Here is a 144,179-nt window from a genome sequence, read left to right as displayed (position 1 = left end):
CGGGGGTCACCGCCGTTGTGAGGAAAGCCCACAGAGGCTCAGAGGAGCGATAATCCCAGCAGAGAAGAGCATCCCATCAGTGCGGCGGAGGAGAGAGAGTCCCTAAGAGGAGCCGAGAGAGCAACACTTCTTCCTCCTGATTTTAGTTTCCACACAAAAAACAAAACCAGAGAATCCACTGTGCGTGTTTCCGCTCGCACTGACGCACAGTGCGCACCTCAGGGTCCCGCGCCGCTCCACTTCAACTTGACCGGACCCGGTGTCACAGCAGCGGGCTCTTCTCCCTTACTCATCCGCTGACACGGTGTGGGTTTGTGTGTGTCCTCGGTGTATGTGTCTGTAAGCGTGTGTGTTTTTTCACCCACTCGGCGCGCGTCCAGCAGTGTTTTGGATTTAAATTGCGCTCCCCTCAGTTTAATTGCGCTGCCTTCTCCGAGAGGGCTCCTCCCCACTCCCCGCGCTCTACGCGATGATTGGCTGGCTGAGATGACGCGATAGGGCGGCTTTGGTATCCTGGATGAATGGCAATTACACTGAGTGGAACCTCGGGCCATTTAGGCCCGAGAAAACACATCATTGTAAATAATAAGCTACAGATACAGATCATTTAAAAATCCGCATAAATCACCAGGTAATAGTGATCCGGCAAATAATCGGAGCTCCTGAGCTGCAGGATTTATGTGCACGGTGATGTTTAGAGCCTTTTTGTAGACACAGAGGAAAGATGCTTTAGTTCAATTCATTTTTTTTCTTGGACATTCATCAGAGTGTTGTAGCTGCTTCATGTTCCTCCTTGGAGGCTGGACAGCAGGCTTAAAGTCAAAGCTTCTTTGTCCTTCTCTGGCTGAGAGTTAAAAGCCTCTTTGGTGCCTGACATTCACCTACATCTGTGATGACATCCATCCTTTCATAACCAAATCATATATGTTTGTTTTTAAACATTAGATGGCAGAGAATTTACTTTTTTTCTGTGGAGGGTCAGATCAGACTGCTGGCATAGAGAAAGGTTTTCTGTAAAAGCGTGCTAAGAATTAATTCTGTAATTTGTAGTTTCACCCGATGGCGGCAGTCTTGTCTTGTTATTTCAGCAGCTAAATCCAGACACTATGAATCAGAAGTTTGTCTGTTTGTCTTGTTGTCATATCACATTGTAATGCTCCAGCACTTTATCACCCAGGTTTAATACAGAAAAGCACACTGAAAGAATATTTAGGACTAAAATATTTTTTATTCTATCTTTTAAAAGGTCATAAACTTTCATCATTTGCAGTACATATATTCACGACTAAATAAGCTTAACATGATGCATTGTATTCATAAAATCGATCATACAGTGTAGTGCTAATAATCCCAAAGAGTTTCAGATGCACTCAAAATTGAGGAAAACTGAATAACTATTAGGTCCACATCTTTTTAATTAAATTTTCAGTTCTGCAAATAAAGATATACATAAGCCCCCTGATAAGGATGAACCATTTTTTAAACACCAGCTCATTTAAAAGTTAAACCATAGAATACAAATTGTTTTTAATTGTCCATGTTCCCACTTGGTGATTAGGTGAATATCAAGTTATATGCAGATGATGATGATTTAAATTACAATCCTGCATGTTTGCACACGTTTCAATAAATCAGAGTATCATCTGCATATAAACTGACATTTACCTTAATTCACACAGAAAGCCCCCACGTAGAAGGCTGTACAATTTAAAAAACAAACAAAAATAGAATCGTATATGGAGCTCTGTGGAACACCACCACTTAGTAAAATAAAAAATAACAGAATATAAATCTTGATGCTGTGCTGCTTTAAATGGTCTGAGTGTTGGCAGAAGCTAATTTTCTTTCTTCTCCTCTCATCACAAACAGCTTCTTCCCCTGAACTATTCAGACTGTTAACAAATACTATTTCCCCCACACCCCACTACCCGCCCACTCATGTCACCAATCTAAGCCATGGTCTGAGTAACCCTCATCACTCACAAACCAAGTCCTTTGCACTACTACTACTAATTTTGTTTCGTTTATTCAGGCCATAGCTGTGGGAACATGGCTCACGTAGGTGGTGCTGTGAGTGACCCAGTATGAGTAAAGTAGCAGCACTCATGTGAATAAGACCTGTATAAATGATAACTGCTGTAAGTATATTTGTCCTTATATTATTGTGGTCTTTAAAAAAAAAAAAGATTAAATACTTTGTAGAAACACAAATCACAAAAGCTCAATTAAACTTTATTTATTCATTTTTAAAATGAGCAGCTTTTTATGATTCACCAGGTGGGAGCAAACAGGACTGTTTTAGGACTTATATTCATACACATTTTCCATTTATTTGAATAGTTTCAGCAAAGTAATAAAAGAAATGCTGTATCTACAAATTTTAAGTACAAGTACTTAAAATTGTAGTTATGATATTATTATATTACTTGTGTAGAAACAAACGTCCATACAAACAGACACATTTCTGTATCATTGTGTTTAAGTGTTTGAACAGCTAGACAGCTCCGCCACCATCTGGTCAGACTTTGAATTATGACACTTCTAGTTATAATTTTTATTGGGCAGTTTATTAAAATTGACACTGTTACACATAATTTAGATTTTTTTTTAAAGCAGAACAACATCAAAGACAAAAAGTTTGAAGAATAATTGGGTTGATGGGTAAAATGTTAAAAGAAAAAAAAAAGAGCACTCTCTTTGAAAGGTCCAAATAGCTTCACTGCTCCTTGGCATTGATTTTCCTAGTGATGAATGTGTTTTTCTAAATGTATCCCCACAGTTAATGTTTTGTTTGTCTCACACTTGGTTCCAAAATCTCTCATAAGTGTTCAGCGTCCTTACTTACTGCACCCTGGAAACAATTTTTTTTTTTTTACACATATTTAGCATAAAGAAACATGAATTCATTTCAGAGTGAGCAATTTTCATTTCAGTGAGTCTTTAAACTAAATGAAGACTGACTCAGGTTTGCTCTGCCTCCTGTCTGGCACCTCTGGTTTGAGCAGTCATTAGTTAATAATCAGAAAGGTCAGTTCCTGCTCAGACAACAGAGAGTTTGTTGTCATTTACCTTTATCTGAGAGAATGTATCACTAGTAAATCATCCAAAATGTTAATGATGCAGACACCAAAATAAATGCCATAAACCAGATGTTTCCAAACGTAAGAAAAACATGAATCACCCAAACCATTAGCCATAACTTAGACTGACACTGACATTTTTCCTCCTTTCTGTTTTTGGCTTGTGTTTTATGATCTCTTGGTTTGCCAACTGATTTATAGCTTTGGGTGGGTAATGATGGTTAAGATTAAGCCTTTAGCTACCTTTACCAAGGTCCATTTACATTCTCCTTAAAATCTTGGTTATAACTGACTAAATTGACATTTCTCTTGTGGCGTATGAGTCCAAAAGGTGCACAATTCTTCAGGAACCACTGCTAGCGCAAGTCCACTTGATACCTGCTGTTGTCACCTTTGTGAATGGTAGCAGGCAGCAAAACATGACCTCACGTTCACTGGTTTTGTTTCAGTGGGTCATGCGTCTCTCAGGCTGAAGACAGGAGTGTGCGATTGTGTAGTTTTTACCACCATTTCAGTGGTACTTCAGATTTATGAGGAGAGAAACGCTTCAACGGCTTGGAAAGATGAGACTTCTGTTTCCTCAGTACCAGCAGTGATGCAAAGATTTTTTTCAGCTATCATTCAGAGATGGCGTTCTGGCGTGCCCCCGGTGCTTGTGTAAATGTTGATGTCAGTGTTTACATATGGCACCATCAGTGGCTGAAACATTAAATATGCCCGTTAAAGATTCCTATCTGATCCCTTATTCACCAGGGTTTTCACTGTATTTTTAATCTGGCAGATTTTTACTCTGGATGCTTTTTCGTGATGCAACCCCAAAGGGATTTGCATCTCCTACTGGCCTCAAACCAGGGATCTTTCACGTGTGAAGGAAATGTATGTAAAGCACTGCATTATGAAGCCAATATTAATCTACCCTTTAAAGTTAGTTTGGACCAGCTGGGGGCTTCCTACTGGTTAACACCAGTCTAACCAAACCTACCCAAGGCCCTTGCTGTTTGTTTAGCTGTTCATTTACAAAAACTGAAGTCTGGTTATACAGACATTAGTAGCTTATAAGCAAATATGTGAAATGAGACGTTGTGTTAATTTAATCGAAGGATCTTCTAAAGCAGGCCTTCATTTAGTGCTTTCACCTATCATCCTGAAATCTGGCAGTTTGACCATTCACACAGGTGCAGAGTCAGTGTAAAATAAATAAATAAATACATACAAAATGTATACATTTAATGAGACAAGTTTCTCATTCAGTTTAATCCATTAATGATGCTTCTGTGCTGTCTGCGTGGGAGGCTGTTAAGCATTTAAATGACAGACATGTTAAAGCCTGCAAATACTGTAATGCATGCACACGGGAATTCATATTTCTGTGTTTTAACCCTCTGAATCCTGCCATCAGCGCCTCTTCCATCTGCTTTAAGTTTGTTTTTTTCTGACTCGTCCTCTGGCTCGTGTTGTCGTGGCTCCTGATGAGGTCTGAAGTCGTTGGCGGAGTGATTATCCCGCGATCCATCTCCTGCAAAACACAGCTCTAAATCACAATATTTGCTCGCACGCCGGCATCAAGCTCCCTTCTAATGAATCCTGTAATGGCTTCCTCATCAATTAATACGAAGCTTGTCGATGCCGCCGGCGAACACACGGGCCATCTTATGAATCCCGGTGACCCCTGACCTCCTGCGGATCTCCCAGTGGACCCTCCTCTCTTCTCCTAGGCTGAGTCAAGGGCACTCCCCCTCCTCCTCCTTCCTCCTTCCCTCCCCTTCCTCCTCCTCCTCCTCAGGGTCACTGGGACACGATCTCATTAAAGGCGGCCTGATCTGCAACTGCAATGCAGACATTAAATAGCAGTATTTTTCAATTAGGGCTGACAAATTCAATCAAAATTCCATAGATTAGGATGAAATGAGGCATGGGTCATTTACAAGGGAATTTAATTGCACGGCCATTAGACAAATAGTACAGCAGTCTCTGTCTCATTATCAATCACACGGGGGCATCAATAGTAAAAGGTTGGAAGGCAGGAGGGGAGAGGGGGGGCCGGGGAGCATAGGTGTAAGTGTCCGTGCATGGGGAGCGTGCACGTTACAGCTCTGCCACCACCGCAGAGCAGCTAATAAATACCCTCTTTTGTACTTATAAATTATCCAGTTTAATTAACAACATGGATTATGATTGGACTATGATTTAATTAAACCTCTCCTGCATGCAAGTCGAGCACCACGACCATCCATTATGGGCCTGAGGAGGAGGTGGTGGCGGTGGAGGGGGTTGAAGGTGGAGGAGGCAGGGGTTTAGGGGGGAATGGGGGGCACTGCAGTAAATGAAGCTTCCTCTAATAGGAGCTGCTTACCTGGTTGGATCATCAGTTGCTGCAACAAGCAGCGATAATAGACCTGCGAATGGCCGGCGGGCATTTACCGAGATAAACCAGTTTGATGTAGAAGAAGAAGAACAGCCGACCTCAGCCCCTCCACCCTTTGCACCCACCATTGCCTCCCCCCAGCATTTAAATAGAAGCTAAATGGCACAATCTGAGAGAGGTTGCTGATATTAGCGCCACATGTTGTAAAGTGGAGGGGATGTGGCGGGAAAAGCAATTACAATGAGGAGCAGAGCAGAGGAGGAAGCAGATGCACAGATGAAGGGTGCAGGGGGACGCCGCCCAAAGTGCTGCCCGACACCATTCAGTCAGAGTGGAGCAGTGTGGCCGTATCAACCTTTTCGTCAGACTCTAAATGCCAGGCCGGATTTCCTCACACGGTGGAGGAGGAAAGAGACGCCATCAGGAGTGAGAATTGCAGAGTGAAGACCAAGTGAAGGCCGTGTGAAGCCCTGAGTCTGCAAAACACAGCTTTCAGGACCAGAAATTTGGAGTTTAGTAATGTCTGAGATCATCTAGAGTCTGTAGTGCCTTTTTTCTAAAGGATGGCTTTTGTCATGACCAAATCTGACAATTTCTAGCCTGCTGTGGTACAGTGGTTAGGGTGGAAGAGATACTCGAGAGATCGAGTTGGATGCTGATTTCTCCTGTCACCAAGGTTAATTTGTCTAGGTCAGGGGTCCCCAATCCCAGTCCACGAGGGCCGGTGTCCCTGCAGGTTTTAGATCTCATCCTGGGTCAGCACACCTGAATCACATGATTAATAATGATAATATAATAATGGATTGCATTTATATAGCGCTTTTCAAGGCACCCAAAGCGCTTTACAATGCCACTATTCATTCATTCGCGCATTCACACACTGGTGGAAGCAGCTACGGTTGTAGCCACAGCTGCCCTGGGGCAGACTGGCAGAAGCGAGGCTGCCATATCGCGCCATCAGCCCCTCTGGCCAACACCAGTAGGGTAAAGTGTCTTGCCCAAGGACACAACGACCAGGACAGAGAGCCCTTCCAGTCGTTAGTTCATTACCAGGCCTCTGGAGAACTTCAAGACATGTTGAGAAGGTAATTTATCCATTTAAATCAGCTGTGATGGATCAAGGACACATCTAAAACCTGCAGGGACACCGGCCCTCGTGGACTGGGATTGGGGACCCCTGGTCTAGGTGATGCCTTACAAAAATAGGTATCAAAGAGAAAAACCCGACCAATTATTCATAGGCTTAATATTTCATTATGACCCTACTATAGGATGGTTCAGTCACTCACCTGGAAGTAGAGAACACTTGATCTTTGGTCCTGCTCACCTCATGAATCACTTCCAGTGTGGATGTAGCTTTACTTCACTTTACTGTCTTCCTCCTGTCAACCCCAACCAGTTGTGGCAGATGGTCGCCGGTCCCTGAGCCTTGGTCTGCCGGAGGTTTCTTCCTGTTAAAAGGGAGGTTTTCCTTCCCACAAGTGCTTACTCATCGGGGGTTGTCTGATTGTTGGGTTTTTTCTGTATTTCTGTAGGATCTTAAACTTACAATATAAAGTGTCTTGAAGCAGATGTTTCATTTGGCACTATGTAAAGAAAGTAAATTTGCACAGAACTTCAAATTGCCCACATGACTGAGCTGTCACTCAAAGATTAGGTTAACATTAATGGGGTAATTCAAGATAATGGATCTTACTGGGTTCAACATTTAAATTTCAGTCATTTTGGACAGACAAAAACAAATAGTTGGTTCTTAGTTTAATTCTCTGCCCTCAGAAATCCCACTGAAGAACATTCACAGAAAATTAGATGATCAGGTTCATGAGATTAGTAACTGTTTCTGTTTTCAGCCTTTTAAAAAAAAAACTTTTACAAAGGGAGAACTCCCAGAATCTCTCAGTGGTCTGCATCACAGCTAACGAGAGTAAAATGCTTAAACTTTAGGGGTGATCGACACCAACGGACAGAAAAAAAAGCCTAATTTTTATTCTAAAAAGCACCAGAATCTCTCTTATGAGATTCAAACTCGAGTCTGAGCTGCTCTACTCCCAGATCAATTAACATTTAGGACACTGATTGGATTTTTGATTATCAGAGCTGAAAGGGGCTCGATTGATTGGTCGCCGAGGTCGCCCCTGCCCTGACGGCGGCTCATCCAATGAGAAGGAGGTCTGATGGGGATTGAGTTTCTTAAGTATCTTCTGGCAGCGAGCAGGGTCAGTATTGATCGTCACTCTGCAGAAAACCTCCAAACAAATCGTTTGTTTAATATTCGTATCGAGCTCAGAGAGCAGAGGGAAAATCAGCTCTTTGATGCACAGGAAATCAACAAATAATCACAGGAAATGACCAAAAATGCTGCTGAATGATAATTTAACATCTCCACCAGGTATCTGTTGGTGAATTCTCCGAATTTATTAATTTATTTAGAAGGAGAAGAAGAGATGTGCTGTTCAGAGCTGTCAAACAGGATTTGGAGTTCTTGGAGGGTCAGTCTTTTGGTTCATCAGTTCTCATGTGGATCGATTTGAACAGCAGCTCAGAAGAAACACAGACATTGTGTTTCTTGGATGTACAGCTGATTGTTTCTGTTGGTGGATTGGCTCAACACTATTATTCTTAACTCACTCCTCTTCGCATGATGCCCTCTGAATCTTCTCGACCTCGTTTTTAGTCTTCCTCAGTATTATCTTTGATGTGTGCATGCTTCCAGCTTGGAATAACCTCTATTTTTTTATTTACTGTGTAATTATTCAGGAAAAGAAGTTGAAACCAAATTTATCCTTATGTGAAAATTATGTAACTTTTTTTGTTTTAGATGATTTTTTTTATAGCTGGTATATGAATAGTTTGTAACAAATTAATGTCTTTGAAAACCTGTGGATTGATTTATATGTGAAGTACTCAGGATGAATTTTACACCAAAATTGGGGTGTCTTTGGCTTCCAGTATCAACTGTGAGCAACAACAGCTGACATTAGCTTAGAAATTGAGCTCAGTAATCCAAAAACCATGATTGAAATTACAGTAAATCCCAACATTGTTCAAGCTAGTGTCAGCTGAACTGTCGTACAGAATTCATGTTACCATCACACTTAGACAATATATTTTTATAACTCCTACAGGAGTCGACAACTATACAGTTAAAGATCCAGCTAAAATGCTGCCCTCTTGTGGTGAAAGTATTTCTTAATTTTGTAAAGAGTCTTTGAAAAAAGTGGTACAAATGAGAGGCCAAATATCTTTGATTAGAGTGAGTTTGTTGTGTTGTTGGTTTTTGGTATATCATCATCAGAGGCATCTCAGAGGTGGCAGAGCTGACGTCACGATCACATGAAAAGTATCTTTCCATACGGGGACGACGTGGTAATATCTGGCTTTATGGGGATATTTCCAACAGGAGTCTTTGATAATCTTTTTGATAATTATGTTCATGACTAAAAGCTCATAATCACTGTCTGGAAGAGTCCTGTTTCTTCTTGTTAAAAGGGAGTTTTTCCTTCCCACTGTCGCCAAAGCGCTTGCTCATAGGGGGTCATGTGATTATTGGGATTTCCTCGGTTTTCTTTCTGTTATTGTAGGGTCTTTACCTTACAACATACAGCGCCTCGAGGCAACTGTTGTTGTAATTTGCACTGTATGAATAAAATTGAATTGAACTCTAACTTGAAAACACAGCGAGCCACTTTTATTAATTGTATGATGAAACACTTTGACACAAATGGAAGAAAATCCACCAAATAAACTTAACGTGCTCCAATTGAAGTCTAATTAACCCACAGTGCCCCCTGTAGGATGACAGAGAGCTTGGAGAAATAGACAGACTTCCCTGCCTCTGTCTGAGGGCGGTTCCAGTTCGGTAATAGCTGTGGGAGTTTGGGAAACATCTCGCTGTCTCTTCGGGGCTTTGAGTGAGCTGGACCCGAAAATGCAGACAGATTAAATATGGAAGCCCGGAGGAGTCAAGCAGGGGGGTCGCAGACGGTTAAATACAGGTCTGGGAGTCTGGGAGTGCTGAAGTAGATCTTAGACTCTATTTTTCTGTTTTACTCTGTGATTGTGACAAAAACTCTAGAAAGGTTTGGAGCTTTGTGTCTTTGTGATGACATATCTCTGTAAATAAGAGCTGTTTGGATTCTGAATTTTAGCTTTTAAACAGGAAAAAACAAGTAAATAAAAACAGCCAAATGTCTTTTAGCATAAATTAAGAACAAAATCGGAGCAGAAAGTCATTTCCAGATCAGCGGGTGTCTTGTTTCGACCTCAGTGCTCGTCCTGAGGCAGCAACAAACTGGCTTCATTTTAAACTAATTACCCACAATGAGCTGTTTGACATGCAGAAAATATGAACAAAATGACTTCTTGAGGGAGTTTGAGAGAAACCAAAGCCTGAAATGAGTGACAGTTGTTCAAAGTGTAAACCACTCTCTGCTGCAGCGCCCCCTGCTGTAAAAAAAAAACCCTTAGCAAAACCTAAGAAATATCTGCATAGCACAAAGACAAATCTGAGGATAATTAGAAAGTTTTTGAAATATCTAAAATATGTAAAAACGTCTAACTTGTAGCTGAACTCTTCACTAAATGTTTAGACATCCCCTGCCATAAACAATGACTGAAAGAACATCAGTGTTTATCTCCTACTCATAAAAACAAGTCAAGGAGCAGAAGTGGTTAAGTAACACCCAAGTGCTGCTAGCGTCCACAGTTTTTTAGATATCAGTTTCAAATTTTGTGTGATGTAGATACCAATAACAGCTGGAGCTGATGAAAACTGGGCAAGGTGCTAGACCTTGGGGGACATGTGTACCTAGGCTTGCTAAGCACCTTAACCTTCATTGTTAGCGCCAAAGGTCAAAGTTAACCATGACAAAGAAACTTCAAGAAATCATACTGAGTAACATATCATATGAAAGGACATGGAGAGAGCTGCACACAACACACTTTTTATTTTTTCAATCCAATGCCGTATGACATCACAATGATGCCATAACAGACTCCCATCATCATGTTGTAACAAAAATATCACAAAACATCAAAGTTTTAGTGTAGCTATGCTCTTCGGGGGGAGTTTCTCTTAGATATGTTTTTGTCTCTCTTGAAAATAAGATCTCACCCTCATTGAGACTACCTGTTTAAATTAAGGTTTTAGTCTGTATATATGTATTATGTACACTGCTCTATTAGGTGTTGCACAGCATATGTGACATATAATAGTGCATCGTAACTGTGGACAGGACAGCTAAGTGTGTGTCTCATTTTTTTGGTGGACACGAGCAACTTCAGATTCAAGTAACCAGATGATTTTTGCATGTTCATGTTTGAACATATTGTAGCTCACGTTGTTCTAGTTTTCTGGGTTATAAGCGTGTCAGCACGTCTTCAAAGGAGAGCGATGATCTCCAGAAAAATGCATGTGGAGGTCTGTGACAGCTGCTGGTGGGCTTTAGTTTTTAGTCAAACTTAAGCAACTTTCTAACCCTCACTGCAGCAGCACGGAGCAGGTGTGCTTGCACCCTCTAAAGACTGTTATTACCCACAGAAAGCAGCCGTCCCCCCTCTTTAAGCATGTGAAGGCACCCAGCCTGACCTTTCACCTCTGCCCAGACAAACACACAGGTAAGTATACACTCCCAGAGAATCGGAGGCAACCGCAAACCATCCAGACGCTCAAGGAAGGAAAAAAACAACAGAGGCTTCAGACGAGCTAATTAGATCTGTCGAGATGTTCACCTCCTCTCCCACACTCGGGCTAAAAGAGACTTATTTAATTATTACAGCCTTAATTACTGCTGGTACAATCACCCAAATAGGATGCGAGGAGACGGCGACTAAAATTGGGTTAGAGCTGCCTCTGGTTTCCTCTGGGTTCACCGTGTCGGCTTCCATTAGTGACATGAAGGAACGCTGCAAATCTGCCCGTCTGCTCTGCTGTGAGGGAAAGACGAGGGTGAGAGCGCCGTGCGCCTTCTCATCATGAATGAGCGCCTTGTCTCTGAAACGCCTCTCCTTTGGTTTTCTCACAAGAAACGTCTCATTTTAGCCTCTCCACAGCCCCGCAGGTTTAACGTCTTTATCGCCTGCGTGTGGTGTGTTTTCTCCTTGTTGGATTGTCCTCGTTTGTCTCATCAGGATGAACACAGACATGCTGAGAGGTCACTGATATGAATCAGAGGGCCTGTCAGCCTGTGCTCAGGGATATCTGCCTCATCGTGAGAAAGACTGAGTTTAAGTAGTTTTAGTTATTTCCAGTATTTCTTATGTCCTGCAGTCATATACATGAGTATCATCATTGCAGAAACTGAGGAAGAAACTATGATGGCTCGAGGATAAAAACAAATGGATAAAACATAAGAAAATAAAGAAATTAGCTCACACAGCGTCCCCTTCTCATGGGTGGTTCAAAGGGGGTTAACAGTGTCCCTTATACAATTTAAACAACATTACGTTTGACGAACTCCCTCTGGAAGTTCATCAGACGATCATCGTATTTAGTTGGTCTTATTACCTCTTAACTTTTCACTGAAAGGCATGTCTGTGGGGAATTTCAATGTTTTAAATTTTATATTGTTGTAATTGACATACAGCGCACAGCCAAGATGAAAATAAGCAAACAGGTAAGTCCTTCCATTAAATCATTATGGTGGTGATTGATATGTTTCTTCTCGGAAGGTTATTTGCAGTGAATGAGTGAGCTTCTGATTTCTTAAACTTGTATGACCACGGTCATGGAAAAGCTGTTAATCTGTTTCAAAAAGGTCGAATTGTCGACCTTTACCAAGCAAAGAAAACAAGCAAAGTCCTGAAACTACTAAAACTGGACTGAGAACTGTTCAGTGCAATTTTAAAATGTGAAAAGATAGTTGTCAACCATCATCTTGGAAGAAAAAATGTGTTTGTGGAAAAAAAAAAACCTTGAATGATTGTGAACACTTAAAAGTTTAGTGAAATAAAATCATAAATATCAATATTAGAAGTCACGGCTACGTTTAATAGTGGAAGTAAGAACGTTTCCATACACACTATCTGTGACGGCTACAGAAAACCACCTATCAATGAGGCTAATTAGAAAAAATGCCTCAGTTTGCCAGAGAGCGTACAGACTGGACTGTATGGATAAAGGTCATGTGGTCTGAGTTGACACTTTTCCAAAGCGATGCATCACCGTAAGAAAAGAGGTGGATGAAATGGTGCATGCCTTGTGCCTGCTCTACAAGCCTGTGGAGGCAGTGTTATGATCTGGGCTTACTTCGGTTGGTTCAGTCTAGTTTCAGCAACATTACATGCCCATAAAAATGAGGTCAGCAGGGACCTGAAGATACTGAATGCTCAGGTTTTTCCATCAGTGGATTTATTTTCTTCTCTAATGATTAGGCTAATTTCAAGATGACAATGCAAGGATTCATCGGGCATGAGACATAATTTTCACAAGTGATTTGGCCACCACAGAGCCCTGCCCTTAACCCCACTGACAATCTTTGGGATGTTGGAGAAGACTATATAAAGTTTTCTGTTTCTCCCATCATCAGTACGAGAGCTTGGGAAAAAAATATTAATGAAATTCTGGATGGAAATAAATGTGACATTGCATGAACTTGTGAAACACAGCAAATGCACTCTGTCATATGTGTTCAGCTCCAGACTTTACATGTGACAAGAGTTCAGGACTTCACACATCTTCACACCAGTATTCAACGATAATACTTTGATTTACTTCCTGTAGCAGATTTATCACATTTGTGCACAGTTGTTGTGAAAGTTCTTCATGATTCTTTATATTTATATTGTGAAAATTGCGAGTTGTTACTGAAAGCCGCGTTCTGGTGCTGAATCGCTGTGAAACAGAAGGCTGATGTTTAGGTGTCGGTCATGGTCATAAGTACATGAAATAAGGCACTCACATTAGATGTGGCGAAAATGGTGGTGCAGGAGAACAGCTTTCACTGCAGAAGCCCTTGCACTACTTTTCATGCATGTACAAAAATGGGCGGCTCGTGTAAGATCCCCAAATGTAAAAAAGAATTGTATGCAAAACCAAACAGGAAGTCTGCCATTTTGAACTGACCTTGTAGTTCAGGTGCGATTTTTGTATTTTTTAGGTAATGTACTTTTACACACTCCTCCTAGAGAATCATTCTATTATTTGCAAAGCTTTTGAGTTTTCACTGGAGGGTGTCTCTGTGGTGGATTGGTGAAATATCAGGCTACCAACCATAAACATTGTTTAAAAAATGGACTTTGGGATTAAAAAAGGATTTTCTGAAATTTTTTTTTTGAGAAATTGAGCTTCCCTTGGAAAAGCAGTTAGATTTGAAGCAGGTTTGAAAAGAAAAGCATACATCGGGTAAATCTATAACCCCTGAGTATAAGAAAAGTCTTCTGGAAACATTAAAATCCTGATGTTTTATTTGTGAAATGTTTCTGTACACATCAGCAGGTCAGGCTTGAAATGGTCACTGTGTGAATGAAATCAGCCTGGGCTCATTAGAAAGTCTCCCTGGATTTCATCAAATGCTAAATTCAAATCAGAGCTCCATTTTCTGCTCCGAGCGGTTGGATTGTTTAGGTGTAAAACATTTCCGGTTGAACTGGCTGCATGCTCGAGTCTCTGTGGTTTTCTTCTCTGAGCGGCGAGCTGAAAGAGCTGTGACAGATCGCTGGCTGAGCATCAGGCAGTGTTTAGTTCTGCTTCGTTGTGTCAGGTAAGAGCCTGTAATGAGAGTTGGGAAAGACAGAAGGCAGCGAATGACACAGAAGCTCATGGAGACAGACAATTTTATCTAAGCACAGATTAAAGGATTAGTCCATCGTTTAAGAAAAACATTAGCACCATCACTGTCAGATTCAGTACAGAAATAAGAACAGGAAGAGGTGATGAAGATGAAATTTGCGACTATATTTCTCTCACATGTTCTTTTATTCTTGATTATAGATACAAATGATAGTAGTGAAATTAAGTGTGTGAAAACAGATGCTGACCAAAGCACTGTACCACTGAAAGAGTAACATATTTAAAAAGGAAAGGAACATAATATCAGAACTCTGCATGGTATTAACACCAAAAACATCTATTGTTGCACAAAGAAGAGTTTTTTTCTTTAATTTAGGAGTAGCTCCTGCAAAGGACCTCCTGATATTTCTGTCTGGACACTGGGACAACTAGAAGCTTCTCCTCACTAGACCTGTGGTCTGAGTGTGCAAGGTTAAGATATCAGAAAATAAGTATGTGCCAATTTAGATACTGCTAAATCAGTGCAGAGAGCCAGTGTGAGGAAGCTGAAGTGTGGTCGTCCTTGCATGTTGACCCTGATAGGACAGACTGGAAAGATTGTTCATGTTGTGTTTTCTTCTTTGAGTCTGTTAAATCTTCACCTTCACGTGCACCCAAAATAGAAAAAAATTAGGTTTGACAACAACAGTTATTTGTGTTGTCTTATTTTTGCCAACTCCCTCTGCAGTTCCCACAGTGGATCATCTGCCTCCATTCAGGCCTTTCCCAGTTCCAGTTCCAATTATTATGGTAAATGGCCTGCATTTGTATAGCGCTTTTCTAGTCCCTAAGGACCCCAAAGCACTTCACACTACATTCAGTCATTCACCCATTCACACACACATTCACACACTGGCGATTAGGGATGGGTATCGTTTAGGTTTTATCCGATACCGGTGCCAAATCGGTACTTTTGAAACGGTGCCGGTGCTCAAACGGTGCTCAAACCGGTGCTTAAAGAATAGAGAACACAAAATTGGTCCAAAAACCTCTCATGTTCAGCTGTTTTTTGTAAAAAGATAACAATGTTAGCCTTTTCTGCAGCTATGGGGCATATATGGTATGATTCTTGGCTGGAAGCAGTGCTTAAACAATGGAAAAAACACAAACTTTGTCCAAAAACCTCTCATGTTTAACTGTTTTCCACTTTTTCTTTGGTCATTTTAGCCTTTTTGGCCAGGGTGAAGGGAGTATCTGCCATCAAACAAGAAGACAGCAGCATGTAGCTATGATGGTGTTTGCTAGTTCACCTTACATGCATTAATGTAATAACGTGGTTAGCCTACTCAACGTAAATTACACACGAACATTAAGCTACTCACGCAGAGAAGAAGGCTGCTGCTGCATCATCATCCTCATCATTTCTGCTACACTGGCAGGGCTAGGGGCCAGGACTCTATTCTTCGGGTTTTTGGGGGATGTTGCTCCGGGTCCGATAACTGGCAACCCACCCAACGTGCACAGTGTGAGGTCTCGCAGCAAGCTATCAAATACAGCGCATTTCTGGGCTTTTAAAAAAAACGCTATGCGTCGCCAGGTGTTTCATCGGATTTGAGGTGTTACCTCCTTTGTCAGTATCACAGTATCAGCTTAAAGCACTTGTTGCTGCTGAGTTTGCATATTTTGCTGTGAAGTACAGCCAGACTTTTGACCGCTTCGCCTTGGACATTTTTAATCTGTAGCTCTGCTCTAAAAGAACGTACGTACCTGGGCCCGCCTACTATTATCGGAAACGTAAAATGATTGGCTAGAAGTGTATCACAGCTCAGGAAAAAAAAGCACCGAAATAAAGCACCGAAATGTGCGCTGCTTTTCGGTCTGGTTACTACCGTTTATGTCAGAACGGCACCGGACACCGGTACCCATCCCTACTGGCGATGGCATGCTACATTGTAGCCACAGCTGCCCTGGGGCGCACTGATCCACGTATTGTGATTTGGCGGAGATTTTATCCTTCCTAACTTCCAAACTTTTCCCTTGCTGATGTAACTTTCCTTTACTCTCCACTGGTGTGTAGCACTAATGGCTGGTTAACAGCATTTATTTGTGTATCCAAGGAAAAGGTGATATCAGTGATGACTGCCACTATTTGACAAGCTTAACTCTGAACAACACTGTATGGTGTATGAGGTCTTTCTGTATCACATGCACTGCACAGTTATTTTAACATTTGGTCAAGTGTTAATAAAATAAGCATAATGCATCTATTTGTGAAGCATTTCTTCATTCCTTACACTGTCCTGTACACAGTTACAGGAACACTGGTATTTAGCTGTGCACTGTCTGGGACATATAAATGACATATCACTGCAGTCTTGATGACATGTTATTAGCTAATACTTTATACTGGAAACAACAATCACAATGTGACCAAATTAAGGATTTGAAGGTTCAGAGTCATGTCTTGAGTCTTTGCCCTTGTTTGTCCGAGAGTGTTCTCAAACTTAGAACGATTATATTAGTAAAAATTATTAAAATAAGACAACTATAATGAAACTATATTAAGTTAAATGCAAAAATTTAAATTTAATAATGTTGTCTTGTTTTACATTGCAGGAGAGCGAGTTCTTTGGACCAGTTAGTTCTTAAGGGTATCTCTATGAATTTGCCTTTTTTGTATTAGGTTGTACTACTGTAGATATTTTGTAAATTCATGCCTGCACTGCATTTTGTCTTGAGAAAATCACATTTTCAACAAATTGAAAGAAGCAGCAGAGGTTTTAGAGGTTTAGTTTCTTGGATTAACCTGTTGCTGGGTTGTGTGGCGTCCTTAGCTTCTGTAGTCGTGTGACTGATGGTCTGAATGTGTACATATCCTGTTAATGAGGTGGCGTTGGTGGTTTGGATTCAGAGAAGAGACGCTGCAGCGGTAGACAGAGAGAAGTCAACAGCCGCGTTAACCCCTGGATGTTTGATGAAGCGGTGAGCGCTAGCTTCCCTTCGCCGTGGATCCAACATCATTAGCCCGGAGAGAGACAGTATGTTTCGGCCCGCACTGCCGGTAATGAGCCCTCGCCGATCATCCCTCACGGCGTAATTAGCGGCGAGCCCGGCACTCGGGTCCCCTGCTCGCCGCTAATGGAGTGAACAAGGCAGAAAACGAGCGCTATTAAAGGCTGGACATGAATTCTAGCTCACCACGTGAAACTCTTGAAACATAATCATCATTCAGCGCAGAGACTCGGGCCTCCTCTGGATCGCTGCCTCGTCTGCCATCTCCAATCAAAGCGGGATGGATTGGGACACGCACGGTGAGACCCCCGATTCCTGTCTCCAGGTGTGAGACTTCAAATCTGAGTCCGAGTCTCTTTAATCTTCAAGCACAGGAAACATGATGGAGTCATGTGGCTGTATGATGAGTAGAAAAAGAAAGGTTTTATCTGTCATCTTTGTTGTAGTTTGAGTTTTATAAGATTTAGTTTTTATTGTGCCGGGTGTTTGGAGCCATGTGGTTAAAGCTCAGGAATCATCTTTAATTGAGTTTTGGGATTCTTGATTGACCTTTATTCTCAGAACACCGGCAAAACAAAAAAAATACTCATATTAGGGTACATTTTAACAACTGCTCAGTATTGTGTATGAAGAAAACTGACGGCTCCACATTTCCTTAGTCTCATTGTGTGTTGCATAAATGAAGCTTTGTTTTTTCTAACTATTATGTTTCTTTTTGTAAGATTCAATCACGCTAAACCAGTCTCATATGCTGCAAGTGAAAATAATTAAGTTAATTCTTTGCTTCCTTGATTACAGTGACCAGCTGTTATCGGGCTGGTGAGGTTCATTAAGGAAACAAAACAAAATTAGATTTTTTTTTTGTGTAAGATGAGCAAATATCACGTGAATGTTTTGTCCCCCAGATGATCCTCAGAAAGGTCAAAGGTCAAAGCCACAGCACCTCGATTTTGTGTGTTAAAAATGACACAGGGATGCTGTCAGTGTGTTTGATGTGCTCATGGGTGTCACCTGAGTGACAGGGGGGCGGAGACATGTAATGGTCGCAGGTGGCAAGGTCAGGGAGGCGATTGGTCGCCTTATCAAGCAGGCAGGAGAAGGAAGGCGGGGTCAAGGCCAGAGCTGATGACAGGAGGCAGGACCAGGCCTCCATAACAGCTTAACCTTTAGTAGCAGTAATATGAATAGGAATAATAGAATATCTACTAGATTTAATTAGTTGTTTCTCCTATAAAATCATAATCAATGAAATACTGAACTGACTGGATAGAATTTGAGTAAATTCAGGCGTTAAAGACATTTCTCACAACTTGTTGAGAATTTATGGACTTCAAAAAATGCACCTATATTACTGTTATTTATTAAATGCATATTCTGTAATTTAAACAATCTAAAAATCCTTCATTTATATTTTAGTAGTACAGGATATATTAAGAATTAGTTTGGTGTATGTGTTTCTTGCTGCATATATGCTTTAATTTGTGTTTTCTGTATACATATGACTTGTGTTTTTACGGTATAGTCCTACACACACACACACACACACACACACACACACACACACACACACACCTTCATTCTGGATCAATTAGCGTTCGGGGGAGCAGAGAACAATTAGCCAGCTGGCTTTTATGAAACAAAGCAATTAATGTTACGCTAATAAGTCAGATTTCCAGCAATTCCAGATCATTCTCTAATCATTCGCTAATTACGTTGACGACTCTTTAGTGCATCGGGTAATGAGTGATTAATCGGACAGATCTGGAGCTTTAACAAACTCCTCTGAGCTGCTGCTGCTGCTACTGCTGCTGCTGAGACATCAACATCTGGACTACATGTAATTCAGTTTAATTACACCGTAGCCTATTATAGGACGTGCGATAATGCAGAAATTAGGGATTTGTATTCATTGGGTGTAAATATGAGCTGTTAACCTGCTGGCTGATGGAGGAGGGAAAAGCTGAATATATTGATAAACAGTAAATGTAATCATGCTAGCAGTAAAAGAAACATTAACATGTTGCAGGATTTTTTTCTTTTTTTATGTGAAGATATCAAATCCAATGTATTAAAAACAACATTTGTCCCACAGTAGCTGCAACTAAACATCAACAGACATATTTGTATTTTAAGCCATAATGTCTTTAATGTAAACCACTGTATCTTTATTATTGTCGACTTAGGTTACTGTCCCAGTAAATGTGCTAATGTTGCTCCCCTCTGGGGATTAGCTGAGCTTGGTGTTGAAATTCAGATGAGGAGTACTCCTTCTCTTCCACCCTCCCTCTAAACGACATGGTGATCTGACAGGTGAAGCTCCTGCAGGGGCGGATCCTCCTCCTCCTCCATCCCACTCCTCATCAAACCAGGAAGAGATGCTGTTGGAAGCTCCAGAATCACAGTGGTGCTTTGAGAGGATATGATAAGATTAAAGCTGGTTTAAAAATTTGAAAACCAACATTTAAAAACATATTACCATGTAAAAAAAAGAGAGTAAATATTTAATGACAGAGGTCATGAGCATTATATGGCTAGTTTAAAAACAACAATTTTATTTGTATTTAGAAAAAAAGTCTCCAATCTCAAATTTCAGCACTATATAGAACAGTTTTTATTTGATGCATTTAATTCTTTTAATTCAAGGTGACTGATATAAACATAGCTTGCATAGTTTGTTTAATTTAAAACACATAAAAGCATAAATTTTATGTCACGTGTCAGAAGGACCAACAGTCTTATTAATTGGCATCTATACCTCAGTCCTTCCACAATTCACAACAATTGGTATTTCTTTTATAGTACTGGTCAGGTTATAGTGAAACTACATTTTTCCTGGATATGACTGTTTGCAAGCCACTTTGACTTATGAATGGACTTTTAATTGTCAGACATAAAATGCTATTATATTCTTTCCATAGTTCACAAAATTACAATAATCTGGCTTAAAGTATTCACTTTTGAATATTCTGCTGTGTTTCTGCAAGACTTCTGCTAACTGTAGTCTGAATTAAAACTCTGAACAATGTTTGGGGTGTTGGTCTCTCTTTTTCTTTTATGCAATTTTGCGATAAGTAGTTTGGATTGCTGTGTGTAAAAAGACCGTGGTGCCATGTTTTGTTGAGTTCTAGGAATTTTGAGTGATTGAGAGATATGTGTCTTTGTGATGCATCTGTACACTTTATGGACGAATCAGCATGGCACTCTTCAAAATGTGGAGTCCAAAAGCAATTATGTCAAATGACAACTTTAGGATGAACATAATGTAGTAGATAGTAGTAAACCTTATAAGTCTAACTCTTTTTTACCCAGTTGGTGCCAATGAGAAAAATACTGAATTTTCAGAATCACGAGCATTGGTGTGGAGAAAGCATAAAAGCTAGAAAGTACCCTTTGCTTCAGATGAAACTAGTCTGCAGAACCAATCCTGCTGAAAACAGGTGAAGGTGCCATTAAAAGGCAGCTGTTGCCCCCTCAATTACAGCGTGGAGCATTTGAGGTAATTGGTGTCCCAGCAAGTGAAGGTCAGGGCAGCTGGGGGCTAATCACAGACCTCAGTGGGCAGAGAAAGGTTTGAGATTTTAAGTTGACAACGTGTGCATTTATGGCCTTCACTAAAAACAGAAGCCCAAGTCATTGCTCACATAGCTGCCTTCACGCGCACAAACAAGACCTGACAGCCCACAGCCAGCCTTTATTCATGTCTTTATCTGAGATCCAGGAAATGTAACTGAGGCTGATAACAAACAGAACAGATTTAAGATCTGTGGGTCTTAAATCTTATTCTTTTGTGCGTTTTGTTTGAGTTGTGCAACTACAAAGAAATTTGAGTCTATCAGGACATTTGTAGCCATTCAGTTTGTCCAATTTTGTTCAGACTAAAATACAACTTGATGACCCACTATTCCTCTGGGCGATCGTGGCTCAAGATTTGGGAGTTCGCCTTGTAATTGGAAGGTTGCCGGTTCGAGCCCTGGCTTGGACAGTCTCGATCGTTGTGTCCTTGGGCAAGACACTTCACCCGTTGCCTACTGGTGGTGGTCAGAGGGCCAGGTGGCGCCAGTGTCCGGCAGCCTCGCCTCTATCAGTGCGCCCCAGAGTGGCTGTGGCTACAATGTAGCTTACCATCACCAGTGTGTGAATGGGTGGATGACTGGATATGTAAAGTGCTTTGGGGTCCTTAGGGACTAGTAAAGCGCTATATAAATACAGGCCATTTACCATCTGTGCTGCCACAAGATATATGGTTGTGGTTTTGTTGAGTGAAATATTTTAATAATTATTATTTAAAATGTTGATTATATTTGACATGTGGTGACCTAAGAAATAAACTGGAGCTCCAATGATATAAAATCATGTAAATATAAAATCTTTAATGTGGTGCCAGTGCCCATTCTAGAACTGGTTTCATTGATTCCATACCATAATTACACTTTATGGACAAAGGTATTGGCCTCAAACTCTGAATTCGGGTGTATTTGGTGATACGGATATATAAACTCAATCACCTGGCCATGTTGCCTTTACAACATTTGTGAAAGGATGGGTTGTTTTAGAGACCTCACTGAATTTGAGTGTGGGACCTTAGGATGCCTCCGTTCCAACAAGTCAGTTTATGAAATTTATTCCCTCCCAGATATTCCCAGGTAAACTCTTGGTGGTGTTATTACAAATTGGAAGAATTTAAGAACTACAAAATTTAAAGTGGGGCCACCAAGTGCAGAGGGACATAGTGTGTGAAACCTTCTCTGGCATTAACTTTAACACAATAACTGTGTGCCAGGCATGGTTTTCCATGGCAGAGCAGTAATATGTTGGTGGCTGAGTACTTTTATCCATTTTCTCACTGAATACTCAGTTCTCAGATTTTGAAATCTAGTCCAGTTCTCAAAAGCTGCAAAGGCAGAACTGGCTCCACACTTTTTTTTAAATTAAAAAAAAAAAGAAGCATTGAGCTCCACATCTCCATTTGGTCTCTATGGACCAAATTTACTCTGGTTCTTTGGTTATTTTACTAACAGCTGGGAAGTTTTTTGGGGTTTTGGAGTTAGTAATCACTGATATGATACATCAAAATTTCCAAAGACAGTTTATGAAGTTCATCATGTTTTATTGCAAGAGAAATTCTTAATAAACCCCCAAATTTTAGCAAGAGACAAAAATAACTTTCCTTCAGTTCAATGAGATCGATTAGAATTCATATTAATGATTCTGTCCATTAGCATAAAACTCTCTTTAAAAATCAAAATAAAATGTAAATAGTAAATGAAAGAGACGGCATGATGGCGTATTTCATCAGTTTTAGCCAATATAGAGTACAAGCATGAGCTGTGTGGAAACACAGTCAGCAGAATGATCACTGTAGTTCAGTTTTCTTGGCTAACATAAAGCTCCTTTTAAGTCAAAATAGATACTTTTTTTAGACTTTTTAGGGGTACACAGAAACCCTGTTTGCTATCAAAGACAACGTCAGAAACAGAAGCTGATAGTTCTGCTGATAATGGCACCATGGTCTGACTAAAGGTGAATAAATCCAGACCAAAAACAGGCCCAAGAAGGAAATGACTCTCCTGCTGTCTGTCAGAGCCTCTTCAAGCTGGTTATGATGCAGTGGGAGGGAATGTCCCTGAACGGAAGGCCGCTGTGTTTCATGGTTTCTACACACCCGATCAATCTATGTTCCCCAGCTTACATTTACAGTAAATGAGGAGAAATCCAGATGCAATTCACAAGACATTTATAGCAGGTCCTTATAGCTGCATGTTTATGAGGGAATATTTAACATGTCACTGTGTTCAGTGTGACTGTAAGAGAGCAGGAGATCCCTCAGAGCATTTATCCTGGAATTTGATGTCACTGTGAACCCCCAAGTGGACCAAGAAGATCCTCGCTTTGTAAATGAGGTTGTCAGAGACTAAGATGAGGGCAGAGGCGTTGCACCAACATGCAACTCCAACAAACCCCCACAGACTGCGAGATAAAGACAATAAAGGAGTCCAAAGGCAACAAGGCTGAATGTATAATCAGAGTATTAATGCAGATTTTGTTGAACGCACCTACTAATGAGGCCACATTTGTGATGTTGTTGTGAAAGCCAAGCAAATTTTAGCCAAAATGTGAGAACTGTTCATCCAAACAAATTAAATTTGACAGAGCCTTTCCTCAGGTTTCTAGTGATACACCTGATAAATGAAAAATGGAGTGGATGAATAGTTTTCAGAAAGAAAAGCAAAGAACATGCATCCATTTCCTCTTCTTCATCTGAAGCTGACTCATGGTGGCAGCAGGTTCTGAATCTTTGGGCTGATACCCAGTCAAACATGCTGGATAAGAGACTTAAAAGGTAAAAACTGTGACTCTTTGTCCGCCAGTACGATGCTCAGTGTGTGTTCTGACCTCTTAATAGAGGAACTAGAGTTCGTCTTCAGGGCTCAATAAAGCTTTATTTGAATATGACACACATACACACATGTATGCTGAGGCCAGTGGAGAAAACAAAGAGTTCAGAGGGCTGTGAACTGATGAGCGACCCTGATGTGTCTGCAGTTGCTGATTATCACTTCATATGGATAAATGTGTTTGTGTGTGTGCATATGTGTGTGTGTTCTCCTGTGGGACCAAAACTGGAGCAAACAGAGCGGCGTCTTCCTGCTCGCGGCGTCTTCCTGCTCGCGGCTTCTTTCTTAGGTGAGGAAGGCGGTGGTCCGGACACTTTGCAGATAATTGGATTAACAGCGAGGAGCAGAAAAGGTGACGGAGTTTATTCCGCTCAGTGAGCCCACCTGGAAAAAGAGGCAACAAATCTTATTCTGACAAATCAGTGTCGTGGAGAACAAGGAACCAAATGCAAAAACCTGCACTGCACTTCATTTCCCCATGTGGCTTTTTTAAAGCTTAAGTGTCAAAAGCCAAATGTTTGGAGCTTCAGTGGAGTTTCACTGTGATCATTTTAAGACATGATAAAGACCTCAGTTGGAGTTAGGAAACAGCAGTGCTTCTTTTTATTGTTATTATAATATTATAATGCATATTCAATGAATTTCATGAATTTTTCATGTAATGAATTTGTTGTAGTTGAAGTGTTTTACATATGTGAATAAATATGCTGACATTATCTTTCTGTTGTTGTTTTAAAAAAATGTAAATCAGTCCTGAGGTTTGCCTTTGAGATGAGCCTCGTTTTTAAACTTTGGTGATTTAAGGTTCTGCTGTGGTATTTTGGCTTTAGCTTTAAATCTTATAAACTATATGTATTAAAGTATGGCTTCACTTGAAATTAGACTTTGAAGTCCATTTAAACTGTGGTTAGTTCACTTACAGTTGGTTATGTTGGTGCCTTTGAGTGCTGATTGGTTTGCATGCCTCACAGGCATTTACTTTTTGCTGTAGTGTACTGCATGCAGTATACAGATACTACTATGTCCATCTTGCTCTACTGGTGCAGACACTCTTATTTTGAAAGTTTAAGTGCTCCTAACTGATACTTACCCATTTCCCCCCCCCCCCCCCCCCCCCATTTAAGGTCCCAGGTAAGGTCCTGGCTCCTTCAAAGTAAAAATTTAGTCATGATAATCCTGAAAACAGAAATGAGCGTTCTTCTCAGACAGGGAGATGACAGTAAAGCCTCGTCTCCTGACCAAGATGCCTCCGAGGTGAGGTATTTTCGGCATTTCCAACTGAGAGGAGGCTGCAGGATGGAACCAGGACAAGATGGAGAGATTATTCCTCTCAGCTGGTTTGGGAATGCCTCGTTGTTAGAGAGAGGTGTGGGTCTCTCTGCTGAGACTGCTCCTCCCATGACCCAGACATGGACAAGCAGCAGATAATGGATGGATGGATGGAGGGAACTTTAATCATGCAAATATAGCTCTTAATCTTGACTAAAGGAACTGTTCATATATAAACGTATGTTTTTCATGCAATCACAGAGGATTTTATCACAGCAGCGTAATGTGAGTGTTTAACAGTCTAACTTTCAAAACAAATCAGTGGGTTTTGCAATGAAATGGAAAATGCACTAATAGTTCACATTTACATGGTCTACATCACAAGGAAATGAAAAGGACAGTGTCACTGTGAATTATGGGATGGAATTATGTCCTTTCTTTTCAGAGAAGCTCCAGTGTTTTCTCTGCTAAGGGAGATAATAAAGGAAACATTGAAGCCACCTCAGTCAGCTTCCTAAGCAAAACTAGTCCTTCAACCCTAAGATTCAAGATGAGGCTGAGAGATGTGATCATGTGACCTGATGGACATGCCCACTACTTTGTGGTTTTGTGTGTGTATGTGTGTGCGCATGTGTGTTAGTCCTTTGGGACCTCCTTTTGGGAAGTGGGTCAACCGCTTGGCAAGGCATGCCGGCTCGTTAGCATTGAATGTAAACACACACACACACACACACACACACGCACGCACGCACGCACGCACGCACGCACGCACATACACACACACACACACACACATACACACACACACACACATACACACACACACGCACAGAGCCCCTCTGGCTGTAATTGGCAACAATGAAAATTACACACAGGCTAATTAGCAGCTCCTTGACACAGGCAGGAAGCTCGGTGTGTATGGATGAACGCACACTCATCACTAACTGCAGCATAGTTTAGAGACAACAAGGATTTACAGACACTCAGCAACACCTGCTGACAGCGAGGAGGTCCAAACACCTAAAATCAAATTCATCCTGAGCCAGAAAACGAGCTGATTTTATTTAACTTTGATTAAATGTGTCACCAAGTCACATCACTCATAGATTCATTCATTTTAATACATCTCCGTGTGGTTTACTTAAAATGTACACTAGGATGTGCACATGTTTGAGTGTCCCCCGTGTGCCCTCTGAAATCTACACATATGCATAACGGTGTGTTCGTGTTTCAGGAGGAGTTTAAGGAAGTCTGAAAAACAGCTTCATGTCATCAGACGTGTGAAGTGTACTTTCAGCATCTTTATGAAACACAACTGTTATATCTGTTCTAGTTATAACCAAATGAGCTAACGAGGTCTTCCTCCAGTTTATCTGCAGTGTTAGAGCACCCTCCAGTGGCTACTGACAGCTCAAAAGGTTTTGAATGAATTCTGATAAAACTTTGGAGATTGGGGTGGTGTTAACAATCCATTAAAATTTGGTTTACATCCACTGAGGTCTTCAAGGTCAGCTTAGTGAGTTATTGTTTGAGAATTGACAAAAAAGCCTCATAACTCAGAACCTGTGATTCTTACAAGTGTGGTGTGAAATGTCACCATATAGAAAGTCCCATAGAAAGATTTACAATATCATGCAACATTTGACCTCTGACCTCTTTTTCAAGGTCAATGATTGAGCTGAAGGTCAAAGTAATAATCATCCTAATAATAATAATAATAATCCTATATACAACTATTTAAAACGGTTTTTGCAGTTCTTACTGCAGGCTTGTAACAACATTAAAGTATATAGGGAATCATATATGCAGATTCTAAATATCATGTCATTTTTTACCTCTGCCCTCACTTTTGTTCTTTTGACATTTGTTCTGATCTTATTCAGCTTTACAGATGAAAACCACACAGCGATATTAAAAGTAATGTATTTATTAGAAATTATAACCACCTTGATAGTCCTTTTCATAATCAAAGTCTTCCTCTTCATGGAAACATATAATCCAACCTTGTCATTTATGTTTCCACATCCATTATTCATAATATCCAGTCATCACATTTCCAGTAAAGAGCAGACTCCTGATCGTTTGTATTGTTCTAAGTCGCTGAGTTCTCTTATTATCAGAACTTTCACTTCTTTAGGAGTCTTATCATTACTTTGCAGTTCCTCGGTCATGGTGCTTATATCTTGTTTTGTTTTTCAGGCTACGTGCCTGTTTTGCAATTTCAGCAGTTTTTTTCATTAAATGTTCATTGGAAATACACACCAGTCCTCTTTAGCTTCTTCAAAATGGGCTTTGTTTTACTATCTATACAGAGCATGTGACATGTTGTGATATGATGTCTCTGAATACTCACATTCTTCATTTGGAGAAATTTATCACTTGCTGTTCAAGTGTTTGCAGCTCCTCTGCTGGGGCATCTTCACCGTCTCTACCTCTGCCAGCTGTTGATCTGGTGTAGGTTCAGTGTTACATCTCTAGTCCACTTATGATTAAATACTCATTCTTGTGTATTGTTCAAGGCCCTCGATCCGCTGTTCCAAGCCGTCTATTTTCTTGTCCTTCTCCTTTATCAGGTTTTTTTAGTTGTTTAATCTCATTTATTAGGACATGTAGCATACCTTGCTGTTTAGCCACTTTGCTCAGTTCGTCCAAAATGAAATTTGGCGATTTCATGATCTCCTCCGACTCCTCTTCAACTCATGGCATTTTCAGATCAGTGAGATTGCTATTACCTTCATTAGCGCTGCAATAAAATATCAGTGCATGGGCTCAGGAACACTTCCAGAAACAGCGTCTGTGAGTTGTTTTAAGAAACAACTAAAAACTCATCATCTTAGACTTGCTTTTGTTAAGTCTTTTTTTTAGTGCTCCGTTTTTTAAATTTTATTGTGAAGCACTTCGTTATCCTTGTCTTGAAAGGTGCCATATAAATAAAATGTTGCTTACTCCTGAGCTACGACCGCCATCCATGTGGAAGTAAGCTGGAGGCTACGCACCCAATCAGACATCAGGCTGAAGCCTGGCTGCTCACTAAACTTGTGAATGTCTGAGTATTTTCTAAATTCTTCTTCTGTGCATCTCAAACAGGTGAAGATTCTTATCAAATGCCACACAGACTCACAGAGGCCCCAAACAAGACTCTGAATCCAGGATAAAGCAGTTCAGTGAATGTTGTGCTGAAAGTGTGGAGGTGGATCAGAGTTTCAGAGGAGACTCTGTAGAAGGACAGAGTGCCAGAAGGACAGTCCACATACACTGCTACTCTGTTAGAGACAGAGGAGGAGGAGGAGGAGGAGATGGATGTTTGTCTGTTGTTGTGCCTGACAGAATGAGGACCATCATCTGTACAATACAAACTCCAGGACTGATCATTCCATCCAAACAAACAATGTTTAGCATTTTCTTTCCTTCTGATTCTTCTGTAACTCACTGATATATAAACGTTTCCTCTCCACTCGACCTCCCAGTAACAGCGACCAGTCAGACCATCTCTACACAATAGTTGAGGATGGAAGTCAAATCTGTCTGGATGATCAGGATATGACTGATCCTCCTCCACACGTGCCACCTTCCTGTTGTTGTCAGACAGTTTCAGTTTTGTGTTCACTGTGTTTGTGTCGAATGTGAGTTGACAGGAATCTGATGGAGAGAACAAACACAGTCCAGCTGCAGTTATTGATCCATCATCCGTTCATTGATTGACACTTTGATAATGACTCTTGACATCAGAGATGTGAATGAGTGATGTGACAGTTTGAAGATGGTTGAATGTTTTCATGAATCACATTAAAAACACACTTACACTTCCTCAGACCTGGTCTCAACCATCGGCCTCCAGCAGGCTCCACCCTGAAAGGAGGAGGGGGGTCAGACCAGCACAGTCTCTTTCAGCACGCACACTTGGACATTACATCGCTCTCATACACATACTGTTAGACACTGATGAAGTCTGTATGACAGAAAGTGAAAGCTTACATTGAAAGCTCAGGACACTGGATGAGAGACCCTGAGTTAGATCAGTCTCTGGAAAGATAATTAAAGCCTCATTATACTGACTAATACCAAATTTAAAAAGTTCCTGATCAAAACCTCCAAAAGTTTATTTTGTTCATCTGGATGTAGCGTTTTCAGTGGGAGAAACGTTTCAACATTTTCAAACCCCAAAACACGCTGCACCAAAAATATGCAAATTATATGTTGCATGGTTGGATGTTAAGAAGAAAAAATTTTTTGATCATGCAATTTATTGAAAACAACACTTCCTGCATATTTCAGAGTGGCCTTTTATTGTGGGCAGTCTAAGGCACACCTGTGCAATATTCATGCTTTCTAATCAGCACCTTGACATGCCACACCTGTGAGGTGTGATGGATTATCTCGGCAAATGAGAAGTTCTCACTAACACAGATTTAGACAGATTTGTGAACAATATTTGATAATAATGGGTCCTTTGTGTATGTAGAAAATGTTTCAGATCTTTAAGTTCAGCTCATGAAAAATGGGAGCAAAAATAAAAGTGTTGCGTTTATATTTTTGTTTAGTGTATGTTGTGTAATAAGATTATCATTTGGTTGCCTTAAGTTTAGTTATGTTTCACGTATGTCTTCCTTATTAGTCTGTCATGTTTCTTGTCTTCTTGTCCATGTTGTCATGTCTGCGTTCCATGCCGTTTCCTGTTTTATTGTGTTTTGCTTCCCCTTGTCTTGTTAGGTCTGATTTGTTCCAGCTGTGTTCCCACCTATTCCCCATCCCCCCATTATCTGATTGCGTACTAGCCTTCTGTCTTCCTTTGTTCAGTGTCAGGCCATCTTTTGTCTTTTGCGCCATATTTCTATGTTCCAGGTATCTTTGTATCCATGCCAAGTTTCATGTTTTTTTTCATGTTTTTGTTTTTTATGTTTATCTCTAGTTTCCTCGGTTTAGGTTATTGTTTATTCTTGTCTTTGTTTGCCTTATATATTACTTTCTTCATTTCTTCATCAGCCACATTAAACGGCTCGCTTTTTGTTAATACTCAAATTTTGGTTCCACGTTCCTCTGTGTCTGCATTTTGGGTCCACTCTTCATAAATTCAAACAGTCTGCTTCGGCTCACTGTGACAAATGAATTATAAATATTATATCGATATTGGTCTACTTAATCATAAAGTAATAGAAAAAAAAATATTGCCATTATAAAAAAAGCTACACAGAGAACTTTCAATCCTTGTTTGTGCAAAACAATCAAATAAAAATCCTAATGTGATATTAAATAAACCACTCTAGCCTCAAGCACAGCAGTGTGTGGTACTAAAAGTAAAAAAACAAAACAAACAAACAAACCAGTGTTCATTTATTTAACATTCATACAAATGTAAGACTTGTTTTTCTTTTATATGGCTTGGAGCAAAAATTTATATATATATATAAAAAAAAAGCTCCTTGATGAGTGAAGAAATTTCTCCTATTTCCTCGAGTGTCTCTTTCTCCATTGCCAGGCACTTTGGCTGCCAAAGGCCACTTCATACCTGAGTATGTCCAGTTGGAGCTGCTTCAGCAGCTTCACCCCTGCCTCTCCTGGATCATTGTAGCTCAGGTCGAGCTCTCTCAGGGTGGAATGGTTGGAGTTCAGCACTGAGATAAGAACAGTACAACCTTCTTCTGTGATCAAGCAGCCTGACAATCTGCAGACAGCACATGTGACAGATACTATAAGAGAACAGTGACGCAGTCAAATAGCGAGAAACAATACCTCCATTTAACAAATATGTGATCGATTGAAGCGTAGAGTTAGCTTTAACAGAGATATTTTGAGCTAAAAGTTTATTTGTTCAATTAATGAAACTATTAAAGTAAGAATTAGGACAAGCCCTACACAAAGTAGAACTGATGCTCATATGAGTGTCATTAGTTTTGTAGGGATTTAAGCACTACTTAAAAAGTTGACCAGATAATTACTCTCAATGAAAAAGCCTGGTGTGAATTACTAGTTGATTCTGAGGAAAATGTGAACATCTGTAATAAATTACATCAAATTAAAAACAACAAATCGACGCTACACAGTCTGTGTGAAAAGAAATCCTGTTATTAGATAAAGTTTTAATAATATAGCAGAATATAGCAGAATAAATCAACAATAGTCCTGGTTAGCCATGGTTAGCCACATAGGTTAGCATTGAATATGATTTAAATGGACTTTATATGAAAAGTTTGAAGAATCCTGACCTGAATATTTCCAGTTTACAGTATGGACTCTCTAGTCCACCACACAGTGTTTTCACTCCCGAGTCCTTCAGGTCATTATTATTCAGGTCCAGCTCTCTCAGACTAGAGGAGTGGGAGCTGAGAACTGAGGATAGAGTGTCACAGATTCTGTCCGAGAGGTTACAACCACTTAGTCTGTTGAGACAACAAGAGGTAAAAAAACCCAAACAAACACACAAACCAAAATAAACAAACAAACAAACAAACAAACAAAAAAACGTTAAAATGTGCAGTCTATACTGATTATTAACTGTGCACATGCTAAATCCTTGCTGGTCTATTCCAAATATCCTTAAGACATTTTATTATTTATACACTTTGTGCATTATTTGTACAAAATAAAATTTATATTTTTTAACATCCGACTAAATCGCAGTGACGTATTTATGGTCATTTTATACTTTATACTTCATTTTTATTACAATAATATTAGCCCTCTGGGGTCCAGGGTATAACTGGCCGTTTTTGACTACTTTTGATTTTACCTCTATATTTCACCTTTAAAAACTGTTTATCTTGCCTTATTTTGTATCATTATTTTCAGCACAACCTCAAATATTTGAAATTTGAGTTATTTTTTCATTTTGGCATACTATATTAGCACAATTGATCTAACTTCAGACAAAAAAATTTATCTGAGTAGAAAAAAGTTATATTTTTTACTGTAAAACCCACAAACATGTTTAACGAATCATTTTCATAACTTGAAATGCAAATAGAAATTGTACATTTCTAAAAATTATGCACAAGTTTTGCAAACAACAAAGTTATAAGGTACTTTTTACCTAAAAATGCAGCCAAGGCCTCAGGCTTTTTTTTTAATAACCATTTAAATCTATTTACAGAACAATCATGTGTGCTGCATCAGATGAGAAGGCACACAAATTATTTGTGCGAGTCCAAAAAACTAGTTTGTGTTCAGTATAAAACAGAGGAGAACACCACAGGCCTAAACCCTGCAGGTCTGACAGCAGGAGGTGTATCAGTCCTGTTTTCCATGTGGGAACAGCGTTTACACTGGAATCTGCATTTGATGGCTTTTTTGGAGCAAATGTGACATTCAGCAGTATAACTGACACACAATACAAAACAATAACTACACAACACACTAACTCTAGCCTCCAAACACGCTAAACGTCACTAATGTCTCACATATGAAAACTTGCTCTCTCTCTTTCTTTTGCTCGCCCGCTTTCCGTCGCGGGTGTCACTCCTAAAACTTCCCCTTCTCCCTAAACAACCAAGTGCCGCATGGTAAACTCTAACACCAATAGGGAAGGGGTGTTTTTTCCTTTTTTTCACTCACAAGTGGCGAGTGTTTGCTAGCGCTGTCTGTAGAAAACACAGTTTTTACCGTTCTTCCCGCTGTAAACACCACTGTTTTGTTCAGAAAAAACATTGCGTGTATTTTTTATCATAACCCTGGCTTTACGTGGCCCATTGACACAATTCAAAAACTGGTATATCGTTTGAAGTCCGTACTCTCGACCCAAATTGAAATGGAGACTGAGTCGCAGCATCTTGTAGCTGTGTCGTCTTAAATTGGTCATGTGATTTTGATGCGCCGGTGCGTCCGTCGACTCCAGAGGGTGAATACAATAATAATCAATTGATTGTAATTTAATTGCAATAAATTGTTTTACCTGTATAACAAAGTTAAAGTCTAAAGTTGAGAACTGAAATACAAATTATTTGCATGCACTAAGGCTGGGCGATTGGAGGAATATATCGACTATTGACAATAGGCTCAATCGTTTTTACAAGGGTGATTTATTTATTTATTTGCTAATAATGTTGGCTGAAGCTAACAGAAGCAGTCAACAGAAACAAATAATAGCGCTGTTTTAACGTCACCCTCCTTCAGCTGTGAGCAAATGCACCCTCCTTAGAGTGCTGGAGCGATTTACTCAAATAAGAGAAAGAAAGAACAGCAGTAGCCTATGTTAAAAAAAAACAAAAGCATTTTATCAAATAAAAAAACCCACTATGGTGGGGAAGGAAACAAAGAGAAACTGGCTTATTTTTTCCACTATAACCGTGTTTACAGGCATTTCCAGTGTTTATCTGTTTTACACACTCGACCAAACAACTCTTCACTGAGGTAACAGTCTATTTCTATCTGTGCCTTTTCCTCCAGTGTGCAATTTGGCAATTACTTTGTCCATGTTTGGACTTCATCTGTGTTCTAAACGCGCAAATCAATATGTGCATCATTACATTGCTCCGCCCATCAAAAAGTCTGTGCATACGTGAATATATCACCTGCATCGGTTGGAAGTTTTTTTACATATCGCCCAACCTAAGCATGTTCTTTGGAAATAGTGGTTCAAAGTAATGCAGTCCACTTTCAATCCTCCTTGTCCATATCATTAAAAGCAGCCAAATATAGTAATAAAACATTAGCAGCTTAGTCATTTGTAAAGTAGTAAACCAGTACAAAAAACAACAAAAAACAACAACAAAACAAACCCCTCCCAAAACACTTGGCATGGCTTGTTATCCAGAGGTGGTGGGGAACATATGAATCCTCAAAACATACCCTCTGCTTATTCGGTTCGCATTTATATTCATAAGCATATGGACAAATAGGCTGCGTGAGACTACGAAGCTACAGATTCACAAACCCTTCACTTATTTCTTGTTCACGTTCAAGTAGAATTCCTATAATGAGCTAAATGAAAAAGGCTACTTTATGTGTGACTGTAAGAAAAACTTTCAAAATCATCTTCCTCTATCAGACACTGTGGCTGCAAACAGCCTCTGCACACCTGAGTGTGTCCAGTCGGAGCTGCTTCAGCATCTTCACCCCTGCCTCTCCTGGATTATTGTAGCTCAGGTCGAGCTCTCTCAGGTGGTAATGGTTGGAGTTCAGTGCTGATGTCAGAGCACTACAACCTTCTTCTGTGACTGAGCAACTTGACAATCTGCAGACAGCATACATGACAGAAACTATTAAACAATTAGAAAAAATTGAACTGGTGCTCACGTGGTAAATGGTAAATGTACTGGTTCTTAGATAGCGCTTGTCTACTCTAAACTCTCAAAGTGCTTCATGAGTGTCATTTCTTTAATTAAAGAGAAAAAAAAGATCCTAAACAGACCACATGAAAAGAAAGTAGTGAGAAAGTCCTGATAATTTAATATGTAATATCTAGGATCTCAACTAGAACAATTTTACACATATCATGAAAGATTTGCAGAATCGTAACCTAAGTTTTTCCAGTTTAGAGTGTGGACCCTCAAGTCCCCCAGACAGTACTTTCACTCCGGAGTCTTTCAGGTTGTTGTTACTCAGGTCCAGCTCTCTCAGACAAGAGGAACGGGAGCTGAGTAGTGAGGATAGAGTTTCACAGATTCTGTCTGAGAGGTTACATCCACCAAGTCTGAGGAGACAACAATGGACAAGAAAATAATAATATGTGACTGCACAGCATGAACTTTTGATTATACATGGACTATATAAATCATCAACTTAGCACATGCTAAATCGTTACCAGTTTACCCTAAGAAACCCGATGACATAATGAGCTTATACATTAAGTGCAGCTTCTAATTGGCACATAAATCTTACATCAAACTAGACAGCACACAACTGTGCTAAACAGAATAACAAAAACAGTGTGTTTAAATCATGAAAACTTTATGACTTACAGCGCTATGCTGGAGCATTTAATCACTGGCAGGAGCCTTAGGAAAGCCTTCTCTGAAGCAGAGTATTTCTTCAGGTCAAACACAAACAGATCTTTTTCTGATGATAATAAGATAAAGACCAGAGCTGACCACTGAGCAGGAGACAGTTTATCAGCAGCGAGACTTCCTGATCTCAGGGACTGTTGGATCTCCTCCAATATAGAATGTTCATTTAGTTCATTAAGACAGTGAAACAGGTTGATGCTTTTCTCTGCAGATAGATTTCCACTGAGCCTCTCCTTTATGTGTTGAACTGTTTCCAGATTGGTCTGTGAGCTACATCCTGTCTGTTCTAGCAGCCCATGTAAAAGACTTTGATTGGTCTGAAGTGAAAGACCCAGGAGGAAGCGGAGGAACAAGTCCAGTTTTCCGTTTGAACTCTGTAAAGCCTTATTCACAGCACCCTTGTACAAGCAAGTGTCTGCAGATTCTTCTTCTTGCAAATTCTGGGTGGTTTCCTGTTGCTTTTCCAGTAAATTCACTCCAGAGTTGATGAAAGTCAGATGGACATGAAGAGCAGCCAGAAACTCCTGAACACTCAGATGGATGAAGCAGAACACCTTGTCCTTGTACAGCCCTCTCTCCTCTTTAAAGATCTGTGTAAACACTCCTGAGTACACTGAGGCGGCGCTGATATCGATGCCACAGTCTGTCAGGTCTGATTCATAGAAGATCAGGTTGTCTCCTTGCAGCTGCTCAAAAGCCAGTTTTCCCAGAGACTCAACCATCTGTTTGCTCTCTGGACTCCAGGGTGGATCTGTCTCCATTCCTCCATCATACTTGACCTTCTTCACTTTTGCCTGAACCACCAAGAAGTGGATGTACATCTCAGTCAGGGTTGTAGGTAGTGCTGTCCTTGTTTCCTCTTTTCTCTTCTTCCCCACATCCTCCAGAACTGTAGCAGCGATCCAGCAGAAGACTGGGATGTGACACATGATGTGAAGGCTTTGTGATGTCTTGATGTGGGAGATGATCCTGCTGGCTTGCTCCTCATCTCTGAATCTCTTCCTGAAGTACTCCTCCTTCTGTGGGTCAGTGAACCCCCTCACCTCTGTTACCATGTCAATATACCCAGGTGGGATTTGATTGGCTGCTGCAGGTCGTGTGGTTATCCAGAGGTGAGCAGAGGGAAGCAGGTTCCCTCTGATGAGGTTAGTTAGCAGCACATCTACTGAGGTGGGCTTAGTGGGGTCTGTCAGGATTTTAGTTTTGTGGAAGTCCAGAGGAAGTCGACACTCATCGAGGCCATCAAAAATTAAGACAACCTGGAAGTCTTCAAAGCTGCAGATTCCTACTTCTTTAGTTTTGGTAAAGAAGTGATGAACAAGTTCCAGCAGGCTAAAGTTTTTCTCTTTCAGCACATTCAGCTCTCTGAAAGTGAATGGAAATATGAACTTGATGTCCTGGTTAGTTTTGCTTTCAGCCCAATCTAGAGTGAACTTCTGTGTTAGGACTGTTTTCCCAATGCCAGCCACTCCCTTTGTCAACACTGTTCTGATTGGTTCATCTCTTCCAGGTGAGGCTTTAAAGATGTCTTCTTGTCTGATTGTTGTTTCTGGTCCATCTGGTTTTCGTCTCCTGGATGTTGTTTCAATCTGTCTGACCTCATGCTCATCATTGACTTCTGCAGTCCCTTCTGTGAGGTACAGCTCTGTGTAGATCTGATTCAGAATGGTTGGATTTCCTGCTTTAGCGATCCCCTCAAACAGACACTGGAACTTCTTCTTCAGTTGAGATTTAAGATTATGTTGACAAACTGGAGCAAATCTGCCTGAAAACAGACAATATGTTACCTGATTAAGTTATATATTAAATATCCCACCATTTAATTCTTCTAAAGAATGAGTGTTTACATATGTGCTGGTGTAATCCTTCAGACATTAGTAAATGTCTTAGTATAACCAGCAGCTTCTATGTTTAGAAAAATCCTCTTACTGCTCAGCAGACGGTCAGCCAGCTCATACTGCTTCATTCCTCTCAGAAACTGCAGTGTGATCTTTATAAATGCCTCTCTGTTGGTACGCCTTTGCTCTTCATCCTCACACTCCAAAATCTCCTTATCCTCCATCTGGCAGTTTAAGCATTCTGAATAATCTGGATACAGAACTGTCTGGATCTTCTTTAACTCATTCTTCACAAAAGTGATGATTTTCTCCTCCAGGAGCTGGAACAGAAATTTATATGAATGACTCAATAAATCTGAAATCATAGATACAAACATCAGAACCATGTTGAAAACAATTACAATCCAGCTGGAATTAAAATCTGTTTTATTTATACATCATTCCAGGGCTTCGTGTGGTGTCAGTTTGCTGTTTTTAGATCCCCCTTAAAAGCTGAATAAATTAACTTTAGACCTTGGTGATGGAGGAAAATGTCTCAGGGAATGTTAAGATTCCTGCTGAGCACTGCAGGTCTGCATACACCATTTCTTTTGTTTTGCACTCAATGCTGCATTTATGTGGGCATTCACACCCATCAATCTGGGAAGAGTTTTAAAGCAAGTTGAAAACAATTTGAAGGCCATCATCCTAAAGATTATTCACAAGTGGAAAATAATAAGTCAGTTGCTAGTCTTCCAAGGTGTGGATGTCGCGGCAAACCTGGTTAGACTGTACAATTCTCAAAGAAACAGCAAAAAAAACACAAGAGCTAAAGAGTTGAAGTTTATGACAGTACATTTAGAAAAAGGAGAAACAAATATTGCAAGTTTAGAAGGGTTGTCAGGAGAAAGCTCTCCTTTCTGAGAAGAAAACAGCACAGCTTAGGTTTGTAAAGCTGCATCCAAACAAACCACAAGACTCTGAATGGATGACACCAAAGTGGAGACCTTTGGTCATACCACACAATTTTGTGAAAAAACACAGGATCAGCACTAAGGAGCCGAACCCCAACCCTGAAAAACAAACAAATCCCATAATCAAACCTCCACTAAACTTTACATTTGGCACAGTGCAGTCAGACTTTCATTTCCAGTTGCTTCCACTTTATTATAATACAACTTTCTGTAACGATTTAAAAGTATTTTTTAAATAAAACTAACAAGTGGTTTAGAAATATTAGAGCTTGAAATACAATGTAAATACCATACAGTTATATTTTTGCTGCTGCACCATCTGAATTTTGAAGCTATTTTCAAAAATAGTCACGCTTTTTGCTTCTGTGTTTGGTTGTAAGAACATGCATAAAATTTTTAAGAAATGACTGTGAACAGATGTAAAGTACTGTTTGTATATTTACAGACCATAAATATGGAGTCCAGGTGTGCTTGATGCTCCTGGGGAGGCTGATCACTGGGAACCTCTGAGGTATTCTTGTTCTCTCTGTAGAGATGAATAAATAAGAGAGAAAAAAAGACTTCTCAGAAAAACTATTTTACAATCCCACCTTCCTAATTAAGAGGAAAGGAAAACCATGTAATCATGTTTTACCAGTGTTAGAATTTTTTACAGTGATGATTTGAATTGTTGAATGATTTGTTTTAGCTTGATTACCAGCAGCTAAGACAGATGTTCATATAAGATAGAATCACGGCACTGATGGACTTCTTTGAGACATTAATAATTGATTTGTGGCTACTAGGTGCAAAATAGTCTCTTGGACTTTACCTAAGCCATCAAGAAAGAAACCTATAAGTGATTTGTGGCTTAGATTTTAACTTCAAAGGCTTCTAAAACAAAGGCTGCCAGTAAAATGGCAAAAGCCCCATAGCCCTTTGTTCGGTGGCTAAATGGTGGGGCAATTAGGAGCAGCTGGTTAAAAAAAAAAGAGTCTCTATTGACATCCAATTCTTAATAGCAGTAAGGGCTGCCTCCACTTAGCAAGACCTGATGCCACTCGACTGGTTGTTACCAACATTGTTTTCTGAGCCAAAGTACAAAGTTTACACCTGCTGGACCAGCTTTCTGACAGAAAAGCCTCTTACATCAGTGGTTAGGTTTTTGAAAGTTTACTGAAAAAATAAAAATATATACAGATATAGATTACCTTTCCACAGCAGAGTTTTGTCCTTTAAAATTAGCACCAATACTCTTTGACCAGTCACTCTTTAAGGACACACAGCTGGGTTCAGGTCCAGGTTGGTTCCTGTGAATAATGATGGAGCAGTGATGTGAGTGCTGAGCTGTGTGAGAATAGATTATCGTATTATCGCAGTAGTTGGGATTTAGTTGTTGAACCATGGTAAAGCATTATATTCATTATTCATTTAAGTAGGTCATAGGTCAAGTTACTAAACATTCACACATCGAGCACACACATAGAATTGGAAGAATAGGTCAGAGATGTATGTGAGAAGCAGGAGCGACAGAAAGCTGCCGTTAGTGGGATAAGGAGTTGGTAAGCCAAACTCAGGAGAATATAGTGTGCGAAGAAGTGGGCAGCAAGGACACAAGATAGGGAGGCAGGAGACAGAGAGGGATCACAAGGTTGTTGATGTCTGTGTATAAATGTGTGCTGCTGGGACGGCCCCAGCGGATTTTGATATTGGATGCTGAGCTGTGAAAATCCCCATGTACATGTAATAAAATTAATGGATTGTTTATGTTGAGAAAAGACAGGAATGGAATATTACACTGTTTCATGATACCTTATATTGCTGATTTATAAAGAAATACTGTTTGCATAGAATCACGGCCCGCTTTGTCTGATTAGGGAGAACAAAACATGCTGAAAGCCAAGGTCATAACTGAAGCTCACTAAGGCTACGTCCACACTAGCACGGAGATATTCGAAAACGGCGTTTTCATACGAAAATGCTCCGTGTCCACACTAGCGTTTTCAGTCATTTTGACAGAGTTGCCCAAAATGCAGGCGCTCAGACTCAAGGTGTCAACTCAAAGTCACAGCTTTATTGGCTGGCAGGGAAAAAAAAAAAATACAAACTAAACTAGGAAACACCAACCTAAAACTCACAGTGAGACACAGGGAGATCCACACAGCATGAGGGACAACACGACACTGACTCAGAGAAACACAGGGCTTAAATACACTGGGAAGTAACGAGGGGAATGAGACACAGAAGGAGAGCACAGCTGGGGGAAATAAGAACTGACGAGACAAGGAAGCGTAAACTGAACACATTCACATAAGACACGGACCTTCAACGTAAAACAGGAAGTATGACACAGAGACGCGAACTAGACTAGGGGAGACAGAGCAACTAAGAAACACAGACAACACCAACAACAAAGAGACACAGAGGGCAGCTACTAAATACTCAGAGAACTAAACAGAATACAAGAAAACGAAACTAAGACACTACATTAAAGAATAAGCTGGGACAACAAAGAGAACTAAGAACATAATACAAAAAACTCAGAGGCGCAAGAAACTCAAAACACTGGGTCACTGACCCAGGACCGTGACAAAAATGCCGTCTCAATGTGGACAGGAGGCCAAAACGGAGAGAAAATGATGGACATAGCCTGAGAGGGAGAGAAATGTGAATGTTTAGATTTTATGACTCGGGTGGGGGTCGAGGCTATAAGAGTGTGTGTAACTGTCAGACACTTCAAGATCTGCAGGACCTCCTCCTCTGCACATCTCCCGTCCAGATGATTGTATTGCTCAAAGAGTTTGTATGGAATAAAGAGAATTGTATTGATTAAAGAGATTGTTGAGTGGGCATTAAAACACCGAGTGTTGTTCTTCCTTCAGCCCGAAGATCAAAGAATTGTTTTTTTTAACAGTGTTTGAAAGTTTACTGAAAAAATAAAAATATATACAGATATAGATTACCTTTCCACAGCAGAGTTTTGTCCTTTAAAATTAGCACCAATACTCTTTGACCAGTCACTCTTTAAGGAAACACAGCTGGGTTCAGGTCCAGGTTGGTTCCTGTGAATAATGATGGAGCAGTGATGTGAGTGCTGAGCTGTGACATGGAGAAGAGTCATGGACAGTTAGAGATGGTCATCTCACCTCTGAGCTTTGGTCTGGCTCTGTTCTCATAGCAAAGTGTAAAATGGACACAGTGCACACACAGCGTATCTATTACACACTTTGTCGTGATATTGGGTTGTATCATAAGTGAAGAAAAGTAATGCGAGGCCTCACTTATAAAGTGCTTTACAAACCAAACAACAAAGAACCACTTACTGCCAAAGAGACAGATATGAAAGTGGACAGTATATCCTTGATTTCTAAACATAAAACTGTTGTTGCAGCCAGGTCCAACTGATAATTTCTGATAGGTTTCTATTTGGCAGTATAAAAGGGATTTGTTTTAAAGCACTCATTAGATTCACTAATACTTTGCACAATAGGAAAGTTCAAAGAACTCAGTGAAGATCTAAGGAGAACTACAGATTTACACAAATAAATCCCAACAGTCATATGACCCCGTATAGGGAGGCCGTATATGGGGTGGCTGTAGCTCAGGTGGCAGAGCAGGTCGGCCACTAATCAGAAGGTCGGTGGTTCGATCCCAGGCTGCATCCTGGCTGCATGCCAAATATCCTTGGGCAAGATACTAACCCCTACTGGTGGTGGTCAGAGGGCCCGGTGGCGCCTGTGTCCGGCAGCCTCGCCTCTGTCAGTGCGCCCCAGGGCAGCTGTGGCTACAATGTAGCTTGCTATCGTGTGTGTGTGAATGGGTGAATGACTGAATGTAGTGTAAAGCGCTTTGGGGTCCTATGGACTAGAAAAGCGCTATACAAATGCAGGCCATTTACCATTACTTTGGCGACAATGAAACATCATCAAGTAGTTCATTTAAATCAGACACCAAATTGTTTGCTATCAGAGTTCACGTTACTATCAGCTTACCTCTCTGCAGCAAAGGGTTGTTCTTTAAAATTGCCACCAATACTCTTTGACCCGTCACTCTTTAAGGACACACAGCTGGGTTCAGCTCCAGATTGGTTCCTGTGAATAATGATGGAGCAGTGATGTGAGTGCTGAGCTTTGACATGGATTAGAGTCCTGGACAGTTAGAGATGGTCATCTCACCTCTGAGCTTTGGTCTGGCTCTCATGTTCCCCACACAGAGTGGTTTTAGAGGGAGGGACTCCCTCCTCTCTGTCCTCACACTGATCCATGCTGCTGAATTCACATCCACAACAGCTCACACACACTTTCTACCTTCACCTGCAGAGGAAACACAAATCATTCGTGTGCACATCAACTGAAATCCTCCTGTCATGAAGCACAGCACACATGATACATTCAGCTTAACTGGAACCTCCAGTCCATTTTCAAACATTTCAGTTGATAACTGAAAGTATGTATCACTCTTTTTTTTTCTTTTGAAGGACATGCTGCAAACCATGCTGAGTGAAAACCTTATACATTATAATACAGGCTTATAATTCGATGTTTTTTCGAAATTCTGTACATGAAAAGTGAGCGCGAGAGCCCTCGGTGCACCTGCTCGCTGCTGAAGTCAAAGTAAAACTTTATTGTCATCTCCGCTATATAAGTACAGTATATAGAGAGACGAGAGGATGAGGCTCCAGTTACAGCAGTGGAAGTAAACAAACAATATATCCTCCTGAGACCCAGGAAAAAAAAGTATTTTGATTTTGATTTTTTTAATATAAATCAAGTATTGGCTTGGTAAAAAACACATTGCAAAAACAATTTTGTTTTTAACAGATTTTATTTAAATTTTACAACATGTGCACTCCAGTGCACAAGGGGAGTTCATTGATCCCGAATGTGAAACTAACAAAATTCAAGAGCTGATTAAAAAAATTAAATGCTGCACTGAAATCTTTGTAAGCAGGATTTTAAAACATATTTACATAAAAACATCACAAAACAGTAGATCATGGGTCAACTTAGAAGTCACTGACATTTCACTGGCTGTAGGCCATTCGTCTAGGAACAACTGATTGCACTGGGTTTTTTTTATTTATTTCACAAAAGTCCATTCATTTATGATATCTAAGAAAGCACTGTGATTTTTTGGATACACAGAGGAACATTTGGCACTTCACACATCTCACATATGTTTTACTGTTGCACCCAAGCATTCTGCACCTGAAAGGCCTTGGGCTGTTAACCATTTCAGGCAAGTGGAGTGCACCATATTTTCTTACACTCTCATCTGGTTGGGGCTTCCTTTTCTTGATTTCTGGAGAGAACTCTTCATCACTGGTATTATTTAGGTCTTGTTCCCATGTTTGTCCCTTGTTTATCAGTTCTTCAGCCAAGAGGAGCTTGAACTCCAGGTACTGTGTATTCTTTTCAGCTTGTTGCATGGCCTCGCTGTCTTGTCGATATTGAAGCCATGAGTTGGTGATGGCCAGATCAATGAAATGAAGTATGGTGCGAACAGTCCACTTCTTGGTCCGGCTAGATATTCTGTAGAAGCTGAGCATGCGATCACATAGGTCAACCCCTCCCATGTTGATATTATATTCTGCAACCACTGCAGGTCTTGGGACTTGGATTTGTCTCTGTTCTTTCTTTGACCATCTGGAACAGGTATCCTGGGGCTCAATTCCATGAGCAGTTGATGCCATGACAACAGGCTTGTTGTCCATCCACTTGGTGACTGCTATTTCATGAGGTCTCCGTACAATCATTTCTGACGAACCTCTTGGTTTTGAGCTCAGGATGTTGTCAGCAGTGAAGTGGCACTCTTTTGGGATTCGATTCTTTTGAATTGTTCCTGTACCTAGAAGGCCCCTTTCTTTAAGAGCATCTAGAAGACTGATGGTGGTAAAATACCGGTCAAAGTAGACTAGTGATCCTCTAGGAAGTGTCTCTGTTAAACGCAAGACTGCATTTCCACTTATTCCCATCTGTTGGACTTGAGTGAAGGTGTTCTTTCCCATGTAGGTTTCAAAATCAAGCACTAAACCACCTGGACTTGCAAGAACAAACACTTTTAATCCTGTTGGATTTGGCTTTCCAGGTACAAACTGACGAACTGGACATTGGCCAGTGAATGGAACGATCTGTTCATCAATACAGACCTTTGTTGGCCTGGGCAGATTGAGGCAACCTTGGAGGACCCTCTTTAGAACTGGTCTGACTTTCCACAGGGGATCCTTTTTCTTTTCGCTTTCTGGCACACTGAGATCGTCAACCATTTTCAGCGAGGACCTGATCTTGTAGAAACGATCACGTGTCATGGAATCAGCTATAATTGCGACTCTTGTTTTGGCAGCCCAGTACATTCTAATTCTCGGATATCCAAGGCATGCCATGTACACAGAGATTCCTAAAAAGGTATTGATCTCCTCTGGTGTTGTGTTTAAACTACACCCTGAATCCCGTACCATACGCTGGTTGGTGAAGAAGGACAAGTCCTGAATTAGTTTTTTATCAATGTACTGCTGGAAATACTGCTGTGGGCTCCAATCATTACGTGTCATTAGTGTGCCATCATCTCGAATTCTGCATTCTTCCAACACAGGCATGAACCTAAGATAAAGAAAAATTACTTAGCAAAACAAAAGTCAGAAAAATTATTTATACTCAAATATCCGATATAGTTCACTTAAAACACTTTTACACTATCTTTACAAGTTAAATTAATTTACTGTAAAACATTTCTGTATGTTACTGGTACTTTTGTACTCAAAATCAAAAATTCCAGATTCTCCTACATGTTGGTTTTGGACCAGATAGGACGACGGCAGATTTCAGCTGGCCCTGTGTCTTTCTCCATTACATCTGGCCCTGCATCTTGGTCATCTTCGTCTGGTCCCTCATCTGGGTTCTCACCCTCTCCTGTCTGGCTCACATGACTCTCATCTTCTGAAAGATCTATGTCTGAATCTCCCTCAATGATTCTGTTAAGAATTCTCTCTGCCTCTGTCAAAGAGCTGTCTACTAGAAAAATGTGAAATAAAAATAAGTACAAAGTCCTGACGTGCACTGGAGTACACATTAATAAATTAGTCATTTGCTCTGTGAAATTAAATAAGCTTAGTTCTGAAAACTTCCTCAAATTACTTACTAGATGTTTATTTTTGAAAATTTATCAAAATATGAGTTGCAAAAACACTTTAAATGTAAATATCATGCTTACCTTTCCTTCTTCCATAAAATGTGCTTGTAGGGATGCCAGCCATTTTGAAAAGGAGGGAAAAGGATAGTTGGCAAGGCCACACCCCACACATGTGACATCATTTTAAAGGTACACTTGTCCTCTCTAAGAAACAACAGGACTTAGCAGAGTGGCATGTAGAGTATGAGAGATACAAGCAAAAACTAAATGTGTACTACAGTGCACAAAAATGAACTGCTGGGTCTCAGGAGAATATATAAGAAGAGTAAGAAAATAAATATACACTTTAGGACTAGGGGTAAAGGGATCAATCACAATGTAAAATTTACAGTTTGATGATTTAAAGTCTCACACACAAGCCGTCGAAAGGACTGGAGGGGGCCCTGCTGCTTCCAAATAGAGTCCATTTCATTTATAATGTTGTAAATCCAAGTCCATTATGTATTCATGATTTGAATGAGGGATGGGTGTTCATACTGGAGTGCAAAATTAAAACCAATGGAAGATGGACAAGAAAAGTTCAAAGCCACCAGGTCCTCAGTTTAGAAAAAAAGAGAAAAGAAAAGGAGGAGAAACGAGCAAAAGATTACCCATATGGAAAAGATATATAAAAATCTTATAAAGTTTGTATCTGTCTTGTGTGAAACTTGTATGAAAAGCATATAAGTGTGAAAACAGATATAAGATCCCTTGAAAAATTATATAATGAAACTTGTATGTTTTGGATACTTACTAAAACAATGTATGAAAGTAATGCGAAAGTGGCCACTTTCATGAGTAAATCATGTAAGCCTTATATGATTTACTCATGAAAGTGGCCACTTTCATGAGTAATCACATATAAGTTTTTACTATTTCTTTTCTGTATGGGTAGGGCTGCTTGATTATGGCAAAAATGATAATCACGATTATTTTCACTGAAATTGAGATCTCGATTATTTGACGATATTTATTTAACCCTTTAAGACCTACCATAGAACCAAGTCCGCCAGAGCTTATATTATTTTTTTACATGTTGTAGTGCCATTTGTGGGAGCATTTCAAGTTGCTATACATCAATACAACTGTTATAGCCCATATTTTAATAATATGTATGCATTAAGTCCATAGTAACTACATTAATGTTATGTTTTTATGTTAATGTACAATCCTTAATATGTTTTGTGTGTGTGTGTGTGTGTGTGTGGGGGGGGGGGGGGGGGGGGGGCAGAGGGAGTGTTCGCCCAGGGCGCCAAACAGGCTAGGACCGCCACCACCTACTACATTTGTCAGTGACTGCAGGGAGGAGGGACTTGCCACTCTTCAGTTTCTACAGGACTTGAACGCATGATAAGGCAGGCTGGGACTTGCTGGGAGTCCCCTCCCTCCTTTTCAAATAAACTTTACTGAGACCCACAAAATGCGAAACATGCCCCATACAGATAAAAAACTACAGACACAGCACAGACATTTCTCCTGTTTGCTCACAGACAGACGCGGATACGTCGTTATGTTAAGGAGCGGCTGCAGGGATTTATTAATCAAATCTGTCTGCGTCAGCCTTGGCTTGTCCTTGTACTTCCTGTTCAGATCATAAGGATAAAATAAATAAAGAGACGTTAAGTCTTGTAAATCGTTATCATAACTACCGCGAGTTACAAACGCAGAAAAGGTTTTAAGCTTCCGAAGTTTTAATAAAAGCAGTCCGAGGTTCTCCAGCGGCCAGCCAGCTTCTTCCCGTCTTCCCAGTTGCAGCTTTCAGTCCGTTAACGCCAACTGCGCAAACTGACGTGAGCTATCGAGGAAATCACGAAAGACTGATCCCTTACCTCCTACAGGAGACACATTTCTGTTCAATGAGCTCCATCGAAATGAAAAGAACCAATCAAAGAGGCGTTTGGGGGCAAACCCCGAACCATTCACTCGATCAAAGCCGCGCGCCCTGTCCAGTACGGTAGCGCGCGCGTTGTCCGATGCAACCAACCGAGTGGGTGTGCTACGACGTCTCCCTTTAGATTTCACAATTAATTTTACAGACTGTAGCCTTTAAACTTTCACCTGTAGCATTCATATTTTTTTAAATCATCCAAACGTTTAAAGAAATACAGAGAAGATTGATATGTGTGCAATAGCTAGATAAAAATATATATTAACAAGATAATATGCAATGCAGAATTTGTTTTCTTCCAATCGGTACCAAAAAAAGAAAAAAAAAACCCAGTACAGAATATGTTTATTTTTATATTTAACAGCATTCTCAATACCATTAATCATAAACAGAGTTCTTATCACTTTTCATAAAATTTACAATGAGCTGCCATGGTATAATGAATTAATAATGTTAATAACCAACCATAAACAGCTGGTATAACAGAGCTCACGTCCACAGTTTAGCTAACAGGTTTTGTAGAATTCTTATTGTATTAGCTTGTTATTTACTTTTGAACTTAGAATATCACCTGCTTTCATTTAAAGTAACCCAGCATTACAGATATATTAGGGCATTTTTTAACCACTAGATGAAAGCAGAGACAGGGAGCAGGTCGTTTAATCCTAAAACAACTACAACACTACACCTGTTTTAACATAACAGTCGAGTCAGTCATTGCTTCTCAAGCTATGTGAGGTGCACACATCATGCACACATTCATATCAGGTGGATCTGACTCACTTTGACAACAGAAGCTTCACATTAGATTAAACCTATATAGATTTCTTCTTACAGAGGTGGATGGTGGCTATTGACAGACAATAGTGACATACTTAAGTGCAATCTGATTTCTTTTGCTTGTAAACAATTTTAAATGGTAAATGGCCTGTATTTATATAGCGCTTTACTAGTTCCTAAGGACCCCAAAACGCTTTACACATCCAGTCATTCACACACACGTGATGGCAAGCTACATTGTAGCCACAGCCACCCTGGGGCGCACTGACAGAGGCGAGGCTGCCGGACACTGGCCCCACCGGGCCCTCTGACCACCACCAGCAGGCAACGGGTGAAGTGTCTTGCCCAAGGACACGACCGAGACTGCCCGAGCCGGGGCTCGAACCGGCAACCTTCCGGTTCACAAGGCGAACTCCCAACTCTTGAGCCACGATCGCCCCTTTTTATACTATTTTTACAGTGTTAGTAAAATAGCAGACAACTTTTTACACAAGTGACCAATGTTCCCTCTAATTTTTCATGTGTCTGAGCGAACACACAAACTCCCTGAGCGATCCCTTGGACCACTGTGAGCGACATCAGACGTGTGCACTGTGGTCACACCAGCATCAAATCCATCCAAGTTACATGGTTTATTAAAATAATCAAATTACAATAATTTTATATACTGTTTTGTTTGTTTGTTAATTAGTCTGTTTGTTTGCTTGTTTTAATCAATTTTAAATCATGCTTTTTTATTTGTTTTTGTTTCTAATGTCTCTGTAAAGCACTTTGAATCACCTTGTTGTTGAATTGTGCTATACAAATAAACTTGCCTTGCCTTGCCTTGCCTACAGCATTTACATTTATGTTAGACTATTTTTAATTAACTGTTTTAGCCCACTTACAATGAAAATTTAAAAAATCTTGTTCATGACCTGTGTAGTATGTTAACACTATTGGAAGTAAGAATAACTTGAACTCCAATTTTGAAAACACAACTTTTTTATTTATTTATTTTTATAAAGCTCTGACTTGTATTATGAGTATGAGTCTGTGGTCTGGGAGAGAGTCCTGTAACTCTGTCTGCAAAATACAGTATATAATGACCAATGTTGGGCAATTAATTATATAGTTACTTCTTCAAAAAAGTTTTGCAAACAAAGTTTTTGCAGCTGTTTACCTAAAAATGCAGCCAAGGCGTTTTTTTAAAATAAACATTTCAAACTATTTACAGAACAATCAGCTGTTCTGCATCACATTTGATGCCACACAAATTATTTGTGCCACTCCAAAAATAATTTCTGTCCACTATGAGATAAAGGAGAAAAACAGCCTGATACCTGCAGGCCTATGTTCTGTCTGATATTAGGCTGCTGTTGTGTTGCTTTGAACGTGTATTTTTTGGGGTTAAAAAATGTGGTTTATTTGTTTAATAAATAATTTTGACCAGTAAACTTTCCCTGTTTAAACATGCACCATGGTTTGGTCTTTCTTTGCTTGTGACTTCTTGATGTTGGTAAATACAATAATTGAAAAATACCACGTCACATATAACAAACATATAATAATGCACATTATAGAGTATGCTTCTGCTGTGAGGTCCTGCCTCCATGTACTTGTGCAATTAATCGCTAGACGGGTATATTTATAAATAATATTATATATGGGAAATTTTCCTATACATATTTTTGACCTGGGGGCAGAATTGATTGTGAAATGGAAAGGGAAAATGCTTATGAACTTGCAGATGCATTTAAGGTAACCCTTTTTCATTTTTATTTAAGAAGAGAATTTGTTCCACTGTACGAAGAGGATTGAGTGCAGAAAAAGTGGTAGAGATGCAGTTATACAGTCTACCTGGGCCCCACGAACTATCAGCTAAAGAGAATAAATAAATTAAATTGCTGCACATTTTGTAGACTAAAATTTTAAGATTATTTTAAAAATAAAATATATCTTTTTATAACATTAAATGTTACGAGTCAAATGGAAGTCTTTCTAAAGTTATTTAATGATATTTATATTATGAAAAGCAGATTTTTTGACATTTTAAGTTTTTCCCGTTTCCAGATAAAATGAACACGCACAAAACACAAGCAAACAGCCAGAACACAAAGCTGGAAAACCCACCCCATCGACCAAAATCAACTCAAAATACTCCCACACAACAGAACCTCCTATCCCTCGCTGGCTCCAAATCTCTCAGTGGAATGATCAGTGGTTCGCTATCTGTCACCATCAAAACACTCCACAAATCCCGCGAATGATTCACCTGCTTATAAACCATTGAATCAGATACCGAAGCAGTTAGGTTCTAAATGAAGCTTCAGACGTCACTGATCACGTGACTCTGGCCAAACGAATCAAGCTTCGACACAGTGCTTCTGGAGCAGTGTGTTGATTTTTTTGACACACGCACCGGAGCTTCAGCTTCAAGCGGGCCATCACTATTCAGGAGGAAAACAAAACATTGCATATATTTTTTATCATAACTCTGGTTTTACTGAATCTGCGCTAGTATAGTCTATGTCACGAGTTAGGGAGGACTCAGGCGCAGATGGGATTACATCCAATAAAGCGGTTTATTTACAGGTCACCAAAGTGCAAGCTATATACAAGTGAAGAGGGAAACCTCAGGGTCCAAAAAGCCAATTGGGGAAGGGGAAATCCTCTCACACTCTCCCACACGCTGTCACACTTGTACTCCACACAGGAAAGGCAGTTGGTCCGGGGAAACTGTTCACAAAAAGGATTAATCACTAACGCGAAACTCTCAAATTGGAAATTAGCTCGTAAGACGAGAAGTAATACTGACTTGTCTCACTTAATGATCCAGTGAAGACCCGTTCTGCTTCCCAGCCTTAAATATCAGAGACTCCTCAGCTGAGTAATTGAGAACAGACAGACAAGGCTGGGACTTGCTGAAGGCTCTTCCCAGGCAGAGTGTCGAGAGAGGGAGAGAGAGACAGGCACAAAACAAAAACAACAACCAATGAAGCCCTGTGGGGCCAGCGAGGCAGACACAGGGACCATGACATACTAAAAGTTCTCTTTAAAAACTAAACTAATATTTTCCACAAACTCCAACAAAGGTCCATCATTATCCAGGGTACCTCTCTTTCCACCCTATTCACTTATCCTTCAACGTGTCATCAGGTCCCTCTATGACCATTCCCATGAATAACAAGTAAAAGTCATTGTTTTCCTGCAGTTAATCATTTTAAGCTAAATGCAGAAAATCTTTCTCTCTCATGAAATTGATTGTTTTGGATTTCCATCTGCTTGTTGCCCTTTTGTTTCTGCCTGTTTGAGTTTCATAATTTCATCAAATACACCAGCCATTCCTGTTTCTGTGTCTGGTTATCGAAGGGTATCTTCACCTCTCATTATCAGTTCATCTTCAACATCAGGCTCACCTTCAACTACTTTTGGGCCATTCTACAATAACAAGATTTTGTCTCATCCATAATTTTTAAAAAAAATACAATTCAGCTCTCAGGAAGCACTCAAAGCTGAATTTTCACATGTCCGTACTTATTGAAAAAATAAGCTATCAATCCAATTTTTTGTTTTGATTTCATTAATATGAACTTCTAGTAATTGTGAAATAGCTCAACTGAATGGAAAAATGAACTGGATGTAGCTTTGTGAAATAGCTCAACATATTTTAGAGAACAGTAACCATGCACTGCAAGTTGTTCCCTACAAGATATGTACATCCCTGTTATTGAAACCTAATTAGCCTGGAAAATTAAAACAAAAGTGAGTGAAAAACAGAAAGGAGTGAGCGAGTCACATACTAACATGATGGGTTAACCATCATGTTAACCATAGCAGAGTGTCGAGAGAGGGAGCGAGAGACAGGCACAAAACAAAAACAAACCAATGAAGCCCTGTGGGGCCAGCGAGGCAGACACAGGGACCATGACTTACGTGCTAACACTGAGATATTTTTCAGACTAGACTGAGTGTGTCATTCTAATAATGCAACCCTGTTATCCATATTTCCAAAATAAAATAAAAAATAACGGCAAAGTACTTTTCCTTTCTCAATAGGAGTACATTTATTTTTTATTTTCACAGAAAATTATTTAACACATCTAGCATCTGTTTCTGAATAAACACTAATACTGATGTGCTACTATGTTACTTTTACTTACAGTCCTGTTGTCATACATATAAAACATTACAGACATATGAAATATTATTTAAATCACATTTCTTGTGTAAATCCCCTCTTGCTAGGAGCTAACTTCCTGTCTTGCTTCCATTAGAGCTGCCAAAAATGACTGAAACATCATATGGAGGGGAAAAGTACATTAAACACTTGAGAATTTAAAAAAACAACAACATTTCTTTGACCAAAAATAAAAAAAACCCCCAAACAAACCAACAAAAACAAACCAATGAAATAAACAGAAATAAAACATTTGGATTAATTTAATGAGCTCAGACTTGTTTGAGATGCAGATGAACTGGTTCAAAACTGAGCTCTGGTGAAACACAACATATTGATATCCACTGTGAAGCTTTAACAAGAAATATGCACAAAAATCTGGAATAATCGTTATAATGAACTTCAACTGATTGACCTGATGAATCTGAATACGTTTCTGAGTGATAGAGACAGAAATATACAGTGTTAATCTAACAGGAGGACACTCCTTAGGCTGAAGTACACAGACTTATTGAGGAACCAGAAAATAAAAGTCTAAATCCAGGATAAAGAGGTTCAGTGAATGTGGTGTTGAAGGTGTGGAGGTGGATCAGAGTGTCATCAGAGGAGACTCTGTAGAAGGACAGAGTGCCAGCAGGACAGTCCACATACACTGCTGCTCTGTTAGACACAGAGGAGGAGGAGATCGATGACAAGAGAGTGAGTTTTCTGTTATTGTGCCAGACATAACGAGGACCATCATCAAAGCAGCTCAGACTCCAGGATTGTTCATTCCTCCCAAACAAACAGTCGTTAATGTTTCCTCTTCTTGTGATTCCTCTGTAACTCACTGATATATGAGCTTCTCCACTCCACTCAACCTCCCAGTAACAGTGACCAGTCAGACCATCTCTACACAGCAGCTGAGGCCAGCGATCAAATCTGTCAGGATGATCAGGATATGGCTGATCCTCTTCCACATGTGTCACCTTCTTATTGTTATCAGATAGTTTAAGTTCTCTGTGTACTGTGTTTGCGTCGATTGTGAGTTGACAAGAATCTGATGGAGAGAACAAACACAATCCAGCTGCAGTTATTGATCCGTCATCTGTTCATTGATTGACAGTTTGATGACGACTCCTGACATCAGAGATGTGAATAAGTGATGTGACAGTTTGAAGATGGTTGAATGTGTGCTGCTTTGTTTTCATGAATCACATTAAAAACACACTTACACTTCCTCAGACCTGGTCTCAACCATCGGACTCCAGCAGGCTCCACCCTGAAAGGAGGAGGGGGGTCAGACCAGCACAGTCTCTTTCAGCATGCACACATGGACATTACATTACTCTCATACACATACTGTTAGACACTGATAAAGGAACAGTCAAACATTTTGACTCATTCAAAATGGGACAATATGCTTCAGTTTTAATGTTCCTGTATAAGACACTTTTTCATTGTTTATGTTGACCCCTGACTGCTTTGTTCTCTATCACATTTGTGGTACATTTATATTTTTTCATCTGTCATTTTTACCTGCATGCGTTATGAATTTATGTAGCGATGCTGATATTGCTTATATATATATATATATATATATATATATATATATATATATATATATATATATATATATATATATATATATATATATATCGGTTTCAAGCATCCTGACCAGCTTCCTCAGGTAACCCCCTATGTTCATCCCTGGTGATATGCCCTATACTATACTATGTGGTGTTAGACTTGTTGTCATGATCCTGGAGCTTTGATCAAGAGTTTTTAGAGGTTTTCGTTTTAAGAAAATTATTATTTTTTATTTAATGTTTTTTTGGCTTAATTATTGTTTTAGTTAATTCATGTATTTTGATTCGATTATATTGTGGTTAGAGCTTATTTAGTATAAGTGCTTATGTTATTTTATGTTATTTTTTATTATATGCAAGCTTTTCCTAGTATTTGACTTCCTGTTTTATTTTGAAAGTTGTCTTCTTTGACTAGCACTCCCCTCCTCCTTGCAAAGAGGAAACTTAGGTCTGGAAATTCATCACTGTGGTAGACCTTAGCTGGCAATTCTCTCGACCTCTCTGCTTTTTTTTCTTCTGCTACTCTTTGGACGACCTCTGAAGAGGTCCTTCTTCTCTACTTTGACTACAGCAGGGTTTCTCCTCCAGTACTGGTTCCACATTCTGTCTCTGGAAAAGTCCCCCAGCACTGATCCACCTTATGGACTGTCATTGTCTTCTCTCTAGCCTCAGGCTACCTAGGCTATTTTCTTCTAAAATGTCACCTACAATCCTTCACTATTTGTGGTTTTCTTTTGGTAATTTTCAGTGTAAGTTTTTTTTTAATTTTTTTTTTATTATAACTTCTCTTTATTAGCTACAATTGTTACTGGTTATTTAAAAAAATTACTTAACAACACTTTTTCTGACCTGACAATTGTACAATTTGGATTCATAAGCATCTTCACTCCAGAGTCCTCCAGGTTGTTGTTACTCAGATCCAGCTCTTTCAGAGTACAGGATTGGGAGCTGAGAACTGAGGACAGAGTTTCACAGCTTCTCTTTGAGAGGTTACAGCTACTCAGTCTGCGAAGACAATAATGGACAGAAAAATAAAATGTTAAAATATCTGGTCTGAACTCTTGAGGTCCAATATTTTCTATATAAAATATCTATACATAGTGAATTATTGTTGTTCTTTTCTAAATAAAAACACAAAAAAAACTTATTTATTTTCACTGCAAAAAGGCACTATGTGAATCTAAACTGTGAAAAAACAATTCTATATGGAATAGCTTTAATTCATAAGTTCACAAATTCAGGCAAACAGATCATACATCAAACTACAAAGAACATAATCCAACCTGAGTGTTTCCATTTTACAGTCTGGACTTTCCAGTCCAGTCAATAGTAGCTTCACTCCAGAGTCTTTCAGGTCATTGTCACTTAGGTCTAGCTCTCTCAGACTAGAAGACTGCGAAGTCAGGACTGATGAGAGAACTTCACAGCTTTTCTCTGAGAGGTTACAGACATTTAGTCTGAAAAAAAAAGAACAAGTACACAAGTAATACTGGTATTAAAACAAACAATTTGGGGTCACGACTAGATTTAGCAATATTTAATCTCATTTCAGGACTTGCTGGAATTTTAATGTAAATATTTTAAACAGATTCAGAGAAATATTTAATATAAATTAATGCATGTGGAAGATTTTTTATTTATTATTTATTTAACTTTATCTGACCTGAGAGTTTCCAGTGTACCGAGTGAACTCTCCAGTGCAGCAGATAGAAGCTTTATTCCAACATCAGTCAGGTTATTGTTACTCAGGTCCAATACTCTCAGACTAGAGGGCTGGGAACTGAGCATGGAGGACAGAGTTTCACAACTTCTTTCTGACAGACTACAGTCACTTAGTCTAGAATGACAAATAACCAAGTGGAAAGAGATTAATGTTTTTCTTGAAAGATATCAGTGTATGATAAATGATATATACAACTTTCAGTATACTTACAGAACTTTGTTGGAAGCCTTGACCACAGGCAGCAGCCTCAGAAGAGCTTCCTCTGAAGCAGAGTATTTCTTCAGGTCAAACACATCCAGATCTTTTTCTGATGACAGTAAGATAAAGACCAGAGCTGACCATTGAGCAGGAGACAGTTTATCTGTAGAGAGACTTCCTGAACTCAGAGACTGTTGAATCTCCTCCACTAGAGAATGGTCATTCAGTTCATTCAGACAGTGGAACAGGCTAATGCTTTTCTCTGCAGACAGATTCTCACTGAGCTTCGTCTTGATGTACTGAACTGTTTCCTGATTTGTCTGTGAGCAGCTTCCTGTCTGTGTCAGCAGACCACGTAGGAGACTCTGATTTGTCTGTAGAGAAAAACCCAGCAGGAAACGAAGAAATAAGTCCAGGTGTCCGTTTGAACTCTGCAATGCCTTATCCACAGCACTCTGGTGGAGAAACTGTAGTTTAGGTTTATTAAATAATTTAGACCACTTGGAGATTGTATTTCGATCATCCAGCAGATTAACTCCAGAGTTAATAAATGTCAGGTGGACATGAAGAGCAGCCAGAAACTCCTGAACACTTAAATGGACAAAGCAGAACACATTGTCCTGGTACAGTCCTCTCTCCTCTTTAAAGATCTGTGTAAACACTCCTGAGTACACTGAGGCGGCTCTGATATCAATACCACATTCTGTCAGGTCTGATTCATAGAAGATCAGGTTTCCTTTCTGCAGCTGCTCAAAAGAAAGTCTTCCCAGAGACTCAACCATCTTCCTACTCTTTTTATTCCAGTGTGGATCTGTTTCAGTTCCTCCATCATACTTGACCTTCTTCACTTTGGCCTGAACCACCAAGAAGTGGATGTACATCTCAGTCAGGGTCTTGGGCAGCTCTCCTCCCTGTATGGTTTTCAGGACATCCTCCAGAACTGTAGCAGTGATCCAGCAGAAGACTGGGATGTGACACATGATGTGGAGGCTTCTTGATGTCTTTATGTGAGAGATGATCCTGCTGGCCTGCTCCTCATCTCTGAATCTCTTCCTAAAGTATTCCTCCTTCTGTGGGTCAGTGAACCCCCTCACCTCTGTCACCATGTCAACATACCTAGGAAGAATCTGATTGGCTGCTGCAGGTCGCGTGGTTATCCAGAGACGAGAGGAGGGAAGCAGGTTCCCTCTGATTAGATTCGTCAGTAACACATCCACAGAGGTGGACTCTGTAGGGTCAGTTAGGTTTTTAGTTTTGTGGAAGTCCAGAGAAGGTCGACACTCATCCAGACCATCAAAGATGAACATAACCTGGAAGTCTTCAAAGTTGCAGATTCCTGCTTCTTTAGTTTCAGTAAAGAAGTGATGAACGAGTTCCACCAAGCTCATCTTTTCATCTTTCAACACGTTCAGCTCCCTGAAACTGAATGGAAAAATGAACTGGATGTCCTGGTTGGTTTTGTCTTCAGCCCAGTCCAGAATAAACTTCTGTGTTAAGATTGTTTTCCCAATGCCAGCCACTCCCTTTGTCAACACTGTTCTGATTGGTTCATCTCTTCCAGGTGAGGCATTAAAGATGTCTTCTTGTCTGATTGTTGTTTCTGGTCTGTCTGATTTCCTGGATGCTGTTTCAATCTGCCTGACTTCATGTTCATCATTGAGCTCTGCAGTCCCTCCCTCTGTCATGTGGAGCTCTGTGTAGATCTGATTTAGAAGGGTTGGGTTTCCTGCTTTAGCGATCCCCTCAAATACACACTGGAACTTCTTCTTCAGTTGAGATTTAAGATTATGTTGACAAACTGGAGCAAACATGTCTGAAAAGACACAGTAAATAAGTTACATAAATCAGTATTAATTTATTTGAAATGTTAGATAAAACGTCTTATAACTTTTTATCTTTTAGGAGGCAGAGCCTTGGGCTTTCAGACCCCTCTTCTGTGGAACAAACTCCCAGTTTGGATTTGGGAGACAGACACTATTGAATTCTCTACTTTTAAGATTAGGTTTATAAAGCATATAGTTAGGGCTGGATCAGGTGACCCTGAATCCTCTCTTAGTTATGCTGCGATAAACCCACTGGCGTTTTTTCTTCACTCACCTTTCACTATGTTGTCATACCTCCCTTTGCATTTAATCATTAGTTTTTATTAATGCCCGGCCCCGTTGCACAGCTTGTCTTTTGTGCCGTCTTTTTCCCCTCACCCCTAAGCAGTTGTGGAAAATGGCTTTCTGTCTCTGAGCCTAGTTCTACCAAAGGTTTCTTCCTGTTAGAACTGATCTTTTTCCTTCCCTTGTTACCAAGTGCTCGCTCATTGGGCGGGGGGGTGGGGTGGGGGGGGGGGGGTGTCTGACTGTTGGTGGTTTATCTGTATTATTGTAGGGTTTTTACCTTACTATATAAAGTGCCTTCAGGTGACTTTAGTTGTGATTTGACACTGTGTAAATAAAACTGAACTGAATTTAATTCAATCAAAATCACATTTCATCACTCAAAATGGTGAAATTGTGGATATTTGTTGGTCAGTTTCATTCATTTCATTCCCCTTAAAGAATACATGTTTGAATACATACTGTCTCATACACTGAGATAATAAATAATATAATTATCCTGCAGTTTAGAGATATCGCCTTACTGCTTTGAAGATGCTCAGCCAGCTCATCCTGCTTCATTCTCTTCAAGAAGTGAAGCGTGATCTTTACAAATGCCTCTGTGATGCTCCTCCTCTGCTCTTCATCATCACCCTCCAACATGTCCACAATGTCCCTCTGACCCTCTAAACATTCAAGGTCATGTGCACCAAGAACCCATAGGATCTTATTCAGCTCATTCTTCACAAATGTCAAAATGCTGTCTTCTAGCAACTGTAACAAAAGCAGAGGTGGGAAGTATGTGTTTTGTTATATATATTATATATATTATAATATATATATTATATATTTCTTCTCAGATTTGAAGACAAATATCTGAACTTTCAACTCCTTACAGGCTCTTTGCTTTAGATTTAAGACATTTGAGGGAAGTTATGTTATATCCTATGGTATTCGCTTGTATTGTTTCATTATGACATCAGTATGACATGAAGTCCAGTTTTGTTGGTTAAAAAAAATCCCTTGAGACCTACTTTACTTTTATATTTAAGTACATTTCACGTGGTGTTGATTTCACTCCTAAGAAACTTAATCAGTACTTCAATTGTTGGAGTCAAATTGTTAAATGTTGTCATTGTGTTACTTAAATTTGTAAGTCTTAGTTCAAGCAGCATGATCAAGGATATTCCTTTGTCTCTGACCACCTCTCCAGCCAGTTTCAATAAAAGGCGGCAAGCGGAGGCCTAAGGTGGGGTCAGTCTGCGGTTGGATTCAGAGCGCTTTTCTGAGACACCGACCGGGGCCTCCCTTGCTAGCAAGTAAAATCGATCGATTGCTGATTGTCCAGTTTCTTTCGTTAATGAGAATAAGTTTCTAAACCAGCGGGGCCTGTGGAAGCACAGACCCAACATCAACTTTCACCAAACACTATTTTAGTACCTGTCCTTCTACCTAAGTGATTGTGATTGAACAGAATACTATATGAATGACTCAGTTGGACTGAATTCATGGAGCCAAACATCATATCCATGTTGGACACTAAGACAATTCACTGGTCTACAATGTGTAACATGCAGATGGTTTTGAATAGAACAAATGTAAAAGGAGTTGTTGTACATGTACAGACCACAAATATGGATTTCAACTGTATTTTATGCTGCTGGGCAGACTGACCACGGGGAACCTCCAGGAACTCCTGGCCCACACTGTGGAGGAATCATGAAAAATCTGTTTACATAATCTCTCCATATTTATTAGCTTTTTCAAAAATATTTTTAGCACAGTTTTTTGTGAAGTCAGAAGTTAATCAAACGCAACATGGAATAAAAATAAAACATTTTTTTCTGACCGGGAATGCAAGTCAATAACTAATAAAATAATTTGTACATATTTTTTTTTACTATCTTTTTGTTTTTAAGTTTTTTTTCTGCTTTTTTGCTAAACAGTAAATTTCAAAATTCATGGTTGACAAGAACAACTATATTTTAGCATGAAAAATATTTTGATAAAAGAACTTTATAGAACCATAAAACCATCATCAATTTAGGGCAGCTGTGGCAAAAACACTTACATTGGGTGGTGGTCCACTAAATTTGTTAGTCACTGTGCATCATTTGGTTCTGTTTCTCCAGGAAACTTATTTTAGGCAATAGAGAGATTGTTTTTTCTACAAATGGTACATGGTTTTTGTTTTCGCTACTATAAGATCAATGTTGGGGAGGAACGGAATACATGTACCGGTGTTCTGGGAATCTATCCTACCTCACAAACCATCCTACCTGTTGTTTCTGTGCAAACGCTGTGTATGGGCATAACACAAACCCCTAATTTACATAATTTTTTTTAACCCATTGTGAATATTTCTTATGGTTATGGTTAGGTTTATGGTTAGGATTAGAGGTTGGATTAGTCAGAAGTCGCCGGCAAATTATAATACGGGTAGGACAATTTGCCAAAGTAGGACTGTTTCTCAGAACACCGGTGTTACATATTTAAAATGCAAAATATGAGTAACTGTATTCCATTACATTTACCGGTTAAAAAAGGTGATATTCAGAATACAGTTACTTTGTTGAAATAAATAGATTACACGTCTTTTCCTGTTTCATATCTTATGCTATGCCCTCTCTAAGTTTTCGGTAATTCCACGCCAGTGGAAACCCAAACAAAACACACATTAACAGTCTCTAATGCCTGTGTCTCAATCTTGCGGTCCATAATGAGGTGAAGAAATATTTTTAAAAATTATTATTCAAAAATTATTTAATATGAAGGCAATAGGCAGAGTGTTACAGGCATAGCCCTAAAGAATGTGGCCTCATGGGCAGTGTAGTCTGTGCTGCAGCGAGAATGGACTGCCATACCCGTTATGTGTCTGTGAGCGTGAGGGAGGGAGAAAAAGGAGCATCGAAAAGTATGTGCTGTCACAGGCCAGAAATGGGAGATGGAGGCATGTACAATAATAATACACACTGCAGCCAAAAATAGTGCCTGCCTGTAATCTGTTGTGGAATACATTTTAAAAGTAACCTTCCCAACACTGAATAAGATATAACAACCACCGCTATCAGTCCTGGCGATGGGTTTTGCCAGGGCCTCTGCCCTTGACTGCTGCCCGCTATACATTGCACCAGACCTCTATGACACCTCCTGTGGGTGGTGGGCCTACTAGAGGTGTTGTAGGGATCCAGCCAAGTCCTACAGGGAGGAGGTCCTGAGGTAGACCCAGGACATGCTACAGAGATTATCTCTCTTAGCTGGCTGAGAGATATAATTCCTGATAAACTGGAGGAGGTGGCTGGGCAGTGTGATGTCTAGGTTTCTCAACTTAGGCTATTACCTTCATGACCTACCCCCAGGTAACTGAAGAAAATGGATGGATTGATATAACAATAATCCTCCCTAAAGACAAACTTCCCAAAAAGACATCAAAAAGTGCTCAGGAAATCATCATGGATGCACAGTGTTTGAACCAAAAGACAAAGGTGACATCCACTGGTCAAACCGGAGTCCCACTCCTACTCTTTCACTGCTGCATCTCTCCTCCAGGTGTCTAATTTCCTTGATTAAGGATTAACTAAATGCTGAGATATGCTGAGTTTTCAGCTCAAAGTTTTCTTGGGAATCACCTTGATTTGATTTGATTGAATCTTTATTTTGAACATGTTGAAAAAGTACAACATAATAGAATTAAAAGAGACAAATGAACACCTTGTTGGTGCAAAAGTAATATTTATGTCTGTCAAACTGTGTTATCAGTTGGTGCATTTACTACAGATTTGACAAAAGAAATGGAAATAAATGACATGTTTTTGCCACAGACTTTTTTTTTCTACTAAACTGTCTGCTATTTGTAGACAAAACACGGGTTCACTCTTAGATGCCTTTTTTATGCTTAAGTCATTTATAGGTCAGTTTTTAACTAAATTAACAAACTAAAAGGAAAAAGATCAGGTGAAAATTAACCCTATACAAAGAGTCTGTAGAAATAACATATATTAAGAAATGAGGAGTGGCGTTCAAACTTTTGCACAGTGTTGTAGACGGGAAAAATAGTGTGCTGGATGCATCAGTTACATTTAGACAGACAGATTACCTCACTGCAGGAGAACGTTGTCCGTTAAAATGAACCTCAAAATCCTTTGAGCTGTTGCTCATTAAAGATGAACAGGTTGGTTCAGGTCCACATTTGATTTTCTGATGGATTCTGAAAAAATATTAAAACTTCTTCATTAAAAATGTCACTGCACATGAATGGATGATAAAACAATTTTGATAGTTATATTAATTACATTTTATCATTTGACTGTCTTTGTTTAAATTTTGTAATGAGACCCTTGGACCGGTCGCTCTTTAAGGATGGACAGCTGGGTTCAGGTCCAGGTTGGTTCCTGTGAATAATGATGGAGCAGTGATGTGAGTGCTGAGCTGTGACATGGAGAAGAGTCGTGGACAGTTAGAGATGGTCATCTCACCTCTGAGCTGTGGTCTGGCTCTCATGTTCCCCACACAGAGTGGTTTTAGAGGGGGGGACTCCCTCCTCTCTGTCCTCACACTGATCCATGCTGCTGAATTCACATCCACATCAGCTCACACACACTTTCTACCTTCACCTGCAGAGGAAACACAAATCATTCATGTGCACATCAACTGAAATCCTTTCCATCATGTGTGCTGTCCATTTATCAGCTGCTTCTTTTCTGCTTCATCTCAGTCTCAGCTGAATGCAGTCAGACAGCAGTGTGAGGCAGATTAAGCTGCCATCAGCGGCTCTACTTCTACTATCAGTCCGCTAGATGGAGGCATGAAACACACACAATGCATTCACTAACACATTCGCAGATGTGATTTGTTTTCAGTCCATTAATATTCAATTAAAGTTGTTCAAACACGGCTCGAATCACAGAAACAGATGGAGACACGGGGGAACATCATGTGACAGAGTTTAGTTTTCTTCTTCAAACAGGTTTAACAGGAGTTTTGAATGATTTGGGATGTTAAGTACTGCATAGTCATCAGCTATTGCAGACCTTCCCAAAGTGTGGGGCCCGCCCCTAGAGGGGGCGCAGAGCCATTGGGGGGGGGGGGGGGGGCTTATGAAAAGGGGAAAAAAAACAAACAAGCAAACAACGCTTGGACACTGCTAGCACGGGGCTCCCACACAAACTCAAAGCAGGAGATGAAGCATAGCTGAATATATTTCCAAACCAACTTCATTCTAAGCCAAAGACTAGAAAACATTGTGAAGCATCTCTTCCCTTTGGTTTCACCTGCACAAGTACCAAGGTAGGTCTCCCCTGCAGAATTGGTCTTTCCTTTGTTGGGAGCAGCGCTGGGCTGTTGAAATCACGGACAAACAGTATCCCACATTCTTGATTTTTAGTTCACAAACACTTCTTGTAATGACTAACTACTCCTGACATTTTGGAGATGTTAGCTCTTTATACAGTAAAGTTACAGCGGGATACAAATAATATCAGACTGATCCGGCCATGATTTGTTCCCCCGGTTCAAATCCTGGACAAACAGTATCCCACAGTTGTTTATGTTTTTAAACCCATTTTGCACAGAGAGGCATTTCTGAAAAATGTATTGATAGCAATGTTGACTATTATTACACAGGAAAAAAACAACTACACATAAAATAATCACACCGTGACGCCTCTGCCTTTGTAAATAGAGGGACAGTAACTGCATGCGTATATGTAAGCGTGTAAAACCTGCAGATAGTCAGATTAACAGTATTTTGTCTCTATCTGCCATTCTGCAATTCATCCATTCATTCATTGGTGTTGCGTGACGAACTCTGTATTCCTCGTCCACACGTAAACGCAAAAAAGGAGTTTTAAAAAATCTCCGTTTTCGGTGATTCGAAACGCCGTTTATGTGTGGACGAAACAGCTGCGTTTTCAAAAATACCCATGTAGGTGCGGACCTAGCGTAAAAGAGTTAGTAGTTTATTTTCTTACTACCTGTAATTTATTGTAATTTATTGCAGATTACTTGTATTTGCTTAATTGTTTACTAAATGTTTGTGGTGTGAAATAAACCCCAAACGAGCAAAACATGGGTGTGTGTGGTTGGAGGATGTGTTTGTGCGTGCGTGTGCGCATGCTGTGGGGGGGGGGGGGGGGGGGGGGGGGGGGGTGCGAACATTTTTCTTGAAAAACAAAGGGGAGCCTAGCAAAAAAAGTTTGGGAACCACTGAGTAATTGCATTTTTTGGGTTGGATTACTATTATTTGCGTCATACTTTTTGAATTAAACATATATTTTGGAATAATTAATAATTTTTTCTGCATTGTTAGTTTGTTGTATAAGGTAGTTTTTTCATTTATGTTTTATTGGTTTTCTTTTTTATACAGGGAATATAACACTACAATTTAGTAACAGAACAACATTGGGAAAAACAAAAACAAACAACAAGATTATACAAAATCAGGCCTTCCATTTTGTATGTAGTTCAACCATTTCGACCAATGTTCTTTAAATAAGAGCACCTGTGACTTCAGTCTAAAAGTTATTCTTTCCATAACAAATATAATGTATATCAAATCAGTCCACTCATTTGTAGTAGTATCTTCACTAAAACAACGATTGGCTTTTAGAAGCCACCAACAGCACTCTGAGCAGATTTTTATCCGATTTACACAATTTAACCTCCTAGGACCTGGCGTCCACATATGTGGACATCACATTTTGGGTTGTCTAGACCAAAATACTCAATTTAGCTCCACAAGGGCCTGATATCCACTTATGAGGACATTATACTGCCTCGGTTTTATCAAAATTTAAAATGACTGTCTTCATATGTGGCTCTCATTTTTCTTAGAAACAAAAATCAGGTAAAAAAAAATAATCTGGTGATTCTTTGTTTTTACATTCATGAGGTCCCAATCAGCCCAAATATCAAAGAGAAATTAAAAAAATGCATGCCATGGAAGAGTTCGGGTCTTAGGAGGTTAAGACTCTCTAAGTTTCCTAAGTACAGTACAGTGAAATGAAATTAAAAAAAAAAAAAAAAGACTGTGTCCAGGACCTTATTTATTTCCTTCCAAAATGGTGCCACATGAGGACAATCCCAAAAAATATGGAAGTGATTTGCTACTGCGTGCCCACACAGCCACCAGAAAGTTGTCTGTTGAGAATCTTTGGATTTCTGCGCTGGGGTACAAAAGTAACAAGTTACATTCTTCCAGCAGAATTCCCTCTATGAGGGGGAGCTTGTTACTGACAACTGCTGCATACAGATTTGATCCCATTCCTCTTTTGATAAGGTTAGATTGCTCTCTGTTTCCCATCTTGTTTTTACATTTTCTCTATCATGACCCTTTAGATTGGTCAGTGATGAATATAATTTTGAGAGAAGTTTTTGATAGGGTGCATCCTTATATGCATTCTCGAATATATGAATAATTTCTTCATTCCCCATCAGTAACTGGAAGATTTCATTTTTTATTCAGAAAATCCCTCAGTTGCAAATATAAAAAAAAAAATCTTGATTTTTGCAACCCAAAATTATTCCTAAGGTCCTGGAAATTCATCACTTTTCCCTCTTTTAAGAAGGTACTGTATGTGGTGAGACCTTTATTACACAGGAGATGTCTGCTGACATCTCCTGGACAGACAACATCTCAGCAGTCATCAAGAAGGCCCAACAGCGGCTGCACTTCCTGAGAGTCCTCAGGAAGTACAAGCTGAACTCCAACCTGCTGCTGACCTTCTACCGCTCGTCCATTGAGACCCTGCTAACCTACTGCATCATGGTACGACAGCTGCACCATGGCGGATAGAGTGAGGCTTCAGAGTGTAGTCAAGACAGCACAGAAGATCATCGGCTGCCCTCTCCCTTCCCTGATGGACATGTATTCCTCCCGCTGCCTCAGCAGAGCAGCAAACATTATCAAGGACAGCTCCCACCCTGGTTTCAACATGTTCAGCCTGCTTCCCTCAGGGAAGCGCTAAAGGTGCATCAGCACAAAAACCCACAGACTCAAAAACAGTTTCTTCCCCAAAGCCATAACCACCCTGAACTCACACATGCACCGATAACACAGCCCCCCCCCCCCAATTTTTTTTCTTCCCACTTCCTCTATGGACCACCACTGTGCAATACCAATTCTATGTGCAATAACTCAACTGTATATATACAACACTATTTATTACTAGGGATGGGTACCGGTGTCCGGTGCCATTCTGACATAAACGGTAGTAACCAGACCGAAAAGCAGCGCACATTTCGGTGCTTTATTTCGGTGCTTTTTTTCCCTGAGCTGTGATACACTTCTAGCCAATCATTTTACGTTTCCGAGGATAGTAGGCGGGGCCAGGTACGTACGTTCTGTTAGAGCAGAGCTCCAGATTAAAAATGTCCAAGGCGAAGCGGTCAAAAGTCTGGCTGTACTTCACAGCAAAATATGCAAACTCAGCAGCAACAAGTGCTTTAAGGTGATATTGTGATACTGTCAAAGGAAGTAACACCTCGAATCCGATTAAACAGCTGGCGACGCATAGCGTTTTTTTTTAAAAGCCGAGAAATGCGCCGTATTTGATAGCTTGCTGCGAGACCTCACACTGTGCACGTTGGGTGGGTTGCCAGTTATCGGACCCGGAGCAACATCCCCCAAAAACCCGAAGAATAGAGTCCTGGCCCCTAGCCCTGCCAGTGTAGCAGAAATGATGAGGATGATGATGCAGCAGCAGCCGTTCTTCTCTGCGTGAGTAGCTTAATGTTGTTCATGTGTAATTTACGTTGAGTAGGCTAAACACGTTATTACATTAATGCAGGTAAGGTGAACTAGCAAACACCATCATAGCTACATGCGGCTGTCTTCTTGTTTGATGGCAGATACTCCCTTCACCCTGGCCAAAAAGGCTAAAATGACCAAAGAAAAAGTGGGAAACAGTTAAACATGAGAGGTTTTTGGACAAAGTTTGTGTTTTTTCCATTGTTTAAGCACTGCTTCCAGCCAAGAGTGATACCATATATGCCACATAGCTGCAGAAAAGGCTAACATTGTTATATTTTTACAAAAAACAGCTGAACATGAGAGGTTTTTGGACAAAGTTTGTGTTCTCCATTCTTTAAGCACCGGTTCGAGCACCGTTTAAGCACCGGCACCGTTTCAAAAGTACCGATTTGGCACCGGTATCGGATAAAACCTAAACGATACCCATCCCTATTTATTACATATTACTTAAAAAAAAACAAAAAACGGCTTGTATATTTGTACATTTTATATATATATATACATATATATATATATGTATATATATATATATGTATATATATATATGTATATATATATACGTCTTTTTCCCTATGTTAATACTGTCCATATGTATATAGCGCTGCAGAACTGTACCCCCCAAGATGTTTACACTGAGTAGGAGATGCTCTGTATCTCACTGTACAACTGTATAGTGACAATAAAGGCATTCTATTCTATTCTATTCTATTCTATTATTAGCCCATGTTTTAAATGTCGAGTCAGTCTTACTAAGCAAAAACTTGTATGTGACCCACCTAGGGGGTCCAGCCCCCTGTTTTAATTGATACTTTTTAAGTAATCCATTCCATGTCTTCATCAAGCTTATTATCCAAGGGTTACCTGGGTCTCTCAAACAACTTGACATTGAGGGGTCTCCTATCAGTGCCCTAACAGGAAGGTTACTGCCCATATAAATCTGGAGAAGATTTGATTCCTTCCTGCAAAGTATTGATCCGGGTTTTCTATAGGAACACACTGGAACAAGTGTAACATCTTTGGGAGTGTATTCATTTTTATGCTATCCACTCTAGAAGAGATGTTTAGATAAGAAATTAATGTCCATCTACTAATATCTACAATAATATCTTTTTAAAGTGGAGAGTAGTTAATTTCTTCCAAACTAATTAGATCCATTGATAAATTAATGCCCAAATATTTAATAGTTTTTTTGTCCAAACCTATTTTGTATTTGCTACGCACATTTTGGGGGGGACTGTAATGACTATTGAGAACTTTGGAAATTTGGTCTATATCCCAAGCAGGACCCGTAATTCCTTGGAACTGACATAAGCTCCGTAAATGATTTGGTAGAGTTTGATAAGTAAACCAAAACATCATCTGCAAACAACGGCAATTTCTGCTCACTTCCAGCTATATTAATCCCTTTTATTGTGTCAATCTGCCTAATCCATTGAGCCAACGGCTCTATAAAAATAGCGAATAAAAGTGGATTCAATGGGCATCCCTATTTTGTTGACCTTTCAAGCTTGAAAACATCTGAAAGTTCACAACTGATCTTCAATTTTGCGGTTGATCTGGTGTATAAAGCCCACAATATTGTAATAATCGACCCACTAAACCCAAATTTAAGCATTACTCTGAATAGAAATTCCCATCTCACGGAGTAAAAAGCTTTTCCAGCATCTAGACTCAGTAATATTGCCGGTATTTTATTTAAATTAATGTGTCAAGTAATTTGCAAAGTTCTCCTAATAATATCGTGGGTTTGGTGCAACCTAACAAAACCAGTTTGATTTAAATGTATTATTTTTGGCATGATTTCTTTAAGTCTTTGTGCTATGTTTGATGTAAATAACTGATGTAAATAATCTACATTTAATACACTTACTGGTCTATATTGGGGCTCTCTAATTTGTCTTTACCATCTTTAGGTATACTAGAAATTATAACTTGTTTCCATGAGAGGGAAGCTTCTCCCTTGTAAGGACCCAATTAAATGTTTTAAGTAACATCAGTGTCAGAGCGTCTCTCACTTTCTTATATCACTCTGCAGTAAAGCCATCTGTACCTGGAGCCTTATTTGCCTTGAGTTTACCAATCACCAAGTGAAGTTCTTCCCTTGTAATTTGCTTCACTAAAGATTTATTTTTTTCTTCTGTAGGTTTTGGGATGTCTAACATGTCAAACAAACTCTTGATTTTTCCATTATTATTCGTGAGTGGTTTGAATATAGTTTTTCGTAATATTTCTTAAAGTAGTGCTTAATTTCCTCTATATACTGCATTTCCATTTTGGTTTCCGGGTCTCTTATCCTGTACACTGTTCTATCTGCTTGTTGCTTCCTTATATGCCAATTGTTTCATATATTTAGTTTCCCGCTCATAATATCTTTGTTTGGTCAACATTAGTTTCGTTTGGACGTCTTGAGCGTATATCTCATCAATTTGATTTCAATTTTTTGCAATTTTTAATTTTGTCTTAGTATCCATAGTATTTTTGTATGTAGCCTCTAAGTGTAATAGTTCCGGCTGCAGCATCGGAAGTTTTGCAACTTTGGATTTTTTGCTAGAAGGTGTGGGGGGGCCACAGCCCCGTCCTCCAGGGCATGAAGCAGGTATGGAGGAGATCAAAACTCCAGACATCCAGAGGCCCCCAGAACACAAGAGACCAAGGAAGACCAACAGAGGGGCAGCCGCGCCACTGTCCCAGAAAGAGCTGAGGAGAGCCCCAGATGAGGGCTCACTCAGCAGCCGCGGAGCAGAAGCCAGGGGGAGTTGCAGTGACGCGCCTGTGAGCTCCGCCGGCAGCCAGCTGTGCCTGAGTGACCGAGCCCCAGGCCGAGAGGCCGGGGGCACCCCACCTCCGAAGTGGCCGGAGCGAGCCCCAGGCTCCAGGCCCCGATAAGCGGCCGCCAAGGAGTGAGATGGTGTGTACCTGGACGCCCATCCCCAGACACAAAGAACCACCAACGCACCGATGTCTGAGGGAGTCTGCCACCGGCAGGGGAAGTGGTGGTAGGGGGAGATAGGCCTCCAAACCTTGGAGGGCCTGAGATGTCCCCAGAGAGGTGGCGTCTGATACCCAACCTGACATATAGACACAGACATACAGGCACACACAGACACAAACATCCATTCCCACCCTCATGCTCTCATATGCACTCACTCCACACTCAACCAACGTGGAGACAGACATAAAGAGACGCTGTACACACGATCACACTCCCCAAGCGTACTCTACGAACCGGGTCTAGGTACCCTTGCCCCTGGAGGGGGGAACTGCACCCAGACCCAGGTGGTGTTACCCTTTTCCCTGCGGTGGGGAGAGGCAGACCGCCCCGACTCCGCAGCAGCAGGGAAGCCCCACACTCCAGACCGCAGTCGGACGGCCAACTCCTCTTCCTAGCCCCCCCGCTCCAGCAGGCCGCAGAGAACGGGGGTGAGAGAAGACTCCAAACCTCCCTCCACCCGCTCATTGTAGTGTTGATGCATGTGTTCTAAGGTGCATTTAAAACCCAGGAGGGCATGGAGCTACCTGCCAGAGAGCAGCAGGTAAGCGCATAGTCCCTCCTGCTAGCCCTCAATGTCTACGTGTATTTAAAATTGAGAGGTGGGCAACGACGCCAGGGGTGAGGTGTACACCCTGATGGTAATTTGGATTCCATGTATCGTGCCCAGATCATTACATGAAGGAACCTTTTAAAAAAACAAGCGCGTCCATGCTCAGAGATGTACACACGGGTGCTCACACACACAAACTACACCCTTTTTGGCTCCTACCTCAAAGCACACTGTGTTCTGTTGATCTTATGTGCTGCACAATAATGTTTAATATTTAGTATTTACTGTCATATTCCCATATATCATTGTGATGTTGTTTATTCTATTACTCTTGTTCTCTTCTGCTTGTTTTCTTTTTTCTTTCTCAACAGGTGATCCAGGTGATCGATATATGCATTTTCTTTTTCTTTTTTTCTTTTTCTGCCCATTCTGTTGGTTTTTGTTTTTTGCCCTTCTCCCCCGTCCCTCTTCTCAGCTGTTTCTCTTTCCCTCTTTCTTTCTCCCCTTCTTTCCCCCAGTCAAGTCTGTCCCGTATTCAGCAAGTGAAAATAAAATAAACAATAAAAGGTGAATCAAATGGACCATTATGGCAAGGCTGGGATGGTCAATTTGGTAAAGTAAATCCGTTGGGCATCTTTCTTTGCCTTTAGACAATAATTCTGATGGCAAAAGAGCCAAACGGGACAGGCAAAAAAACAAAAAAACAAAACAAAAAAAAACAACAACTTTGGATTTTTTAATACTAGAGCGGTGATGAGAGGAAGATATCCCCACAATATCAGTGGGGATATCTTATCTCTATCACTGAATTCCAGGTACTCGGTAATGTCTTTTGTTAACTGTTCACATGTCTGTTTATTCAATATACTAGAATTTAATTTCCTGTTAGTAATTCTTCTCCTTTGAGAAAGTTTTAAAGCTAAATACAGAAAGTACTTAAAAAAAAATCTAAACATGTACAGGACGTCAGGACCTTTAGACTAAGCAGGTCCAAACTTGTAAACCCACATAGTAGAAAGGTTATTCTCTTCTTTCTTCTCAGCTCAATGGTCATTTTTACCTGTACATTTGACACTTGATAAATTTTTTATTTTCATTTCTAAACTTTCAAGTGTAAGACAATTGGTAGTTGGTTGGTGTTGAAAACATCCCCTTTCCTTGTGTTTTTGTTAGAATGTTTTTCTGCAGTTCCAACAGGGACAGTATTTTCTTATCTGTTAGGAGAAGCTGATGTGTCAGTGGCTTAAATTGCTAATTATTCTACTGAAGTTACATATAGAAGAGCACAGATTCAGTTGTAGACAGATACAGGTCATTACTTTGGAGTATGTTTGAAATAAAGTCAAGTGTGCACAGACATGCACTGTATTCGAAGTTCAGTCAGTTTTTACTCATGTGATCTGGATCCTCAGTACAGCTGTAAGATGTCTATACGACTTGTGAGACCAACTTAACACTTAATACTTCTCATATTTAATGTCATCAGTGGCTTCTGCCAAGAATTTCCTTGTAATAAGTGCCCACAACAATTTTGAAGTACAGATCTATTTAGGATGTATAATTAGCCCATCTGGGATTAGTCAGTTGATGAGTTATTCTTAAGTAACATTTCAGAGAGCAGAGAAGACATTTTCTTAGCATTTACACAACACCCACAGTAATTTAATTATACTGTCCTTCCTTCTCTATCACAAGAAATCCTCATATTTAACATCCATTAGTGTCAATATTAATTCAACATTAACATAATTTAGAACACAAAACTTGCTTATTGCAAACTCAATAAAACTGCAGCATAAGTTTGCTTTCTTGCATTATTTGTGCTTGGAGGAGCAAAGCAAAAGAACCAACAGACAGGCATGTAATGCACCTACAGCACTTTTCTAGTCTTAATGAACACTCAAAGCACTACTAGGTACAAGTCCCACTTTATCCAGACATTCTTGCAACACTTTATCTCCGTCACTTCAAGGAAAATTTTTTAGAATAGCCAGTTAACCTGACATGTATGCTGGAGAGATTCAAACATGCAACCTAAACCCAGAAAGGTCCCAGACAGAATTTAAACCACAGACCTCGTTGCTGTGAGGCAGCTTTTCTAATCAGTCCACAAACACTGAGTGCTTTACCACAGAGCACCACCATGTCATCCTGTTTCAGATCTCGTGTCTGTGTCAAGACACTCTCAAGGCACCATGTGACTTTTGCATGAACTCTGCTCCTCATGTGCGCTGCATGTGATCACTCCTACTCTGTTTTACTATTCCACTGTTTGGAGATTTCCCCATGATCTTTCAAAGATCAGCAGTGGTGCAAACACCAACAATATGAGTGAAAGTGTTAAGGGACCTCTGGAGGTCTGTTAACATTGTCTCATAAAAGAATAAAATGCACACAGACATGGCATGTAGAGTTTAAAGACCCCCTAAACACACCATTGTGGTGACAGCTTAAAATTTTAGAATATTTTCATTTTGTTTGTTTTTGAATCAGGTTTGGACAAAGACATTTTTCTGCAGCCAAAACAGGTCGAATTATCACGAGCAGTATGGAAGGGTTAAAGTGTCTTCCACTTTTGTTTTCCCCCTGTAAAAGCGTCATTGTTCTGACATGTTTTTATTGTGCAACAGCTTTAACTTTTAGTTTTTTTTGGCTTCGTTTTGGACCAAAATGAACTTCTAATGCCATCATAACAGCAAGATTTCAGAATATTGGAGCACATAAATAAGTCGTACTTTTGTAACTGGTTGAAGTAAAAATTGTCAAAGCACAAAAAGAGAAATATTCAAAAAAAGGCATAAATACTTTAAGAGAACAGTGAAGAACAGGAATTGAGTAGATGTTAAGTCATAGAAGCAGACCAGACATTTCTAAATAGAGCAAAAACTGCCTCGAACATTTTGATGGAAATGTGAATCATTCTCTTTAAACTCACACAAGATGTCAGACGAGCTGCTTAAAGGTTGCCTCCTTCTCGGGTCCAGCTGTGAGTCAGTCAGCGTGATGTATGGAGTGGCAGATTTCTTTTGTTTCTGCTGGAATTAATCTGAACAAAGCTGGTGTTAACAAGAAGAACAACTATTACCATCACATGGAGCTTCACATGGAGAGGATCATCTGACAGCAAGTCCAGGAAAGTGAAGTGAAACTTTACAAAGAAAGAAAACACAGTGAAGAGCTTAGGGAGAAATTGTGAAAGAGGAAAATCAGGAACTGATCAGTTTGAAATGTTTGAGGTTTTACAGAAATCTGCATTTCTGTACTGTTATTGTTTGTACTGAACACATCCTCCAGAAATGTTCTATTTAAATTGTGGTGTGACAGGATACATGATGTTTGCCATTTGACAAAAAAATTTGCCATGTTTTTTTTATTCTTTATGTTTTGGTGTCTGACTGTGATATTTTTACCTGCAGTTCGTCTCTGTGACCACACAAAGAAAATAAACACAGTTTTTCCCTGCTGACGTCAGTATTTCTATCAGTTTAATATCTGCGTTTACGTACTGCAACATTACCCCACTGAAGAACACTAGTGTTGAAACACTGCAGTAAATGTGTCATAAAGACAGTATATTGTATTTGAGTTGTAGTTACTGACAATGACCAGTGGAGGGCAGTGAATGGTCCATTTCAACCTCATAAATATGAGGCTGTTGGTATCAGTGTTGTTGATGAGCCATCAGTACAATTATAACACAATATTAATATAAAATAATTTGATAATTTAAACACCCATGAAAGAATGAGTAAAGCAACATCATGTAGTTTGTTCATTTATTCATTTGTTTAGTTTTAATAACACAAAGAAAGCTCCCTGACAAAATGGGAACATGTAAACAAAGTTCCTTCAGAGATGGTGGAAATGATCATGTAATGTTGTCTTCACAAGTAAGCGAACAAGAAGAGATTAAAAACATCTAATCAGTGAAAGAAAATCCATAAATCAGTAAATAAAAAAACGAAAACATGTAAAACATGAACAGCTCGAAGTGTTATGCAAACACAGACCGAAAGAGTTCGACTTACAGGTTTGTATGTGATATTTACTCAAAATAAGTCTAAGGTTAACGGTGCATGAATATATTTAGCATTAGGGTTCTCCTTCAAAATTAAATGAGATATTAGTTTTGTTGGAGCTTCATAAAACAAAAAAGTTTCACTGTAATGAAACATTTAAGACTTGGTTTTTTATTTGGACACTGAACAGGCTCATGATAACACAAAACTAAAGTCCAGAGAAACAAAATAATGTGAAAATGTTTTTTAACAGTTTGTTAATTCATCATTTAAGGCACTGCAGCTCAGTGATTCCTCCTTGATATCACAGTTGGTCACCTCTGTTTCAGAGAAATACAACATACTGATATTTACTGTGAAGCTTTGAGTGGAAAAAGACAGAACAACAACATGTAGGTCCTGGAATAATCATAGCTTCCATCTTTAAAGGACTGAAGGGGAAGATGTTTACAAGGAAAGGAAAGAGCAGTTTATTAATCTTTTATCGGTGGAGTACCCTCCAGGTCATTGTGAAAATTAAATCCTGTTGAATTGTACTGTATTTCTTTTACTTGACAGCCAGTTATTAACTATACACAGACTTTGATCTAACTGTTGTGCTACATTAAAATATATTGCACTAAATTATAATGAATGTGGAATTTTATGATATTCTGGACTTTTCTTGCTGTATTTTCTCTTGCTGGATGTTTAATTTGAATTGAATACCCCTACCTCATCCTAAACTGTACACAAATTCACTGAGGAAGTAGGAAACAAGACTGTAAATCCAGGATAAAGAGGTTCAGTGAATGTGGTGTTGAAGGTGTGGAGGTGGATCAGAGTGTCAGAGGAGACTCTGTAGAAGGACAGAGTGCCAGCAGGACAGTCCACATACACTGCTACTCTGTTAGAGACAGAGGAGGACGAGGAGGAGGAGATGGATGTTTTTTTATTATTGTGCCAGACAAAATAACAACCATCATCTGAACAGCTCAGACTCCAGGACTGATCATTCTCTCCAAACACACAGTGTTCTCTGTCTCCTCTCCTGTTGATTGCTCTGTAACTTACTGATATGTTAACTCCTCCTCTACACTCAACCTCCCAGTAACAACGACCAGTCAGACCATCTCTGCACAGTAGCTGAGGCCAATAATCAAATCTGTCAGGATGATCAGGATATGGCTGACCTTCCACCACACGTGTCACCTTCCTGTTGTCTTCAGACAGTTTGAGGTTTGTGTGCACTGTGTTTGTGTCGATTTCGAGTTGACAGGAATCTGACGGCGAGAACAAACACATCCAGCTGCAGTTATTGATCTGTCATGTGTTCATTGACACTTTGATGATGACTCCTGACATTAGAGATGTCATGTGAGAGTTTGAACATGGTTGAATGTGTGCCGCTTTGTTTTCATGAATCACATTAAAAACACACTTACACTTCCTCAGACCCGGTCTCAACCATCGGACTCCAGCAGGCTCCACCCTGAAAGGAGGAGGGGGTTCAGACCAGCACAGTCTCTTTCAGCATGCACACATGGACATTACATTGCTCTCATACACATATTGTTAAGTTTTTATTTTAAATTTTTAAAGTGCATTATTTAGTTCATTTAAATCAAACTGAGGTTCATTTTCTCCTTTGGAACAGTCAAACATTTTGACACATTTAAAGAAAATGTGTCTAAAGTCCCTTCCTGTGGTTGTCATGTAAGTATCTTCAATCAGACCGTTATGTTTTTTTTTTTTTGCTTTTATTACTTTTAAAAAATATATATAACCTAGTCAAATAAGTTTAGATATTGCATAAGTAATCATAAGTAATCATTTCAACCTGACATTTTGGTATATTTTATTACTGATTAAATGAATCAAGAGGCCTCTCCCTACCTGAGAATTTCCAGTCTTAGCTGCTCTAATAGTTTTACTCCTGCCTCTTCTGGATGATTGTAAGTCAAGTCAAGCTCTCTCAGATGGGAGTGGTTGGCCTTCACAGCTGATACCAGAGAGGTACAACCATATTTTGTGATCAGGCATCCTGTCAGCCTGAAAAAACAACATGTGACAGATACTGTTAGAAAACAGCATGGCAGCTAAATACAAAGTGTATTCTTTATATGGCACTGTTAGGAGAAACAAAGTCGCTTTGATCTAAAATCTAACGCCACCAAGAGCCAGATCATTTGATGGTCACGAAAATGATCAATCTAAGGAGAACTGAATTCCAAGAAAACCCCAAAAATCTACTAAAAAAAAGCAACATGCTAGTCCATTTTGTTGAAATTTCACTGCAGTAACTCAAAATGGTACTCTGTAGTGTGCGTTTGAGAGCATGTCTGACAATATCAGGTTTTAGATATTTGTTCAGGGGGATCTCCTCCCAGATCTGGACAAGGGTGTCACTGAGCTCCTGGTCAGTTTGAGGTGTAACCTAGTGACGTCGGAGGACCAAAACATAATTTCCCAGAGGTGGTTTATTGGATTTAGACCATACACCAAGAGAACCTAGTGTAGTGTCTGACAGTGGGTCCAAGTGGGTTCATTCTGATACCCAGTGCAAGTCATGGTGTCTTGCTTGTAGAGGTCCTTGGATCCCTCAGTGAGATATCACTGACACACCACCAAAATGATCATGCTGAATGATGTTACATGCATAATGTTCTCTGTCATTTCTACAGACCCCTTTCATGTATTTTACACTTGCATAGGGAGAACTTGCCCAATCTACAAATACCAATCGGGCTTCTCATGCACACTTTGTAGGTTCCAATTTGTTAAGCTCATTTATAGCAAAGCAGCTGAAATTGATTAACAACCCCCTCTGCTACTTAACTGACCTGGATTCTGCTGTACTCGAGCAGTGAGTTGCTATGAGCCAGAGAACTGATCAGTATTAACTAGTTCATTTAGTAGGTCTGAAAGCAAATGGTACTTAGATAAAAGAGGTCAGTTTGATTTGGTGAGAAGGCAGTTTCCAGAATATTTAGGACACTTCTCAGTGTGCAAGGGACAAGCTACAAACCAGAACAGCTCTTCAGTCTCTCTTCCTATCCTCAAGAAGTACTGACTGAACTCAGGGGAATTGAATCCAGAGAACAATCCAACAGGAGTTGGTAAGAGTGGGTTCGGCTGGCTTAGAGTTGGTTCCAGTTGATTCAGAGTAGTCTAAACAGTTTAAGTACGGAGCTAATCTGTAGATAGGAGAAAAGTGTCTGCCAGAGGACTCCAGGAAACATGCCTGCCACTGAAAAACATTGGTTGATACCACTCATATTCACACTCACACAGGCAGGGTAGAGAAAAGTTAGAGCAATAAGGAAGAGAGAGAAAGAGAGGAGGGGGCTGTACCTGGAGGACAGGGTAACCATGAGAAGTTGTACATTTTAAAATCGCTGACCTGAGTGTTTCCAGTTTACAGTGTGGATTATCCAGTCCAGAAGACAATATGGTCATTCCAGAGTCCTTAAGGTCATTGTCACTCAGGTCCAGCTCTCTCAGAATAGAGTATGAAGCGCTGAGAACTGAGGACAGAATTTCACAGCTTCTCTTTGAGAGGTTACAGTTGCTCAATCTGATTGGAGAGTAATGAAAAAGAAAACAAACATAAACCGTCTTACCTGAATTCTTGAAAATACATAATCTATGGACATTATCATCCCTCTTGCATGCACATGTAAAAAACAAAATATGTGAATCTAAATATGCCATTGTAAAATCGAAATTATTATTTATGGAAGGGAAATTCAAACATTTGGCTGATAGGCACATAGATCTGACAAATATGATCTGACCTGAGTGTTTCCAGTTTACAGTATGGAATTTCCAATCCAGCCAACAGCAGCTTCAATCCTGAATCCTGCAGTTTATTGTTACCCATGTCTAGAGATCTCAGTCCACAGTCTTCTAATTTTAGAGAAGAGGATAGAGCTTCACAGCTTCTATGTGACAGATTGCAGCTACTGAGCCTGAAGAGACAACAATAATAAAATAGACCAAGTCATTGCAGTTCAATTCAGCTTTATTTATATAACAGCAAATCACAACAGCAATTGCTACTTTTATATTATAAGGCGAAGACCCTACAATAACACGGATAAAACAGAGAAAACCCCAACAATCATATGACTGTCTGATGCTTTCTCGTTAAAATGAGCATTTTAACGAGAGTGGTAAGGAAAAACTTCCTCTTTTCTATGTTTTTTTTTTAAAAGGAAAAAATCCCTTTTAACAGGAAGAAACCTCAGGGAGAACCAGCTAGAGATTGATAATAACAAATTATTAAATGCAGAGTGGTGTATAAACACATGGTACGTGAAAAGGGTTGAAAGAAGGAGAAACACTCAGTGCATCATGGGAATCCCCTGCCAGCCTAGACCTATTGCAGTGTAACTAAGGGAGGACTCAGGGTCACGTGATCCAGCCCTAATTATATCCTTTGTCAAAAAGGAAAGTCTTAAACCTAATCTTAGAAGTAGAGATAGTGAACTATTTCTACTTCCAAACTGTTAGCTGGTTCCACAGAAGAGGGGCCTGAAATCTAAAGGCTCTGCCTCCCATTTTACTTTTAAACACTTTTTACACAAGTAAGCCTGCAGTCTGAGAGCAAAGAGCTCTAATGGGGTGATATGGTACTATTAAGAGATGGGCCTTAATTATACAAGACCTTGTATGTGATTATAAAGATTTTAAATTTGATTCTGGATTCACCAGAGAGCCAATGAAGAGACTCCAATATCGGAGAAACTGCTCTCTCTTTCTAGTCCCTGTTAGTACCCCTACTGCATTTTGGATCAACTGAAGGCTTTTCAGGGAATTTATAAGCAAACCTGATAATAACAAATACAATTTTGTGTTCTGTTAAAGACAGGCATGTGTTTAAAAATAATTGATGATTTCATGATAACTTACAGAGCGTTTTTGGAGGCTTTGACCACAGGCAGCAGCTGCAGAAGAGCCTCCTCTGAATCAGAGTATTTCTTCAGGTCAAACACATCCAGATCTTTTTCTGATGACAGTAAGATAAAGACCAGAGCTGACCATTGAGCAGGAGACAGTTTATCTGTAGAGAGACTTCCTGAACTCAGAGACTGTTGAATCTCCTCCACTAGAGAATGGTCATTCAGTTCATTAAGACAGTGGAACAGGTTGATGCTTTTCTCTGTAGATAGATTCTCATTGAGTTTTTTCTTGATATATGTTTTCTGGTTGAACTGTGAACTACTTCTAAGCCGTGTAAGCAGGGATGCTAGTAGAGTCTGATTGGTCTGTGAACTTCTTTCGGTCGTTGTCAGCAGGCCTCGTAGGAGGGTCTGATTGGTCGGCATTGAAAGACCCACAAGGAATCGGAGGAACAAGTCCAGGTGTCCATTTGGACTCTCTAAGGCCTTATCCACAGCACTCTGGTAGAAATGTGTTTTATCAGACCTACTGGAGATTGTTTGTGCTTCTTCCAGCAAATTGACATCAGAGTTGATGAAGGTCAGACTGACATGAAGAGCAGCCAGAAACTCCTGAACACTCAGATGGACAAAGCAGAACACCTTGTCCTGGTACAGTCCTCTCTCCTCTTTAAAGATCTGTGTGAACACTCCTGAGTACACTGAGGCTACTCTGATATCGATGCCACACTCTGTCAGGTCTGATTCATAGAAGATCAGGTTTCCTTTCTGCAGCTGATGAAAAGCCAGTTTTCCCAGAGACTCAACCATCTTCTTGCTCTCTGGACTCCAGTGTGGATCTGTCTCAGCTCCTTCATCATACTTGACCTTCTTCACTTTGGCCTGAACCACCAGGAAGTGGATGTACATCTCAGTCAGGGTCTTGGGTAGCTTTCTCACCTCTGTGGTTCTCAACATTTCCTCCAGTACTGTAGCAGTGATCCAGCAGAAGACTGGGATGTGGCACATGATGTGGAGGCTTCGTGATGTCTTGATGTGAGAGATGATCCTGCTGGCCTGCTTCTCATCTCTGAATCTCTTCCTGAAGTACTCCTCCTTCTGTGGGTCAGTGAACCCTCTGATCTCCGTCACCATGTCAACACACTGAGGAGGGATCTGATTGGCTGCTGCAGGTCGTGTTGTTATCCAGAGATGAGCAGAGGGAAGCAGGTTCCCTCTGATGAGATTTGTGAGCAGGACATCCACTGATGTGGACACTGCAACATCAGTCAGAATCATATTGTTGTTGAAATCCAGAGGAAGTCGACACTCATCCAGACCATCAAGAATGAACATAACCTGGAAGTCTTCAAATCTGCAGATTCCTGAGTCTTTAGTTGTGGTTATAAAGTGATGAACAAGTTCCACCAAGCTGAATTTTTTATCTTTCAACACATTCAGCTCTCTGAAAGTGAATGGAAATATAAACTGGATGTCCTGGTTCGCTTTGTCTTCAGTCCAGTCCAGAATGATTTTCTGAGTTAAAATTGTTTTCCCAATGCCAGCCACTCCCTTTGTCAGCACTATTCTGTTTGTTTGATCTCTTCCACTTGAGGCATTAAAGAATTCTCCATGTTTGATTGTTCTTTCTGGTCTGTCTGGTTTCCTGGATGCTGTTTCAATCTGTCTAACCTCATGTTCATCATTGACCTCTGCGGTCCCTCCCTCTGTGATGTAGAGCTCTGTGTAGATCTGATTTAGACGGGTTGGGTTTCCTGCTTTAGCGATCCCCTCAAATACACACTGGAACTTCTTCTTCAGCAAAGTTTTAAGATCATGTGTACAAATTGGAGCAGACATTTCTGAAAACACATAAGAAATAACTTAAGTTATTGTACAGCAAAGAGGAAGTGATGAATATACTAGCCATCAAACACCTGGGTAGTAGACAGATGTGTCATTACTGAACTTATGCACAATCTTCATTTGTGTCTTCAGCTTCCAGAATCCAACCTGCAACCTTTCACTTACTAAGTAAATGTATAAAACACTACACTAGGGAATTATTCTCTTGAACTATTAGAAAATTTCAAATTTTTCCAGCAGATAAGATCTTTAGAGAAATACTCTTACTGCTCTGCAGTTTGTCAGCCAGCTCTTCCTGCTTCATTGTCCTCAGGAAGTGTAGTGCGATCTTTAGGAAGGGTTCTCTGCTTCTCTGCTGTTCATTCACTCCAAACACGTTCTCATCCTTTTTCTGACGCTCAAATGGTTCCATGTAGTCTGGAACCAGAACTCTTTGGATCGTCTTCAGCTCATTCTTCACAAAAGTGATAATGTTTTCCTCCAGTAGCTGGAACAGAATACTCTATGATTCACCTGATCATACTGAAATCCCGGAGCCAAAAATTGGATCAATGTTAGACACACTGTCCTTACACTAGTCTAAAAGGTGCAGCATAGAGATCACTGTGAACAAAATAGAAAATAGCAAAAGTAGTTTTTGCACATGTACTGACCATAAATATTGAGTTAAGTTTTATGTGGTGATGCTGCTGGCCAGACTGATCAGTGGAAACCTTTGAGCTCTCCTTGTTCACCCTGTGGAGAAATCATGAAGACTTGGCTCATGTTATGGCTCTCCACAAAAAAAACCAGGAATAAATTAAAACTACAAGAAGCGATGAAACTGACTGTGCCCATTAGATTGTGTATAAGAAAACCAACTACATCTTATTTTGCTGTGTATTGTCTGGATCCAAAATTTTAAATTTCATATGTGATTTTATCAGTTAATATTGATTTCCCGGTGCCTGGAAGTAACATTAAGCATTAGCTGATATTGGCTTGTAGATGTCTCTGGAAACAGAATACCATCTTATATGTTAAATTTGGGATAGACTGGACAAAGTACATTTAAAATATGACAGTTTAATCTCCCCTGGCAAATGATCAAAGTTTGACAATCCGTTGTGGACGGATTCTTTGAAAACTCAAAAGCTTTACAATTTAGCATCACCAAAGCCTTTAGATTAGGCTTGTTTATTCATTCCAATTTCGAGGAGAAGTTTGATAAATACAAGACCAGAAAATGGCAAAAATTGAACCAAAACTTGCATCTTAGATTGAAAATGACTGACTTCCTGTTATGTTTAGAATAGCTGTGAATAGATTAACTAATTAAAATTAACTAATTAATCTCACAATTTTCTGTAATTAATTGCGATTAATCACAATTACTTGATCAATAGCCTGGCTGCAATTACACTTTTTCAACTTTATATTTAAGCTTGTAACTGACATTTATGCAATATAAAGAAGTAAATGGAGAATAAACACAAAGAATGTATGCTGCAATTCAAAGAGAATTTAAACAGTTTTCTTCTGTCTTTTAGCACAGTTTCTCTCCTGTGAAATACAACTTTTTAAAAAACCTATATAGTAATAGTATACACTAATATATAATATATATTATATATTATATATATATATATAATATATATAATATATATTAGTGCTCTCAAACAATCACAGTTTTTAATCAGATTTATCACAGGGTTACTGTGGATTAATTTTGATTAATCACAATTAAATCTCATTCATTTTTAATCTATATTAATTGCATTTCATTTTCCATGAGCAAAAAAAGCACCATCCCCAGCTAAGGTATGCTTCGCGTCAATGGGATATTTTAAGCTGGAAGTGCTTCGGTGAAAAGATAATTCCTTCCAGCACTATGTGCATAATACTTTATGTTGGTCGACTCTTCCGTCTGGTTATTTTTTTAATACTCAAATTTCCCATCGAGAGGGCCAGTGTGTGTTTATCATCTTCCATATTGAGTTGATTGGTTCAGCTGCCCGTCACTACCAGATCAACTGCCCATTTGCACATGTACAAAGGTAACTCTACGCGGGCAAACTGTCTGAAATGCGTTGACAGAAAAATTACAGGGATTTTAAGGCATTCTACACTCCACATGCGTTAATAGCATTAAATTTTTTTATCGCGTTAATCGTGATGACAGCTTAATCTGCGTTAATGCGTTAATTTTGACTGCACTAGTTTAAAGTATTGATCAAAAAGGTTTTTTTTTTCTTGAGCTATTACATCAGGCTATCAAATTTCATATATGCAGATGAAACAGTTTCGTAGATGCCTCATTGAGATTCTGTAGGTGGTGCTGTAAACCCAATTTAGCATCTCCACCATTAGGACCAATTATCACAAAAGCTTCATCATGACAGAGGTTTTAAGTTATGATTTTTTAAAGCTTTCTTAACTTCTTAACAAAAACTTCCTGTTTCATTAGGGAGTCATTATGCCACCAGAGCAATGAAAAGTTTTAACTTTCATCATTAATTTATTTAGACCACTATTGGGGTGGTTGTGATCAACTTGTGACAACCTCCCCTAAATATTCCTAGCACTCTAACTATCGATCAGTATTGGCCAGTGTTGGGGAGTAACGGAATACATGCACCGCCGCTACGTATTTAAAATACAAAATATGAGTAATTGTATTCTGTTACAGTTACCGTTACTTTGTTGAAATAAATGGATTACACGGCGGTCTTTTCCTGTTTCATATATTAGGCTATGCTCTCTCTATTTTTGGTAATTCCACCCTGGTGGAAACCTAAACAAAATGCGCATTAAGAGGCTCTAATGCCTGTGTCCCTATTTCGCGGCCCATGTTACCTCTACTTGCAGCCTGCATAGTGACGTGAAGAAATACTAAAAATACTACTAATAAACGGAGCACATGCAGTGTGACCTTTGCAATGTCAGTGCTTGGGCCTTGATGACACATAAGTATCCTGTTTATCTTGCTATCATGTCAAAATGTGAGGCTGCTTTGGGGCTTGATGTCTATTTCTTCTCTAGTTCTTGTGTTGACACTTTTAGAAGATGAACCAGGTAAGAAAATACACACTTTATGTATTTAAAAAAATGTGATAAGGACAGCTCACATTAAATCTGCCCACACAGAGACTTGAGCCAAAGGTCCATGAAGTGATGTGTGGAAATGAGCACTGAGTCATATCATTGTGGTAGTAAAGGTTTAGTTGTCCTGATGATGCCATTGAGAACCACCAACAGAGTCTAGAGCTGTTTGAAGACTTCATCTCAGTTTGGTTTATTGACAAATACCTCATACATCATAAAGCTTTCACATGCTTCCCATGCCATGTTTCTGGAAAAAAAAACCCTCACTCAAGACTTCATACTACATTTGATTATAGATACGTGAAAAGCTGATCTGGCATTAACCCTTTTTGAAAGTTTACTGAAAAAAATAAACATATATACAGATATAGATTACCTTTCCACAGCAGAGCATTGTCCTTTAAAATCAGCACCAATACTCTTTGACCAGTCACTCTTTAAGGACACACAGCTGGGTTCAGGTCCAGGTTGGTTCCTGTGAATAATGATGAAGAGTGATGTGAGCGCTGAGCTGTGACATGGAAAAAGTCATGGACAGTTAGAGATGGTTATCTCACCTCTGAGCTTTGGTCTGGCTCTCATGTTCCCCACACAGAGTGGTTTTAGAGGGAGGGACTCCCTCCTCTCTGTCCTCACACTGATCCATGCTGCTGAATTCACATCCACATCAGCTCACACACACTTTCTACCTTCACCTGCAGAGGAAACACTAATCATTCATGTGCACATCAACTGAAATTCTCCCTCTGCATTGTATATTGTCCAAACACTGAGATGAACCAGAAAACCAGCAGTGTCAGCTGAATGCAGTCAGACAGCAGTGTGAGGCAGAGGAAGCTGCCATCAGCTGCTCTACTTCTACTATCAGTCCACTAGATGGCGCCATGAAGCACACGCGATGCTTTCACTGACACACAGATTCACTGTGACTGGAAGTTTTATTCAATTAATGTTCAGTTAAAAACAGAAACAAACAAACACATGACCTCAGATCTCTGCCTCAGATTCTCTTCTTAATAAGAAAAATGACTTTTCACTCACTAAAACTCAACTAACAAAAGAAAAGCAACCTGTTTGTTTTGTGAACCTTTAATTTTTGTTTCCAGAGATATTTCATCAAAAGGAAACATACACCGAACATAGCTTGATGATGCACATTAACTATAGAGGGAAATAATCCTCATAGAGGTCACAAATTTGTATCATATGATTTACAAGCCTGAACTATTCAAAAATTCATACACAGATTTTTTTGTGATTTTAACACAACATGTCCATGCACACTGCAATTTCAACATTAGATACTGAAGGCTACATTAAGAACTGGACTCAGTACTGCTAATACACACACACACACACACACACACACACACACACACACACACACACACACACACACACACACACACACACACACACACAGACACATTTTTAAGGTTAACCTATCTGATATCTGATAATTTTGATAATATCTGATTATTTTCACTTTCAAAAAGATTCTCAAACCTATAATGTTAGCAAGGAAAACATTTCAGGCTTCCGTTACCTTAACACAGAGCTTCACATGAAGAAAATCATCTGGGACACCAAGTTCAGGAACGTGAAGTGAAACTTTTAAAAGGAAGGAAATGCTTTCTGTAAAGTTCTAAATGAGCAACATCCGAAGCCCACTCACATGCCCTCTGTACTGGAATCAGAATCTGGAGATGAGGGGGATGACCCACTGACGTACTTTACCAACTATCCAGTTATTCAGCCAGTGCGATGGATTCACTCTTAAGGCTGTCCTAGTGTAAATGCCTGTACGATGCCTATAGGACATACCGGACACACTAGGAGAGCTGACAGGGTGGTAGAAGGGCATTTACCCAGCTGCAGGATTGGTACTTGGACCTTTGTGCAAAGAGGAACAGAAGTTACACTCTGAGATCCTTCAAAATGACCTCCAGCAGGCTGTTTATGTTTCTGACCAAACTGTTAAAAACAGAGTCCATGAGGGTAAAACGAGCACGAAAAATGTTATTACATAAGTGCCAATGAATATCTGTACCCATTACATTTTTCTTCAAGCATGTGAGTCTTGACATAAATATAATGTCATACCACTGTCTCTCCACCTCATATCAGTCCATCATCCAGCTTCCTGCCAGGCTCATGCTGACTGATTTTCATCATTTATATACCTGTCAGACAATTTTTCCACTCAATTTCAATGGTTTCTGTGTGTTTGTGTGTTTGTAGCAAAGAAACTTAACAGGCACAAAGGGTAGAGGCAGGGCTAGAATTAAACATGTCTTTATTAAAGTCAAAAACTAAAAATCAACCTTTAACTTTAAGTAATTACACAATGAAACACAATGTACACAGTGAAACACACAGCTCCAAACATAAACTACTTCATATGTCTGTGAAGGTTCTCAGTCATCCAGGTCATCGTAGTCAAAGGAGCTTGCAAAGAAAAGCGTCTGGACTTCTTTAAGTTACTTGAAGACGTTTCACCTCTCATCCGAGAAGCTTCTTCAGTTCTAAGGTCAAATGCAACAACAACAACAACATAGTCATCCCCTATGTAGCCGGTGTATCAGAAAAACTCAGGAGAGTTTTCTCCAAGCATGACATCCCAGTGCATTTCAGACCCAGCAACACGGTCAGACAAAAACTGGTTCACCCGAAAGACAAAACGCCAAAACACAGACTTAACAATGTGGTGTATGCTGTACAGTGCAGCGAGGAATGCCCAGACCTCTACATTGGAGAGACCAAACAGCCACTTCACAAGCGCATGGCACAACATAGAAGACCCACCTCCACAGGACAAGACTCAGCAGTCCATCTGCATCTTAAGGATAAAGGACACTCTTTCGAGGATGCCAATGTTCACATTTTGGACAGAGAGGACAGATGGGTTGAAAGAGGAGTGAAAGAAGCCATCTATGGCCACTGTGAGCGACCATCTTTAAACAGAGGCGGTGGTTTACGACACCAACTCTCTGCCATCTATAATCCAGTTTTGAGTTCCCTCCCCAGACGCCTTAACGCCCACTCACATCCTGGGCCATCTGACCTCAGGAATTCGCATGATAAGGTGGGGCCAGGTTTCACAATGAACTCACCCGAAACTCTGGCTGATTGGGACCCACACCCAGTTTCACACCTTGGCTCAGGCGATTAGAGGATCATCAGGGGGTCCTTTTGTCCCTCTGTGGGGGGATACTCCCACTAGGTTTAAATCTGGGACTCCCCACCATTTGACCTTAGAACTGAAGAAGCTTCTCGAATGAGAGGTGAAACGTCTTCAAGTAACTTAAAGAACTCCAGACGCTTTTCTTTATAAACTACTTCACTTCTTTACATATTTAGGTAGCTGATAACAATTTAATTTAACTCCCAGAAATGTTTAATATCTACTAATACAGACTTTAGCAGGATAATATTGTGACTTCAAGGAATCACTGTTAGTATCAGTATCAGTACAATTACAAAAAGTAGAATGAAAAACAGTTCTGTCATCTGCGTTCATTAAACTGACTTCATGTAATTCATCTTCCCACTAACAGAGTGCAAGAAATGATCATCAATAAAGAGTTAAATGAGATGTTAGTTACATCAGACCTTTTCACATTTATCTGATTAATATTAGAAGTTATTGTTTCTTTCATTAGATTATTTTTAAAAGCAGTAATTTTCATAGAATGGCAGAGACATGAGTGATCATGAGTGCTGAATATCTTCAATTCAGATAGAATTGTTGAATGTCCGTTTATTTAGTCATGGAACATCCACACAGGCTGGTTGTCATTATTTGGGAGAAAATAAAAACAAAACCCAAAATGTCCTCTTATTGTGAAAATCTCCCTTAATTCCTGTCCTGCTTCAATAACAGTAATAATATGTGGAGAAGTTGAAAATGAATTTTTTTTTAAAAAGAAATAGCAAACAACAACGACAACAACAACAACAACAATGAATGAGCTCAGGCTTGTCTAAGATGCAGAGGAGCTGGTTCTTGACTCAGATTCATAAAAAACGCTACATAATAATATTCACTGTGAAGGTTTGAGTGAAAAAAGGACAAAACAAAATCTGCTTCATGAAATAATCCCAGCTTCCATCTTAAAAGGACTAAAGACAAAGAAGTTGACAAAGAGTCATTGTTTAAAACTTAATTTATCCATGTGTCTGAAAACATGTTTCTGATTGATATACTACACCAATCAGATGAATATCCAGGTGTGCTAAACTTCACAAAGACTGACTGAGGAACCAGGAGACCAGAGTGTAAATCCAGGATAAAGAGGTTCAGTGAATGTGGTGTTGAAGGTGTGGAGGTGGATCAGAGTGTCAGAGGAGACTCTGTAGAAGGACAGAGTGCCAGCAGGACAGTCCACATACACTGCTACAGTGTTAGAGACGGAGGAGGAGGAGATGGACATTTCTTTTTTACTGTGACATACAGAACGAGGAGCATCATCAGAGAAGAGCAGACTCCAGGACTGGTCATTAACTCCAAAAACATATTCAAAATCATCTTGTATCCTTCCAGCTTTGTAAATCACTGCTACATTAACGGTTCCTCTACACTTGACCTCCCAGTAACAACGACCAGTCAGATCATTTCTACAGAGCAGCTGATGATAGAAGTAAAATCTGTCTGGATGATCAGGATATGACTGAACCTCCTCCACATGTGCCACCTTCCTGTTGTTGTCAGACAGTTTGAGGTTTGTGTGTACTGTGTTTGTGTCAATTGTGAGTTGACAGGAATCTGATGGAGAGAACAAACACAATCCAGCTGCAGTTATTGATCCATCATCTGTTCATTGATTGACACTTGGATAACTACTAACATCAGAGAAATGAATGACTGATGAAAATGTTTCAGTGTTTTTTGTGTTCATTAATCATATTAAAAAACACACTTACACTTCCTCAGACCTGGTCTCAACCATTGGACTCCAGCAGGCTCCACCCTGAAAGGAAGAGGGGGATCAGACAAGCACAGTCTATGTGCATGCTGAACATGCATTTAGTGTGTGTATGAAGAATGTATGTTCATACACACAAGGACATTACATTGTTCTAATATGCATACTAGTCCCTGTTAGCTCACAGTAGAGGATTTCTGGACTGACTTAGCAAGAAAACAGTAAGACTGGAAGGTTCATCCAGGAGAATGAACTTCTGTTGGACTCCCTGGCTGCAGAGGGCTCTTGCAATCTGGACAACCCTATGCTTCCATATCTTGGTGCCCCAGCAAACACAGATCGGGAGTCAATTATGGTTACCTCCATTCACGAGGAGGATCAATTAACCAAGCTTGAACCCAGGCCAAAGTGAGCTGAAAACCATCAGCTATGTGTCTCACCAGTTAATGTCCTGGGTATTTCACCAATAGGTTGAGAAGCAAAGAGTCCACAAGATTTTGCCCATAGGAGGTGACAACTCTCCCCACTGGTGACTGATTTGGTCCCCCACATGTTGTCCATCGGAACGAGCTGCCCAATGGCTTGAGGTCTATTACAAATATCTCAAAACCCTTTTTAATCTCACAGGCTTACAATTAATACGTGTGTGTATCTAAACTACAGTTTAAAAGGTCATAGTTTTTTTTTTTATTCTATGGCAAGCACCTTAATTTAAAATTCATTTAAGTGTGAAATATAAATCAAACTCACATTGACATTTGTTGTTATTGCTAAACTTGATAAGTTTCAATGAATAGTCATAACACACACACGCATGAAACAGGAAATAAGTGAAGCACTTTCTGCTCTATTAGACATTCTTCCCCATACCTGAGAGCTTCCAGCCTCCACTGTGGATCATTCTGTAATGCTGAAAGCATCCTCGTGCCAGAGTCACCTGGATGATTGTAGCTTAGGTTCAGCTCTTTCAAACGGGAGGGATTGGAGCTCAGAGCTGAGGCCAGATAAGTACAGCCTTGCTCTGTGATCAGGCAGCCCGACATACTATAGACACAAAACAACAATCTATCTGTGAATACTTCACTCAAGATTTGCTTTCATTGGTTTGCGTTTGTTTTTCACATACAATGTCATACATCCTTTCAATCTCCAATTCAATTTAGCTTGATTTAGAACATGACAATCCTCATAGATGACAACAGTTCTCAAGTAAGGCCTAACAATATTAGAAAGTTAACTCCAGCAACTGGATGAGCCCCAGAGAAAAGCTCTTGGTGATGGTGGGGAGAAGGAATTCTCTTTAACATGCCAGTGTCTCTGGGCCAGCTGTCCAATTTCAAACTACATACTTTGAAGCAGACCTTTAGAAATGCAGTTTCAAACAAGAGATATACAGGCATTGTACAAATAAAATCTATGTGGTACTTTGGACTGAAAGTAACTAACAATAATTTGTCCTAAAGTGTTATACTAAGGAACCTTCAGGTTTAGATACCTTTAACAAATCATATCTTAATATGCTTCTTTTGGCTGCTCTCTCAAGTGGTCACCACAGCAGATGAACCTACATATTTATTTTGGCAAAGATTTTTTTATAATGGAGTTCTAAATGAGTTTGCAGTTTATCCACTGATAAAACTCAGCTTTTAAATTGTTGTGGGTGAAAAAGTCTAAAGCCTGACCTGAGAGTTTCTAGTTTACAGCGTGGATTTTTCACTCCAACAGACAGCAGCTTCACTCCTGAATCCTTCAGGTCATTGTTGCTCAGGTCCAGCTCTCTCACACTGTTGGACTGGGAGCTGAAAACTAAAGACAGAGCTTCACAGCTTTTCTCTGAGAGCTGACAGTCATTCAGTCTGAAAAAAAAAATCTAATTAAATCACCTTTAATGTTGAATCTGCACAATTAAATGGAAAAACAAAACAATAAATACTGAGGACAAATGTGAAACACTTCAAATTTTCTTAGCAAAAACGAATGAAAACCAATGAGGAACTGGTAGATTTAATTGTACTAGGTTGACCAGTATCCAACTAGACAGGTCTGTAGTGCCATTTGTGACTTTCCAAATTTTAGTATGTATGATGTATGGAGGTAATCGTACACTGAAGTAGCTCAGACAAGCAACAATGCACCTATTCATTTAGTGATTCATTTAGGAGCTTTTGCAGAAGTGACGGTAGGAGCAATGTTTAGCAATCATTGTGTGAGCTGAATGAAAATGTTGTGCTGAAAGTTTGCTGTGTTTTAAATGTTTGGTAACTTAAAAATTAGTATAACAATCAGCATGTGCAGGAAGCACATGGGGCAGGACTGAAAGAAGATGAGTGGAGGAAGGATGATAGCAGACGACATGGCAAATAAGAGAGATAATGTGTAAGTAATTTTTCCAGGGAGACTACAGCCTATACACTCAAAGGATATTCAACTCTCTCTCTCTCTCTCTCTCTCTCTCTCTCTCTCTCTCTCTCTCGTTAACTTTAATTATTTAACTTCTGAATACAAATTGTGCCAAAGATAGAAAGTGATGCCAACACCAGTGAAAAAAATAAATCACTGACACACTCACTTACATGACTTTTTTGGAGGCTTTGACCACAGGCAGCAGCCTCAGAAGAGCTTCCTCTGAAGCAGAGTATTTCTTCAGGTCAAAAACATCCAGATAATTTTCTGATGACAGTAAGATGAAGACTAGAGCTGACCACTGAGCAGGAGACAGTTCATCTGTAGAGAGACTTCCTGAACTCAGGGACTGCTGGATCTCAACCACTAGAGAACAATCATTCAGTTCATTCAAACAGTGAAACAGGTTGAGGCTTTTCTCTGTGGACAGGTTCTCATTGAGCTTCTTCTTGATGTACTGAACTGTTTCCTGATTGGTCTGTGAGCTACTTCCTGTCTGTGTCAGCAGGCCTCGTAGGAGAGTCTGATTTGTCTGAAGTGAAAGACCCAGGAGGAAACGAAGAAACAAGTCCAGGTGTCCATTTGGACTCTGTAAGGCCTTGTCTACAGCACACTGGTAGAAGACTTTTTGCTTGTGTTTAATTCCAAACAGTTTAAATGACCAAGATTTCTTTTCTTCCAGCAGATTTACTCCGGAGTTGATGAAGGTCAGATGGACATGAAGAGCAGCCAGAAACTCCTGAACACTCAGATGGACAAAGCAGAACACCTTGTCCTGGTACAGTCCTCTCTCCTCTTTAAAGATGTGTGTGAACACTCCTGAGTACACTGAGGCTGCACTGATATCGATGCCACACTCTGTCAGGTCTGATTCATAGAAGATCAGATTTCTTTTCTGTAGCTGATCAAAAGCCAGTTTTCCCAGAGCCTCAACCATCTTCCTGCTGTCTGGACTCCAGGGTGGATCTGTCTCCGATCCTTCATCCTTGACCTTCTTCAATTGGACTTGCACCATCATGAAGTGGATGTACAGCTCTGTGAGGCTTTTAGGCAGATCACTGCTCTCATTATTTATTGTAAGAGAATCCAGAACTGTAGCAGTGATCCAGCAGAAAACTGGGATGCGGCACATGATGTGGAGGTTTTCTGATAACAAGATGTGGGAAATTATAATACTGGCCTGCTCCTCATCTCTGAATCTCTTCCAGAAATATTCATCCTTCTGTCGGTCATTGAACCCCCTGATCTCTGTCACTATGTCAACAAACTGAGCAGGGATCTGATTGGCTGCTGCAGGTCGTGTGGTTATCCAGACATGGGCAGAGGGAAGTAAATGGCCCTTAACTAGGTTTATCAGCAGCAAATGAACTGAGGTGGCCTCTCTAGGGTCAGTCAGGATCTTGGTGTTGTTGAAGTCCAGAGGAAGTCGACACTCATCCAGACCATCAAAGATGAACACAACCTGGAAGTCTTCAAAGCTGCAGATTCCTGATTCTTTGGTTTCAGTAAAGAAGTGATGAACAAGTTCCACCAAGCTGAAAGTTTTCTCTTTCAAAAGATTCAGCTCTCTGAAAGTGAACAGAAATATGAACTGGATGTCCTGGTTGGCTTTGTCTTCAGCCCAGTCAAGAGTGTATTTTTGTGTTAAGACTGTTTTCCCAATGCCAGCCACTCCCTTTGTCAGCACTGTTCTGATTGGTTCTTCTCTTCCAGGTGAGCCTTTAAAGATCTTGTCTTGTCTGACTGTTTTTTCTAGCATGTCTGATTTCCTGGATGCCATTTCAATCTGTCTGAGCTCATGTTCATCAGTGACCTCTGCAGTCCCTCCCTCTATGATGTACAGATCTGTGTATATCAGATTCAGAATGGTTGGGCTTTCTCCTTTGGTGCTCGCCTCAAACGCACACCGGAGCTCCCTCTTTAGTTTAGATTTGAGTTCTGACTCACACTTTAGAGGACCATCTGAATGACAAAACAACATTATAAGATTATTTGACAACTTGTAGTCAATTGTTGACCTTCCAAAACATTTCTTTAATTCACTGGGAATCTGTGAGTCAATTAAGAAAGTATTCAGATCTCTTGTTTTTATGCCGTAAATTCATTTTAAATGAATTAAAAAACATAGACACACAGAAACAGTGTCTCATCAGATCCAAGAACCCTTTTCCTCTCTGAAGTATTACTGCTGGTTAACAACCTGAAGCGTATCTGACTTAAAGGAGTTTAAAAGATTCATTGGTAGAAATTGTGAGGTGGCCCTTCCAGCAAGTTCTCTTTGAAAACAACAAGAGCTCTCATCGATCAGTGTATACATGTTTCCGTGTTAATGACAACTCCTCAGACAAACTATTGATATCCTACCTGTTGGTGAAGCCTCTTGAGTTGAATTGTTCATCTGTTTATATTCAGTAGGTTTCTCCATTCTTAATCTATAAAAAAAAGAGAGAAAACATGAAGCACATTAAGTACTGGAGATGTTTTGGCATAGTTACATATTTGAAAAAGCCTACACACAGCATATCAGCACAAAAAGCTAATACCAACTATCACTCACAGTGGTGGAGGGGTGATGGTGTGTGCTTGTTTTGGCCACCTTGAAGTCACTGAATCAAAGTCAAAGTCCAATTCTCAACCTGACCGAGAAGAGAGCTGTGCACAAACAAGTGTCCACAAACATCAATAAACTGAATAAACACTGTAAAGAAGAATTGGCAGAAAATACATAAAATATTTACTTTAAGTTATTACTGCTTAACGTTTTTCTATAAGTTGAAGCATAGGATGTAGTTTTTCACACACTGTGTCTGCATTTTGCCTTATATGACATAACATGTCATTTGATTTTTTATCTCCAGTTGTTTTTATCTGGCAGATTTCATAACAAGGTTATTATTTTATTTCATGTGAAGAATAATGACCAACATTATGAAATAAATACCTATGTCATGCAGAATTACTGCATAAATACATGTCATACCAGAGTAATAAACACAATAGTATCATCAAAATACTATGCACACCAAGAAAAGAAGTCAAATTTAATATTTTAGAAATATGTCAACATCTGATTTCAACTTAGATAATCAAAGTATGATTATATTTAAAATATATTAATTTTAAGTATTATAATTAATTATCTTAAAATGGTTTGGATAATTTTAGACAGAGGTTAAAAATATCCACTTTTGGTTGGTCAAACCCAGTTTGGCTGTGTAACAAATGCACCACATGTTGCAACAACCGCTCCAAGTATTGGCACAAACTGTTAAAATTACTTCCTCTTGGAGGAGAGCCAACAGTATTTATTTCGAGTAAGAGGCCTGCATATTGAAACTATATCTGCAGGAGATAACAAATGATCATTTACAAAGCTCAACCTGTCCTCCATCTACCTTTTGCTCTGTGTTTCTACAACAGGCTGACTGATTCAGTCATCCATTCAGATCCAACACAGCTTAAGAATTATAGGCCTATCTCTAAACTCCCATTACTGTCAAAAATTCTGGACAAAGCAGTTGCTGATCAACTTACTGCTTTTTTAGAAAAACGTGACATTTATGACAAATTTCAGTCTGGTTTCCGTAAGTGTCACTCAACCGAAACCGCATTAATTAAGGTCTCTAGTGACATTATGATGTCGGCTGACCCCGGAGCATCCACAGTCATGGTTTTGCTGGACTTAACATTTGCCTTTGACACTGTTGACCATACCATCCTGATTAACAGGCTCCGGGACATAGTCACTGTCAGTGTGTCCGGTCTTGCGCTGGAGTGGTTTCAGTCATACCTTTCCAACAGATCTTTTAGTGTCTTTGCAAATCAGTTTATGTCACACTCTAAGGACCTGACATGAAGGGTCCCACAGGGTTCAGTTCTGGGACCAATTCTTTTTCTCCTGTACATGTTACTCCTAGGACTTATAATTAGGCAGTTCCCTAATTTGTCTTATCACTTTTATGCTGATGATATTCAGCTCTACTGTTCTTTTAAGCCGATGGAAGTCCATAAAATGTCCTTTTTTCATAAAATGTTTAGCTTCCATTAAACAGTATCTTGGAGAAAACTACTTGCAGTTGAACTCTAAGAAGTTAGAAACATTAATTATTGCCCCTGAAAGCCAGATAGCTATAATCAAAAAGCATCTTGGTTCTCTTGGATCATCTGTTCACCCGAGCCTCAGGTATCTCATGTTGTTTTTGATTCTGCCATGTCTCTAGAGCAACACTCTAGATTAATTAGTAACTGTATTTTTCAGCTATGAAATATTTCCAAACTGTGAACTTTTTTTTGTCTAAATCAGAGTTAGAAATGATTACCCATGCTTTTATTTCTTCTCACTTAGATTATTGTAAAAGTCTTTTTCTTTGTTTGAGCAAAAGAAATCTTGACCGTCTCCAGTTAGTCCAGAATGCTGCTGCAAGGCTTTTAACTAAGACACGAAAAAGAGAGCACATTACACCAGTGTTACGCTCATTACACTGGCTTCCAGTACATTTTAGAATTCATTTTAAAATCTTAGTCCTGACTTTTAAAGCTTTGAATCATGACGCTCCTGCCTATATTTCTGATCTTTTAGAACCTCACACTCCCTCTCGCAGCCTGAGATCATCTAATCAAAGGCTGTTGGTAGTTCCCTGAACATGTTTTAAAACCAGAGGTGATAGATCTTTTAGAGCGGTGGCCCTCAGGTTGTGGAATTCTCTCCCTCCATCTCTACGCTGCCTGGATTGTATTTATTCTTTTAAACATCATCTTAAGACTCACTTATTTAGACTAGCTTTTAATTAGATTTGCGCTGTATGTTTGATTGTACCGTATTATGTTTATCTGTTTTATATTATTGTGAAGCACTTTGTGTTTTTTATCCTGTGAAGAGTGCTCTATATAATCAATAAAGTAAAGTAAAGTAAAGTAAAGTAAAGTAAAGTCATCAGTAAGTGGATCTGCAGCAACAATGACTGAGTAACACTTCTGCTGCTCTGATTCTTGGATTGTACACACACACACACACACACACACACACACACACACACACACACACACACACACACACTGAGTGAGGACACCACCTTGAGAAAGGGTAGGATGGGGAGCTCTAGAGTTTCATAATCAGATAACTCTGTTCTTGCAATAACTGAAAGTTACTGTGACGGTCTGTGGTTGTGCAACTTTGTGCTTTTACAAATGTTACGCAACTTAGTCTATTTTTTTCTGATCTGAGCTGGTGATCTGAAATAGATCAACAGCTTTAAAAGTTATGTAACACCATGTATTGTTTTATAACTTCTAAAGTTACAATAGTGTTTTAGGACAAACCTTAAACTTCATTTTCATTTTCAAATCCAGCTGTAACATAACATTGTACAAAAAGTAGCCCGTGAGATTCCCTTAACTCTCTTATTACCCAGCAACTAAGCATCTTTTCAAGTACAGGTATACCTACACTGACAAACAGCACAAAATAGATCCAGAATTGAATAAGTGAGCAAAGAACAGTCCCGATACATTAAAAAATAAGCAGGAGTAATCAAACATGCAGCAAATCAATCAATAGGATAATGAAGCGCAGGTGAAGACAATCAGACAGAGCAGACACAAAAGAAAGCAGTAAAACAAAGGTTTTCAGTAAAACATGAAATAACTAAAAGACAGGTAACACAGGATAATAACAGGAAAGGGACAAACATTCAGAAAAAAATTAAGAAGGTAAGAAAACAGAACAGAAGCATAAAAAAACAAGAACAATTATAAAACAGAGAAAATATGAAAACTGTGAAAAGTTGTAGAGTAGAAAAAAGGAACTATTCAAATAAAACAGAAGAATTTCAAGAGAGTAGAAATTCTCAGGTCTTTAGATCGAAGCTTAAAGGCAGTGACAACAAACAACAATGGACTCCTCACACATTGGTGAAAACTAAACACACACTGAAGTGGATGTAAATGTCAGTCGCCTTCAGCCCACATTCACAGGTCCAGCTCTGACTCCCTTAACATGAACTACAGAGCTGTTAATGAGAAAAACAAAACTGTCTTCATTACCGTCACATGGAGCTTCCCCCGGAGACCATCATCTGTAACACCGAGTTCTGGCAAGGGAGGGAGGCTAAACGTTATAATAAGGAAACACCCAAAGAGGCATTTTTGGGGGAAGTTTTGCAAAATCAGTCCATTTAAAATCTTGAAATCACTGTTTTGTTACTGAAGGTAGTTTAGTTTGAGTTGTTTTTGGCTGAGCTGTGCCCTTAATCACTGATGTGCAGGAAGCAGGATACACCACTCAAGATTTCGGTAAATCTTGGTTTATTTTCCACAAATCAACCAATCAATAAAAAAAAATAAAAAAATGTTAAAACCCACAGGAAACACAAAGAAGCAGAAAACACTGTAAATATAGATGATTTTTAGACTGTAATTCTGTTTTGTTTTCAAGTTTAATTGACTTGGAAAAAAGTCCAAATGTAACACACTAGAAGTTCATCTCTTCCAATTACAGGTATGTAGGAATATTTACAAGAATACCAAAGTTGAGAGTAACATGGGAACATTACTGTTATCCACCAAATCAATTCAACATCATAGGAAATAAATGAAAGTGTCTAAATATGTAAGGAAAGCCAGTAATGAATCTTAGAGTGTAGTTTTACAAGAACAGAGAGACCAACCATCAACTTCGAATCAGACACATTTACAATTAAAGAAGATGTTTGTTAAAATTATTTTCAATCACATGGTGGAGAGAGGCAGCACGGTGGCACGGTGGTTAGCACTGTTGCTGCACAGCAAGAAGGTCCTGAGTTCAATTCCACCATCAGGCCGGGGTCTTTCTGTGTGGAGTTTGCATGTTTCCCCTGTGTCTGTGTGGGTTCCCTCCGGGTACTCCGGCTTCCTCCCACCGTCCAAAGACATGCAGCTTGTGGGGATAGGTTAATTGGATAATCTAAATTGCCCCTAGGTGTGAATGTGTGAGTGTGAACGGTTGTCTGTCTTGTGTGTTAGCCCTGCGACAGACTGGCAACCTGTCCAGGGTGTACCCCGCCTCTCGCCCTATGACAGCTGGGATTGGCTCCAGCGACCCTGAGAGAGATTTTCTTTGTTCTTAAAACAGGAGAGTCTCGCCGTAATGTGCCTTGTAGTCAGGCTCAGGTTTTTTTTATGTGGACACTGAAGAATGAAACTAAAAAACTGGCCCTGCTGCTGCATTCCTGCTACATTTACTGACTGACTTTAAACACACTCATATTTAATAAATACACCGCATGAAAGTTTTTAGCTATTTCCCCCAAATTGATAACATTCACAAACACTAATGTTGCATGGTTTGGTAAACCATTCCAGATGATAATAGTCACATGCTTAAAATGCCCTGTCTTTGGATTTGGAGTATTGCTAAGCTTTGTACAGGGTGGGCCATTTATATGGATACACCGTAATAAAATGGGACTGGTTGGTGATATTAAAGTCCATTAGTATATGTGAGGGGGCAAACTCCTCAAGATGGTTGGTGACCATGGTGGCCATTTAGAAGTCGGCCATCTTGGATACAACTTTTGTTTTTTCAATAGGAAGAGGGCCATGTGACACATCAAACTTATTGGTAATGTCACAAGAAAAACAATGGTGTGCTTGGTTTCAACGTAACTTTATTCTTTCAGGAGTTATTTACAAGTTTCTCTTTGTTTACAGCCATTGACATGTCGAAGAGGTTAACACGTAATGAGCGGATCGAAATTGTGTTGATATCTGGTGAACGCAGTAACTGGGTCATTGCAGCAGATTTCAATGCAAGACACCCTATGAGACCACCCATCTCCCATTCTACAGTTAGCAAACTGCTTGCTAAGTTTCGTGAAACTGGTTCAGTGTTGGATTTGCCAAAATGTGGACGCAAGAAAACTGTCACTAATGAAGGAACATCAGTGGCTTCATTCAGCAAGAGCCCACAGCGTAGCACTCGCCGCATGTCACTGGAGAGTGGCATTAGTCAAACATCCCTTCGGCGGATATTAGCTACTCACAAATGGCACCCTTACAAACTCCAGCTACTGCAGCATCTCAACGAGGATGACCCAGATCGGCGCACAGAATTTGCAGAATGGGCAAAACAAAAATTGGAACAGGACCCTCAGTTCACGCAGAAGATTTTATTCAGTGATGAGGCAAACTTTTATGTGAATGGTGAAGTTAACAAACAAAACCACCGCTATTGGTCTGACACTAACCCACATTGGATGGATCCCTCCAAGACTGTTAGAACAACAAAAGTGATGGATTGGTGTGGTATATGGGGTACAACAATAGTGGGTCCATTCTTCATCAATGGAAACCTCAAGGCCACTGGATATTTGAAATTGCTACATGATGATGTGTTTCCCTCTTTATGCACTGAAGCTGGCACGTTCCCTGAGTTTTTCCAGCAAGATGGTGCACCACCACATTATGGGTGCCAGGTCCGAGCATTCCTAGATGAACAGTTTCCTGGAAAGTGGATTGGTCGTCGTGGGCCAGTTGAATGGCCCCCAAAGTCTCCCGATCTGACCCCCTTAGACTTTTATCTTTGGGGTCATCTGAAGGCAATTGTCTATGGTGTGAAGATACGAGATGTGCAGCACCTGAAACTATGGATACTGGATGCCTGTGCTGGCATTTCTCCTGCGGTGTTGCTATCAGTGTGTGAAGAGTGGGAGAAGAGGGTTGCATTGACAATCCAACACAATGGGCAGCACATTGAACACATTTTATAAATGGTCAGAAACTTGTAAATAAATGGTAAATGGCCTGTATTTGTATAGCGCTTTACTAGTCCCTAAGGACCCCAAAGCACTTTACACATCCAGTCATCCACCCATTCACACACACATTCACACACTGGTTATGGCAAGCTACATGTAGCCACAGCCACCCTGGGGCGCACTGACAGAGGCTCATGAAAGAATAAAGTTACGTTGAAACCAAGCACACCATTGTTTTTCTTGTGACATTACCAATAAGTTTGATGTGTCACATGGCCCTCTTAGTGTAAGTTTTGAAATTTAAGCTTAAAAGTGTGGATTTGGTGCTTTATTCAAATGCAGCTGAGAATAGGTGAGTCTTCAACCTGGATTTAAATAAACTGAGTGTTTCAGCTGATCTGAGGCTTTCTGGGAGTTTGTTCCAGATATAAGGAGCATAAAAGCTGAATGCAGCTTCTCCGTGTCTGGTTCTGACTCTGGGAACTGATAAAAGACCGGATCCAGATGACCTGAGGGATCTGGAAGGTTCATACTGGGTCAGGAGGTCACTGATGTATTTTGGTCCTAAACCATTCAGAGCTTTATAGACCAGCATCAGAACTTTAAAGTCTATCCTCTGACGGACAGGCAGCCAGTGTAAAGACCTCAGAGCTGGACTGATGTGGTCCACTTTTTTGGTCTTAGTGAGGACTCGAGCAGCAGAGTTCTGAATGAGCTGTAGTTGTCTGACTGATTTTTTAGGTAGACCTGTAAAGATGCTGTTACAGTAATCAAGCCTACTAAAAATGAATGCATGGACTAGTTTTACCAGGTCCTGTTGAGACATCAGATCTTTTATCCTTGAAATATTCTTGAGGTGATAGTAAGCTGATTTTGTTATTGTCTTAATGTGTTTTTCTAAGTTTAGGTCTGCATCCATCACTACACCCAAATTTCTCGCCTGGTTTGTGGTTTTTAGATGTATAGATTGAAGTTCTCTGGTGACCTGTAATCGTTTTTCTTTGGCGCCAAAGACTATTACCTCAGTTTTGTTTTTGTTTAGCTGGAGAAAATTGTGGCACAACCAGTCATTAATTTCCTCAATGCATTTACCAAGAGCCTGTACAGGGCCTCGGTCTCCTGGTGACATTGTGATATATATTTGTGTGTCATCTGCATAGCTGTGGTAGTTTATTTTGTTGTTCTTTATAATCTGTGCCAGTGGGAGCATGTAAATGTTAAACAGAGGGGGTCCCAAGATGGAACCTTGGGGAACTCCACATGTGATACTTGTCTGCTCGGATGTGAAGTTACCTATTGATACAAAGTATTTCCTGTTTTCTAAGTATGTTTTGAACCAGTTTAGTACAGTTCCTGAAAGACCTGCCCAGTTCTCCAGTCGTTTGAGTAATATGTTGTGGTCAACTGTATCAAATGCTGCACTGAGATCCAGTAAAACTAGGACTGACATTTTTCCACTGTCTGTGTTCAGACATATGTCATTAAACACTTTTGTCAGAGCAGTTTCAGTGCTGTGGTTGTGTCTAAAACCTGACTGGAAGGCATCGTAGCAGTTATTCTGTTTTAAGAAGTAATTGAGCTGTTGAGAAACTGCTTTTTCAATGATCTTACTTAAAAATGGGAGATTTGAGATCGGCCTGTAGTTTTTCATTTGTGTCTTGTCAAGATTGTCCTTTTTCAGTATAGGTTTTATTACAGCAGTTTTTAGTGGTTCTGGAAACACACCTGACATTAAAGAAAAGTTGACGATCTGTAACAGGTCTGACTCTAAAGTCTTTGAGACCTTTTTGAAAAAACTTGTTGGCAGGACATCTAAACAGCAGGAGGAGGAGTTCAGTTGACCTAAGATGTCCTCCAGGTCTTTGCTGTTAATCGGGTGAAACTGTTTGATGGTGTTTAAACTGTTTTTCGGTGGACACAGTACATATCCTGGATCTGCTGTTGATGTACCAATTGCTTGTCTAATCTTCTGGATTTTTTCTGTGAAGAATTTGGCAAAGTCATTGCAGGCCATGGTTGAATGAAGTTCAGCTGGCACTGGCACAGGAGGGTTTGTTAGCCTGTCAACTGTAGAAAATAAAACCCGAGCATTATGGCTGTTTTTAGTGATGATGTCAGAGAAGTAGGACCTTCTTGCACTCCTCAGTTGTAAATTATAATTGTGAAGTTTCTCTTTATAGATGTCATAGTGAACCTGGAGGTTTGTTTTTCTCCATCTGCGCTCAGCTTTCCTACACTCTCTTTTTTCATTTTTCACTAGTGTGGAGTTTCTCCATGGAGACTTTTTCCTTCCAGAGATAACCTTCACCTTAATGGGGGCAATAGTATCCATTACATTTAACATTTTTGCATTAAAGCTATTGACGAGCTCATTGACTGAACCTTTGGACAGGTCAGGTGTTAATGGGAAGACCTGGTTAAAGATCTCACTACTGTCTTCAGTTATACACCGTTTTGTGATCACTGCTGTTGATATATTTGTGTGGGCTGAGATTTTACTTTCAAAGAAAACACAGTAATGATCAGACAGGCCCACATCAGACACAGTAAGGTTTGAAATGCTCAGGCTCTTGGAGATCAGTAGGTCGAGAGTGTGTCCTCTATTATGTGTGGCCTCTGTTACATGCTGAGTCAGCCCAAAGTTGCCCAGAGTGTTACTCAGGTCTTTAGTCCCTTTGTCCTGAGGGTTGTCCACATGGATGTTAAAATCCCCAACAATAATTACACAGTCGAAATCAACACAGATCACAGACAGCAGTTCACTGAGGTCATTAAAAAAGTCTGTGCAGTATTTGGGAGGCCTGTAAACATTGGATGGGGCCTTCAGCTGTAAATCCACATATTCAAAAGACTGAAAACTTCTAGGAGATAGCTGCTTACATTGAAATAAGATAAGATAAGATAAGATAAGATAGAACTTTATTAATCCCTCGGGTGGGTTCCTCTGGGAAATTCGACTTCCAAAAAGCACAGCAACGACCGAATGATTCATTAAATAGGACAGCAACCCCTCCTCCTCTCCTGCTCACCCTGGCCTCACTGATAAAACTGTAGTTAGGAGGGGTCGTCTCGATGAGAACAGCTCCACTGTTACTTTGGTCCAACCAAGTTTCAGTTAAAAACATAAAATCAAGGCTGTGCTCAGTGATTAAATCATTAATTAAAAATGTTTTCCCAGCTAAAGATCTAACGTTTAATAAAGCCAACTTAAGTGTTTTAGAGGTATTACTTGTCCCCTCGTGTTTGGGAGCAGTCTGTGGCACACAAGGTATGTTTACTATATTTAAAGATCTTTTAGAGTGCAGCTCTCTGTGTTTTGACCAGGCCACATGTCTCCTTCTGTCACCTAAAAGTACAGAAATTTTAAAACCTTCTAGTAAACAGGGTCCCAGCTTCTCCTGGGAAAAGTCACCACTGCCATAATCCTCGCAGCCCGGACCCTCCACACATCACACATCAGACTTCGGAGACAGAGCATGAAGGTGGTAAGGAGAAACTAAGGGGGGCGAGGCTGGGCAATGTGACTTCGATTGCTCTGTTGAGGGTGGGGCTTGGTGGCGAACCTTTGGCTGCTTTGGTGGGGGGTTTATGGGGGACAAAGAGGGATTGGGCCGGGGGGTAGATCTGAGCCCAGCATTGACCCGCTCCATCATCTCTTCAGTGAATTTCAGGTGTGGGGAGGAGGGAGAAAGGGAGGGGGAGGAGGGTGATGGGGGTGATGGCCTGTCAGGGGTTTGGGGGACTGGGGAAGATCCTGGTCCTGGTCGTTCGTGTTGTTGAGAGAGTTGGAGGCAAATAGGGACCCCTCTTCTTGCCTCTTCTTGCCTCAGATGTCTCTCCTTTCTGAGGCTCTTCCCGGGTGGGGGCAGATGGAGCTCCTCCTCAAGGTTTCTGCTGGGCTTTGTCTGTTCTTGGAGTACTGTTTGTTCCTCTTTATGAGATAACTCCTCGTTTATCTCAGTCTTGGCTCCAAGCACAGATGGATGACGTTTTGAATAAATCAAGTTGGAGGTGAACAGTTTCACCCCTGACTTGTTAAAATTAAATCCATTTGCTTTAAACAGATGCCTGCGTTCCCAAAAAATATTAAAGTTGTTGATAAAATGCACTGAGTGGTCAGCACATGCTGATATAAGCCATTTATTTAGCAAAAAGGAGCTGGATTTCACAGAGGGGCCTGAAAACTAGGGCTGGGTATTGTCACTGATTTCTAGAATCGACTCAGATTCACAAGGTCCCGAATTGATTCGATCCACGATTCGATTCGATTCAATTAGATTTGAATCTGGGAAATTTTGCCTTAGACAGTCAGAAATATTATAATTCAGATCAGTACATTTACATATTTTTGAATCTATAAAAAGGAAGCTGACACTCGCAAGACTTTATCAAAGGTGTAAGCGTCACAGCAGATGCCTTTGTGTCAAAGTAGCTGAAGATAAAACACAGAAAAACAGGAAGGTACAGAGGTTTTATTAGAGCCACGGCTAAGCGTTTTGCATTTTGCATAATTTTAAAAAGTTTACATTTGGTCAGAAGCCTATTGAACAGCAGAAATGAGGCTTTCTTTCCGGAAGTAAATAAAAGGAAAAAAAAAAAAACAGCGGCCGACAGCGCTGTAAACAACGGTAGACTTGTGCGTAACAAGCAAATAATGCAGAAAAAAGATTTTTAGACGGGAAACTGTTCTTGAAGTATACAGAGAGAGAGAGAGAGAGAGAGAGAGAGCTGTGCATGAAGTGTGATTTTATTGTGGTGGAAGCAAAACGGCAGAAGTAAGAGTGAATTCATGATGATGTTTTTGTGAAGCGTAGTTTGGATCTTCTTTTGCTGCTGGTTCGGTCAATATTGTTTGGAGAGAGATAAAACTAACAGCTTTAGAATCAGCGCAAAAAGGGCGCAAACCATAGCTGGACTGGCCATCGGGCATTTGCCCGGTGGGCCGATGGTGATTTTTCGTTTTTATGGGCCTATGGGTTTTTTTTTTTCATTTTTTTTCCGTAACGGTATAAACACTGAAAGGTGGTGGATTGGCCAGATGCTGGGAGATGTGTAAAAATAACTCAGTTGTTTGGTGGTGGCTATTGCGGAGCTTCCACAGATTCAGTAACATTAGCAAGTGGTGGAGGCCAGTAGATGCAACACGCTGGCAGGTGGATGACAGAAAGGCAGGAGGAGCAGAGACCCGAGGCGGTGAACTGAACTTCAGGTAAGAAGTTATGACCTGCAGTCTATCTGCGTCAGATATAAACCAAGTTTATGTGGAGTTTATTTTCGTTACGCTGACTTTTTACAGTCAGTACAATCACTCGTACTGCGTACTAGCTAGCATGACAGAGTTTATATACAGCTGGGTGGGTGCTATGATATTATTGATGTTGAACTTGTTTTATCTTATTTTATTTATAAGGTTAGTTATTAGAGTTTCCAATCGTCTGGTAAAAAACGGAATCGTCTGGTATTCAGAGAAAATATTGCGCGTTTCGTATTGAGGTGAAAAGGAACAGTTTGTCCCGTACTTCAGCTACAATGAAAAAGACACAAAGCTGGAGTTATTCTGTGTCTTTGCTGCACAGCTGCCTCTTCTTCTCTCATTCTCCCCCCTCCCTCTCCTGTTTCTACTTCAATCATGAAACTGATCAATGATCAGCTGATTGGCTTTTCTCTCTTGTTTGTTTATCTCCCACTTTGCGCCAGAAAGAAGAAACCGGCGGATGTCGCACTAAACAACAGCAGCACGTTTAAGCTTGATCAGCTGTTGTTAGAATTTATTTAATATTAATTTCCAGTATCAGCTGATGTTTGCTGGAGCCACAACTATAAAAGCTGCTGGTCATGATGTCGGTTTGGTTATCTGAGAGGGAAACATGAAGATGAAACCAGGAGATGTTCTTACTGAATCATCAGAGCTGATGGAGAAACAGGTTTACCTTTTAGGTCACACAAATGAGTTGAAGGGAAGTTATGAACTATTTCTGAGAGACAAATAACACCAGGATCCTTTTCTAAGTAGCTGACAGCTGGTAAATGTGCAGGGGCGGGTCTAGCAAAGTTTTGCCAGGGGGGCCATGTAGGGCATTAACAGGGAAAGGGGGGCACAAAGAAATACTTTTCTTTGTTATGTCATTTAAAAACTTTGAATAAATAATCTTAATAATCTGAATCTTACAACAAACGTTTTCATCTGATGTAAAATGTATAGAAATCCATTATTGTACATAGTAATTTTTTTGAGGGTCCCATCATAATTTCTTCAGAAGTAAGTACTGTATATGATGCCAGTATTTTCCCACATTTTCTAGATACTGTACCAGTACTGTGTGTAAAATGCCATCAAAAAGTCAATTAAGTTTTATTCTTTCTCACCTGTCTTTCTGTCTCCTTTCACTTTTTAAAGGTTGCCATGTTAGAAAAAATATTTTGCCCTGCCATGCTGTTTATTGATGTGGTAAATGAATAGTTTGTGAAAATATATCTAAATCTGTCATAAGTAATCAGTAATGGTCATGTCTCACCTCTAGTCTCCTCTGTCTTAATTTCAGGTTTTCACCATGTGTTCTAGATAGTTTAGGAGGTTAACTCGACCAAGCAGTCTACTTTTGGGTACAGTTTAGAATACCAGAATAGGGAGGATGGTGTAGGTTTTTAACAACTATAAATAACTTGTTGGTCTATAAAATGTGAAACGAACAAACAACATTCCTGTCACAAGGTAAAAGTTTCAGTATCAGTTTTCTGGAAAAGTGACTTTTATATAACCTTCATTTATCCAGGTAAAAAGTCTCAGTGACATTAAAATTGTCTTCTTTTTTTTTTTTTTAAAGAGTGACCTGACCAGGAGGGCAGCAGAAATTGCAACAAATATAACAACAGTTCTATCAGGATTTTTTGTGACCAATGGATCTGCGCTGATTATACTGTAGATACAATAACACAGAATCTTAAAGATACAAAACAGGTAATTTCATTATTATACATATAACCCCTTTGTACAGCCTCTTTACTGAAGCCTATTTACCTTTATAAGTAAAGACATTACACATAAAAAATAGAGAAATACTGGAAATCACTTTATCCTGAAACAAGAGCTGAACATGGTGTACAGATATTATAGAGCCGAAACAAACAGTAACGTTTCCAAAGACTGACAATTAAAGCAGGAAACAAAGGAAACTTACAGTTTCTTCAGCACGAAGAATTTCCACTCGGCACCTGACACTAAACAATAATACACAGGTGAGCTGCTTCCTGAAAGAAGGTTGGACTTCACCTGAAGCAGGTGGGAGGGGTTCAGCAGGAGTTACAGTCTAGTACAGGTGCGTCAAAAATTATTTTACATGGCGGGCCACATACAGCCCACTTTGATCTTAAATGGACTGATTCTTATATAGTGCTTTTCTACTCTCCTGGAGTACTCTATACAACACGCCACATTAACCCATACACACCAGCACTCTATGCTTTATCAGCGCTTTACCTAACTTATACACATTCATACGCCGACGGATGCATCGGAGAGCAAGTGAGGGTTAGTATCTTGCCCAAGGATATTTAGCATGCAGACTGGGGGAAATCCAGGAATCGAACCACCAACCTTCCAATCAGCAGATGACCTGCTCTACCTTCTGAGCTACAGCCACCCCAACAAACAACCAAACAGGCCAGACCAGTGAAACTCTTCCTTCTATCAGTGTAAAGAAGTCACATACTTATCTGTTTTTCTACATGATGAAGAAAAAAGCTGCTGTGACAAAGAAAGAAATCTCTCGGCACCACTCATTTTTAAATTGTAAGAAATGTGTGTTTCCAATTTTGTTTTAACTGTAGTTGTAAAACACTGAAATTTCTATAGTAAAATGTAAAAAAATAGAAACTTTGTCATTTAATTGTTTATTGCATAATTACTTTATCTAGTATAAATTTCTATAAGGAGGTTTTTTATTGGTAGGAAAATGTCTGAAAATAAAAACTGCTATCACTTTGGCCAGCTCCGAAAAATTTTGCAGTCTCCGATATCATTGAAATGCAGAGCAGTCAGATGCTGCTCATTCTCTTTTCTAAAACTGTAAATTTAATGAAATTTTGTGCCTTATGTTTGACACACCTGATCTATATTTATTTCTAATTTAAATTAATGATACATTTAAATTAATCGTTTAATGACATATGTAATTAATTCATATTGGCACTCTTGACCCTGCAGCTGTGTTCATGAATTTATTTTATCTGTCAACCTATCAAAGTCATGGGACGGGGTTAATGCTGATCAAGTGAAAACCATTGCTTTGGCTGCTGGCCATTCTTTTAGTGGGCGTTTCACAGTATCAAGTAGGTGTTTGAACATGTGTATACCCAAACTATACTTAATGTTTGTGTGTCACCATCTGCATGTTTTTTTAATATGTTTTTACCTGAGAATTTAGGGGAGTAATATTCAAGTATCTGGTCATTTTGTGAAGATAGAGCCTATTATCAAAAGTGCTCCGACATTTACAGAGATGTCCGTTCCTGCTGCCACCTCACCTCCCAAATTGTGACAGATTGGTCAGAGTTTCTATACCAATGACAGCATGCTCCCGGCACACCACTTACTTACTTTTTATTTTCTGATGTTAACATATGTTATACTTGTTACTTGTGTATCTTTATACACATCTTTAAGGAGGAAAGGGATAAAGATACTGAAGACTGGTGTCTTCAGCCTGCACAAGAAATGATTAAATTGTTAAATCTGTTTTTTCTATATTTATTTGACTGCAAACTAAACACAAGCTGTCTGTTAGAAGTTTTAGGAGTCTTTATGTGACAGGTGATTATTAGTAGAACAAAAATAAAATCCAATTAACACCTGGTCTTTGTGTTTTTTTGTTCAATAAACAGCTGGACGTATACAAATAATACAAATAATCTTTTTTAAAAGAGATAATAAGTCATGTAGTAACTGTTAACTTTAACTGTGTAAGACTTGTTAGACACTATGAAACACATACAGATTTCTGGATGGCAGACTATTTTCACTGTGAATATTATTCATAAGGTAAAAAAGCAGTCCAGCCTCTGTTTCACAGCCCTGTGCCATGAGGCAAGGTCAGGATTTCCAGGATATCTGGAATCGCTGACCCTAACACTGGGACCAGGATAAACGTGCACACGAAGCAGGTTATCAACTCACTAAGCTCACTCTGCAGCCTATTCACACCTACAGGCCAGTGGACACTCTTTCAAGGATGAGGATGTTCTCATCCAGGACAGGGAGGAACGCTGGCTTGAGCACGGAGTCAAGGAGGCCATTTACGTGAAAAGGGAAAGACCATCTCTGAATCAAGGGGGGGCTCTGTGAATGGTACTCAAGGCTATTGATCAATGATCAAGGGTCAATCATCAGTGTTTGCTCGATGGTCATGATAATTTGCATAATAATTATTAAGAAAAAAAAGAATAAACAATTAAAAAAACAGATGATGTAATCGTTTCTGGAGTAGGCTGAGTCTTCAGTAACCACAAACAGCATCAACATACTGGTTTGAGACATTTCTGCTCCTGGTGGAACTACTCTCTTTCTGGTTCCCACAATATCATCTGTTCATAACAATTGATTGTCTAGGGTCTACCTGTCTTGACTTTCTGTGTACATTAACCAATCAGATGTTAGGGTCTGTTGTCAAGCTGCAGTAGCAGCATTAACCCCGCCAGGAGGGCCCTTGAGATAAAAACATGAGCCAGACATCGGGTCTAAATTACTTCGCTTTTTCAATAATCACATTAACATTCTGTTTTTACCACACACAATAAAATGTGTTTACTGCTTGGTTGTGGCAGCCTTTGTCTCTTAGAACTGTCTGGAGAGGCGGTGGCCATAGTGCCATGTAAAACTATTTTTTAATTTTGAAACTGTTTGATAATAAATTATGAAAACTTTTAATATGAGCATATTTATCTTCTCTTACAAAAAGAACACATCAGTGAGAATAAAATACAAAAATTGAAAAAAAAACCTAATTTATCATGAAAGTTGGAAATGGATCACCTGTATGTAATAGATCTGTTTTTCTAGCATTTGTTTTAACAGCATAAATATTTTCTGTATGGTTTCACAGTATGTGAGTAACTGGTTAAAGTAGGGATGGCGTCAGTTGATGCAGCAAACAATATTTTCTGTTGAAAGTAGAAAAAAAAACACTAGACAACAGATGAAGTCAGAGCTGAAAACTCCCTGAAAGCAGAGGCGGCTTTTACTGAAATATTTTAATGAGTTTACAGCACTGTATGCAGTCTGCTCTCGGTCTGCTGATAGTGTAGGGAGCTCAGTCTGTTTTTCTCACTTTCCCCTCATCTACACGCCAGTAATCATTCAAATAAGATATCTGATCCTCTTTAATTATTTAATTACACTTTTAGTGGAAAAGAAATTGGCTGCATGAGCGACACCTGCTCCCATGAGCTTAGTTATAAAAGATCCCTTCTTTCCACAGCGGCCCCATTTTTTCACCGCCCTGATTCTGACACCAGCTTCCTAAATCAGTTAAGTATTTCACCTGATCACCCTCTATGTTGCAGCCTATGAGCCAGCCTATGAGCCAGCCTATGAGGTTGTGACACAAGGGTTGTTTCAGTGAATAATGACAGTGCAGTGATGTTAGTGCTGAGCTGTGACATGGAGAAGAGTCATGGAGAGTTACAGATGGTCATCTCACCTCTGAGCTTTGGTCTGGCTCTCTCTGGCTCTTTTAGAGGGAGGGACCCTGTCCTCACACTGATCCATCCTGCTGAATTCACATCCACATCAGCTCACACACACTTTCTATCTTCACCTGCAGAGGAAACACAAATCATTCATGTGCACATCAACTGAAATCAGGGCCGGCCCGTGGCATAGGCCGTATAGGCAAATGCTAAGGGCGCCGTCCATCAGGGGGCGCCACGCCAGTGCCACAAATGTTGAAAAAAAAAAGTTGGTACTATTATTTCTAAATACAAAAAATAATCCCACGTTAATTAAAATGCAAAGTAAAGCTTATTTAATAGAAATATTATTTGTTACAACATTACACTACACTGCTGATGTAGGGGGCGCCACCTAAAATCTTGCCTAGGGCGCCAGATTGGTTAGGGCCGTTTCTGACTGAAATCCTCCTTTCCATCATGTGTACTGTCCAAATATCAGCTGCTTCTTTTCTGCTTCATCTCAGTTTCAGCTGAATGCAGTCAGACAGCAGTGTGAGGCAGAGGAAGCTGGCATCAGCGGCTCTACTTCTACTATCAGTCCACTAGATGGAGCCATGAAACCACAACAACAGATTTAATGTTTTTCTTTTCGTCACACATATAATTAAATGAAACTCTTTAGATTTTGGACTGTTGGCCAGACTAAACAAAGAACCTCAATACCTGTGGCTTTAGCCATTTAAAAACTATTTTATGAGATAACTGCTACTTTAATCATACTTTATTATTATAATAAATATAATCATTATAATTATAATAAATTATAATCATACTTTATTTAAAATAAATTTTATTAAATACATTTATTGTATTTTATTCTGTGCATTCTTCTGTGCTTCTAGTTGCCACATTTCTCCATCATTCTACTGCCCATAGTTCAGGATCTTCTGGATGCTGATCTCCATGACAAGGTTTCGTTTTATTGCTGCACACTTCACTGCTCAGGTTTGCGTCAGTCCTCATTTCCACTTGTTCTTCCTCCTGCCACAGTATCTTGTTTATCACTGGGAAACAAGGTTAAAATCGTTCCTCTCAGTCTCCACTCTAAGAACTTACCTGGCCATCCACCTCCCCCTAGCACCCTCCACACCCTCGAGCAGATCGTTACATGGAGAAACCTTTTGAACTTAAGCGCGCTCACGATGACTCCTCTGCCTGAGTGTAAACAGTCAACAGCTGACGCCACATCTTCCGCAGGCTGCATTTGAAGGCCGATTACGTCACAGCGAGGCACCCATGGATGTCCGAATTCGAATGCTCAAATGTGTCCTTCTTTTCCCTGGATTTGAGAGATGGGTCGGGTGTATCCTTCGAGGTCAGTCACTCTGAGCAAAACACAAGCTCCAGCAGCTAGTGATGGTGAATTCAAATTTTTTTTTTTTTGGTCCAGTTTGGATCTTTAGCCATCAGAATTGTTGTCTTAAGGCCAAGATAGATGCCAAGCGGATTTATTTTACCAAGTGGATCATCATGGCCTTGCCATATTGGTCCATTTGATTGACCTTTATTATAATTATGAATTTATTTTATTTTCAGTTGCTACAAATGGGACAGACATGACTGGGGGATAGGACAGGGAGAAAGAATGAAAGAAAGAGAGGGAGAGAAAGAAAACCAAAGGGGAGAAGAGACGGTGAGAGGGGGGGAAGAAAACAAACAAACAAACAAACAAACAAAACACCTGGGTCACCTGTATGGAGAAAAAAAAAACAGAAGAGAAAGCAAACAACAAAGAGCAACATAATAAAAAAAAAACAGCACCATCACAATAAACTAGCTAGCAGTAGATATCAGTAGATACTAAATAATAAACGATATTGTGCAGCACGCAAGATAGATGGCGCACAATGTGCTTTGAGGCAGCAGCCAAGAAAGCTGCAATCCGCGTCTGTGAATACCCGTGTGTACACCTGTGTGCATACCTGTGTGGATCAGCATGCTTGCATTCCAAAGGTTTCTCCATGTAACGATCTGCTAGGGAGTGTGGGGAGCCACAGCCCCGTCCTCCAGGGTATGAAGCAGATATGGAGGAGATCAAAACTCCAGACATCCAGAGGCCCCCAGAACACAAGAGACCAAGGAAGACCAACAAAGGGGCAGCCGCGCCACTGTCCCAGTAAGAGCTGAGGAGAGTCCCAGATGAGGGCTCACTCAGCAGCCGCGGAGCAGAAGCCAGGGGGAGTTGCAGTGACGTGCCCGTGAGCTCCGCCGGCAGCCAGCCGTGCCTGAGTGACCGAGCCCCAGGCCGAGAGGCCGGGGGCACCCCACCTCCGAAGTGGCCCGAGCGAGCCCCAGGCTCCAGGCCCCGATAAGCGGCCGCCAAGGAGTGAGCTGGTGTGTACCCGGACTCCCACCCCCAGACACAAAGAACCACCAACGCACCGACACCTGAGGGAGTCCGCCACTGGCAGGGGAAGTGGTGGTGGGTGGAGATAGGCCTCCAAACCTTGGAGGGCCTGAGATGTCCCCAGAGAGGTGGCGTCTGATACCCAACCTGACATATAGACACAGAAATACAGGCACACACAGACACAAACATCCATTCCCACCCTCATGCTCTCATATGCACTTACTCCACACTCAACCAACGTGGAGACAGACATAAAGAGACGCTGTACACACGATCACACTCCCCAAGCATACTCTACGAACCGGGTCTAGGTACCCTTGCCCCTGGAGGGGGGAACCGCACCCAGACCCAGGTGGTGTTACCCTTTTCCCTGCGGTGGGGAGAGGCAGACCGCCCCGACTCTGTAGCAGCAGGGAGGCCCCACACCCCAGACCGCAGTCGGACGGCCAACTCCTCCTAGCCCCCCCGCTCCAGCAGGCCGCAGAGAATGGGGGTGAGAGAAGACTCCAAACCTCCCTCCGCCCGCTCATTGTAGTGTTGATGCATGTGTGTTCTAAGGCGCAATTAAAAGCCAGGAGGGCAGAGAGCAGCAGGTAAGTGCATAGTCCCTCCTGCTAGCCCTCAATGTCTATGTGTATTTAAAATTGAGAGGTGGGCAACGACGCCAGGGGTGAGGTGTACACCCTGATGGTAATTTGGACTCCGTGTATCGTGCCCACCCCCAAGATCCTATCTGTATGTGTAATGAGAGTGTGAGTAATGTGAATGTCTAAGTTGTGGGATAAAATTGAGGCAGAGGCGGCCAGTAGGGGACAGAGGGGGGGTAGCCTCCTCTGCACCCTGGTGACATACCCGTACTCCAAGGCCCTGCATGTGTGGGTGGTTGTGATGGAGCGGGAAGAGGGAGGCAGCTGGAGATGGGGAGGGAAGGAAGGGTGGTGCAGGTGACCCCTCCCTGGGGCCAGCTCCCCCGCCGACCCCACTCCCATACTCCGCGACCCGCCAGGGAAAGGGGGCCCAGGCCCATCCAGACCGGGGCCCAGTGCAGCAGCGCCTCCCGGCCCCACAGAGCCCGGGACAGTCCACCCAACCCCACCACAGAGAAAACTGCACCCACCCCACCATCCACTCATCTTCCAGACTACATGAGACAATAGACGCCCAGGCTGAGATCTTCCTCCACCTCTCCTGTATCTCCCCCTCCTGCAGAGAGTTCCTGAGGAGAGGAAAGCTCCTGCAAGGTGTGACAATCCCCTCCACCAGTTGAAGAGCCCCCCAGGTGGCTCGACGCACCGGCGGCACCCTGAACATCCAATGACCTGTATAGTGCACTCTATGTAGTATTTTGTATTGTATTAATTGCAGACTGGGATTTTTAATCAATTTAAAGGTTTTTAAGCATACCTGAGACCAGAAGTTTTGGTCTAAGCTGACTGATAAATTCTTTTTACCGAACTGACTTTGACTCACTCACCAAAATGAATCCGGTTTTTTGTGTCACTTGAGTCACTGAGTCAGTTGCCCAGAGAGTGCAAAAAATGTACATTTTCACGCAAACTTAATTTGTTTCCCCATTCAAATCCTACTGCTAAGATGAGTGATTGAAAAAGAAAACAACTATTTTATAGATCAAAGAAGAGCAACAAAATTAAGATTTCTAAAGGGAACATTTATTTTATTTTATTTTATTAGTATTTTCCCCAAATGTGTCAAATATATATTGTCTCATCTAAATAATTTAGTGAAATAGCGAATTTCTGATTATTTTACTTACATTATTGCAGCAGCAGTATCCGAGTCAGACACCGGCTGTGTCCCAATTCAGGGTCTGCACGCTTGAAGTACGCGCACTACGCGTACTACGTACGGTGCGAAGTGAGGGGCTTGTGAAATGGAACGATCTAACCTTCGTTGCGCTGTTCAGGTTGCCTAGCAACCATGATACTAACCGCGAGAAACGTTACATACAGCATTGTGTGACAGAAATGAAGAAGAAAAAATGTTTTGTTGGTCATTCATTTTTGTCATGACATCACTTTCATTAGTTGAGTATGTGAGGCTGAGACCATGGGACTGTAAAACATGATTGGGCTTCATTTCTGTACTGAACAGTCATTTCAAGATTAGTTAGTAAATAACAATTAGCTGATGTTGTTCATGAGACTAAAATCATTTCACTGTGGTAATGTAAATATAATATCGACAATATTATATGTATTGTCAGATTATTATGATATATATATATATATATATATATATATATATATATATATATATATATATATATATATATATATATATATATATATATTACAGCAGTGAGCTTGAACTCTGGGTCAAAGATTCAAGTTGCATTTCTTTAAATATCCTTTCACCTTAAATCTTCACTCGAAGACAAGTATGTTTGACAGTGTATATACAGATGTATTATATATAAGAGACAAATATTGTTCTTTTAATATATTGGCATTACTAAATTTGGCTCAATGCTTACATATATGTGTAAAAACAAAATGTACGAGCTGTGAAAACTGTTTCTGATAGAATGAAGAGTAGACTGATATATTAAATATTCCTTTATTGGGTGAGAAAATCAGACCATGTCATAACTGCTTTAAGTCATACAGAATAGATATCAGAGCCTTAAACAGGCTGACTTCTGCTAAATGGGTCAAACTGGGCAGAAAGTATACAAACACCTAACATCCTTATAGAATATGATGTAACACTATAGATCAACTTACCTCAGAATATATAAAGCATATAAACAATTACAACAATATGATGCAACAAGTACTACTAATCCAAAATACTCAAAGCTTCAAAGAACTGAAACAAACATTTATTTTTAGGTCCATTCTGCTGCTGATACATACAGTGGGGCAAAAAAGTATTTAGTCAGCCACCGATTGTGCAAGTTCCCCCACTTAAAATGATGACACAGGTCAGTAATTTGCACCAGAGGTACACTTCAACTGTGAGAGACAGAATGTGAAAAAAAAATCCATGAATCCACATGGTAGGATTTGTAAAGAATTTATTCATAAATTAGGGTGAAAAATAAGTATTTGGTCACCTCAAACATGGAAAATCTCTGGCTCTCACAGACCTGTAACCTCTTCTGTAAGAAGCTTTTCTGTCCCCCACTCGTTACCTGTATGAATGGCACCTGTTTGAACTCATCATCTGTATAAAAGACACCTGTCCACAGCCTCAAACAGTCAGACTCCAAACTCCGCCATGGCCAAGACCAAAGAGCTTTCGAAGGACACCAGGAAAAGTATTGTAGACCTGCACCAGACTGGGAAGAGTGAATCTACAATAGGCAAGCAGCTTGGTGTGAAAAAATCAACTGTGGGAGCAATCATCAGAAAATGGAAGACATACAAGACCATTGATAATCTCCCTCGATCTGGGGCTCCACGCAAGATCTCATCCCGTGGGGTCAAAATGATCATGAGAACGGTGAGCAAAGATCCCAGAACCACACGGGGGGACCTGGTGAATGACCTGCAGAGAGCTGGGACCAAAGTAACAAAGGTCACCATCAGTAACACACTACAACGGCAGGGAATCAAATCCCGCAGTGCCAGACGTGTTCCGCTGCTGAAGCCAGTGCATGTCCAGGCCCGTCTGAAGTTTGCCAGAGAGCACATGGATGATACAGCAGAGGATTGGGAGAATGTCATGTGGTCAGATGAAACCAAAGTAGAACTTTTTGGTATAAACTCAACTCGTCGTGTTTGGAGGAAGAAGAATACTGAGTTGCATCCCAAGAACACCATACCTACTGTGAAGCATGGGGGTGGAAACATCATGCTATGGGGCTGTTTTTCTGCCAAGGGGACAGGACGACTGATCCGTGTTAAGGACAGAATGAATGGGGCCATGTATCGTGAGATTTTGAGCCAAAACCTCCTTCCATCAGTGAGAACTTTGAAGATGAAACGAGGCTGGGTCTTCCGACATGACAATGATCCAAAACACAGCGCCCGGGACACAAAGGAGTGGCTCCGTAAGAAGCATTTGAAAGTCCTGGAGTGGCCTAGCCAGTCTCCAGACCTCAACTCCATAGAAAATCTGTGGCGGGAGTTGAAAGTCCGTGTTGCTCGGCGACAGCCCCAAAACATCACTGCTCTCGAGAGGATCTGCATGGAGGAATGGGCCAAAATACCAGCTACTGTGTGTGCAAAGCTGGTAAAGACCTATAGTAAACATTTGACCTCTGTTATTGCCAACAACGGTTATGTTACAAAGTATTGAGTTGTATTTTTGGTATTGACCAAATACTTATTTTCCACCCTGATTTACGAATAAATTCTTTACAAATCCTACCATGTGGATTCATGGATTTTTTTTTTCACATTCTGTCTCTCACAGTTGAAGTGTACCTCTGGTGCAAATTACTGACCTCTGTCATCATTTTAGGTGGGGGAACTTGCACAATCGGTGGCTGACTAAATACTTTTTTGCCCCACTGTATATATATTTTGAAGTAGAGGCTTTAAAACCAAGTTAACGCTTTTTTTCCTGCTGGTCTGCTTATTATCTTTGCAAAACAAACAAAGTGTAGACTGAATGTTATATTGGGTCAGTCTGACTATCAGACTTCATCTCAGGTGAAGGTATGACTCTTCCACAGCAACACGGTCTGACTTCCAGCAGCTGAGAGCCAGGAGGAAAGGGTGAGTGAGTCGTATGTAGTGCGAGCGTCCACTGAACTGTGAGCCAGGGGGCGGTAATGCACCTTAACATTGGTTGCCAACCAAGAAGAAGAAGAAGAAGAAGCTGTGAGCCGGGAGGGACAGGGAGAGTTGATTTGTTCAACTCGTTTGAGCTGTGAGTTGGGAGGGAGGGGGAGAGTTGATTTGGTTGACTCGTTTGAGCTGTGAGTCGGGAAGGAAGGGATGAGTGAGTCCTTAGTCCTGAATGAGGCCGGCTACGGAGGAACTGAGTGATTTGTTCATGCTTCGATTCCGCACCGGATATTAGCTCTCAGGAAGGGAGGGGGTGAGTAACCCAAATGTGCTGTTAGCATGTTAGCAGAGCGATGATACTGTGAACTGATGAGCTATTGTCTTGACGTGAGCTTTCTACTCAAGGCTTTTTCTTCCAGTCCAGAGCAGAAATGTTTTTGTTAATAAACTGGCTGTTGTTTTTTTCCCACAATTTTAATTATAAGCTAGATATATTTCTACTAATGAAATTAGTTTGCTAACAGCAACAGGGATGAGTCAGTGAATGAGTCATTTGGGATTGGGAATCATGATTCATGAGTCAGTAAAGTGATTCTCGAGTATTAGACGATTCGTTCATGACTCGCACATCACTACCAGCAGCCTTTCTCTTAGGAAACAAACTACATTTACTTATTCTTTGCAGAATATTGCGCCGACATTACGTTATATAGAGCAGCAGCTGCCAATGTTAAACTGCAACTATCACCAGGTAATGTGAGCGTGTTTCTTGAATTAGCAGCAGGTGTTAAACAGCTGACAGGTGAGCAGGATGTATGCAGGTAAACTGAGGGTCCATTGAGCTGATCGCTAGTGTCGCGAGGACAATGTTGGCTCGTTATTTATGTTATAAAAACAGAGACACAAGACCAGGCGGAAAGAGATGACGGTTCGCTGAAAATGAGAATCTGCGGATGCAACATCTAAGCTGGAACACCGGGGCTGTGAGCTCTGTACACTCTGTCAGCTCACTGTTAGCGTAGCTAGCAACAAACAAACATCAGAACACTTTTGCAAACATGTTCTATGTTGACAACCTGACCAGACGTGAAGATTATTACACTACATTTGCTGCTAAAACAATATTAAAAGGGTAGTTTGTGAAAGAAAAATTTGGTATTTTTAAACTTTACTCACAGTTTAGAGCGCCACTACGATTGCTGCTTGTGATTTGAAATGCATTCTGGGATACCTGGCTGCCCCAAGTCCACACTACCACCAGTTCATAGCAATCTAGGATCGACCTGTCTTGACTTACTTTGCATGGTAACCAATCAGATGTTAGACAAGCTGCATTGGCAGCATTAACCCCCGCCCCCTGAGTTTGAGGCTGACAGATAAAATTAATTCATGTTGAGAGCCAGGCGTCAAATGTGCCAAAATGAATGAATTAAATACACCATTAAATAATTAATTAAATGTGTCAATAATTAATTTAAATGTGAAATAATTAATTAATTAAATGTATTATGTATATTTATTTAATTAATTCAATTTTTAATTAATTATTGACACATTTAATTAATTAATTAATTATGTCACTCCTGGCATTCCATAGAAACCTCTTGCGCCTTTTGGAAACTGGGCAAATGACTCAGGCAGATCCCAGGAACAACATGTGAGATATCTGCACAGAAGAGAATTGTTCAAGAACAGCTAGGATACTAGATACTGTTGTACCTTCAAGCTCACAGACCTAGAAGATGAGAGATATAAGGATTACAACTGCACACAGACTGAGTGGGGAATTTATTTCTCTGTATCTCTCACCCTTATCATACATTTCGATATACACCTGATATCATGTAAGCTATTTAATTTATTTTTACCAGAAGATTTGTGCATATATACAAAAAAGTAGAGTTCCTTCAACACTGGTGGAAATGGTTCTGTAACAGTCTGTCCCAAGAAATGACAAGAATGAAATTATTCAGCACACAAAATCAGAGATAAAAAGCACGGTCAGCGACCGAGTAATAATACAAAAACGACACAAAACCATGTGAACATATATAAGACTTTTATTCATTTTTTCCACAAATTTCAGAATATTTAGCCCCTTCCTTTACATGTGTGTGTTCCTTGTAAAGGAAGCACTCAAAACGTGCGGCTATCCTAAATGAGCGTTCTTAAAGTCAGAAAAGAGGCACAGAAAAGAAGACCAGACACCAGCGAGGGAGGATAAGAAGGACAGACGCAACAACATTGTCATCCCCTATGTAGCCGGTGTATCAGAGAAACTCAGGAGAGTTTTCTCCAAGCATGACATCCCGGTGCATTTCAGACCCAGCAACACGCTCAGACAAAAACTGGTTCACCCGAAAGACAAAACGCCAAAACACAAACTTAACAATGTGGTATATGCTGTACAGTGCAGCGAGGAATGCTCAGACCTCTACATTGGAGAGACCAAACAACCACTTCACAAGCGCATGGCACAACACAGAAGAGCCACCTCCACAGGACAAGACTCAGCAGTCCATCTGCATCTTAAGGATAAAGGACACTCTTTCAAGGATGCCAATGTTCACATTTTGGACAGAGAGGACAGATGGTTTGAAAGAGGAGTGAAAGAAGCCATCTATGTCCACTGTGAGCGACCATCTTTGAACAGAGGCGGTGGTTTACGACACCAACTCTCTGCCATCTATAATCCAGTTTTGAGATCCCTTCCCAGACGCCTTAACGCCCACTCACATCCTGGGCCATCTGACCTCAGGAATTCGCATGATAAGGTGGGGCCAGGTTTCACAATGAACACACCCGAAACTCTGGCTGATTGGGACCCACACCCAGTTTCACACCTTGGCTCAGGCGATTAGAGGATCATCAGGGGGTCCTTTTGTCCCTCTGTGGGGGGTTACTCCCACTAGGTTTATATCTGGGACTCTCCACCATTTGACCTTAGAACTGAAGAAGCTTCTCGGATGTGAGGTGAAATGTCTTCAAGCAACTTAAAGAAGTCCAGACGCTTTTCTTTGCAAGCTCCTTTGACTACGATGATCTGGATGACTGAGAACCTTCACAGACATGTTCTATTGTTTGTCCACTCAAGGTTTATATGGATTTTAAGAAGTATTTAGTTAAATACTTATGTAGTAATTAAGTTACTTTTCTGACACAGTAATTAGATAAGTATTTTAAATACAATATTGACTAAGTAATTAATTACTTTTTTAAAGTAACTTACCCAATACTCACATATCTATATTATTGCTAATATATATTGTAATATATCTATATCACTAAAGCACTTCTGGATGGATGCAAACTGCATTTCGTTGCCCTGTACCTGTGCATGTGCAATGACAATAAAGTTGAATTCTATTCTATTCTATTCAACACTGGTAATGAGCTTCGCCAAGGATGCCCTTTCTCACCAATTCTGTTCATAATTTTTATGGACAGAATTTCTAGGTGGAAGGCTTTCACTTCGGTGGTCTCAGGATCTCATCTCTGCTTTTTGCAGATGATGTGGTCCTGTTGGCTTCATCAGGTGATGGCCTCCAGCTCGCCTTGGAATGGTTCACAGCCGAGTGTGAAGCGGTGGGAATGAGAATCAGCACCTCCAAATCTGAGGCCATGGTCCTCAGCCGGAAAAGGGTGGAGCACCCACTAAGGGTCAGAGACGAGTTCCTGTCCCAAGTGGAGAAGTTTAAGTATCTCGGGGTCTTGTTCACAAGTGACGGGAGATGCACTAGGTGGAAGACAACCTCAAATCTCACAATTTTATATATTTGCAATGCTACTGGAATTTCTTGTATTATTAATAGTAGAGTCTAGTAACTGATTCACATCAACATTGATTATAATGCATTGTTATTTTTGTGCAGGGAGAGCAAAAACATAAAAAAACCCTCTCAGCTTGTTTGGGGCCAAAAATGGCCAGCCCATGCTTACGTTTACAAAGTGCTATAAAATTAATATATATTTTAAAAAATTCCACTTTCATTGACTTGAGATTTTTAAATTGGCATCAGTGCTGTTCATGGAAATCAAAATTTCATTCAAATTCAGAATTTTAACCCTTTAAATACCAGTTAGATCACATAATTGTGATTTATAAAGGGATAAAAGCATAAAATCCCTATTTTTAGTCTAAATAATACATGACATCTGATTTATTTTTTAACCATGATGGAGGTTAGATGCATAGCAATAATTAACAGTATCAATGATTATATATGCATCTTTATTTTTTTCTGCAGTGACAGAAAAACAAAAAAAAAACTCCCTCTCAGCTTGTTTGTCGCCAAAAATGGCCACCCCCTATTTATGTTTACAAAATGCTATAAAATTTATATATATTAAAACATTTTTCTACTTTCATTGACTTGATTTTTTTTAAAATTAGCACCGGTCCTGGTCATGAAAACCAAAATATAATTCAAATTCAGAAATTATACCCTTTGCATACCAGTCAGATTACGTATTATTACTATGTTTTTTGGGGAAAATAGCAATAAAGTTCAAATTTTTCTCAGCATATGAATGATGAAACCTAATATATTTTTTTAATCATTGCAGGTCAGTACCAATAACAGTAACAATGATTTATTTTTACTTTATTTTATTTTGGGGGGATGAATGGCCAAAAAGAAAATCACAAATAGTGTGTTAGTGGCCAGAAAGGCCATTTAATGACCAAATAACCACTGAAACTAGAAAAATTTGCATTTCCTGCGAAAATGCAGTGTGGATGCCTTAACGCTGAAGATGTCTGCTGAAAATGTCTGCTGAAAAAGTTGAAAACAAAAACAAAACATTGCCCTTAGCAGGGTTCGAACCTGGCCCTCCTGGTCAAAGGGCAGCTATTTAGCTCACTGAGCCAAACACTTTCTCACAAAGAAAAGGTGGAGAGATTGACAATTGTGCTGAAATGAGCAGAAGCTACTGAGAATTGTGCTGATAACAGGTGGAAAGGCTGAAAATGTTTCAGAAGAGGTGAATAAGCAGAATTTGGGCAAAAAAAAGGGGTGAAAATTCTGCTGAAAAGAGTTCAATCAGCAGAATTTCTGCTGAAAAGAGTTTTTTTCTGAAAACAGCAGAAAAAACTGAAAATTTTGCTGAAAAGAGTTGAATGAGCAGAATTCTGCTGAAAAGAGGTTTTTGCTGAAAAAGAGCTGAAAAGGTTTGGATTTGTGCTGAAAAGGGGTTAAAAAAAACTGAAAATTTTGCTGAAAAGGGGTGAAAAAGATGAAATTTGTGTTGAAAAGAGTTAAAAAAAAGTTTAACTGTTAAGTGAAAGAAATGTTGCCATAAGCTGGATTTGAACCCAGGCCTCCCAGTCTGAGAACGGATGCTTATCTCACTGAGCTAAAACACAGCTCAGCCCATCATGCAAAATCAGTGACCACATTGATAATGTGTTCCATTCATTTCAATGGTCAAAAGTCATAACACACATCATCAGAAATAGCAGAATTTTTTAAAGTTTAAACATAGTATTTCTGCTAAAACTTAGTATTTATACTAAATAATATTTTTTTCCTGCCAAATCATAGCATTTGTGCTGGAACACAGAAAGTTCTGCCAAATCATACAATTTGTACTAAAACATTATTTATGATTTAGCAGAAACACTGGGACTTGGTAGAAATACTATGATTTACATGAAATACTTTGACTTAGCAGAAGTACTACAATCTAGGAAAAAAGTACTACAGCATAGCAGAAATTCTATCATTGAGCAGAATTACTAGGATTTAGAAGAAATACTAAGATTTGGCACAAACACTGATGTGGCTCAAGAACCTTTATTGTGCAGTTATACTATGATTTGGAAGAAATACTATACTTTGGCACAAATACTATGATTTGGAAGAAATACTATGTTTTAGCACAAATACTATAATTTGGCTCAAATACTATAACTATCCTCGGTCAGAAGGAGAGGCTGACATCCAGGGATTAGATTACCACAGGTGGAGTTTATTGCGGTCAGATGGATGGTACAGGGAGGTATGGCATACAGTAGGAGGATGTGGAGAGGTGATATGGTGTGGTTTCTATGATTAAGAACAGGGTATGCATTACAACATGCATACAGATTAAAGATTAAGAAAACTGGCAACAAATTCCTCCACTACAAATCAGTCTGATGCCACTTTTTACAGGGTTCCCGTTTACTAAGGCACTACCCAAAAGGCGCCACAAGAGGGCACTCGAACACAAGAGATGACCTATTTACACTGATGCACTTAGTAAACAGCCCCTACTTAGCCACTACATAATACAGTGATATTACAGTATACAAATTCACACAAATACTATGATTTGGCAGAAATACTATGACTTAGTAGTAATACTACAACATAACAGATTTCCTAAAAAAAACTATGAAATTGCATTAATTCTATGACTTGGCAGAGATACTACGTTTTAGCACAAATACTATAACAACGCAGAAATACTATGACTTAGTAGTAATACTATAACATAACAGTTCAATGTTCTTGCACAAATAGCACAATATGGCAGAAATACTATGTTTTAGCACAAATACTGTGATTTGTTATAAATACTATGATTTGGCACACATACTATATTCCGCAGATACACTATAACATAACAGATATTCTACAACTTAGTAGTAATACTATAACATAACAGAATTATTATTTGGGCACAAATACCACGATTTGGCAAAAATGCCATGATTCAGCACAATTATGATGACATGGCAAAAATACTATGATTGGGTACAAATACTATGATTTGGCAATAATACTGCATTTTAACACAACTACTGAGATTTGATTGAAATACTATGATTTAGAAGAAATACTATTACTCCATACAAATACGATGCTTTGGGACAAATACTATGTTTTGGTTCCAATACTATGATGTGCAACAAATACTATGATTTGGCACAAGTACTATGATTTAGTACAAATACTATGATTTGGCAGCAATACTATGCCTTAGTAGTAATACTATAAAATAACAGATATACTGTGATTTTGCAGAAATGCAATGTTTTTGCACATATACTATGATTTTGCTCAAATACTATGAAATTGCAGTAGTACTATGATTTTGAAGGAATACTATGATTTGGCAGAAATACTGTGATTTGGCAATAATACTGTGTTTTAACACAACTACTGAGATTTGATTGAAATACTATGATTTAGAAGAAATACTATTACTCCATACAAATACGATGCTTTGGCACAAATACTATGTTTTGGTTCAAATACTATGATGTGCAACAAATACTATGATTTGGCACAAGTACTATGATTTAGTACAAATACTATGATTTGGCAGAAATACTCTGATTTGGCAGAAATACTCTGATTTAGCAGAAGTACTATCTTTTGTTAGAAATTCCTGCTAAAAGGTAGTATTTCTGCGTTTTAGCAGAAATACTGTAATTTGGCATAAATACTATGATTTGGCAGAAATACTATGCCTTAGTAGTAATACTATAACAGAAGAGATATACTATGGTTTTGCAGACATAATATATTTTTGCACAAATACCATGATTTGGCACAAATGCTGTGATTTAGCAGAAATACTATGATTGGGTTCAAATACTATGATTTGGCAATAATACTGCGTTTTAACAACAACTACTGAGATTTGATTGAAATACTATGATTTAGAAGAAATACTATGACTCCATACAAATACGATGCTTTGGCACAAATACTATGATTTGGCAGAAATACTATGACTTAGTAGTAATACTATAACATAACAGATTTCCTAAAAAAAAACTATGAAATTGCATTAATTCTATGACTTGGCAGAGATACTACGTTTTAGCACAAATACTATAACAACGCAGAAATACTATGACTTAGTAGTAATACTATAACATAACAGTTCAATGTTCTTGCACAAATACCACAATATGGCAGAAATACTATGTTTTAGCATAAATACTATGATTTGGCACACATAGTATATTTCACAGATACACTATAACATAACAGATTTTCTACGACTTAGTAGTAATACTATAACATAACAGAATTATTAATTGGGCACAAATACCATGATTTGGCAAAAATACTATGATTGGGTACAAATACTATGATTTGGCAATAATACTGCATTTTAACACAACTACTGAGATTTGATTGAAATACTATGATTTAGAAGAAATACTATTACTCCATACAAATACGATGCTTTGGGACAAATACTATGTTTTGGTTCCAATACTATGATGTGCAACAAATACTATGATTTGGCACAAGTACTATGCCTTAATAGTAATACTATAACATAAGAGATATACTATGGTTTTTCAGACATACTATGTTTTTGCACAAATACCATGATTTGGCACAAATGCTATGATTTAGCAGAAATACTATGATTGGGTTCAAATACTACGATTTGGCACACATACTCTATTCCGCAGATACTCTATAACATAACAGATATTCTACGACTTAGTAGTAATACTATAACATAACAGAATTATTAATTGGGCACAAATACCACGATTTGGCAAAAATACTATGATTGGGTACAAATACTATGATTTGGCAATAATACTGCGTTTTAACAACAACTACTGAGATTTGATTGAAATACTATGATTTAGAAGAAATACTATGACTCCATACAAATACAATGCTTTGGCACAAATACTATGATTTGGCACAAGTACTATCATTTAGTACAAATACTATGATTGGGCAGAAGTACTATGTTTCAGTACAAATACTATGATTTGGCAGGAATACTCTGATTTAGCAGAAATACTATGTTTTAACATAAATACTGTAATTTGGCAGAAATTCCTGCTAAAAAGGACTATTTCTGCTTTTTAGCAGAAATACTGTAATTTGGCATAAATACTATAATTTGGGATAAATACTATGATTTGGCACATATAATATATTCAGCACATATATTATAAAATAACAGAAATATTATGATTTGGCCTCAAAACCATGATTTTGCACAAATACCATGATTTTGCAAAAATACTATGAATTGGCAGAAATACTATGATTTAGCAGAAGTACTAAGATGTAGTAGAAGTACTTTGCTTTAGCAGAAATACTATGATTGAGGAGTAATACTTAAACATAGGAGAAATATTGATACACAGACACACATACACAGACAGTAAAGGGAACAGGAGCTGTTGAGAGTCTGGGCTTGGTGTATGTAGGTCAGTTAAATTAGCTGCACCTGCTGTAGTCAGCCCTTACACACACAGAGACAGAGAGAGGTGTGAGTTTTCTTCAGTGTATTTCTGACATTCAGGATTCCCCTCGAACAAATGGCCATAATTTCCTAACCGTAGAGGCTAGAACGGTCATTCAGGCATCGTTTTATTCAGAAGAGATGGGGGAATCTTCAGGTCTTCATAATTCAGAGATAAAACATAAATTATTAAAGATATATGACTTGTAATACACTGTAACTGAGTAGAGGCGAAGCAAAAACTGCCTTGACTTGCTCTCAAACAACCTTTGGTAACTCTAAATCTATATGGAGCATCAAAATCATTCTTTCACCGTAAGAAACAGCAGGCTTTGGTGAACAGTCATGGAAATTTTCAGGGCTCTGTGGAAATTCATCAAAAAGATATGACGAGAGAAAAAAGTGGTTCATTTCCAGAGATTGAAATCTGATGAAATCTGAGCGAGGGACAAATTTCCTACCCTCAAACAAGTCCAACTCATTTCAGAACGGTAATAGGTGAGAAAGAAATTCTTGAATTGTGAGCGTCAGGAGTGTCTGAAGATATACGGGGACAAGCCTCATGTCTTAACTTTGCTTCGTTAAGGAGATATGACAATTTGAAAATGCCTCTCATCAGAGAAATCCAGCGGTGATTTTGAACAAACTCTCCATTGAGTTTATATGGAGAGTTTTCTGACTTTGTGTTACTCTGAGGAGATTTGCAAAATATCTATAAGTCCCACAACAATGATAGTGACATTTTCTGAAAGCCAGCAAAAATACCTACGTTTTGATGTATAATTTGTGGGGCTTGAGTGGAAATTGAGCGAGTAGCAAGAAGTTGTTTGGACATGAAGAGAAAATTCAAACAGTTTCACTGTCCCCTCTGAGTTAATTGCATAGCAACCATAGCAACGCATGTATTTTCTGAAAAATCACAATTTTGCAACTGAAGACTTAAAGAGAGATAAGATGAAAACGGTAGAAGATCTGAAAAAGCTGAATCACACAGGAATAGCCCAATCATTTGAGAACGTTTTAAAGTTTGAATGGAGTTTCTAGGTGAAAGGATGAGGAAGTAGTTAAGTTTCAAAGACAAGAAAGTTTTAGCAGAATTGTGGAAGTTTCCCATTCATTTCAATGGGACAAATTAATGGAAAAAAGTGTAATATTTTAAAAAGTATAATAGTAATAAACACCAAAAGTCATAGCCGGCATTAGCAGAAAGAGCAGAACAGTTTAGAGTTTGAACGGTGAAAATAGCACAAAAATTGTGGAAGTAGATCCACGGCGAAAAGTGTACGGAAACACCCGGAATAATAAAGAACTAGAAAAATTTGCATTTCCTGCGAAAATGCTGTGTGGATGCTTTAAAGCTGAAGCTGTATGCAAAAACTAGCTGAAAAAGCTGAAAAGTTGCAGAAATTGTAAAAACTTTGCAGAAGCAAAGGAACTTTGCTAAAATGTAATAACTTAGCAGAACTGCAATATCTTAGAGGAAACATAATACTTGGCAGAAATACAATAGCATAGCAGAACTTAGCAGAAATATTGTAACTTACCAGAAACATGATAACTTCTCAAAAATACAAGACTTTAGGAGAAATAGTATAAGATAACAGAAAGAATATATTTAGCCAAAAATACTTGAACATTACAGAAACACTATGATTTAGAAAAATAGTACAACATAGTAGAAATACTGTGATTTACCAGAGACACTGTGATGAAGTATGAATATTGTAATTTTAAATTAATACTATGTTTTAGCACAAATACTATCATTTGGCAGAAATACTATATTAAGCACAAATCCTATAAAAAGCACAAATAGTATGATTAAGCATAAATACTACATTTAGTAGAAATACTATGTTTTAGCACAAATATTATAAAAAGAAGAAATACTATATTAAGCACAAATCCTATAAAAAGCACAAATACTATATTAAGCACAAATCTTATAAAAAGCACAAATACTATATTAAGCAATATAAATATCCCATAAAAATCCTTTAAAAAGCAAAAATACTGTACTATGATTTGGTAGAAAAACTATAATTAATCAGAAATACTATATTTGGCAGAAATACTATATTTAGCACAAATCTTATAAAATAGCAGAACTAGTAATAACTTAAACAGAAAAATTGGAAAAGCAAAATGGACAGCTGATTTTTGCAGTCTATTTCTCGTAGTGCGGACTCCCCTCAAACAAATGGCCGTAATTTCCTAACCGTAGAGGCTAGAACGGTCATTCTTAGACCATTTTGTTCAGAAGAGATGGGGGAATCTTCCAGTGTTGACAATTTATCATTAAAATCTGAATTATTAAAGATATTTGACTTGTAATGCACCATAACTGAGTAGAGGCGAAGCAAAAACTGCCTTGACTTGCCCTCAAACAACGCTTTCTAACTCTAAATCTATTTGGAGTATCAATATCATTCTTTCACCGTAAGAGACAGCAGGCTTTGGTGAACAGTCATGGAAATTTTCAGGTCTCTGTGGAAATCCAACAAAAAGTTATGACAAGAGAAAAAAGTGGTTCATTTCCAGAGTTTGAAATCTGAGCGAAGGACAAATTTCCTACCCTCAAACAAGTCTAACTCATTTCAGAACGGTAATAGGTGAGAAAGAAATTCTTGAATTGTGAGCGTCAGGAGTGTCTGAAGATATACTGGGACAAGCCTCATGTCTTAAGTTTGTTTCGTTAAGGAGATATGACGATTCGAATATGCCTCTCATTACAGAAATCAAGCGGTGATTTTGAACAAACTCTCCATTGACTTTCTATGGAGAGTTTTCCGACTTTGTGTTGGTCTGAGGAGATTTGCAAAGATCCTATAAGTCCCACAACAATGATAGTGACATTTCCTGAAAGCCAGCAAAAATACCTACATTTTGATGTATAATTTGTGGAAGTTGAGTGAAAATTGAGCAAGTAGCAAGAAGTTGTTCGGACATGAAGAGAAAACTGCAAAACCTTCAGTGGCACACTGGAAGCCAAGAGTATAGCAACCATAACAACGCATGTATTTTGTGAAAAATCACAATTTGGCAACTCAAAACTTTAAGAGGAATAAAAGTAAAACGGTAAAAGCTTTGAAAAAGCTGATTTATACCTGAATAGCCCAATAATTTGAGAACATTTTAAAGTTTGAATGGTTGTTCTACGTGAAAATATGAGGAAGTAGTTAAGTTTCAAAAACAAGCAAAATTTAGCAGAATTGCAGAAGTTTCCCATTCATTTCAAATTAAAGGAAAAAAGCTTAATATTTTAAAAAGTATAATAGTGAAAAATACCAAAAGATATAGCCATCATTAACAGAAATAGCAGAATAGTTTAAAATTTGAACGGTGAAAATAGCACAAAAATTGTGGAAGTAGATCCACGGCGAAAAGTGTACGGAAACACCAAGAAGGAACTCAATAGTGTGGATGCTTAAAGCATCCACACAATAAAGAGAAACAGGAACTCAATAGTGTGGATGCCTATTAAGGCATCCACACAATGATCACTAAAATGATCAAAATGTATATTTTAGTGTGTGTGCTTCTGTTTGCATCCTCATTAGCAGCAAGATGTGGTAACCACACTAGAGTGGTTTTTGTACGCACACTTTCCACACCCGGTGCATGGGGCTGCTGTTCCAATCCTGGAGGTGCGCCTTTTGCACCTTCTTCTCATTTTGTTGGTGGGGTGTGGGTCACACTCTGGTTCAGACTACTGTATCTTGATATCAATGGCAGAAGTGGCTGAGAATCGGGTACTAGGCCGTTTTGCAGTTGTTGAGGTCACCAGCATGTGGCCCAGCTCTTCCAGGATCACTCTTCATTTGTAGGTTGTAGAGGACTCCCCCACTTCAGTGAAGTTGTTTCCTTTTTGTTGTTGTTGTTTCCAACGGGACAAAGGCATCGTATCCCAAGACATCCAGGAGATTGGAGAAAAGAGCCAGCAGCCATCAGTTAGTTTTCCTTCAACAACTCGAGGTGCCAACATCCTCTCTAGGTTATCGAAGCTGTATTCATGTTTTTTGTAGTCCAGGGGCCCGTTCTTCGTACGTCGCTTACTACATCCAAGATCAAATGACACATCCAAGACCAAATCATCGCGCTAACCGTGAGCTCGCTAATCCGGTTCTCCGAACACACCTGCTGTTGACGATTAGTACAGCTGGATGAAGTAATGTGAGATCACTGGGTGTCGTAAAAGGGGCTACACATCGATAGTAGAAACATTGATCGGCAACCCTCTGATTGGTCGGCGAAAATGTCGAGGGAGCGCGCTCGGTATTTTTCGGCAGCAGAGCAAGAACTCTTGATTGAGGGATTTCAGGAGTTTCAGAGTTTAATCAGAACGCAAGGGAACACTGCAAAGGCTGCAAAAGCAAGGAGAGAGGGCTGGCAGAAAGTTGCTGACAAATTAAACTCGTAAGTAATTTAATAATAACAATAATAATGGAGTGGATTTATATAGCGCTTTTCAAGGCACCCAAAGCGCATGACAATACCACTATCCAGTCACTCTCACATTCACACACTGGTGGAGGCAGCTACGGTTGTAGCCACAGCTGCCCTGGGGCAGACTGACAGAAGCCAGGCTGCCATATCGCGCCATCGGCCCCTCTGGCCAACACCAGTAGGCGGCAGGGTAGATTTATCATATCACACTATATTATCCAATATTATATTACATTATATTATATTATAATATGTTATATTATATCCCCTTTCACATTAGAGCCACAACAGGACCCACTAGAACATGGGAACAAGTAAAAGTGAAATATAAGAATATTCTACAGAATGGTAATATTTATCACTTATATTGCTTTTAGTCTCTTGGAAAGAGACCCTGGAATAATCTGTTTGTTTGTTTATAACAGCAACCAAGAAAAGGGCAGAGCAAAAAAAGACAGGTGGTGGTCCTGCACCCCCTCGTCAACAAGTTGGTTAAGTAAATAATATCCTCACGGGAAAATCGATATCTCTCAATGAGCACACTGTCGCGCTGAGCTAAAGGATCCTGTCTGTCCCGCAATATACGCTGGATTCTGAGGACTCTCCTTATCAATCTTGCACCTTCTGCAATGGGTGGCTCGCGTAAACGGACAGGACATGGCTGCGACAGGCTTCCCAAATCCACCTTCGCTTTTATAGCCGTGGTCTCTCATCTTGATTACACGAAGTAATTTACAATTACTACTCTGAAATATGAATTACATCTGTAATAATCACATACATGTAACAGAATGTTAATAGTACATTTCCCTTTTTTAGGAAATGACCTGTATGTATCTGTGTGAAATCAATAAATGGATCAAGTGCTGCATTATCTTTAGTTACATTGATAATATTTATTTATGGTGAAACAGTGGTGGAATATCGCTGTTGCTTTCGTATAAATGAAGCGGACATACCTGCGTGGCCGCGATCTAATCCTGTTTACATAAAGTAAGCCTGCTCCTGAGCAGGTTTACGCTTACGGCTCTGTTGCTATGACAGCAAGTCCCGGATGAGCTTCGGGGAACCGAACGATCCAAGATCACGCGAAATCGTCAACAATCAAATCCAGCTAACTTACTTAGCGAGGTACGAAGAATGGGCCCCTGGACTGCTTCTTGCTTCCAGGCTTCCTTTATTCCCCATCTCTAACTGCTGATTCCCTGTGTGTTGTGCTCAAAAGAAGCACATTCCTCCGTTGCTTTGGCCATGGTAGTTTTGATGAAGGCAAAGACAGACAACAAAATCTTCCTCTGTTGCAACTGGAGGAGCTGGGGTGGAAGCTCTGGGTTGTTTCCCCTGTGCCAGTTTTCATCTGAGGACTTCCTCTGCCAAGGTGACCGAAGTAAAGACGTTGTCCTTCGAGCTCCTCTGTCAGTTGGAGTATGAACCCCTTTCCCTTTTTTACTTCATGAGAACTCCCAGTTTTGTCATCCAACATGCTGTGTATTGCTTTATTCTGGTTCAGGCTCACATTTCCTATTCATCTATAACCCTCCAATCCTCACACATTGGACTCCTATGTAGGTTTGTAAGGGTGCACAGCAGCTAAAAGATCTCCTTTGTTATAAAAAAAAAAAAGTCAAAAGTAGATCTCAGGCTGCTAATGCAGGGAACTGAATAAAGGGTGAGCCCTTGTTTGATACCAGCGGGTACTGGATTGTAAAGCAGTCTCTCTTCAGTAGTGGGACCCACATGGTTTTCCCTTCATGAGGGATCCACTCAGTCGCCGGCTCCTCAGTCTCAGAAAATGCTCCTACGTTCTTTTCCATCAGCTGCTTGGCCTCCACCTCCGTGCCCCCCAACCTCAGTCCCCATCAAAGAAAAGGATTCAGGCACTGGCTAGTACTCATCATCAGTGGTGATGCGGTCAGCCTCTTTGGAGATTGTCCCTTCATCTTCTGGAGAGGAAGTTTCTTCATCTTGGGCAGATGTCTTTCCTTCAAGGGCAGAGGACTGCTTGCTATCCTTGCTCTCTGACCAGATCATATAGACAGTGCTTGAAGCTGTGATGACCTTCTTGCCATATTGCCAGAATAAATGACCTGGAAGCTCTTAGGATTACTTACAGAAGTAGCACTGACTGCACCTGCATAAACTCCAGGACCTGCAGCTGGAGGTTTGAATTCTGCAAAATGTCCTGTAATTTTCTTTTTGAGAGTTAATATTTGGGGTATGGTATCTTTTTATGAAAATACAAGAGTAGAAGTGCTTTTAGCATGTGCTTCAAAGCTAAGTTTGACTGGAAACCTCAAAGCTCAATAAGTTGAATCAACAGAAATTCACTGCAGCCTATGTATTTAATGCATCACAATTTATTCCAGTCTATCTTGCAAATACATGTTTGTGCTGCAATGTCATGCATGAACACAACCTATTAGATCCTTAAGATCAAATCTATCAACGCGCTTGTATTAAAAACATTTCTATATTTAACGATCTGCTAGAGGGTATAGGGAGCTATAGCCCTGTCCCCCAGGGCATGAAGTAGGCAAGGAGAAGATCCAGGCTCCAGATATCCAGAGGCCCCAGAGTTCCCTGTGTTAGCCCAAGGAGGACCACTGGAGGGGCATTCATGCCACCCTCCTGGGAAGAGCTGAGGAGAGCCCAGATGAGGGGTCACCGAGCAGCCACGGAGCAGAAGCCAGAGGGGGCTGCAGTGGCGTGCCCATGGGCTCTGCCGGCAGCCAGCTGTGCCAGAGTGAACCGAGCCGCAGGCTCAGAGGCCGAAGGGCTCAGGGCCCCCCCACCCCCCGGAAGAGGCCTGATCGAGCCACGGGAGCCAGGCCCCGCCAAGCAGCCACCGGTACATACCTGAGTGCCCAGCCCCAGACACCAAGAACCACAAACGCACCGACGCCTAAGGGCATCAGCCACCAGCAGGGAGTGTGGTGAGGGGAGATAGGCCTCCATACATTTGAGGGCCTGAGATGTTCCCAGAGACGTCGAGTCTAAGACCCGACTTGACATATAGACACAGACAATCAGGCACACACAGACACAAACATGCATTCCCACCCTCATGCACACATATACAAATACTCAGCACTCACCCAACGTAAAGACAGACACAAATGGACATTGTACACACAATCACACTCCCCAAACATACTCTATACCCCAGATCCAGGTACCCCTGCCCCCAGAGGCAGAAATCACACTTAGACCCAGGAGATGATACTCTTTTCCCTGGGGTGGAGACAAGCAGACCGGCCCCGGCTCCGCAGCAGCAGGGGAGCCTCGCATCCCAGACCCCAATCGGACGGGCAGCACCTCCTCCCTGCCCCTCTGCCACATTAACATAGTAATATGCACAGCTACAGGTGGTACATCTGCTTACATTGTGTTACGAAATCAGTTTTACCTCGGTTCTTTTTATTCCTCGAGCATCCAGAGATGGCACCGGACTCAGTAGTCATTTTCACAAAACCTTTATTCATCTTTACTCATCTTTACTCATCTTCATTTATCTTTACTCTTCTTCATTTATCCTCATTTAAGCATGCATCTTCGAGAAGGGAAGACTTGCCAGGCCGGTGTCCCTCTGCAAATCTTCACCCCTTTGTCTGTGAGACACAGTTTTGTAGGGGCGACCCTATCATAAAACCCCCCACGGTGTGCTGCAAACTCTGTGTCTGTGTCTATGTGCACGAGCACATGAATGCCTACATGTGCGCGTTCCCACGTGTCTATGTGAGTGCTCGTGAGTGACTGTGTGCGCATACCTGTGTGTATGTGTGTGCACATGAGTGAGTGTGCGTGTGGATGTGTGTGCATGACAGTTAAAACACTGTGGGTGTAGGTGACTCCCTAGGTCATAAAGCCCATCTCCCTTCCAGACCACAGTTATCCAGTTACAAAATGTTGAGACCCCCACCCAAACATTCTCTGGGAAATTTCACTCAGCATTAACTCCTCTCTGTTTTACTTTCACAGTTCAAGTGGGGGAGGGGTCTCCTACAATCTACTCCTAAGTTCACGACACAGTGAGGCCTTTATTACTATATTGAGGGCAGGGTCAATGTCTCTACAATAGTTCTACATTCTATGTTAACACATTTCTAAACTCAAAAATAAGCTAAACACTCCTACAATTGCTAGCTGCTAATATGCTATTAGCATTATAATACCTTGAATTTAATACAAAAAGTTAAAAACAAATCTCATTAGTATTTTCCTTCAGATACCTTCAAAGTGCTTAATTCAATGGCAAACTCTGCATTCAACAAGGTAATCTGCACTTATTATTTGGTATTAACAGTTGTCATCCTATACATTGTTGTACATCTGTCACGTTTCTTTCTCCACAACATGCAGCTGCTCTCTATGAGGTTGGTTCCAAATTCACCATCAAGGAATACCAATAAACAAAAAACGACTGACACATCACTCTCAAGTGCATAGAAAGAAATAACTTTCATTCATGGTAATGGTGTCCATCTCTCTCTGTTGAAAGTTTTAAATTTCAGCCAAACCTGTGCTGCCTTACCTGTTGTGGGAGCCTACTATTTAAATAAAGTCATTGGTTAAATAAATTGGCATTCAAGTATAGTGTACAACATGCCAAAATGTGCAATACATCGAAACCATTTAGTTCAAAATTAATTCAACTATGATGAAGTGATAGTTATGGCTCTTCTCCATACAGCGGATGATAACTCGCACTTGCTGCTGATACAACACGTTCTCACTCCCAACTCGTCAAACGTGTGACGCATGGTCAGGCTCCCTCTGCTGCACTTATGGACGCACAGGGTACCCCTCTTGCGTCGGGAATTGACGTGAAGGGTCCTCCGATTGAAGAGATTGCCGCGGAAGTGCCTTTTGTCTGTATATTTAGACATTTTCCAAATCACATTGTAGTGACGTATACAGAACACAATAAATTATATAATGTAAACAACTACCTGAAAAACAGGTAGAACAATACTTTTGTATCGTTTATTGCATTTACGGAGGGAGTGATGTATGCTGGGTAATGGCACAGCTAGCTACTGGGTGACTTTATTCACCCGCTTCGGCTGTTATCAGTCCATACAATGGGCGTTATTAGCACAAATCAGTCCCATAGATATGGGCCATCTCCTGCTAGATTGTTCAGAAGGTTGTTCTCATCCATCCAGATGGAGGATCACTAACAGGAGCGTGGAAGACTCCAGAATCCACTCTGGCTGCAATCCGGTGGATATACAGTGTTTACTGGTAAGACCGTTTAAACGGACAGCATTTATAGAATGACTATTAAAAGTCAGCGAGTGTCAGTAATGTTAATGTGGTTATGTTAGTAATACACCGAGTGCTAATATAACAGCTGTAAGATGCATTTGTAGATGTTATTATGTGTTTTACCGTCTTTATGGTGCTAGCTTAAAGTTACGGTGTAAACGTTAGCTTATATTGGAGTAAAGCTGTTACTGTTTAAACGATGTTAGCACAGAAATATTAGCTTCTGTCATGACTGATGAGGTTACTAGTTAATAAAGTTTCCAGTAAAGTGTTTAATCGCAGCCACAGATTGACAGCAAATATCTCGATTAGCTTCAGTGCATCTATAATAAATATGTGCAAGTTTCAGTGCTTCGTTTAAACTGTATGATACTTATACTGACCCAGGGTCAGTGTAAAATACAATCCTAGCTGTGTGAACAAAGCCTGGCTCCTTTAATCCTGCATGACAAACCTCAGGATGCAGGTTATTATTACTCTTTCCTGCTGGCACACCTGTCACACCTGAGAGTCAGCTAGAAACTTACAGTGACGTGGACATCATGCAAAGACTGCCAGACTCTGTAATACTGCAAATGATCAGTGACTCAGGTTAACACTAAACTTTAAACGGCACCTCTGTGTCTCTGTGTGCTGAACATCTAGGATTGAGTCAGGCTGCATTGACTGTGGGACTTTAATGTGTTAAAAGCAGGTTGAAGACGGCTCAGAAACATTTGAAGATTAAAATTTAGCATTATGGCTGCTGGTGGTTTGTAAAGCCTCTACTCAGCTGTATTTTTGTTACTAACTTATGTTTGTTGTTGTTTAACACAGATTTCAGAAGAGCAAATATGCTTAATAGTTTAACTAGATTTCATTTGTCAGTGTGGGACTGCTGAGTCACCTGAAGAACTCGTTTCATTCATTCTCCACATGATGTTCATTTACAGAAATGTTTCACAGGAATTGATTCCTCCCAAAGGGTGAACTAGTGTGTTTCCATAGATTACCTCTGTATGAATGTACTTCTTAAATGAAGGCAAGTGTTTGTCCTTTTTTGTTCCTCAGGTACAGTACGCGATATCAAGGGCAGGCGGTCAACACTGGGGGTAGACAAGAAGCAGACGTACTTCCAAGAGGGAGCTGCAGTGAGGTCAGAGGTCAGAATCTGAAACAGCTCAGGTTTATATTTTAGAGGTTATAAAAAATCAAAATGTATTATTTAAAGAAACCTTTAAATAATAGTCATAATTATGATTATTATAAGACATATCAAACATTTAAGTGGATTTTCTGTTACACATATTGTGTTAGCCCTGCGATAAACTGGCAGCCTGTCTTTGTCCTGTATCAGCTGGGATAGGCTTCATCCTCCCGCAACCCTGAATTGGATACATTGTATTCCAATTATGTAATCTGATAATTTACAAACTCAAGGTATCTAATCAAAATGTAAGTAATAATTATAAAATGGGAAAGCAGAAATAAGTGTGACATAAATGTAAATGTGTGAGCTGACATAGAGGACAGCTACATGTAGTCTGAAAAACCTTTGTTGTCAAGTTTGCAGGTATATCAGCACGAGACATTCTTACATAGAAGAGACATTAAAGTCTCTAACTCAGTGAAGCATTATTGGTCCCGTCTGTTTGGATAAATATAGTAAGTTGATGTATGTGCATTTATTGACACATTTTCTTAAGTGCTTATCCAGTTCAGGATCACAGTGGAGCTGCAGCTGGATATGTTCACTAAATAAACCTTACAAAAGTTAACAATAAACCTGCATCCATGTACGTTGTTGTCCACAGGATGAGAAAATCAAGCTGGAAGACTGTGGAACATGTTAATAAATGTTTGTGTGTTTATGCCTGTGTCTTTCACAGGAGGCGCTGGAAGGTTTCCCTAATAGTTCCTGGTGAATCAAAGCAGAACCATAAAGGTTGCTGGACTGCATGATGGCCTTACCCCTGAGCAGTCATCCTGTTAAAGGAGGAACCAGTTAGAAGCTGTTTTCAAAGTAGCTGAGCAGATTTCATCTCAAGTAAGCAATTAACTGTTTGTTCGTTTGTTCTGCCACTTAAAGAGCATTTAAGGACGTCTTTTGAGTGTCCAGTTGAATTAATTCTACTGGCTCTCATGGTCATTTGTTATTATAGACATATTTTTCATGTTCATCCAACTATTTAGTAAATTCTATCTATTTAGTAATATCCGTCAGCTATAAAATGTAATATAAATATAAAAATATCTAAATATCTCCTGCCCTTTATGTTTTAATGATGTAAGTCTGTTATCGTGTTACATTAGCATTCCTCACATATCAATGAGATGCTGTACAGTACAATCCTACTGACACAGCAGAGGGATAACGACGGCTATTCAACATCGTTACACGACACATTCGAGCTGCATGACGCAGACAAAGTGACTAAATCATCTTTTTTGTGGTTTATTGTCTTCAAACCAGCAGACAAAGCCGATTGCAGAAGATGTCAGAGAAGAACTTCAGGCCGTGGACTGAAAAGGTATTTTTTTCTTGTTATCAAAAGACATTTGGAGTGGCAGCTTCTACAACTGGTTGTGCTAAAGTAAAGCTTACAGTCTAAGAAATCTCAGTGTTGATATTCAGCACAAAGAGAAAAGCTCACTTGTTTGAATTTATTTACAATCATAGTTTTATAAATTCTGACTGTAAACAGCTTTACAGCTTTGATATTGTTTGACACTCGATATCAGGTGATAGGGTTTAATTTAAAGGTTTCTGTGTCCCAATGAGCCATTTACACTGATCAGTGTCAGTTTAACTGTAACACATTCATTATTTAGATTCAACAAAGAAATAACTGAACGTAAAAAATGGCAGCCCTCAGGCCAGGTTTATAGAGATATATGCATGCATTATGAAATTTATGTATCCCAGATAATTGTTATTCATCTAGTCATGGCAGACCTACCTCTTCCTCCCAAGTTAACTGCAACCCAAAAGAACTAGTGGGGCTATTTACACACTCACAACCAGTGTGGGGTAAAAAGAGCCACCAAAAAGCTGTCAGCCACAGATGTGCTAGAAGAGTTAGAAACTCTACTTATGGAGAAACCTTCTAAGTCTAACAGGGAACAGGTACTCCTGCCCAAATAACATGATATAACCCCACATACAGCCCAGCCATAAAGTGAACCAAGTCATTTAGTTAAAGACAGCATGGGACCAAATGCATGTAACCAGCCTGCACCAACCTGACATTTCTTCCTCCTGAATTAAATGAATGAATGGATGAAAGTTAAATGACTACAAACCTAAAGCCACTAGTTCCCACACTGAGCTCCCTGATACTGTGTGTTAACCGTATTTAGCTTGTATCAACAGTTGTAACAGGCTAAGCCACCTGAGACACTGCATTGAATGATTGTTCCTGTCTTAATGATTTCAGCTGACTGGTTTCAGCTCAGATGTTCTGCTTTTTCCTTTCAGTAGATCAAAGCAGCTCGTGCTCCTTCTGCTTCCAATTTAGAAGAAGAAGAAGAAGAAGGCGAAGGCTTCAGCGAAGTGGCGTTCATGGTCTCAGTGAACAGTCATGGTCACACACTGCATGTGGTTTTAAAAGCAACATGTCTGTTCACCACAACAATGGAGATGTGTAATATTAGTGCAGCTACGGTTTGTTCTTGAACATCAGTTCTGTTTTCTACTTTGATCACTTAGACCAAAAAAGTGTTGTTTTCAGATTCTTTCTTTTACATCTATAAACCACCTGTTCATTTTTTTTATTACAATTAGTTTCACATAAATGTTAGTTTTTCCTTTATGATCTTTTAATGCTTACACTACACTGTACACATTAGAGACATTTCTGTTACCTGTTTCTGTTGACTCAGAGTTGTGAAATGTTCTTTTATTTGATGCACAATATGAAGTTCATAATTTTCTTACAAATAAAACTCTAATGACAAACATGAACATCTGTGCTTATTTCTGAGACATGAGTTTTTGAATGTGTTCATATTTAGACAGTGTGCATCTGTCTGCTGAAACTGTGATGGTGAACCTGAGGTGATGGTCAACAGAAGGCAAATATATATCAATATAAAACAATACTGAAGTAATGTCTTTACCCTCTGCAGCGTGTGCACGCAATCACCTTATTCACTGTAGTAAACGTGCACCGCTAGCTCACGTGACTGACTGTCTCCATGGTTACATCGTGTATTATTAGCTATGTAAACAGCTTCCATAGATACCGTCATAGCTCTCTGCAGCTGTAACACTTAAACACTTTGCAAATCATTTCATGTTTTTGATAGTTATGAAGACAGAATATGTTTTTAAGGTCATGCTAGGCGGTTGCTATGGTGGTTGCTGTGGACTTGGGTGGACCGCGTCCGATTCCTGTTATTAGCTGTCCGCCGTAGGAAGGCTGCGTTCCATTTACAAGTAGTGACAGTCTGCCGCAACTCGAACTCAAACCCCACTTTGTTCTTTAATTATAGGCCTTTTATAGCCGTTCATGACACGCACACACACACACACACATAAAGCACTTTGCCTCACCATGAGAATGCAACTTTACCTAACCTAACCTTAAAGTATCTGATATAGGATAGAAAAATGAAGCAACCAGAGATTTAATGATGAAGACTCTGGGTTCTGTAGTTCACGTTTTACAGTCCCGAATGACTCTTTGCATATGATTTATTGAAGAGGACTTTAGAATGCACTTTACATTTAGACTGTTGCTGTTTCATTTTTTACATTGTTGCCGTGTTATGTCATGAATAAGGTTCACCTGCTGGGGGTTTGATGGATCAGCTGGACAATACAGTCAAAGACAGACTTCATTCATCATATGCAAGAATCCTAGTTGGATTTTTGTTGTCACTCATGTTTTTGAACCAAATATTGAAAACAATTCTGACAGACTGGATACCTCGTCAGGGTGTACATTACCTTGTAGTCAAGCATCCCAGGACAGAGCCCTGCCCCACCATGAGCCTGGGTGGATACGTGGTTATAATATAAAAGGACCAATACTGAATATGAATATTTCATGAAAATTGAATTCAATTCTACCATCAGGCCGGGGTCTTTCTGTGTGGAGTTTGCATGTTCTCCCCGTGTTTGCGTGGGTTCTCTCCGGGTACTCCGGCTTCCTCCCACCGTCCAAAGACATACAGCTTGTGGGGATAGGTTAATTGGATAATCCAAAATTGCCACTAGGTGTGAATGTGCGAGTGAATGTGAGTGCGAATGGTTGTCTGTCCCTGTGTGTTGGCCCTGCGACAGACTGGCGACCTGTCCAGGGTGTACCCCGCCTCTCGCCCTATGACAGCTGGGATAGGCTCCAGTGCCCCCCACGACCCTGAAAAGGATAAGCGGACACGGGGAGAACATGCAAACTGCTTGAGGTGACTATAGTTGTGATTTGGGTGGCTGTAGCTCAGGTGGCAGAGCAGGTCGGCCACTAATCAAAAAGTTGGTGATTCGATCCCAGGCTGCCTCCTGGCTGCGTGCCAAATATCCTTGGGCAAAATACTAACCCCACGTTTGCCTACTGGTGGTGGCCAGAGGGCCCGGTGGCGCCAGTGTCCGGCAGCCTCGCCTCTGTCAGTGCGCCCCAGGGCAGCTGTGGCTACAATGTAGCTTGCCATCACCAGTGTGTGTGAATGACTGAATGTAGTGTAAAGCGCTTTGGGGTCCTTAGGGACTGAGTAAAGTGCTATATAAATGCAGGCCATTTACCATTTAGTGCTACATAACTAAAATAGAATTACATCAGGTCAGTTTCTGTTGGTTTGTCTCTGACAAGAATGTGTTTGGACTGAAAACATGCAAATGTCAGTATTTGTATTTAAACAAACATTTGGTTCAGCCGGTTTCATTCGGATCATGTCTGCATGTCAGCAGGGGTAATAGGAGAGGTGGAGTGATTTAAATATCACCTGCTGTCCTCATAGACTTTATCACAATCCAGACTTCTTACTGTAGCTGGACAGGTGGGAGGGGCTTAGCAGGAACAGCGGTCTATTTCATTTGAGTACACCCTTCAAGGTTAAGTTTCTGAACAACAGACTTTCATGTGAAAAGTAAAGCTTCCACCTTTTCCCCATTCCTTCTCTTCTTTGAGTTTTTTTTTTCTAAATTACACTTTCACAGAGATGCAGTAACATTTCTATCCTTTCTTTCCTTTTTCCTTTGCATCAAATTTGCCCTTTGATTTCCCTCAAACTAACATGGCCAGGAAGTAGACACAGCTTAACCAAAAAAAGCCTCATCTGAGCTCTGAATAATACAGACATGTGCACATGAACAAGATCAGGTTGTTTTGTTTTTTGCCGTCATGCTGTGTCTCTGCACAAATAGAAAACACAAAACAAACATCAGTGTTTGCACTGAAAGCACCATGGCTGGTTCAACTGGTTTTATTCAGACTATGTCTGATGTCATGTTGAGGGAAGCTGGTAGAAGGATTTAAACCACCTACTGTGCTCAATCTAATCAAAGACAAGTTGTTGGAATTTAAGCATTCAATAATGATTCTGGATGAAAATCAGAGATGGTAATATCATCAAGAAGTGTAAAATCGCACTGAATCTAAAAATGTGTGGCTAATGTCTCCAGTCTGGTTTATTTAGTCTTACAGTAACCTGGTTACAGCAGGATGATAATGTTATTTTAAATGAATCAACACCCCCGAGTCTGCGCGCTCAAACTGGAGGGCTTCCATCTGCTGCGCGCGGACCGGCAGGCCGCTCTCTCCGGTAAGTCCAAAGGTGGAGGTCTCTGCTTCTACATCAATAGTGGCTGGTGCACAGATGTGACAGTGATTGCTCAGCACTGCTCTTCCTCTCTGGAATATCTTTTTATCCACTGCAAACCATTTTATTCTCCGCGGGAGTTTGCTTCATTCATCCTGGCCGCTGTTTACATCCCGCCAGACGCAGATGCGCAGGCAGCTCAGTGCGCACTCGCGGAGCAGATTCTCCACACGGAGCGGACATTCCCGGACTCTCTCATCATTGCTCTTGGGGACTTTAACAAAGCCAATCTGAGCCATGAGCTTCCAAAATACAAGCAGTATATTAAATGCCCGACCAGAGAGGAGAGGACATTAGACCACTGTTACAGCACGATCAGCGGGGCCTATCGCGCGGTGCCCCGCGCTTCACTCGGACTTTCTGACCACGTCATGATCCACCTAATCCCCGCGTACAGACAGAGGCTGAAGCTCTCCAAACCTGTCGTGAGGACTAAAAAACTGTGGAGCAACGAGGCTGTGGAGGAGCTTCGCACGTGTTTGGAGTCTACAGACTGGGACACAATGAAGGCTGCTTCTAACAGCTTGGACGAGTTTACGGACACTGTCACCTCCTATATCCACTTCTGTGAGGACAGCATTGTGCCATCACGCACCAGGGTGAGTTATAACAATGACAAACCCTGGTTTACTCCTAAACTCAAAAAGCTGTGGCTGGAAAAGAGAAAGGCGTTCAGAAGCGGAGACAGGGACTGCTACAGAGAGGCCAAGTACAGGTTCACTAAAGAAGTGGACATTGCTAAACATCAGCACTCTGAGAAGATGCAGCAGCAGATCTCAGAGAATGACTCGGCCTCTGTGTGGAATATCACCAACTACAAGCCTAAAACCCCCCACTCCACTGATGACTCGCTCTTGGCCAACACCCTTAACGACTTCTACTGTCGTTTTGACGAGCCATCAGGCAGCCTTCACACCTCCAACGGCCCCAACAATAGAGACACTTTGGACACTAATTCCCCCACCTCTCCCCCCTCCATAGAGCCATCACCACCTTCAAACCGTTCACCTACAACACCCCCCTCTTCACCCCACACAAAAGAGGATTTCACACCACCTCCTCCCACCACAACTCTTCATATTCATGAAGCAGATGTGAGGAAGCAGTTTAAGAACCTGAATGCTCGGAAAGCTCCCGGCCCAGACGGCGTGTCTCCTGCCACCCTCAGACACTGTGCAAACGAGCTGGCCCCAGTGTTTTCTGGCATCTTCAACTCCTCACTGCAGGCATGTCATGTGCCTGCCTGCTTCAAGTCCTCCACCATAATCCCTGTCCCCAAGAAACCTAGGATCACTGGACTAAATGACTACAGACCCGTGGCTCTGACATCTGTGGTCATGAAGTCCTTTGAGCGCCTAGTTCTCTTACATCTCAGGACCCTCACGGCC

At 40.0% G+C, this 144,179-nt stretch overlaps 4 protein-coding genes and 1 long non-coding RNA gene across 9 annotated transcripts in view; 1 reads left to right on the top strand and 4 right to left on the bottom strand.

Moving 5' to 3' along the window:
• gbx2 (gastrulation brain homeobox 2) overlaps positions 1 to 352 on the bottom strand; it is a 3,870-nt gene extending 3,518 nt beyond the window's left edge. The window contains exon 1 of the mRNA XM_086283184.1: positions 1 to 352. This exon is cut by the window's left edge and continues 580 nt beyond it. The gene's annotated coding sequence lies outside the window, so the exon portion shown is untranslated.
• A 25,702-nt stretch (positions 353 to 26,054) lies between these two features.
• LOC147301710 (protein NLRC3-like) lies at positions 26,055 to 46,670 on the bottom strand. 2 transcript variants are annotated; one of them, XM_086284166.1, is made up of 15 exons: positions 46,533 to 46,670; positions 41,712 to 41,849; positions 41,529 to 41,627; positions 40,500 to 40,598; positions 38,748 to 38,846; positions 38,005 to 38,083; positions 36,696 to 36,924; positions 34,722 to 36,531; positions 34,280 to 34,453; positions 33,839 to 33,994; positions 31,032 to 31,205; positions 30,335 to 30,490; positions 28,631 to 28,677; positions 28,259 to 28,467; positions 27,953 to 28,170 (listed from the first exon to the last, which is right to left on the bottom strand). In XM_086284166.1, exons 2-15 carry the CDS (start codon positions 41,798 to 41,800, stop codon positions 28,087 to 28,089), a joined length of 3,504 nt encoding a protein of 1,167 aa, XP_086140292.1. In that variant the 5' UTR covers positions 41,801 to 41,849; positions 46,533 to 46,670; the 3' UTR covers positions 27,953 to 28,086. The 2 variants fall into 2 exon arrangements, with proteins under 2 accessions (XP_086140291.1, XP_086140292.1); XM_086284165.1 differs by having other exon boundaries at positions 26,055 to 28,467.
• A 4,746-nt stretch (positions 46,671 to 51,416) lies between these two features.
• Positions 51,417 to 72,519, bottom strand: LOC147301709 (NACHT, LRR and PYD domains-containing protein 3-like). The gene is made up of 12 exons (XM_086284172.1): positions 72,333 to 72,519; positions 61,582 to 61,719; positions 61,399 to 61,497; positions 61,203 to 61,313; positions 58,734 to 58,812; positions 57,652 to 57,880; positions 55,032 to 56,832; positions 54,762 to 54,935; positions 54,382 to 54,555; positions 53,948 to 54,103; positions 52,745 to 52,791; positions 51,417 to 52,569 (listed from the first exon to the last, which is right to left on the bottom strand). The coding sequence occupies exons 2-12, from the start codon at positions 61,668 to 61,670 to the stop codon at positions 52,019 to 52,021; spliced, it is 3,510 nt and encodes a 1,169-aa protein (XP_086140298.1). The 5' UTR covers positions 61,671 to 61,719; positions 72,333 to 72,519; the 3' UTR covers positions 51,417 to 52,018.
• A 677-nt stretch (positions 72,520 to 73,196) lies between these two features.
• Positions 73,197 to 96,663, bottom strand: LOC147301708 (protein NLRC3-like). 4 transcript variants are annotated; one of them, XM_086284197.1, is made up of 11 exons: positions 83,786 to 83,925; positions 83,605 to 83,739; positions 80,798 to 80,879; positions 80,412 to 80,631; positions 78,646 to 80,140; positions 78,310 to 78,597; positions 77,193 to 77,366; positions 76,799 to 76,972; positions 75,292 to 75,447; positions 74,841 to 74,887; positions 73,197 to 74,678 (listed from the first exon to the last, which is right to left on the bottom strand). In XM_086284197.1, exons 1-11 carry the CDS (start codon positions 83,872 to 83,874, stop codon positions 74,137 to 74,139), a joined length of 3,402 nt encoding a protein of 1,133 aa, XP_086140323.1. In that variant the 5' UTR covers positions 83,875 to 83,925; the 3' UTR covers positions 73,197 to 74,136. The 4 variants fall into 4 exon arrangements, with proteins under 4 accessions (XP_086140323.1, XP_086140325.1, XP_086140327.1 ...); XM_086284199.1 differs by lacking the exon at positions 77,193 to 77,366 and having other exon boundaries at positions 83,605 to 83,703; XM_086284200.1 differs by lacking the exons at positions 73,197 to 74,678; positions 74,841 to 74,887; positions 75,292 to 75,447; ... (6 more) ...; positions 83,605 to 83,739; positions 83,786 to 83,925 and adding exons at positions 85,508 to 87,993; positions 88,152 to 88,198; positions 89,024 to 89,197; ... (3 more) ...; positions 93,114 to 93,208; positions 96,599 to 96,663.
• Positions 96,664 to 135,630: 38,967 nt separating this feature from the next.
• On the top strand, positions 135,631 to 138,557 carry LOC147301707 (uncharacterized). Its single transcript, XR_015127305.1, has 4 exons — positions 135,631 to 135,969; positions 137,044 to 137,135; positions 137,862 to 138,019; positions 138,446 to 138,557. It is a non-coding gene; the product is annotated as an uncharacterized LOC147301707 (long non-coding RNA).
• The last annotated feature ends 5,622 nt before the right edge of the window (positions 138,558 to 144,179 follow it).

This window comes from Aulonocara sp. 'chitande type north' Nkhata Bay, linkage group LG23, assembly GCF_057382095.1.
Source record: "Aulonocara sp. 'chitande type north' Nkhata Bay isolate Kocher_YH1m ecotype deep benthic linkage group LG23, A_spYH_male_GT1.1, whole genome shotgun sequence".
Lineage (NCBI taxonomy): Eukaryota > Metazoa > Chordata > Actinopteri > Cichliformes > Cichlidae > Aulonocara > Aulonocara sp. 'chitande type north' Nkhata Bay.
This window is presented reverse-complemented; position numbering and strand designations above follow the sequence as displayed.

Coding starts and splice junctions, on each gene's coding strand:
- LOC147301710 (XM_086284165.1), bottom strand. CDS start 41,800: ATGGATCAGTGTGAGGACAGAGAGGAGGGAGTCCCTCCCTCTAAAACC. Junction 41,628..41,711: donor AGCCAGACCAAAGCTCAGAG/GTGAGATGACCA, acceptor CATTATTCACAG/GAACCAATCTGGAGCTGAAC. Junction 36,925..38,004: donor ACCTGGACTCCATATTTATG/GTCTGTAAATAT, acceptor TTTCTGTTCCAG/CTCCTGGAGGAGAAAATCAT.
- LOC147301709 (XM_086284172.1), bottom strand. CDS start 61,670: ATGGATCAGTGTGAGGACAGAGAGGAGGGAGTCCCCCCCTCTAAAACC. Junction 61,498..61,581: donor AGCCAGACCACAGCTCAGAG/GTGAGATGACCA, acceptor CATTATTCACAG/GAACCAACCTGGACCTGAAC. Junction 57,881..58,733: donor AGTTGAAATCCATATTTGTG/GTCTGTACATGT, acceptor CTTTTGTTACAG/TTGCTAGAAGACAGCATTTT.
- LOC147301708 (XM_086284197.1), bottom strand. CDS start 83,874: ATGGATCAGTGTGAGGACAGAGAGGAGGGAGTCCCTCCCTCTAAAACC. Junction 74,888..75,291: donor CTAAGACTGGAAATTCTCAG/GTAGGGAGAGGC, acceptor TCCTCCTTTCAG/GGTGGAGCCTGCTGGAGTCC. Junction 74,679..74,840: donor GAGACCGGGTCTGAGGAAGT/GTAAGTGTGTTT, acceptor TCTCGCCGTCAG/ATTCCTGTCAACTCGAAATC.